The sequence below is a fragment of the Cheilinus undulatus genome, linkage group 2 (assembly GCF_018320785.1).
Source record: "Cheilinus undulatus linkage group 2, ASM1832078v1, whole genome shotgun sequence".
Taxonomy (NCBI): Eukaryota; Metazoa; Chordata; class Actinopteri; order Labriformes; family Labridae; genus Cheilinus; species Cheilinus undulatus.
In genome coordinates this window covers 39,128,848-39,258,977 of record NC_054866.1, presented here as the reverse complement: position 1 = coordinate 39,258,977, position 130,130 = coordinate 39,128,848, and the positions used below count along the sequence as shown (strand labels likewise).

Below are 130,130 nucleotides of genomic sequence, written 5' to 3'. Positions count from 1 at the left end.
CACTAAAACTGCCTCCGGGTTCATACTCTTAACCATCTCATATAGCGGGACTCCTTGGGTGCTGCTTAATTGGTGCATCATTCATACCGTTCCATCCCTGCTGGTGCCTGCAGAGACGGCACTTCACCATCCATCAGCCCTACAGTTTGAGAAATCACTCACTTCTCTGTATCATTTTAGGGTTGAATGCTTCACTAATTTTCTTTAAGGCTGTTTCTTCTTCAATTACTTGTTTGATGAAAACATCTTCTAAACCTGCAGGAAAAAAAACCTTGCAAACAGACTCAAATGTGGGTGAGAAAGAAAAGATGTTTTGCTGCTGCATTTCAGACCTTGTCTATGTCAAAGTGCCACCTTTCACTTCCTGTTAAAGTTGATCTATATAAGCACTGAGTCACAGACACCACAGGGGAAGGACAGTGAATGAAACAACCCTGGGAAAGAAAACGTCGTTCAGAAATCTATTCTGATTACTGTGGTTTCTAACGGCTTTCTGAATCAGCAGGTTTGAAACTGGCAGACATAGTGAGACTTCTTTAAGCTTGTGAAAGTGGGTTTTATGACAAAGACATAATAGTCAGACTGTTTCTTTTTCTTGACTCACTGCAGCATGAGAGTCTACACTACACAAACACCCCTTTAAAAAGCCTGAAATGCATTTCTCTCTTCACACTTCCTGTCAAATGCAGAAGTTAAAGCCCCTGTTGTATCTTTATGTGGAAGGTAAGAGACCAAAGCCCTTAAATATGCCTGAATCATTTATGTGAGAGCCAAGGAAGGAGCAGGGGCAACTCTCAGGGCCTACACATTTGGTCCATTTACAATGAAATTCAGATGATTAAAGCCCTTAAAGGTGTGTATTCTGCTCTTTCAACATGGCTTTTTTCAAAAGTCCTGTAAGGTATTCAGTACATTTGAACCAAAGTGTTTTAAAATTTTATTCCTTGGCTTCTTGTTAACTCATGCTGCTTTGAAAGACAAAAAGTTATGAGTTTATAAAGCAGGGCATTCCACATTTTTCCTTGGCACACAGAGGACTCCATACACATACAGAAAGATATATGACTGTCACTCTTGTAGGCCTTAACTTTATTGCATTAAAGTGAGGAAAACTAACGCCATGTAGTTGAAGACATGCTTAGAAGTAGAACTAGCTTTACCATTGTACCATCTTAGGGTTAAAAATGACCAATCCTACTCTTACTAATCTTCATTTTTTGTTTTGCATTGATTATCTTACTCTGTTCTTATCTAATGTTGTTCATACGATAATTGTGTGTGCGTGCGGTGGTTAAAATGGGAGAAAACAAGTGTTTGTAACTGAATTCCTTACTGAACAACATGCAATAACACTATGTCCCAGAAAAAAAACTATTATTTTCTTTAATAAAATGCTTTAAAGCTTATTTTTTTTAGCCCATTCAAGTTACTCTACCAAACAAAAACCATATTTAACCCTCTGAGCCCTAAGCTATTTTTTTAAACCAGTGTGTCTCGACTGGACTTATTTTCTTTAAAAGCTTTTAGAACATCAACCTTTTGCTACATAGTCAATCTCTAAACATCCTTTTTTCATTACGACCTTGGCTTTAAGAATATGTGTGTTGCAGTAATATCACTTGATTTTTAAAAAGTCATGGGACTATAAAGACAACAGAAAAAAGTAAATGGAAATTAAAACTCAAAGGTTTCTATGTGTGATACACAATTATGACTAACACTTTTTTTTTGCACAGACTTGTTCTCCCATCTCTTGGGGACCAAAAAGAGTAAAATAATCATTCTGTGACAAAAACTATAGACATATTTTTAAAAAAAGTCCCTGCGCTTTTTTGTATTGGCTGATTATGAGTATGCAGTGACACAGAGGGCCACACACAGGCTCCCTGTCTCTTCATTATGAGCTATTCAGGCCGTCTCCACCAGGATCTAAGTGTTAAGGCATGGGCCGTTTGACAAAGCATGAAGCAACGACGGAACGGTCTGTCATTGGTTGTTAAAGCATTGTGGGGTACAAAATATCATTTAGTATTAGTTGCTGGCAGCGAAAATGATCAAAAAAGGGTTAAAAAAGGATATAAAGATGCCAATATCGGAGTTACCGGTGTGGAAGTTCCTGGCTCACTATAAAAGCTTCTGTAAGGAATTTGAAGGCATGAATAGTGTCATTAAAACTTAACAATGGCCAGCTTGAATAGGAATAAAAAGTGAGAGTCTATGATTTATGGTTCAAAAGTTGTTCAACTTTTCAGAACCTGCGTCACTTCTTGTCGTATACAACAACAAGGGTTAAAGGGGCCCTATGTAAGATTTTTGCTTTAAAATTTTCCACTTTTGGTATATAATGGTGTGCACTTTATCCCGATGTGAAGAATAAGGCTCTTTATGTCTTCCTTGTTTGGCTGTATAAGCCTGTGAAGTCATTTCTCTGTGAAGAACTCAGGCTGAATTTTCCGCGAAAACCACAACGGAAGTGATGTCGGGTACTACGTAATGCGCGCACACCCTTGCTCTGTTTATACCTGACAATGGTGTGTTGAATGGAGAAGGCTGCTTCCGCAAGTAAACGACCGGCTAGCTCAGCCCAAACACCCACACAAACTACGTGAAAACATAAAAACTTAGATAGTTTTATCTGCTGAAGCCCATCAAGCTAAAAGAGAGTGTGACTGATGCAGCAGGAATCGAGGGTAAATATCAATGGAGCATTTGAGAAATGGAGGGAGCTTCACTAGCACTAGCTTGCTTACAAGGATGCTATCCAAACAACAAGAATGTCACGTTGCTCATTTAGTGATTTCCAGATAATATTGCATCTTTTTCTTGCTTCCTGGCACTGGACTCAACTTACTGAGTTTATGTTTTGATACTTAGTTTGTAAAATATCTTCAAAACATAATTTCAGCCAACTGATATCCTCGATCAAGGCACCTTTATCAGAGCTAAGCAATGTTAGCCTTGTTGCTTCTGCTCAACAACTCAACTTCACTTACCTCTACTGTATACATGATGCAGGTAAATCACCTTGGTCTGCGTGTGTATCAGCTGATAAACCGGAGGCTCATTGAGCAAGGAGCACGCCGTCGTGGACGAGCAACCCAATATTGTTGTTGTTTGCCTAATGGCCGGCAGTGTCGCTAACACTGACATTTTTCTAAATCTTGCATAGAGCACCTTTAAACAAATTTGGGTAATTTTTGACTCTTAGGATTAGTATACAGAATACTGAGACGACACATGAGTTAAAGAATAAAACAGCCTACATCACAGCTTTGCATCAGTGGCTGACAAAACAAATAGCCAATCATTGTTGACAACTAAAGGGGTGATAAAGAGGAAAGCTTTCTGGGGTCAAACCACATCAGGGGGCCCATAAAGGTTGGTAAAACCATCCTAAATAATAACCATTGATGTTCTAACAAAAATACTTAAAATTACTTCTTTCTGCTTTTTTATTCCTTTAAAAATTGTACTGTACTCCATTAAAACAGACTTTGTGCAGCCATGTTGGGACCTGAATAAAAGTTGCAATACAACAAATAAGGACAAGAACGGGAGGTGCATTAGACCCAAATAATGTCCTGTTAGAAAAACCTTTTAAGTCAACTTCAAAGTTGATCTGAACCTTCCCTGGGGGGAATTTCAACGCAGGAGGATGGCATTAATGTCACTAATCTGTGCACTGTAAAAATGACGATTTTTACAAATTCATTTTAGCAGATGCTGATATTGAAACCTAACTGACTTAAATTATGTTTAATCGTAAAATATCAGACCTAAAAAGACAAATTCAAACTATATAGCTGAACAAATTAAAAAATGTCAGTCCTTAAAAACATTTTTAAATTTAAGGAATAAGGATGAAAAAAGAATTAGACTTTAGCTAATGTAGGTCTGATGGTCCTTATTGCTGCGAACAGCTGATACATCATTTGTAAAAAACGGCAGAAGTTTTTATATCTGCTTATACCGATAGCATGCCGATCATATTGTGCATTCCTAATGAATTGATTTTTTAATTGAGTCTATTAGGGGCCCAGTCATTTCTGCGGGTGGGCCTCTTGGCCAGTCAGATTTTGAGAGGGCCAACAATTAGATCCACCCCAGGATGAGAACGACCCTCTGTCTAGAGGGGAGACACTATGCAGCTACTGCCTTGTTCTCCTCAAAAAACACTAAGTAGCTGTCTGTTTCAGACTGGGCACAATAGTTTCAGATTGAAGTTTTGCAAGAAGGATCTGCCCGATGACAGACAGTGAGTCTGGCCAATCCATCAGCATTGCAAGGTTAGAGAAAACAGGAAAACAGGAGTTTCCTGTGTTCACTGGATAGTTTCTGGTGTGCAGGAGATACCTGAACAAAATATTAAATTTTTTCTGCCCCTGTCCCCATGGGTGCTTAGGAGGAAGGTCATATAATTGACAAAAATCTGTTTATTTTAAATCTATAAAAAACTACAAATCACAGAAATCTCCTCCTGAACCACACAGACAGATTAGAGAGGTTTTGTTGATGTAATCTAAGCAGGATTAAAGCTTATATTACTTCCAGTCCTGCTGTCTGACTTAACTCTGAATGACTGATTACATCTCCGGAAGGTAAAACTCAGTTCAGTTTACTGTAAAATTATATGCAACAATGAATTTCAAGGGCAAACACTCGGACACAGAGGAGTTTATCTCATAAAACTCTGTGTAATTACATGAAAACAAAGCTGAATGTCATGTTTGGCTAATTATGTTACCTCAAGTTGTCCTGTGAAGGAAGGCGGAGGTGGACAGGACTTTGATGGAGGAGTCTGGAAATCTCCAGTCTTTTGCCTGCAAGATAATGTATTTCACTGACAATGAATTGTTAACATTTCACAGACAAGGTACTTATATATTTTACAGATGTATGACTGGCATCCTTTTCACCTTGCTGGCTTTCTCTTTATCACTTTTTCTATCCACGCACATGTGGAAATGCAGCTGGAAAAAAAGCTTGTTGGGGAACAGCCAGTAATAATGCGTGTGTGCAGTTAAACATCAGCGAAGCGGCCTGTGAAGGGCTGCGTGGAAACCTACTTAACTCTGAAGAGCCTTATCATCACTTTCTACAGAGGAGGAAAATCACCCATCATCTGCACCATCTCTTCCTGCTGTTATTCATTTACAGCTAAATTATCACTAAACCCTGCCGCTCCCCCACAAATGCACACAAACAGAGCGGTTTAGCAGATACCACACTGACACAAACTTGATTGATAAGGCACTACTGAACTGAGTCACACACCAGCATTTGTTTGTGACTCTGCTGGCATTCACAAAAAGACAAATCTGAGAGAATGCAGCTCTCCTGGGGATATATTTCTCTGACTTTAGTTAAATACTACTTACATTAAAAAGCCATGTGGGCTCGGCGTCATGGAGAAAGTAGGGACAAAGATTGTGATTAGAAATGCTTCATATCTCAGAGCTAATGTTCATTAGTCTGTTCTTAAACTCAATACAGAAATGAGCAAAAAAAAAAAAAATCGAGAGAGCTAAAGCTAAACAAATTTTAAAGTGTGACTTTTATGCTAACTTCTGGTGCTACACACAGACCTCTCAAAACCTCAGAAAAGGAAGTCTAAGATGTGCTCATTTTGCTCAGTCGCATCATTGATGTCGAGCCCAGAGCTCTCTGCACGTGGAATAGCGCTCAACAGTCCCCACCCACTTTTTTGACAGCTCTGGTTCCAGAAGTAAAACTCGCCATTCAATCCGCCATAGACATTTTATAATAATCCTAACCAGCTTACCTGAATACTCATAGGTGTTACATTTGATTCAGCTCAAAAACTACATTCAAAAACAGAGAAAAATACAAAGGTGAAAATTTACACTCAGGTAGCTTATGATAGGTCTAACTTTGATATTTCTGACAATGCGACATAATCAAATCCCCTCTGGAGAGAATGAATGGGAATTGTACCACCAGAACCACATTGTTGAGCTCTGCAGTCAAGAACGTAAAAAAAAAAAAAAAAAGAAAAAGAAAATGGCAAAGTGATAGACAGTTGATGCAGGAGATGGATATGAGACATGTGCAAAGATCTTTTTACAGTATCTCTGCCTTTATGCCGTAGCATCGAGGGACAACCACAACCACCTGAAAAAAAAAAAAAAAAAAAAGTTGGTGAGAAATAGCAGACATGCTAAAGAAAATTTGTGAACAACTGCTGTTAGCATTAGCAACACACTAGAGTATAATTTATCATAATCTCTGGAAGGACAAAAAGTTAATGTATAGTACAGTAAAAACTGTTTGTTTTAATCTTCTTTCCAGGTTTCATTGTAATCAAACCCCCTGCTTCCTCTCAACATCATTACATTGGCTGTGATTAAATGTCAGGTCGTCTTACGCACAGCAACTGCTGTTAGCATTAGCATCAATCTAGAGTCATGATAATATTTGAATAAACAAATACAGAGTAGTACAATAAATACAAGTTCTTTTATAATCCTATTTTTGGGATATTAACCGAGCTAAAGGAGAATAGTTTTGGAAAACATGCACATTTCTCTCTGAAAGTCAGTCAAAGATTGTTTGATAGGAAACTTCACCTAGCAGCATGTTGCCTTAGCTTATCTTAGCTAGCATAAAGACTGAGAACAGATAGCATATAGCTGGCCTTTTGTGTCGAAAGGTTAAAAACTGGCCTTAAAGATGCCAGAAAAACGCCACACATTCATGTGTTTGAAGTTGGCGTGAAAGGTTCTTTACAATATGGTTTGTATAGTTAGGAAACATTACATAGCTAGCTAGCAATGTAGCTGACTGTAGCTACATTGTAGTTTGGCAAACTGTCATTAGCTAATGCACATAGTGGACAACAACGCAGCAAGACCCACTAAAGTTTTTGTTAAACAAGCTATAAACAAGCCTTTTATGGAGAAATGTTAGCTAGGTTACTGTTTAGCAAACTGCTATAAGCTAATGAACACAGTGGAAAAGAGAGCAGCAGTAACTACAGACGTTTTTGTTGATAAAAAAATTAAACCAAGGATATTGTGAAGAAACACAATGTTAGCTTGGTTGTTATTAGCAAACATGCACAGAGAATGATAAAGCAGCGAGAGTAACCAAACTTTTTGTTAGTAATTGACACAACCAGCAAGGGAATATTTTGTTTTAAGTTCAGTATTACTTTCATTTCCATGTTTTATTTTGTAACTTACCCTTAACTCTCTTGCTCCTTCTTGCCTTGTGTCTCAGCCCTGACCCTGATAACCCACTAGTGTCACATTATCCCCTGATCGTCTGTGTTTTCAGTCTCACTGTGCTCTCCCTCATTGCCAGTTGCATGTTACATTAGCTTGGTTGTAGCTAGCATGCTGTGGTTAGCTAACGTTTGCAGAAGGTGAGAACAAGAAGTCGCATGAAACTTTTCCTTAAAAACAGCTTTAAATGGGACCTTTTGATAAAAACATTTATGCAGTCGCAGTAGAAGTACTGAGACTCAGTTAGCTAAGCACCAACACAACAAATTGATTTAGCATGTAAAAGTCCTGTATTCTCAAATATAGGCCTAGAGGTAGGTAGAATACTATCCTTGAAATGCACACCTACAATATGCCTATTGTGCAAGTCTTGAATTGCACAGCTGAGTTTTTCACATTGACATATTTATGTAGTATGTGTGAGGTCAGCCAAGAGCTAAATTTGGATATCAAATTACCAAGCACAAGATTTATGAGTCAGTTAAACCAGTTACCTGTCATGTTTTTTTTAAACACGGGCCTGAGATTGTAGTCAAATGTTATCTTAAAGCTGTAATGAAACTTCCCACCACTTGTAGCTGCTGTAGCTTCAGTTAATGCCCGATGCCTTCCCGTTAGCATGCGAAGCTTAGCATATAGCGTGCTGTAAAAGCAGCACAATGGCAGTGTTTTGAAATAGGAAAGAAAGTCGTATGTAGGCTGTTGAGGGTTGTACTCATGTATAACTACTCAACTGAAGTGATTAGTAACCACAATAAGCAAGATATTACTCTGCAAAGAGGAAGAAAGGCTGGCAGAGCTAGCTGCTAACTTTAGCCACAGTGTACTGGACACAGAACAGCAACATATACTCACAATGATTCATGATGAATTTGACTGTTTGCTTAGAAATTTCTCTACTTCTGACAAGTAAGACACAATTTAAATGCATGACTTTAATTAAAAAAAAATAAGTAAGAAAGTAAAACATGGGTGTACTTCAATAAAATAAAGGAAAATACAACTTAATTCTATTCACTACATTTTAGATGTATGTTTTTCATGTTTATTAATTTCAGTGTAATTAATCATCCACATCTATTTCAGACATTGTTTCTATATTAAAAAGGGGATTGATTACACCCTCAAAAAGCGTGCTGTGAGGAACCCAAAAAAGCACCCGTGCACCTAAAACAACAAAAAACAAAACAACTTTGACCTGCCGTTTGAAATGTGCCTTTATAAGTCTACAATATTTTAATATCTCATCTATAATGCATATGAGGATTCATCAGTCCATTCACAAACATCCTGACCTTGTTTTTAAGAGCACATAATGGTTACTGATGCGTTTTAACAGCTCCTATAAAACATTATACATCTATAATGAATCATGATGCTGCCATTACTGTTTATGGCTTGTTATTGATGATATTATACCAAGTTCACTGTTAATGCTCTTCAATTTCTTTAATAGTATGGCAAAACACCAAGAGAAAAATGGGAACTTAAAATGTCACTCACTTTAGTTCATTTCTTAATGACTCATAGTTTTCAATGGGCACTGTGTTGTAGAGTAAGGTGACTCATACTGAAGTTCTGCCTCTTAAAACTGTCAGAAAACGTCTGAAAGGTCATTTCCAAGCTTGCTCTTTTTGTGACGCAGTGCAGAATGGACTGAAAGTGTGTTGAGTGGGTAAAAACTGAATAAATGCCCCCTTTTTCCAGAATAGAAAGCTTTCAAATGGAAAAAAACTCCAACTAAGGCCTCTTTATACTTTTCCAGTATGACTCATAACTTCTCTGATCAATCTCTTCTTCTTCTTCTCTGATGCCCCAGTGTGTTTTAATGGTCAAGAAGGCTGGGACGTTGAGTGCTTAATGGTCATTTAGTCAGTGGAAATTACTGCAACAGTGATGTGGCAGTCTTGAAGATGATGCATCTGATGTTCAAGTCACAAGCCGTTTATGTACTTCAACAGTTTGAGGCCAGACTGCTGAGTGCTTAATGGTTATTTAGTTGATGGGAATTACTGAAACATACTCATAAAGAGGAAACTGGTCGTTACAGTAAGTGGAGGATAGGGCTTGGAAGAGGCTTTGTGATAAATGATACAACCTTGCAGAAAGGTTTTAGGGGAAGTATGACTCTTTGCTTTCTCAGACAGATATCAGAAGAGTAACCGCAGTGTCCTGCCAGCTCAACCTGAAGCTTCGGTAGCTTCTGCGAGGACGGCAGGATGAGTCTCGCTTCCAGGGGTGAGAGAAGGAGCTGCTGGCAGAGCATCAAGCGAGAGTGTAAGTGAAATGGACAGCAGATGGCTGGGGTTCGTGCACCGGTTGTTTGGGACGTGCTGAGCATGGCTGGGACTGAACACCCCTCCAGACCTGGCACTCATCCTGGTTCCCCTTACGCTGGACTCTCTAACCAGCAGGCTGTGAGTCTGTGCTAATGCATCCTGTACACCTCCCATCAGGGGGCGAGCGGAGCTATTGAAGGCCCAGCCAACAAACTGGTGCCATTTATACTGAAGAAAAGAGCCTTACAACTGGTAGTTGGTTCTTCCTTTCCTGTCATGACATTTAACCTACAAAAGGAGTGTCATTTAAATCATCAGTACATGCTATCTTGTTTTGATACACAAACCCCAAAGCTGTTATTGTTGCTGTAGAAGTGAAAAGACCACACCTTGTAAACCACATCTGGGAGTGGCCTGGTGAAGAGGTCAACAAGCACTTCCTTCACTGTTTCTCTGACCCAGAAATTAGTCAAACTAGTGTACTTGACCTACAAATGATTGTCAGTGAAATTCAGCCATGTAAAAATGTGTTTGCCATTACTGCATATAAGTATTTTTTAAGGGCTTTACAATCAATAGGTACACACGTGGACAAAATTGTTGGTACCCCTCTGTTAAGTTACAGAAATCGTTTGATTGCAGTGATTGCCTCAAAAGGTTGTGCATCAAGATATTAAGTTAAGGGTACCATCATTTTTGTCCAGGCCTGTTTCATGAGTTTGTTTTTTAAAATAATTCTGTTGAACCACGGTTCAAAAGCAATGTCTGATTTTCATTGGTTAATTTTCATTGAATTTTTATTTATTATCACTTTTGTCAGATTCAAGTTATTTCTTTGACCATTGTGGGTTTTTCTTTCATTAATAGAGCAGTACCAACAGTTTTGCCCATGTGTGTAAGCAAGAAACAGAGAAACTCTGTTGCATTCATTCAAAAATGTTTACTCCATTCTCTGTAACACCGTCTTTCTGAAAGGTGTGACTTGTGGGAGGTTCTAAGAATTGAAGCATGCAAGAGGAAAAGTAAAGCTCATAAAGGGCAGACAGGAAACAACATGCAGCAACAGTTAGTTTCTCAGACTGTAGCTGCTGTATTCATGGTCAGCACATTAATACCTAAACTATAAGGGGGCCTCAGATGGTGCTTTATTCAGTCTTGAAATGAAGTAACTGTAGTAAACTTTGTTAGCATAACTTTTCACTGAAGCAAATCGCCATCTTTGTTAAAATGTAAACAAGGTGGGGAAGACTAACAATTGGTAGTTTACAGTCATGCGATCCCAGTGATGCTCAAATGCTAGACAGGAGTCAGGAAGTAGAGAGCAGCTATTAGGAAAAAATGGGAACGGAGCAAAGTTAGTACTTTAAAGCTCTAAATGGACCTGTACACTGCCATTATCATCAGAATATTTCTACATACGTTGACTAGTTCCCTTCCACAGTTTAACCACTTTATCTGGGACCGTGAAGCCATGCTGTTGTGATGGATGCAAGGCCTTCCCATTAAGAGATCTTGTCTGGAGTAGCATGTGCTGCTGTAAAACCTCTTTATACTTTTCAGCATTGATAGTGCCTTTCCAGATGTGTAAGCAGCCATGACTTAGGCACTAATGCAACCCCATACCCTCAGAGATGCAGACTTTTGAACTGTGGGCTGTTAAAAAGCTGGAAGGTAGCTCTACCCTTTGGTCTGTAGGACACTGTATCTGTGGTTCCCAAACCAAATTTTGAACAAATTTGGACTCATCTGATCATAGAACAGTTTTACAGTTTGCCTCCTTTTGAAATGAGCTTTGAGCTTTGTTGGCAACAGTGTTTCCAGATCATGTTCACATATGGCTTCTTTGCATGATACAGCTTTAACTTGCATTTGTGGATGGCATGGCCAACTACGCTGACAGTTCTGGAAGTGTTAGTGATTTCCAGTACAGAGTTCTGCCTGTTTTTAATGCAGTACCACTCGAGGACCTGAAGATCCAATACAGACCTTTGGCCCTTTCCCGTGTGCAAAAAGATTTCTACAGTTTCTCTGAATGTTTGATCTAATAAATGAATAAGTAGAAACCTAATTAGCTGAAAAATGATCCTCCAGCTGTTTCTCAGTAGTAGTTTCCCAGCATTTTTTTGCCCGTCCCTACTTTTTTGAGATATGTTGCTGCCATCAAATTCAAAATGAGCTCATATTTTTCATGAAATGGTAAGATGTCTCAGTTTCAAAATCTGATATGTTGCTAATGCATCTGCAAATCATTGCATTCTATTGTTATTTACATTCTTCACAGTGTCCCAACTTTCTTGGAATTGGGGTTGTACTTGAAAAGCTGTTAAAAAGCAACTGGAGGAGGAACACAGCCCTAAAGCATAGTGGAAATACAAGACAAAAAAACGGCTTGGACCTGGAAGTAGTTCAGTGTGAAGGTGTGATATTGCTTTTTTAGAAGTGGATAGCAATACTGCAAAACATGAACACAGTGATTGAAACCGTCTAGTACATTTTCACAAGTTCAAGCCAATCAGCAAAATGTGTCACAGAGAAAGACTACCAGCAGTGAGAGGGCCATCGGTTTAATCTGTAACCTATTTGTTTTTAGAGCTCTATTATGTAGGAAGTGATATTTTTATGACTAGGTCCCCATATTATTTCTCAGAGCAGTTTCCTTTACACCGCTGTTGTAAATAAAACTGCACTTTGACAGTGATTTTGGCAACTCTGCAAACAGCCAAACTTCAAACAGAGCAAGAACACAAAGCAAGCCAATCTAACAGAATGATGGCTATCTGTGAAACTGTCATGGAGCAGTGCAAATGACTGACAAACGAGTTCATGCTAGTCCAGCTTTACTCGTCATTTTCCTGCTTCGTCCCTCACTTTCACTTCATAGCTTCCTTTGTCAACATTTCTTAGATGCAAGAAAAAAGGTTGGGAACCACTAGTGTATACAGTAGCTTATCAGCCATTTGAATAATAAAGCTACAGCTATAAAATTATCTAGAAAATATATTTTTGTTCAGCTCTTCTGGTCAAGACAGTCTGGCTGCAGACCACAGTTCTCAGACGCCCCCCCCCTGCAGACTTCGACAGTGAGACGCCGCATCTGTCAGAATGCAAATATGTGCCAAAACTTTAAAATAAATCTGATTAAATTTCTGGTTAGGGCTGGGGTAAGGGTTCAGGTAAGGGTTAGGCTACCAAAAGTTAAAATCAAAAACCTGACCTGCAAACCAAATTACAAAATGTTTATTTAAGCCAAGTACACAGTCTGATCACAGAAAAAAAACGTTGTACACCATGAAAACACTCTAACGCAGCTAACAAAGCTACGTTACCTATGTGGATTACATAGCTAAATTGAAAGCTACATTTGCTGTGTAAAATACGTAGGTAACGTTGCTATATAACTTACACTGTTAAAGCTACAGCAAATGTAGCTTCATTTGCTGTGTTAGATTATGCTGCTATGCTAAAGCTAGTCCTGTTTAAAAAGTAGTTGCACGAACGGTGTCTCGTTTTTAGCTTTGTTTAGCTATCAGAGCTACAATGGCTTATGTCATGTTGTAAATTTAACTATGTAGCTAGCAAAGCTATATTACGTATGTAAGGTTTGCAAAGTGGTTATTCAATGAATGTAACTGGTAGAACCTAAAAAAATGTAAATGTTCTCACAACCCATCAGTTCTGCAGATACAGCGTCTCACAGTAGTGGTCTGCAAGAGGGGCGTCTGAAATATGCAATCTGCAGCCACACCCCCCTACTTCTGGTTGGATCGGAACTCTGGATGGGGAGTGATGCAGGCCGCAGGCCTCTGTGATTAGCCACTATCCTCTGAACAGAAATGTCCTGAAGAAGTGTTGTGAAGTCCCACTTGTAAGAGCAAAAGCTCTTACAAGCTATTGCTCTGAAGATATGCTGAGCCTAAAGAATTGTAGGCTTTTTTATATAGCTTACAGTGTTTTTGACCAATTTTTACCTAAAACTCAGAATGACCAGCAGGTCCTCTTTAAGAGGCAACACTCACTGAAATCACTGGAAGATACCACTACTACTGCAAAGTACCTCATACAAACATCCCTTCAACTCATGAACTGTGCCAATAGGTGACTAAATGACAGCTGCATAAAGCCTGATTTATACTGCGCCACGTCGACAGCGTAGCTACCTGTAGCCCTCTGTGTCGATGCAGACCCCTACACCGTAGCCTGACGCGCACCTTAAAAAAATCCTAACTATGCGTCGCAGCGACGCGGTCCGCAAGGGCTGTGATTGGTCCACTCAGAAGGTCATTTCTTCATCCAGGTCCCTCAGTGGGCAAACCAGTGTGGTAAATTCACCCTTTTCTCTCTGCGCTTCAACATTTGCAACAAAAGAATTTGTTTGTCGATATCAATGAGCTCCAACTCCAAACACACCCGCTCCACCTCAGTTGCCATAACCGGAAGATAAACAGGGACTCGAATGTTACCTCTCTGAACCCACGCACACACAGCCACACCCCCCTAACAGCATGGTGGTGAATTGCAGAGCGACGTGTTCCTTTGACACAGCACTTCGAATGGTCAACGACGGCATCAACGCAACGCAGAAGCATAAATCAGGCTTAAGAATAAAGCCAAAACATCAGGAGCTCCTACTTCTTGCCGACCTGTTATAGGTCATTAGCTCCTCTTTCCAATGTTAACAACTGGGACTAAGTTGCAATGACTGACTGCTCTGTTGACATATGTGACTACTGCAGGTTTGTGTGCATCAGATTAGCAGAGTAACTTAACTTATAGAGCACTTTTCATACATAAAAGCTGCCAAAAGTGCTTCACAAAGGCTCTTCCACAGTCTGCATGCTGCTGTTGAGAATAACAGATTTTATGTTTGTAACTCATCCAAGCATAGTAACCATGGTGTGATTAATTTTTTAGAAAGCTACTGGTCATAAATGATGAGTTATTATTATGTTTTGGTCAGGGTTAGAAGACTTAAACATTTGTTTAAAATTAGTGAAAGTCTGAGGTTGTGTTAAATAAAAAGGCAGGCTTTAATTGCAGGTCTGTGATTGGACACAACCTCTGACCTCCTTGAAGAAAGCCAGAGGAGGTGCACGCCCTTGTACACCCTACGCTCCCCCTCGCTACGTGAAGTACACACACAAAGGACAGGGACAAACACACATGCATCTGATTGTCACAGTTGAGGACTTTATGCCGTCATGCGGTTTCTTGGTAAATAAAAACCTCATTTTCTGCCCTGATTTGTTTGCTGCAGATGTATTCGTGACAAAGTTGCACACACACTCTACCGTGGAAGATGAAATAGTGCTCATTGCAGTTTGGAGATGCTTACTGCAGGGGGTAAGAAATGAGTTAAAGATGCTGCTTTGGTTGACAGTGAGCTCCTAATTAAAGCAGTGTGGGATAATGAGAGATCACCTCCTCTGGAGCACGCTCTGCACTAAACTCAGCTGACACAACAGAAAATTCACATGCAACCTTAGACCTGGGGGACAAATTACTCTGGCACCGGCCAGGCAGGGACTGTGCAGGAAGGCGAGCAACAATCAATACGGCTTTATAGACCAGTATTGTGCCTAAATGTCCCTTCTTTGCTCTGCTGCTTTCATTCATCTTTCTGACTCATGCCTTAGGAAAGAGGCAGCACTCATTAACACATTTAGACTTTAGATTTAAAGTCTCTATTTAGATGGTTAGACGTGCTTTAGTGCTGGTATTAGTGTGTCTGTGCCACATTGTTTTGTGCAGACTTAGTCGGAAATTGATGCAAGTTTGTGCAACAGGACTCTGCTTTTGGATTCCATCAAAACAAAACTCATGGCTGCCCCCTACAGGCACAGCTGATCATTAGACAGTTTTTAGGTTACAACACATTCTCTGCAGTTTTTCCCCATGCTGCCTTTTATACATGCTTAATGGATTTCTCTGGCACTTTTCAGCTTCAGTTTGCTTCTCACTCACACATTAGAGTTGCAGAGCAGTGTGTTTCTCAAAGGCTTTTTGTCATGTGAACAGAAGAGGCACACGACTGAAGCTCACTGAGCACAAGTGGTAGAGAGTTATAACAATAATTCACTTCTTTTTTTAAACTTTCATACCCCTATAGCTATACGTCCTTATAATTGAGGGGCAAATATTATTAGGGCCTGAGCACTGATCTCGGAGTCAGGACCCTATTGAAATGGAAAGAATTATAATTACTCTATTATTTTGGCAAAAAAAAAAAAAAAGTTAAACAGAGCAATTTGGTTTGATCTGATGCAAATTAACTGTGCAATCCAAATAACATTTTGTTTTATTAAACTGAGAAGGGGTGGAGGTGGTGGTGGGGTTATTTATAAGACACTAAATCTCAGGCCTCCTGTTCAAAAATTCTGACATAATGTTTATGAAGTAAAGTCTTCATCTAACACACCTGCCCAGGTGTCTCACTTTGACAATTATTTGGAGGGGAAAATATGAAAACAGTTTTGGCTGGTGTGAAAATCTTTGCACATCTGTACTTGTAACTCTCTGCTTTGACTCCCCAGGGAACCTATTGCTGGAATCCCCCATATGGATCGATACATTTATGCAATACTATAAAATCAGATCAGAAGCAATCTATCCATAGTAGCATGAGTTACAATAAGAGGGTGCAACATGCTATATGCTATAAAGGAGGAGGCTGGGGTGGAGGAGGTTATGCTTTCCCAGCAGCAGCAGCGTTGTGCATCAGCATTAATTCAAGCAGCGATTAGTGAGAAGTACGTCATATTAAAATCTGCTGCTGTGTTGAGAGAAAGACCTGTGATTGGCTGTGGGAGCTGGGAGGTGATATTTTGGATAACGCTGGGTGTGCATGTGACTACAGTGTCCTGCGTGAACTAACACTGAGCTTCATTTGGATAAACACAGTAACAGAGCTTTGAGTGTCTGCTGGTTACAGGAGAATACAACCTGCTATACATTAAATTTTCAAATTCTTTTTAATGTGAATATTTAGTCCTCATGTCACTCAGACATCATTTTCTCCTCTTGTTCTGTTTCTGACTGTTTTTTTTTTCATTACATCCAGCTTGCTGAAATACTCTGTTTAAAATCACGTCAGCAGGCTTGAGTGTATTTGTTATGTCACCAAATCAACAGTCTGAACAAGGCGTTCTGTTTGCAAACCCTGGAATGAAGTGGCTGTGGATAACGTGATAACCAAAGATTTGTCAGAGTTTACAAAAAAATGTGTTTGTTTTCAGGAGTGTTTTTGTGCTGCTTGCTAGTGCTAGCATCATAGCTGTTGTTTAGCTCTGGTGTCTCAACAGGTGAGACCTACAAGCTACCATTGTACTGAATTACTTTTTACCAAATCGTACAGATGAGTGGATCATTCAAAACTTGTCCTTCCGTGATATTAGGGAGAGAAGAGAAACTATAAGACATTTCTGCGATACTCCCTTAATACACCTGCTTCCTAGCAAGCACCCACCACTAATATAACTGTCATTAAATGTAAAAGGTCAACAAGAAAAACACAAGATTGAAGATGCTGAGCCAGTGGAACAAGCTATGATAACAAGTAGCAGAGTCTCAGTGAACTGATCTCTAACGTTAAAACAGATTTGCATTATGCTTTACTGATCCAGAACTCCATGATCTGATGCATTCAGATCTATGATGAAGAGATCAGTTAACCAATAGAGACTGGTTTTTCTTTATATCACTAATATGTATCATGACTAGACAAAAAACGCCTATTGGGACCATCCTTTAAAATTGACAGGAAAAACAGTATAAACAGATTTTGGTCAATCTTTGGTCAAATTTTGTTGTTTTGGCCAATGGAAAGGTTGCACATTTTTTTCATTCTCTTCTGAGGGATTTTATTGGATTGGGTCCAGATTTTTTCTTTTTTTTTTTTTTTTTTTTTTGCTCATTTTACACAAGTTGGAGATCAAAAATGATCAACAGCTTGAGATTTCGCCACAAGGCCGTGACCATGTGTCAGGGTTGAAAACCCTTTATCTCTGCTTTTTTTACAGTCTCAGCACTGCCTGGTGATTTAGCACTCCGTCATCATCTCTGCTATCCTTTTCTTTTGACACTGTTTTGGAAGCTTTATTGACCAGATCAAATCCAATTAACTCTTAATCAACCAAGCATGCATTTTGCATATTAAACATCTCTTGGATTGATTTCTTATCATAATACAAACAGACATTGTGAACTTTGCTCAACAGACCTGAAAAATTCTGCAGAGCATGCTGAAAACAGACAGAGTTCTGTTTGTTACAGATTAATGTTATGGCCTAAGCTGAGCTCTTTTTTTCCTTGTGGTGTCTTCCTGAGAAAGCTATTTCAATCACAAGGTAAAAAAAAAAAAAATCCTCTTCCATTGTATGCAGCCTATAGCATGCATTTTCTCACTCACACACACACCACACACACACCCACACACCCCCACACACACACACACACAGAGGGCTCTCAGAAATCCCCATGGCGCCTCCTGTGTATGCAACGAGCGCCAGGCCAGTGCATTCCTGCTGCACACTGTACTGCACGTCAGTGACAACACAATGACAGCACAATCTGAAATAACACCATTCTCACACAGTCTCTCCCAGAAGAAATCTTCTATGTAGTTATCAATAATGTTTTAGATGTGACTTAGCAGCCAGGAGGCGTGTTCAGTGTCCCTGTGTGACCGCTCGCTCTGCCTCTGCCAGAAACACACCCTGACCTTCCTCTTACCTACACTGACTCAGCATTTGCTACTTAATGGTAAGTGATTATGCTGCTGGTGACGCCCACTGGGTGTGAGAGGCATTTGTCAAGGATCAGACCGATATCCTCTTAAGCACACTTTAAAAGCATGAAAAGCCTGAGGCCATAAATCTTAAATCTATCCAGAGTCAGTGAAGGTAATTGGCTCCTTTAATGAGCAAAGTTAATGATTGTTAGGGTGTTTTTCAAGTTATTTCTAATCTTGATCTAGGTTTAGTTTTGCAGTTTTGCTCTCGATTTCACCTTTAAATCAGAGGATGTTTGTGGCATCTTTTAACACAGTTTTGTAGATGAAGGTGTGCATTAATAATAAAAGTATTATTCAAGAAATCATGTGTAAACACATATCACTTGGCATAAGAAACCAGTAGAAGTTAAGTTACAGGCATGGTCCAACACATTTCACCTTCAGCTGACCTCACATCACCCTCTGTTCTTGCTTATTTTAACATTTGGTTCTTATCAGGATGAAGTTAAAAATACTGAAGCCTGAATATTGATACAGGAAATAAGGTTATATGTGAAGGTTAGGTTTCAGTGAAACAGGCCACAGTGAATGAAACGGATCTGTATTAAATTATCAATAGGTTTCACATTTTCTGCATGTGCTGAATGTGTTGAATATTTTTGAAACATTGTTCTGCACAGACTTAAATAGGAATTCAGGTTGAGTCAGAGATAAAATGCTGAAGCATTCATGTATTTTTCCTTTAGAATGAGGAAAAAAGCCATGATAGAGGCCTGACTTCAGCAACAATGGCTCCAACTGGTCCAAGACTTCAGACTGAAACTCCTTAAAGAGTGCAGGATTTATTATCATAACATTTTTGTAGTAATTAATTGTTAACCAGATGATAAATCCTGCCATATTCCACTGACCAGTTTTTCTTTTAATGAAATGGGGTTGACATTCATGTCCTTTGTGGGTAAGGAACCATATATGGTCACTTTAGTGGACTTCCCACATGGCCTCCCCTGATCTACAATGATTTTTCTCAGTCAGTTAATGTCAGATGAAGTGACATTACACCATCCGACCAATCAGCAGCAGCCCAGAGCTTCTCAAACCTCCTGTTTCCTCCAGAGCTCAAAATGCATTTTCACACCTCTTCAGTCCCACACATGATAACATTATAACAAACCATGGTAAGATATTGAAAATCCCTCAGTGTACAAGTGAATGGTAGTGCTGAATGTCATGATAGGTTTTGTTTTTCATAGGATTTCTAGCAGTTATTGCAATGTTAGTGTACAAAATGAAGGCACTATATGGATAAATTGAAACAAACCTAGGTGATGCAAAACCGTTTTAACAGGAGTGATTGATTAAAGCAAAGTTTGTCCAATCTTTGGTTATCATAAAAGGCATACAGCCTCAGCAGTACTTCATAATTAATAGCACTGAGAAATTGTTGGCATGCTAATATGATAAACAGCAGCATGCTGGCATCAAACTGGGAGCCTCTTGGGATGCTTCCTAGACTGTATATTAAGATGGGCAGAGCAACAGCCACCTGGGAGTGAAGCCAAAATAGCCAGAGCTCCCCCTGCTGACTGGTTGCAGTATAGGTCAAAAACTTTGCTTTCTCCATTTTTTGAGAATTACCTGTCAATTTTTTTATTTTTATGTTTTTTTTTTCCATGTCAAACCTGAAATCTGTCTTTATTTTTATTTGTTTATACGATGATTCGTGTCTAAGTCTTTATTTTTCTTGGTAGTCATGTTTGAATTTATTGTTTGAGACAAAAGGACCGTACGTATCATTGTGACCTACAGCTCTGTTGACAAATGTGTCTCATCTGGATCAGCAGAGAAGAGGAGGAACGGTGAGTGAAAAAGAATAGAGTTATTACTACACAGTTATCACATAACCATGAGTGTGTGCTTCAAACTGACCCAAGAATTTTCTCTCCAGTGAGGAATCTGACATTTTAGGGCCTGTTTCCATCGCTGCTGGCAGCATCTATAACCTCAATTCAGAGTATTTCTCATATTTTCCTTCATTCAAGGGTAAACTGCAAAAAAAAACAAAACAAAACAAAACAAAACAAAACAAAGGAATCCTTTCCTGGCATAAATAGCAGCTGCAGAACTGGAAAACAGAAGTCAAATCAGTTTTTCCTCCACCATCATGGCTGACAAAGCTGGTATCATAAGTCAGGCCTCTTCTTGATTTCTATTGGCCGGTGTTGGAAGAAGAGGCAATGATGAGCATGGCATTGTTATGATCATGTAACTTTTTTCAGCTGAGAGCACAAGAAAAAAGCAGCTGTGGACACAGGCTCTAATTGAGTTTGACTTTAGGTAGTGAAAGGGGTGCGATATTAGTCCTTGCATCAGCCAGCTCATCTTGACTCATATTTATGCCACCAGTGCAATATGTTGGTGGTAGGGGGGTGTTTTGGCTTCTCTTTTGTACAACAGAAAGGGAATGGGACCCACTAACCATATTTATACACCGTCAAAGCATTCTTTTCATATACTAACATGCTGCTCAGTCTCACAGATCTGGTAGCATGAATGAAGACTTTTATAAGCAAATGTTACTCATACATTAAAAGAGTGTTTTTAGACTTATTTTGGAAGGCCTTACTTCATATAGTTCTCTGGTGGCAGTGGCAGGATGGTGACTGTGGGTTCGGCTCAAAATAAACTCCAGAGTCTGTGTTAATCATAAGAAACACCCAAAGTAACAGTGTGGCTAACTGATGTGTCTTTAATAGACTTATGTCAACAGTGGGAATCTATGACACAGAGGAATAAATGTATATTTAGGGTTTTTGGTTTCAGTCTATTTGTGGGATTTGTTAAATTTAAGCAAATGTATGACTTTTTTTTTTTTTCTTTTTATTGGTCACATATGTCAGCATAAATATTACTGATAGACAATGAGTTCAGACAATACACGCCACCAAAAACTGCTGAAAGAAAAATTTAAAATGACTATAGATAGGCATGTGGATACAAATGTATATTCATAGTTCGAATAAATAAAACAGTAACAGCAATAATGATGCAAGTTTCCTACTCATTCTAAGGGAGATTTAATCAATTTAATCCAGATGGACTTAAAAGGAGTAATCTATAATCTAATAATCTATTTTACAAATTTTTATGAAAGAGAAATGAGCACTATATCTGGCAGGTAGACTCTATGGTGATGACTTCATGTACTTAGTGAGGCAAATTGCAGGTATGGGGCACCCACCTATGGAGTATAGACACTGGTGATATTGATGAGTCAGCTTGGAGGGGGAGACAGAGATATGCAGGATGAGATGAGCAGAAGACCTGTGAGGATCTGGACTAAAATGCCGATCAATTACAACGGAGGTGGCTGGGGTGGAGGAGGGTTATGACGTCCACAGTGAAACGACAGGCTGACTTAAAAGAGAGAATAACTGATTTAAAATATGACAGGTGCATGATGATTGGTCAGACAAGGTTGTGGCAGAAACTGAGTAGCTTAGTACTTAAGAGAGTGAACGCCCATTATCAGCTGGTTGGCTGAGCAGGAAGAGAGAAAGAATGAAAGAAGGGATAGATATGAATGAGTGATGACTAGTGAATGAGTAGAAACTGATTTTTTTTTTTCGGGGGGGGGGGGGTCCATTTGTTTTAGGTTTGGTTGCATAGTAATGCCCTCTTAGCACTCTTACTGCTTAGCCATTGTCTATATAAGGTGTGATGCAGTACAATATGTTTTCAAATCAGACATTGTGTAAATGATTTCTGTACCATGTGACCATTTTGTCTTTATGTGTTGAAATTCTTTTCTTAAAAAATTATAAATAAGTCATAAACAAAAGACTTAACACTAAAATGAAACTTACTTGACAAAGGAGTTGGTGGAGACCGAAAACAAAGCAAAAAAAGCAAGTGGATAATGTGTTTACATTTATCAGCTGGAGAGATAAATGGTTCTAAATGAACCTGAAAATTGCTCCAGAAATGCTTAATATGTAAATAATGATGCACCTGTTTTCCCTCAAGTTTAAAGAATACACTAAAAAAAGTGTATGCTGTGTTTATGGAGCGATTTTTGCTGCCTCCAAGTGGCCACAAATCAATGATTTTTACCCTCAAAACCTCAAGAAGCAATACTATTTTGTCTCTAAAAAACTGAAAGACAGTAGAGGTCAATGCAGTAGTAACTCTTTTTTTAAGTTGACCAAAACCAACAGTGAGATAATGTCTAAACCAGGAGACACTCTTTCTGCTCACAGCTGCAACTCCTTCTCCAATGTAAACACAGCGTGACCAGCCCGCTGTGACCTCTGTCCATACTGGTATCCTGGTTTGGTTGTGATGCACTCCTCTCCATTACAAGACGGCTGTTTTTCTGCTTTATCACTGCTGAGTCTCTCCTGGTAACCAGCCACTTAATGAAAACTCAAATTTAGAAACAAAAGGGAGAAAAGAGCTCTAAATTTCTATGCTTAGATTTACATTCCTCTTAATAACGTCGAGGGGGGTTTGGACATTTTTGTGAGTAAAGTTGGTCTGACTGGAGCCAGACTCAGGGCCCAGACAGTTTTATTGCATGGTGGGATTACTAGCTGGCTGAAATGAAAGTGTACCGTCATGGCTACCAGACCCGTGATCCTCCCGGCTGCTGCAGGGCCAAAGCATGACCTCTAAAGGTAACACAGCCTGGGGAGGTTTTTTTATACAAGCACAAACAAGAACTTCTGCCAAAATAAGAATGCCTCATGACATTTGATCAGATATCACCGCAGGAGACATCAGGATACTCAGCTAATTAGGGGAGAACTAAAGACCTGACTGTGCAGAATGATGTGAAGTTCAATTCAGGTGAGAATTCAGGCTCAGTAAAACTTTTGTTACAAAATAGTTCTAATTACAAATACACAAATGGCCAGAATAAAACTAAACCCTGGGATTTTAAGTTGTTATTAAGAAACATTTATGTAATCAAGATGTCTCTGGAGACATCTACTCTACTTTACAAGAGGGACATGCCAAAAACAGCAGCGGAGAGAAGAAAACACAATTAATTTACACCTCTCATATAAAGAAAAAGAAAATGAGACCTAAGAGGCATTAAACAGAGAGGCATGGAATTTAACAGTGAGGTGTTGTAGAACCATGACTTCATAAAAAAACAAAAACACACCATGTTGTTGTCAAAAGACAAGATCATAAGGCCTCATGTTTGTCATCTACTTTTAAGCACAATATCTCAAATATATTTGAACATTATGAAGATTGTAGTATAAATACACTTGCGTCTGGAAAGTCCTGGTTAATCAGTAATCCTGGCTACCATTACACCATGAGGACAAAAGAACACTCCAAGCAACTTGTAGAAATGTTGTTGATAAGTATAAATCAGGGGATGGATAAAAAAAAAAAAACAATTCAAAGGCACTCAACAACCCCTAGAGCTCAGTAAAATCCATCACCAAAAAATGGAGGGAAAATGGCACATGTGTAAACCTGCCTAGATCAGACCGTCCTCACAAACTTAGCAACCGTGCAAGAAGCAGACTAGTGAGAGAGGCCATCAAGACACATATGACTACTCCAACTAGTTCTATGGTCTGATCAGACCAAAATTGTCCTTTTTGGCCGAGACGCTATGTTTGGTGGACGACAAACACCGCACATCACTGCAAACACACCATCCCCACTGTGAAGCACGGAGGTGGCAGCATCATGCTGTGGGGACGCTTCTTGGCAGCAGGCCCTGGAAGGCTTGTTAGGGGGTTGAATGTTTATGCAGCCATTTATTTTACATTACATATTTTTATCCGGTTGACATTAGTTTGTAGAAATCTCTTTTCACCTTAATGTAAAATAGTTTTTTTTGTACATTTTTTGGTCCAAAAAGTGATATTATGTTGGCCATGACTGATTTATTAAATCAGTTATAGGGTACAACATCCAAGGGGGTGAACATTTTTTAGGCACTGTAGATATTTGGGGGGGGGGGGGGGTAAAAACAACATGATTTTAAGTTCCTTATAAGATCTGGAAATATAGACTTAAACAGCATATATGGAAAAATAATAATACATACTATTTAGAGCCTATGCCATTGAATGTAACTAAAAGTGCATGAGCGAATTATAAATGCAACATTTTCTAATGTGGGGGAGAAATTTCAAATACAGTTTGTATATCATGCTGAAGTTTACTATGGTATGACTCAACATTTTTACTTTACTTTACTTTTGGGCAGGGAAAGTTTGTAGAGACTTGGGTTGAAAACCAGAAGGTCGATAGTCCAAATCTGGCAACAAACTTAAATATGAAAATTGGCCCTTGTTGCTGAGCAGATGCCAGACAACTGTCTGTGCTCTGCCGAGCCACTTAAGACATTGAAACCCCAGCTGTTTGGGGGACTTGTTCCTGTGCAGCCTCCCCATTCTGATATCTTTCCATAATGCAGATCTACAGGATCCTGTTCCTGCATGTTTGTTTATTCCTGGTTTATATGCATGTCATCTTAAGAAAAAGAGTGAAAAAAAAGCCCCTCTGGGATGTTTCTTTCTTAATTTGAAAAAATGTAAATGTTCTTGTATCGTGAGAAGTGTTCATGTGTTCACCTACACACTTGGCCGCTGTTGTGCTGCAGACCCAGAGAGAGAGTGATCCCATTTTAGCAGATGAGTGGTGAATGTTGTAAGCAACACCTCAGTCGTGATGTTATTTTTCATGGGTGCCAGACTTTGCTGCAACATCTATTAGCACATTGTGTGCTCATTTTTGGCTAAGTGTGCACAAATGTTTTTCAAATGCTTCTGATTGAAAATGTCTGGACTCAGTGACATAGGTGGAAATCTAAAACACATTAAAATGTGCTTTTTTAAAAATCAAAATATAAAAGCATGTCTTAGAATGAAAATTAAACATTTAACTTCTGAGGTCTTTTTTTCAAGGAGATTTTTAAAGAAAAATGTAACTCTGCTTTTATAATTTTTCTTTAAAATATCAGTGTGTTCAGAGCCATAAATAGTTTTGTTGGGAAAGCAGTTTAATGAATAGAAAAGTGAGTCATCAGCATACAGATTAATGCTCCCTCAAACTTCCAGTAGTTAAAGAGCACCAGATGTATTCGTATTCATCAGATCTTTGCATTTTGTCTGAAAGACAGTACAATGTGACTGTTGTTCAAATGCATCTGTTTGAAAATGTCTGGACTCAATGAAAAAGATGAAAATATAGAACAAATTAAGTGTGCATTTTTTAATGTCATGAAAAAAATAGGAAAGAATGTTTTAAGGCCTTTACACATTAATGGCGACACAAATAAATGGCACGAAAATCAAAGTAATTTGGAGGTAAATTTTGTCACGCCTTTCTGTGCACATCAGGAGCAAAATGATTTTGCAAATAAATAACGCCCATTCTAAAACCATTTGTGCTGCGAAAGTCTATGGTGTGTTTTCCTCCGATAAATAATGATATATATTGGAGCGAAAGATAAAAGGGGTTTTCTCCCTCTCTTCCCCCTGGTTCATGCGTAACGGCTCCTTTACGCACAGCCAGGAGGTCACTGCCATTTAGTTTCACTGTTTCATTCACCACCCCAGCAGTGGCGTGCACAGACATTTTCAAGGGCAGGGGTGAAAAGAAAAAAAGGGCACATATGGCGCATTCTCACCACTGAAGAGGGCCCTAAGTTTCGCGTGTTTTTGAGGGCACTTTAGACATGTTTATATGTTATACAAATGGCACATTGTATAGCCTTAAAACAGACTAACTAGACAGACTATTCAAGTTAGTTTGTATTTAGGATCAGCATCCACAAGAACTGTGTAGATTCAATGTTGGACTGTAAAGAACACACAGAAATAAATAAATAAATCCCTAGGCGGTCTGGGGGTCATCCCCCAGAACATTTGCAATTCAGTAGATGCCATTTCCTGTATTCTAGTGCATTTTAACACCATGTTAGCACCAGATAATCCAAACTGGTTCTGTGAGATACAGTTCTGGCTCAGTAAAAATCAAAAAAGGGCCCAACACAAAAGTCATTGCAACAGTAATGTTTCGTAGTATTTCTGGGTCCTAATGGTCTTCTGGAGTTAGGTGTGTTTTCTTCACCCAAGAGAGCAGTTGTGTTTTGCCAACCGGGAGGGCACTTAAGCATGCAATTTTACCACCCAAGAGGGCAGTTTATCATGTTTTAACCAGCCAAGAGGGCAATTAAGTGGGGTTTTTTTCACCCAAGGGGGCAGTTTAGTGTGTTTTGCCAATGAGGAAGGTACTTAAACACGCCTTTTTGCCACCCAAGTGGGCAGTGTATAATGTTTTAACCGGCCAAGGGGGCAGTTTAATGTGTTTTTTCCACCCAAGAGGGCAGTTTTGTGGGTTTTGCCAACCAGGAGGGCATTTAAGTACACGTTTTGGCTCCCAAGAGGGCACTTTGGGCATGTGTTTTGGCTCCAAAGAGAGCACTTTAGCACGCATTTTGGCTCTCGAGGGCACTTTGGCACATGTTTTGGCTCCCAAGAGGGCACTTTAACATGCGTCTTTCAACAATCGGGCCATAAGAGGGGCGATTGCCCCCCCACACACACCACTGCACTCCAGTCAAATTTGCTAAGAGGAGGGACCAAATTTTCATTCATTCTATTTTCGATATTATTAATAATGATATTAAGGTCACAGCGCACTGATTGTGCCGTGTGTCTGAGGTCAGAGGAGAATGTGTTGTTAAATATTTCAATGTATTAAAGTCCCATTAGCTTGGAAACAACTCCAGCTGTGCAGATAGCGCTTTAACATTCACATGGGCATGTTGGGCTGCCTGTTTCTCTCTCTCACCAGGCGAAAACAACAAGCACTGGCTACAGACAAATATGAGAAGAGGACAAATATGTGGTGCTGGAGAGGACATTTTTGTTCCTCTGTCTGCCTTAAAACTTGTTAACAATGAATGTTGTGATTGTCCAGATGTGTGCTCATCTGGAGCAAAACTTTGAAAAAATGGACCAAGTTTTTAAAAAAAATATCTGCCATAATCTACAAGGCGAAATTATGTTGCTGTGGAAGCTTCATTGACTTGTTACACATTTGAAAAATACAAATTTTGTACAAATTATTTGCACGCAAATAATTTTTGTGTGCAAGGACCTTCTGTATGATGCTAAAACACTACACTTCTGGCATTTTTCAGGGAGATTGTCTCTGATTTAGTTTCATAGTGTTCAAAGAGAGATGTTACACTGGCTTTGTATTTTTGTTAAGATTACTGAATATGTAAAAAACATTAAAACTTCTGCTTGGAAACCAGTTCAAAGTATAGAAAACAGTCATCAGCATATAGATGAATCTTCTTTGAAACTTCCAGTGTTTTACAGAAAAAAGAAAGCAAAAGTGGTACTATGATGGAGCCTTGTGGTACACCAGATGTATTTGTAATTATAAGCACTTCACTTTCTGTCTGAAAGATGGTATAATGTTACTTTGTTTCCAAATGATTCTGATTGAAAATGTCTGGACTCACTGAAATAGATGCAAATCTAAAACAGATCAAATATGCATTTTTTATTTCATTAAAAAATAGGACAGACTGTCTTATGTTGCTGTGGAAGCTTGCATTGATTTGCTACGCCTTTGAGAAGTCAATATTTCATGCAAATTATTTTAATCAAAATGGCGTCTGTGTGCAAGGACCTTTTGTATGATGCTAAAACACTACACTTTTGTTCAGGGAGAAGATTTCTGTTTAGTTTCATAGTGTTCAAAGAGAGATGTTACCCATCTTTTCTCATTTGACACAACTACCGAATTTGTTAAAAGTCCCAAATAGTTTTGCTTGGAAACAGGTTCAAAGTATAGAAAAGTGAGTCATCTGCATATAGAATAATCCTCTTTGGAACTTCCAGTGTTTTGCAGAAGAATAGAAAGCAGAAGAGGTACTATGATGGAGTCTTGAGGTACAAGGTGTATTTGTATTTGTAATCATAAGCACTTTGCATTTAGCCTGTAAGATAGCACAAAGTTACTTTGTTTAATATTTTATAATGTGTTTCCACCTAAACTTTCCACCTAGCTCCATAACAGAAGCAGAAGAAGCAAAGGCGCATGTTAAGTTTGACTCCCCGTTAAATAAAGGTCAGAGGTCAGTGTATATATCCTTATTCTCGTTCACACCATCACACCCTCTCACTAATAGGACCAGAGCTTCACACCACCTCTGCTCCTTTTCCAAGTATTGGACCTCCCCCTCCTCATTTCATCTGAACAGCAAGCATCAACATGTGATTGGTCAGCAGGGAGCAACCCTGGATCATTACTGCCAATAAACCTGAGTGTGCATGAAGGCTCGTCAGACAGCAGGGATGAATCAAAGAGGAAAAAAGTTAAATTTGTTGGAAATTCATCTCATCACAGCACACCGAGCAGAGAACAGGATGAGGCCTAAACTGCTTTTATCTAACAGTGTGATTTTTTTATTTCCCTCCTGCTGTCAGAGACGGTTACAGCATTCTGTTTTGTCTTTAGTTTTTGGTCTTCTCTCCTTCCTCTGTAGCTGCGGGGGCAGCAGCCTCCAACTCCTGACCGTCGCAGCGTGAGCGCAGTGCTGGCCAGTGTTAAGTCTCAGTAATTAAGACTTCACGCTGGTCGACTTTAAAAGCTCCTAAATGGGCCCCCCGCAGCCCCCCAACTCTGCTAGTTGAAAGTAATTTATTCGATTTGACGTGAGTTGTGCTTCACCTCATCCTCGCCTCTCACACAACACACGCCTGTGTTAGGTCGGAACAATGGAGTTCCTCGCAGTCTTTTGTCTCCATCTGCTTTTGTCATCTCTGATTCTGTGTATGATCATGGCTGTGTTTAATGAAGTCTAAAGTGCCTCTGTTTTAGATGAGGGAATGATCATTAGGAAGTCAAGTGGTCAGTCAGGAAAGCATTGTGGAAGAGGAAAAAGTCCAAGACAAAGATGAGGAACGGGAGATCAACACCAGACTTTCTTCCTTCCTTTCTGAGCTTTCTGAATGATTCTGCGTCCTCAGACCATTTCACATTTACTCATTCCAGTTTGTTATGGTAGTTGGATTATTTAAATCACTAAAAGGAAACAAAATGACCCTCAAACAACAGATTAATTTGAATGTATTGTCAGGTCAACATGTTTAAAAATCCCTAAGCCTGTGTATCAATAGGCTTAGCTCTGGATTAACTCTCCATGGGGCCTCTGAGCAAAAATAAGCTGTGGGTCCCACCAATTTTCCCATTCTCTTTCCCCCCTTTAGACAGTAATACGTTTATGTTTATGTGATGAGGAATAAATAGGATATGCATGACAAGGATTATGGCTAAAGTAATGCTTCAAGGTTTTTAAAGCACTTTTACTATGAGACCAAATCATTTTGACATTTATTGTTTAAGTCATCAGAAAACAAATTTTAAAAAACATTTCAAAAAAGAGAAAAATGTTAATGTAAAAATCTAAGAGGGGAAAAAACGCTTCACGAATTAAAATGAAGAAAATATGGAATGAAATTAAGAGTTTTTGATTACCTTGGGCTAGACAGAAGCTTCTCTTATGTGCAAAACCCATGAAATCGATTGGGTTTTTCTTTTTTTTTTTTTCTTGCAAGCAGGTTTTCATGTGTTTTGCACTGAGGAGAGGCTTCCATCCAACCACTCTGCCATAAAGCCCAGAAAAGTAGAGGACTGCAGTGATTTTGGGGTACTGAGTGTAGATTAGTGAATGACTGTAGCATCAGGCTACAACATAACAAAACTGAAAAAGTGACATGGGTCTGAATACTTTCTGAATCCACTGTAGATAAGCTCTTCTCAGTCACAGCACCCAGGTCACTCACCAGGTTTACAAAAAGGTTTGCATCTCTTGGGTTTTGATATTACCTCAGGAAAGGATTTAAGTTGCAAATTTTCTTTTCATGTACCATAATGGATGTGTGAAGATAATCTTTGGAGTCTCTTATATACAGTAGGGGAGAGTGGGGTGAGTTGAGCCAGTTTTTACTCAGTGACTTAAGAGTGAGGCCATGACAGAAATGCCTCCAACTTAAGTATGTATATATATTTCAGGATGTGGTGCATCCCTGGGAACAATAACTTTGGATCTGAAATAAACTGTTTAAGAAATATAGCTTTTGGGAAAAAAGTGGTCCAATGGCACAACTTGCCCCCGGTGCAGGATAAGTTGTTCCTTTGGGGAGAATATGTTGGGGTAAATTGTGCCAGTAATTTAATGAAGTAAAACAGAACATTTTAATCTTAGAACTGAAATGCTATATAAAAAAAAGACCAATTCAATACAAAATTACTCATTTAAGGTTTATTTAGATATCGTCACCCTATTAAACTAATGGCAAAAGTCATATTTTCTAGTTTTTGGGAAAACACAAAAAACTTAAATACACAATATATGATATTTGTGAATCATTTCAGGCAACAAGGCTTGGGCAATAGATGCCTGTTGATATACATAGAACACTGTCATTTATGTAACATATATGAATAAAGTGATTAAGGCCAATTTCTGAACATCTCATTATGACTTAGGTCACTTAAAAACTGAATAAAACTGCCCTTTAATAACAGTGCAAAATTAAAAACTGAAATCAGTGTTAGCTAAATTAAACAAATGGCAGGTAAATCAAACACTGATGAGGCATGCCCATCTCCTCACTCCTCCAGCTGTTCTTGGGCCTTCTTTACTGGGTTCTAGGTGTGTAGGTCTCGGTGTGTGGTTGTGTGGATTTGTTAGGGTGGGTGTGTTGGTGTGTGTCTGGGTGTGTGGGTCTGGGTGAGAGGGTGTATGGGTTAGGGTCTAGGTCTGTTGGTCTGAGATTTGTGTCTCTGGGTATGTGGGTCTACACATGTGGGTCTAGATTTGTGGGTATTTAGGTCTGGTTGTGTGGGTTTCAGGGTTTGGGTGTGTCTGTGGGTCTGGGTTTGTGGGTGTGCCACTGGCACAACTTAACCCAGGCCCTTTGGCACAAACCACCCCAGCCCCACTATTTTGAAAAACTATCAATATCCAGCAGTTTAGAGCTAACATCATGCTAACTGTATAGACTCATTGTGTAGCCTACTAAAGCACTAAAACATGAGTGAAATGTTTTCAAACTTGTCTATAATTGTTCAAACACAAGAATCAAAAAAACCTTGATCATAGAAATTTTACTTTGAAAGGCAAAAAACATTTTTTTGAGCTAAAATGTGCTTACCTCTCATGGCATGTGTCTCCCTTTTATGCAGGATGAGTAAAATGGACAGCTCTTCAAAAATATGTGGTCACATGACCAATTTCTTCTATGGTTTTCTATAAACAAGGGGTAGCACTACTTCCTCATTGGCACAAATCACCCCACTCTCCCCTATATGGACAAAAGGGCGCACCTGTTAATTATTGGATTCAGGTGTTTCAATCAGACCTGTTGCCACAGGTGTATAAAAATTAAGAACCAAGCAATGCAGACTCCATTTGCAAACATTTATGATACAAAATGGGTAATTCTGTGACTTCAAGCATGGTTCTGTGATGAATGTCCCATTTGCAATATAACAGTTCACAAACTGTCATCCCTAGTGGATATTCCACCGTCAACTGTAACTGAAATCACAGAGCGGGTCAACGACTACTAAGGTGCATGGTGCGTAAAAGTCACCAACACTCTGCTGATTCCATAGCTGAGGAGTTCTGAACTTCCACTGTTCCATGGCCGAGCAGATGCAGTCAAGTCCAATACCAAGCATTGGATAAAGCAGAGTGGTGTAAAGCACACCGACACTGGACTGTGGAGCAGTGGAGACGTGTTCTGTGGAGGAACAAACAAAGATTCTCTGTTTGGCAGTCAGATGGGTGAGACTGAGTTTGATGGACGCCAAGAGAACATTACCTGTCTGACTTCATTGTTCCAACTGTGAATTTTGATGGAGGAGGGATAATGGTATGCAGCTGTTTTTCAGGGTTTGGGGTAGACTCTTTATCTTCAGTGAAGGCCAATCGTACTGCTTCAGCATACCAAGACATTCTGGACAATGCTATGCTTCTAACTTTGTGGCAACAGTTTGGGGAATGCTCTTTTCTATTCCAGCATGACTGCACAGTGCACAACGAAAGCACTGTAAAAACATAGTTTGATGAGTAAGGTGTGGATATTCTTGACTGGCCTGTACAGAGCCTTGACCTCGACCCCACTGAGCAACACTGGGCGAAGGTGGAACAGAGATTGCAAGCCAGGCCTTTTTGTCCAACACCAGTGTCTGACCTAAAATGATCCACAGAATAAATGGGCGCAAATTCCCACAGAAACACTCAAAAAAATCTTGTGCAAAGCCTTCCAAGAAGAGTGGAGGCTGTTATAGCTGCAAAGGGGGGGACCAAATCCATGTTACATAGATTTGAATACAATGTCATTACAGTCCCTGTTGGTGTAATGGTCAGACGGACGCATACTTTTGTTCGTATTAGAGTAACAACAAGTAAAAAAAGAATCCACAAAAGTGTAAGGAAGATGCAGTGTTTGAAAAGAAGACAAGGAAAAAATGGTTTCTAAAGAAGGGATTCATTAGAAATATTCATAAGTAAATTATTAATTCAATATATGACAGCATAAGTCATGTTATTAACAAGGTTGTAGTCCTGACAATGGTAGCTTCTCTCTGCTTTAGATCTGTGAATGCTCCGCCTGCCCCTGCAGTAAATCACAGCTATAAATCAGATATGTAAAGGCTGCTGATGTTGTTGTAACAAAAGCACATGTCCTGACTGTAAGCCCGAGTCCTGGTGATACATCATTTTGCCGAACAGCTGATAGTGACAGGCTCATCTGTCCCCGTCAAGAGAGGTGAGATAAAAGACTGAATAGGAAGGCTGCAGACTCATCAGAGTTAAACAGATGATATAACATAGTAAAACACTAACTACCTGACTGAAGGGGCTTAACGTGAGGTGAGGTTTTACAGCCCCTCATCTGCTCCAAGGACTTGGAACTAACAACAGCAGCCTCCCGTGGTGGTCTGCAGGCTGCTGAGCTCTGACACTGAAGCAGACAGGCAGCAGTCACATGACGAGCGCCGTCACGTGTGCACAGTCGGTGGTAGCAGAGCGGAGAGAGGACGGCCAGTCAGACTTCATCCACACGACCAGGTCCAGCTGTTCACAGGCAGCATGCAGAGGGAGCCGCTGTTCGTCTGCTGGGTCAGATTAGATCTGCTGCTTCCTCGGCCTTGTTGTAGCGGCAGACTGACAGGCGCAGGCAGGTGAAAGAAACAGAAGTTTAACACTAAAAATAACAGCAGCAGACACAGAGAACAGCAGACATACAGACGTCCCTGAAAATGAAAGATGTAAAATTCTTATGTCAGTTTTAAGCCTTCTTTTGGTACTGGAGATCGCAATGTCAGTCATTCCTCCACTTTAGTCCAGGCTGAAATATCAGCAGCTACTGGATTGATTACCTTAGAAGAGACATTAGTCCCCAGAGGATGAACCCCAATGAGTTATTTAATCTCCTGACTTTTCATTTGGTAGAAAATCATGAGTTTGACTACAGATGGATGTAGCAAAGAAACACAACCTTTGATGTAAAAAATACAGGCAATGCAGAAATACAAAGACCCTGCAGTACCTCCACTGTCCACTAGAGGCTGGCTCTAAAAGCTCCAGAAGTCCCATACACACCCATTCTACATGTCCACTTCTATCGCAGAAATATACGTGTACTGTTTACTGTTTCATTAAATGATTTTGAACTGAATGGATCATTTATTTTTGATACACATTGAACAGGGGTTAAACTTTTTTATATATAAGATCTATCAATCAATAATGAATTTGATGCATTAAGGCTGACAGCTTGTTATAATAGAGGCATGGCTGATCTGACTAACAGGCTGGCAAATTGCAGCTGTTATCAAGAATGCTTAAAGGGATATTTCTGTACTTTTGATGTTGAGTTATGTAAGGCACTTGGCAACAGTAGTGGCATCAGCCTCCAGTGATTTCTGAGTGTTGACCCTTCAAACAGGAAGTGTTGGAGAAGCTAGGCTATACAGCATAATAGATGGGTACAGTTTCTCTGCGTATTTTAGTGAGTTTAGGCAAAAATGGGCAGAAAAAGCAAAGTTGTGCACTATATTTATAATCTTGGAAGAGTTTTATTTTTCATTCAGAACACCTCTGTTTTTGGCACTATTGTCCAATGTCAGTTTTTGCTACTGGCCATGTGCTCTTCCACCTCAGCGTATCTGATCAACAGTTTGGTCTGTAAAATTGCTAAGCTGGCATTTACTGTGGATACAAGGGGATACTTGTATGAATCGGAGTACACAGAGGAACTTTAGGAGAGAAACTTTAGTGGATTAGCAGGAGAGATCCCATATTAAGGGTTGTAGATATTTAAACACGAGCTACTGTTGTCATTAGTGGAATTTCACAATACTTCTTCTGATCAAGGATAGTGGCTCACAGATTCTTGCAGCCTGCATCACTTCCCATCCAGAGTTCCCTGTCGTTCTGAACACCGGTGTTTTATGGACCAATTTTTAACTTTCTGAAGATAAATTGGAAAAACCGACTTGATCAGAAGTTCTAAAAGGAAAGTTGTCATCCAGTTGAGTTTATTGCTGTTGCTTTATTCTTCCAATGGCTGATAACAAGCTACAGCTGGCTTGTTATGTTCACTAGTGGTTCTTAAATGGTGTGCCTTGAGGCAAGTCTAGGTGTGCCTTGGGAATTTGTACAATCATGCATGGTTACAATGATTACCCAAGTGTCAAAAAATCGGACACCCTCTTAGAAAACTAGCATTTTTGTAGTATTTCTAATACTTTCTTACTGAACCTTTATTTCATATGCACTTTTTAAAAATAATTTGATGTAAAAAAATGGCTTGTAACAGATACAAAAAGTTTTTTATTTGCTACAGTAGATTGCTTTAATCAAGAACTGTAAATAAGGCTGATATGGCTGAAAAGTATGCTGCAAAAATACACATTTTGGCATGTATTTGTGTAATTCAGTTGTTTCCCAATGGTGTAGCACTGTGAATTTGAACAGCCATGCTTTCTTGTGAAAACTATGCATCACCTAAAGATACAGTAAGAAGACTAGAAAAGAACTCAGAGAGCGCAGACCTCTGCCATTAGCCCTATCTAGTGAAGAATCCTTTAAAAAATTCCTGGATCCGTCCCCATGTGCCCCCCACCACAGCATTCACGATTACTCCCTCCCCGGTGGGGTGGAAACACTGTGAGGCAAAGCATTGGCTTCACAACGGGTGCCAACAGATGCACCCATGGTCTCACCGGACGACTGGAAGTCATGGCAGAGGGTGAATATTTCTCTATTCCTCCCAGCATTGTGAGTATTCTTGCTACAATTCACTGTCTTTCTCTCTGTTACGCTCCAACTTGTCTCCTCAACCAGGTGTGCATTGTTCAAACTCTATAAACTCCAAAACTTCCAATAGAAACACAGCCAAAAACCAGTGCTGGGATTGAAGTTACTCATGTCTGCCTTCTCCCAGTGTTAAGTGGTAACAGCGCAGACCTCCACCATTAGCCCTATCTCCCAATAGTACAGAATCATTTAAAAAATTTCTGAATCCAGACGGTGATCCGGATCAGTCCCAAAATCTAATCAGTTCTTCCTTTTGCCATTTCTTACATTTCCTGAAAATTTCATCAAAATCTGTCCACAACTTTTTGAGTTATGTTGCTAACAAACTAACAAGCCCAGCCGATCACATAACCTCCATGGCGGAGGTAATTAAAGAGGTGATTTTGCATGGATATGGAGATGGTGTGCCTTGAGAATTTGGCTTGATGTCAGGTGTGCCTTGGGCAAAAAATGTTTGAAAATCACTGATGTTTACCACATGTAAAAAGTGTGGAAACCTGAACTGAAATAAGTAATACTAGCTTATTTAATTGATTCCTCGGACAAAGCACAGAGCCAAACAGCTGATCAGATAGGCTTAGGCAAAAGAGCACATAACTAGTAGCCAAAGCTCGCATTGCAAAATAGTCCCAAAGACAGAGGCTTTCTGGGTTTGGAAAATAAAATGCTTCAAGAAAGCTTCACAAAGTGTACAACTGCACCAGTATTGTTTTTTGGCCCATTTTTATTTAAACTGCTACTAAATTACACATACAACTACACCCATATGTGGCCTTATATAACCTAGCTTTCCCAAGCGTGTCATGTTGAAGGGGCAACGCTTACTAAAATCACTAGCAGCTAATGCCACAACTATTGACAAGTGCCTCAGACAGGTGCCAAATCATGACAAACTGTACTGAACCAAACCGGACTGCTTGACTGACTTCTCTCCTCCAGACTTTTATGGAGACATTAAATAGATGTCTTTGACTGTTTCTCTGTGAGCTTTCATGACTTAAAAGTAGCTCAAGATCTTTTTTTCTCAATTCTCATGATCAACACAGCTGTAAACAGAAAAAAATGTTTGCTTTTTTTAATAGCGCTTCTCCATGCAGAAATCCCCTCCTGCCCCCATCTGGAGATCTTTTTTGTGATGTAACATCGTCTGCAAAACACTTGTGTTTGCTTAGAGCTCCAATGGATCCAGTTTGATTATTGTGTTGAATGGAGATTTCTATCTGCAAAGTAAATGATACATCCTCAACAGTTTTCTGTGTTAATAGGTGCTAATAGGCATGTGTTAGTTTAGCAAGTTAGCAGGGTACACATGAAAGCTGATCAGCACTGACACTGTTAATTAAGGCCAAACTACGGATTTGTTTGTGTATTTCTGTTATAACAGAATGAATTATCATTGGTCACTTCCCTTTTTCAAGCATATGTGAAGTCAAAGGTCCAGCTCAGTCCAAGCTGAATTCAACTGTGTTGTTGTTGTTTCCTTTTACATACCCTGTGGACATTTCCCAGAGAGCATTGTATTGTTTTGCAGGGATTAAAATTCACTGAAGATTATATCTGCTCCAGCACTGCAGAACAATGCAGGGGGGATGTGGGGGTCTCCCTGTCGTGGCCCCCGTAAGACTTGTGCCCACCCATTCTGATCAGAGCCGGTGGCGTGCCATGAGCCCAATTAGACACTGATCCATTAGAGAAACTCATATGTTCCACTGTGTAGCTGACTGCTCCCTGCACTCCAGCATGTTTTTGTCTTTAAAGGTGACTGTTCCAGCCGTGGGCGTCAAAGATGGTCGCTCTGCCAAAAGAAAGGCCGATCCTATGAATATCTTCTTACTGTATGTTTGTAGCTTATTTATTAGGCCCCAGAGAAAACCACTCAATCATACAGTTTCATTTTATATTGTGCAATAAGATATGCTTCTCTCAGTACTTTTCTTTAAACCATCTATGGAAGAAAACGTTCTGACTCAGCAGAGAGAGATGCAGCAAGTTTTTCCACGGTGGCAGAAGAGAGCGTGCTGAGAGCAGAGCACACAGGATCTGATCTGTGAAAGGCCCTCAGTGAGAGATAGAGTAACAATGAGGCTCATCGATGAAAACCGTCATTGTCTTTGCTCTCGGTCTCAGAGGAATCACCTCACAAAAGGGGTTTTGTAGCGCTGCCCTACCTCTCATGTTGGTCAGATACACATCTAACTGCAAACAGGTCAAAATGTTCAGCTTAAAGTGATGCATGTGAAGGTTTGTCCATGTTCTGTGTTCTTTTTGTCTTTTATATTTCTTTACAACACACAGGAAGTGTGCAAGTGACCAGAAACAACAGAAGACAAACAGCTTGCATAAGACAGTCAAGACAGTGATTTACTGCAGCATTTAAATGCATCATTGTACTTCACAATGAAAACCTTCATTTGTGGCTTGTTAGTCAGGGAAACAGTAGCAGCCTGCAAACAGACAAAGTGTCCTCTGTGGGCTTTTTCCTGCCTCAGTCAATATTTTCAACCATCATTTAAAGAAGGAGGGTTAATTTGCCTATTTGTTTTTGTTTCCTGGATTTTGACTCTGCTCATTTGAAACAGATGACTTCTAGTTTTGAAATAGCGTTGTCATTCCCCTCTCTGCTGGCTTATTTGTTCAGGGTGATCCTTGTTTGTGTCGAGAGATTGATGAACAAAGAAGGACAAAAATGTTGAGTAAGATTTGCTCAGCGCCAGCACGTTTCTCAAATATTTAAATTTCTGTTCATCATCGTGAAATGAGCCTGATCTAATTTCCTTCTGGACGTTTGTAAGACCTAAAGCCTTAAACTGATGGGTTTTATTTTGCTTTAAGGCAGTAGAAACTTGCTGTAAAAACCTAACACTGAAATAGTTCTCATTTTTACCTTGATCAAGGAATCTTGTTGACTGTTGGCATCAATCAGCCTATTTTTGCTATTATCAGGTTCTGATGCTGCATTTATTTGTGCCACTTTTTAACCCCTTTAAGCACTTACTGCTGCAAATTTTTGCCACTTTTATCTTTTCATCAATTTTGCACACTTTTGCCCCTAAAATTGCATTTCACTACATTTTCTCCTGTTAACCCATTTTTGCCACTCTTTTACCACTACTTTTTCCACTCTAGACACATTTTTTCCTCTTTAACTCTTTTTTTAACCACTTTTTAATCATTTTCTGACCGTTTTTAAGCACTTTAACTATTCTTTTTTTTTTTTTTACCAATTTTAATCATATTTTACCACCTTCTCTCCACATTTTTTTGCAACTTTCAAAGCCATTTTGCCATTTTTAACCCCTAATCTTTGCCTCTGTTACATTTTTTTCCAGTATAAATGCATTTGTGCTTTTACTGCCAACTTTTAAAGCCTTTTAGCCACTTTTAAATCCCTTTCCACACAATTTTTCTGCCCGTTGTCACTTTCACCAAATTTAAATATTTGTTCTGCCCATTTTTGCCAGTATAAACTCCTTTTTTGTCCCTTATAATCCTTTTTCACCACCTTTTCTGCTTGTTTTGGTCATGTTCTCCTTATTTTTTGCTTCTTTTAACCCATTTTTTCTAAAATTTTTTATCACATTTTGCCACTTTTAACCACATGCAATTTCTGCCACTATAAACTAATTTTTCCTGCCACTTGTAATCCCTTTGACCACTTTTTCTCCCTGCTTTTGCCACTTCAACCCATTTTTGCAACTTTCAGCCTATTTCGTAACCTTGCAAAGCAGATGGATACGCCCATTACCTTGTTTTCCACTGGCGAATCCATCTTGTTAAGCTCCCATCTGAACCATTTGGGCCCAGTTAGAAAATGACAGGACCAATCAGCGACAAGGGGCGGTACTTTCAAGCACGGAAGAGTCGTGATGTAAACAAGCAGCAGCATAAGGCCGGTGCAATTATGGCGTAAGAGCTCAGCGTGGATGCTGCTAAAGCGTAAGTTTTATCAGAACTTGACAACAATTCTTCGTTACATGAAGAAAAAAGAACAGCAGTGAGTTGTTTTCTTTTCAAAAATGACAAAAGTCGAGTACTTACATGTCTGTAGTCGCCATGTTTCGCGTTATTCCTCAGTAGCTGGGCATGCGCAGCTCGATAGCTGCTACGTCACATGTTTTGTTGCTCTTATTGGCACGTAGAGATGTGACAGAACGTTCATCCAATCACACTCTGAGTTTTTTTCAAAGCCTCTGCTTTTTCTCAAACGTTTCCTATTGAAGCTTTCCCAGATGGATGTGTGAAACACATCCATCTGGCATGTCAGGTTAACCTGACTGAGTTTGAGAGGATTTGCAAAGAAGAACACAGAAAATCCCAGAGTAAAGCTTAGCATTATATTCTAAAAGAAGGCTGTCAACCTTGCTGCCAAAGGTTCTTCAACAAAGTACTGAGTAAGGAGTCTGAATACTTTCTAAATGCTCTGTATGTTGTCCGCTATGACACAAAAAGCTGAAGAACAGCTGCTAAGCAAACATGGTATAGAGATCATTATATCTATACTGACATGAAAACAAACTTTCAAACTCTTGACACACAATCAACCAAAAATCAGACTTCTACCTAATCTCTCATTCAAAGGGACCACCCCGGCTCTTTATGACTGATACACAAACCATTTCATTCCTGGTACTGACTCAGCAGCAGGTGGCTGCTGCCCTGAAGCCTCACACGCTTCACACCGAGACGAGGGCCAAGCAAGAGCGCGGGCCATGTGACAACATTTTTGTTGTAACTGCTCGGCACTCTCCCACCCTCTGCAGCGTTTCATTATTTCCAAACCCATGAGCTCAAACAATTTGTCTGTTCAGCTCAGTCAGCTGCGCTCTTTGATGTGTGCTCCTCCGGTGCTGCCGTCGTGTTCATTAGCTAACAATCAGTGTTTTTGGAGAGCAGGAGGAGGAGGAGGAGGAGGAGGTCATTTCTCTTTACTTCACTCTGAATTAATAAATCATGGGGTTACTAAAAGGAACAACACTTTTAGAAGGAGACAAGCATTTTTAGAAGAATCTCCCCTAAAGATTTCAGTCTGATACTCTTGACTTTACATTCTTTGGGTGGGGTCCTCAGGAATGTTTTAAAAAAAACGACCTGCTGCTGTTTTACGAGGTAACAAACTAAACACATTTGCTGACTGATTCATTAAGTGTGAAAAATGCCCCTCACAGCCATCTGCCAAAAACTAGAGAAAAGGAAAAAAGAGAGGTAACCCAAGCCCACCTACCCGGCGTTATTTACCCACACTGCCTGCACAAACATGCAGATGGTCGCAGTGATGGATTAGGCCGAGGTTATCCCAGTCAGGCAACTCCACGACAACAGAGTGAGTGCTTTTTGGGCCGAGGCGACGTGGACACTGAAGTGATGAAAGTGAAGGGAGATTTCTGCCCGACATGCCACAGAGGATTAGGTATCTGGTTTCTCCTTTTAATCTGGACCAGAGGGGGTGACTGTCACTTTGCTAACAACACACGTTGATAGTGTTTGTGCCACCTCCAAAGCCAGGTTAACGCCGCGGATTAAACACAGGCACTTAGAGAGGGAGGGTCTGGATTGGGGATGCTGTTGTAAATTCCTCTGTCAATGTTTTCAGGGCACGATTTGAGTGTTAGAAGTTCAACATCTCGCTCTCTGAGGGCTGACAGGATGGAGGCGTGGGTGGTCAGTAAACGTTTGGTCCATGCAGGTGAGACAAAAGTCGTCAGCTTGTCTCTGTGATGAAGAGGGTGCTGAGTTAGACAGGATGAAGAGTTGTGTGAAATGGGTCAGTTAGTCACTATTACAGGTGTGGAGAGTGGATGAGGCTGAAGGTGACAGAGACTGATGATCACACTGCTAAACCATTCAAACACCACCATTATACACAATATCATCACTACAAATCCACCTATGGGCTCCAGACCAGTTTTAGTATTGCACTGGAATGGAGATAGCGAGCCAGGCCTTCTTGTCCAACATCAGTGCCCAACCTCATAAATGCTCTACAGAATGAATGGGCACAAATTCCCACAAAAACACTCCAAGATGTTGTGGAAAGCCTTCCAAAAAGAGTGGAGGCTGTTATAGCTGCAATAAAGGGATGAAATGCAATTTAGCGAGTTTTGGTAAAAATGGGCCAAAAAACAATGTTGGCTCAAACACACATACTACTAAAAACTTTTGAAGCATTTTATTTTTTTACCCAGAAAACCTCTTTGTTTTTGTCACTTTTGCAATGCAAGAACGTGTTACCAGAGGCCAAAGCCTGCATTTCAAAACAGTGACAAAATAAAACTAAAACTGTACCCATCTGTTACACTGTTTAGCCTACAGCTTCCTTTCCTTCTTTAAGGAGAAATGCTCACCGAAATCGCTGGAGGCTAATTCCATTTCTACTGCCAGGTACCTTATACAGACAACTTCAGAAATACTGAAATATCCCTTTAATGCACACGTTTTTGACTACAGTGTCATTTCAGTCCCTGTTGGTGTAATGATCAGGCAGCTGAATACTTTTGTCTATATATTGCATTTTTGGTGGGACCTGTTAATGTTGATCTGATGGGAGCAGATCATATTGAGAGTATAGGACAGTGGTTCTCAACATTGGGGTCGGGACCCCTTTGCGGTCATCAGACACTGCGAGGTGGTCTGAAGAATGTTTTTCTAATTACACATTTGCCACTTTAAACCAATTCTGCCAAATTTGAACTTGCTTTCATCACTTTTCCCACCAATTTTGCCAATTTTAACACATTTTTACCACCTAGAACCAATTTTGTCCATTTTAAAACCTCTCCACCACTTTTTTCTGGCTGTTTTTACCATTTCTAAACCGATTCCTGTCACTTTCTTTCTCGTGTTGTCTCTGTCGACCCATTATTGCCTGTATTAACCATTTTAGACCACTTTTACAACAATTTTAGCCCATTTTTTATCATTATTTGTTATGCCCATCTTTGTCAGTTTAACTTATTCATGCCAATTTCTGTTTTTTTTCATGCCTCAGTTAATCCATTTTTGCCAGTTTAAACCACTTTTTCATTCCATTTCACCAAATTTTCCACCCATTTTTGCCACTTTTAAATCCCCTTTTACCACTTTTAATGCCTGTTTTTGCCTCTTTTATCCAGATTTGCAACTTTTTGCATATTTTTTTGCCACTTTCATTTAATTGTTGCCGCTTCTAAACCATTTCTATTACTTTCAAAATTGCATAAAACCACATTTCCCACCATTTTTTGCCATTTTAATCCATTTTATTTCTGTTTTTAAGAAAAGCTGTTTAAATTTTAAGAAAAATAAAAGGCTGGTCTGCACATGACTATTCTTAATTGTGCATCGCTGTTGTCAACCACCTCCAGGGTCAGTGGGGGTCCCTGGTCTCTGGCACCTTTTGTTTTTGGGGTTGCTGGCTGAAAAGGTTGAGAACCACTAGTGTAGGATATCTGACATCATCTGTAATACAGTGCTTTGCATTTAAAGGGCCCTTATATGATTTAGATGATTACTTTGTTTCCTAACAGACTGTCAGCAAACCCTGCACTGGAAGGCATGAAATTTAATTAAATCAAACATACTGAAAACTCAAGAGGGGGAGAAGACAAGGGGAGAAACTATGAAAAGTGAGAGAAATAAAAAGAAAAAAAACAAATAGAAGACTGATGAGGTACCATTTGGTGAAAATATTCTCACTTTGTCCATAAAGGGTTATAACAATTAGCTGGCTAAAGAAAATAATAAGACGGGACAAAATCGTTCTTTATTGATCCCCAGTGAGGAACTCTGGAACTGGTTTAAGTTGGATCCCTCTGTGGTTGGCACCAGAATTACCAGTCCATTAAATTAATTAGGGCCTGAGCACCAACTTCAGAGTGAGGATTCTTATGTATCTGAAGGTTCTCTTATTTTTATTTTTCTGTCGAAACAAAAGCTAATTGGAAGGCCTTAACATGCTCAAGCTTTGCAGACATATCAGCCGTGGCGAAAAATTATTTAATTGGATGGTTTCATGTGTATGTCTCAGAAATGGCCATGCAGTGCCTGGCCAGTGATTTTGATGAGTGGGCGTGGCCTAATGACTCAATGGCACCCTCAAGAATATTTCAATAATCAACCACGGCAGCAGGTTGAACCAAGGATTATGAACATACATCTTGACTAGACCCACAAAAAAGCCTGGAGTCAATCAAATGAAGCCCCTACAGGGGGGTGTTCATATATAACCTCTTCAAATCAGCCAAAATACATATTTTTAAAAAGTTAAATTCTAAAAGGTGGACTTCCTTTGAAATTGTTTGTATGATGTTTTTAATCATTTGTTTTGTATTTGTTTTCTATCTTCCTGTCCAGGGACCACAGATGTAAATTAGCTTTACATCTGTGGTCCCTGGTGCAGTTGGTTTGTGATGGCTCCTGTCAAATGAGCTCATAAACTAAATGAATAAAAACATGATGGGACAAAAGCTACAAAAAGAAACAAATTGAACAATTGTTCCATTCTATCTGAGCTGATTACCGTTTTCAGACTCCTCATCCATCAGGCTGCGTGAAAGTGTTGACTGAAAGTTGAATCCTGATCCTGGAAAAAGCAGACAATGAAAGGCTTCCCTATCAAGGTCTATTTAGTGGATATTTTCAATAGTTTCTGATCAGCTATGTGCTAAATCAATCAGTACTCACAGAGTGTTCTGTATAGCGTTATATCACTGTCTAAATGCAGAGTGGGACATGTTATGCTCTGTGTAGTGAAGAGAAAGCTAACCACAATGGACTGTGAAATGTGGTTTACGGCTGATGGTCACTAAAAGCTCTTCATACCGTCATGCATTTGGCTCAAAGCAAAATGACAGACAAGTGGGGAGAGAGGAGAGCATAAACTGCATCCAGAAGATTTAAGTTTGGCTTTTCAACAGAACCCTAAAAGCTGTTTTTATAGACTTTCATGGAGAAGTAGATTAAATGGAGTAGAGTTTGTTTTAAATGTTACACACAGTGTCAAATGTTAGCAGAGCTGCGCCTCTCAACACTAATGTATTGCATGTATTCTGCACATTATAATAAATGTCTAAGGGAATACATTTTTAGTTATAACCAGATAAGCTTAAAATAATAATAATAAGGAATTCCACATCCATAGTGACATAGAAAACACCACATTCAGAGACAGTTGTGGCTTTCACTGTGTCCAACATCGAGAGCAAACTTTCAGTGTTGAATGTACCATTAAATATTTAGGAAAATTACAATATTTGTAATATGTAATGTGGAAAATTATTGTAAAGTAGATCAAATACAGTGTACCATGAGGAATCTACAAAGAGTTAAGATTATGTATTTTTCTATCAACACATCAGGTTCAAACTCAGAACCTGTTTGCAATCACTAGTGAGGATTACATTCCCCTCCCCAGTTGACAATTTCTCTATACCTTAGGTGTAGCTACATGTTAGCGTTTAACAGCCATCAGTCATTAACAACCACTGCAGTAGCACCTGTATATCTGTTTCTTGTGGGTCCCAGTTCAGCAGTAAATAATAAGTTACACTGGGGCTTCATTCTGGCTCCACTATTGGTCCCGGATGAGCCTTCAGTTATTATGATGCCCGTTCAAACAACCCCAAATCCACCCCATTCATCATGTTTTACAAGCGTCCACATCACTGCTCAGGGCATGCTGAAATACATAACACAAACCGGACCGGCAGGGGTTGGTGCCACTTTTTAACTGCTTTTCTCACCCATTAGTTAATAGTACTGCATTAAAAGAATATGGGGCTTGTAGCATTAAATAAATAAACTATGTGGAGTGCTGGTTGGGCTGAAAATACTCCTCAGGACAACAAGTATGCAGAGGAGGGAACAGAGTTCCAAGTCTGTCTCAGTACAATCACAGCAGGCTGAGAGACTCATTAACATACTATAGCTAGTAGATACACAAATTCCATATGTGATAGACATGGTGCTTAAAGCTAGACCACCCTAAAGGAGGCATAAATGGGAGAGATTCCTGGGTTCCAGACAAATGGGCAGCTGATGGAGGTCAGCAAAATTATGGTCCATTGTAAAGTAAATCTGTGATAACGTTATTTTATATTAACCACACAATCATGGGGGCGGCAGCAGCTGGAAGGAATTGGGCTGGAAGGAACTGGGCTGGGAACCGGAAGATCGCTGGAATCCTGGTCGGACCATATCTGGACTTTGGCCTGGTAGCTGGAGAGGTGCCGGGTCACTTCCTGAGCGCTGTCAAAGTGCTTTGAGCAAGGCACTGAACCCCAACAGCTCATGGCAGCGAGAGCAGCAAGGCCATCACTCTGTCTATGTGTGTGTAGCATGTAAAACAATCGAGTGTAAACTGTAAATTTCCCTTCAGGGATTAATAAAGTATGACTTTACTCTTTATTTATGCTGTAGTACAACATAGCCTTTTCAAAATTTAAACAGTTTCTAAAAACAGAATTCCTTTTTTAAGGTAATTTTAACAACCTTGACTTAACCATTCAGAGAGTAATGTCAGCAAACAAAGCAGAGGACACTGAAATAACCTCAAGGGAAAAGTAATGAAATAACTGAAAAAAGACAAAAAGGTGTAAATCTGAAAAAATGGCTTAAAAATTACAAAAAGTGGTGAAAATGGTCAGAAAGTGGCAGACATTGCAGACAAGCTGCATAAATGGGTTTAGAAATGCAAGAAAGGGGAAAAATGGGCAGAAAAAGGTGCAACGCTGCATGAAAGAGGCAAAAATAGATCAAAAGATGCCAAATTGGTTACAAGTGAAAGAAATGTGACAAGAATGGGCAGAAACGATGATAAAAATGGGTTTACGAGTTGCATGAATAATTCTATCAGAGCCCAATAGCAGCTTAACATACTTTTCAACTTCAAAATAAAGTAACTGTTAGCCATGACGTAAGGCTACTGGTCCAAGAAAAATGCAGTGATATCATCAAGAAATCACAGCCGGGGCGGGCCCATTCTCTGGGTTTTCAGGGGCGCAGCCAATTCTGTGGGCAGGCCTGAATTTAAGAGTGACACAGTCAAAAATCCTACACTGTAGACTTTACTGAACATGGAAATGGTCACAGAGGAGGCAGTTTAAACCCTTGAACCCTTTAGGCAGACTCTGAAAAACAGACTGCAGCCTTATACACCAGGTTTTATGTTAATTGGTCAGCACAGCTTGAACTACAAAATGAAACCAGAACTCTTCCCATCTTGCTTATAAGTTTGTCCGGAAAACAGTATCTTAAATAATTAAATTAGAGTTTCATCTAAAACAGCTGATGGGAAATGAAGAACTCTAATAATGGAAAAATAATCTCTTCTCTCAGAACAGAATACTGGGGCACGTTTGAGTGCAATAATGACAGTTATTTATTGCAAACAAAAACAACAAAATACAATCTAACACACTTCCATGTCTGATTCCTGCGAGACATCAATCATTCAAAGAACAACATAGAAAATAATTGGTCAGAAACTCCCAAGAACAAATATAAAAATGCAGTGGGAACAGCATCATCCTTTTATGGTTTTATGAGACAAAAGCCGCTCGCAACAAAAAACTCATACTCTGTGAAAATTACAGACCTCATACAAAAAATAAGATTTTTTTTCAATAATAATAAAAAACAGCCAGCATATTTACAGGACAATAATATTTTCTATGAATCTGGCTTGCCTAAATTCCCAGTGAACTTAGTACGATTGTTCTCTGTAACTAACTTGTTACATGTGTCCTTTCAAAGTATATAAGGCATGACAATCAACCTTTTGTCAATTTTGATGTTTTGATACCAGCAAATCTTAAATAAGATGGAAGACTTAAAAACGGACCAGTAAGTCCTCCTCTGCAATGATATCAGTATTCTTTATATTAATGCTTTCAGTATTTGCTGTATTTTCAAAGTTTCTGTGCATTGCTCAGCCCATCTAAGGCACCAACTATTCAGTAGGGGAGACCAGAACATCTGTACACCAACATAGAAATCAAAAAGCTAATCCTATGATAACCTATCAGCATTATGTACATGTCTATAAACATTAGTGATGAGAGATAACAAACATACGTGGCGAATAACTTAATTTACATGCATAACAGTGGGTGAGTGACCAAAGCTGAACTTTACAAAACATTCATCACTTCAGCTCATTTGTCAAAGAGATTAAAGAGAAAAAAAAAGACTTCAGTTTGCATGGAGCAACTTAACCAAATTAGAAACAAGCTGACAGCCATGAATCAGCTGATTAGAAAAAAATGTGTGCATGCAAACACTGACGAGCCATATATCAGAGTGATTCTGTTGCCAAGCGCAATGAGAGAAAAAATGAGAAGTTAATTAAAAGCTGAAGGCTTGAGGTGAGGGCTGCTCCTTGAATGTGGGCTTCAGTGGCAGATGTGCAGCAGCCGGGTGAGAGCAGGATTAAAGTAGTTTATTCTCAGACATCTAAACCTTCCAATCAAAGCTCTGGCTTGGGAAAAGAAGGGCGGGGAAGGGTTAAAAAAAGGAGGGGAAAATGAATGTTCACCCACAATTTATAAAAACCCCAATAAGAAAGACGTAGACCTCAAAAATATACCCAACCCCTTCTCTGACTGTAACACACATATATGGCTCCTTCTTCTAGCAACAAACAGCCTGATTGACTAAGCAGGGATCTTTCCAAAAAGGGTCTGTTTTCCCTTTCATGTGCGGCTTTGCAGAGGCCACTTTGATCCATGTATCATTCCTGAGGAATAAAAAAAGGGAGCACTAAGTGGAAAGTGTAAGGTCAAATCAAGCTCTGAGAGATGAGATCACTCATGATGTCACCTCTTTGTTTCAATTAAAGCTGCTGGGTTTGTTGTTTGTAGGGAAAAGAAGAAAAATATACATATCCCCCGGGGAGCTATTACACAGACAGCTTTAACGTAGCTGGTTCTTTTCACTCGTGGATTGAATTTCTAGTTTTCCATGATCGCTGAGTATCCTCAGAGACGCTGCAGAGGAGCCAAACCCCAACATTACAGCCGGCTCTGTGATCAGAAGTGATGTCAGCTGCTCACACTGCTTCCAGCCCTGCAGTGAGGTATCCACACAATCATACTTCAAACGCGCACAAACTGAAGCAAAGGATCAGTTTATTATTGCTCCTTTCCCTGAACCTCTGTTCTACATGTTTTCTGCTTATTTATCGTCGTGAATCGGGACTGTGGGGTGTCAAGCAGCAGCAGTGAAACGGTTGGTGGTTTATGGAGCCACATAACTCCACATGATGACAGCTGTGATAATCACATATCATTTCTTTGATTCTACGTTTAAAATAAAAACTATAATGACCAATTGGTGTTGGTAGTGCAGACAGAAATCAGAGGATTCAGAGGAAGGGAAATGGAAAAGACAGCTGTGCAGCCTGTTATCAAGGCTAAGTGCAGAGAGATGAGGCCTGGTTGGCTTCTTTTGATGTTTACAGACAACTTTAATAACAGAGTTGTGCTTTTTAACTGAAAGAAAGTGACACATTTTATTAATAATAATATATCTGATGACATTATTGTTGAACCTCATGAAATTTGAGGCCTCTTTCAGTACTTTTTATGGTCGACATTTACTGCAGTAGCCTCTCAGTAAATTTTATTGGTTGTTTTGGAGTCAGCTGTTGATCCAGATTTCCATTCAAAGGATTGAGGAGTAGAGAGTCAACAAGTTCATACATATTATCTTGTACAATTTCATCTTGTTGCTATCAGTCTCTCTGTTTATGGTGTGCGGTCTTTAACACTGCATTCAAGCTGAGCTGGTTTATCCTTAATGCTCACTACAAGGCTTGCACTTGACTGGTGAAATGTGGGTAGCATTGAGAGAAAAGCTCCACTAGAAACAAAATATTCTCAGCCATCAGTGCTGCGCTAATTCATTAAAAATATGCCTATGAAAAAACATCTTTCTCTGCAGTTTTTTCAGTGGCTGATTTTATGTTATGAGTGAGTCTCGGAAGACAAAGCAGCAGCTATAGTGAGCTGCTTCATGAAGCTCTGATGAGCTGCAGCACAAAATGTGATTGTAGTTTTAACTATTATTGACTGCTGTCTTCATTAAAACAAGGCAAGTTTGTTTGGCTGCATTGTAAACAGATACACCAGCTGTTCATCCTCATTGATAATGAAGCAGCTGCTTAAAGAGTGTTTTCTGGAGTATTAAATCACACCTGCTGTTACTCTATAAGTATGGGTCTTGCCAAATAAACCAGGACTGAAGACTTGAGAAAGAAACTTCAGGGATAGAGATATCTTTGAGCTAAAGAGAAGCTGAAATTAAGAGCTTTTTCATTGGGAGTGACCTCTAACGCTCTGTGCCATCTTCTCTGTTAGATTATAGGCCTGCCATTCCATGAATTATTTACAGTAAACGCTTAAAAGTTTGAAAAAGCGACTGAAAAACTGAACCCAAGAAATGTCATCCTGTAACTAGCATTACTCTTTTTTTCCTCAGTCAAATGCCTGTGTAATACTCCCTTTAAACCATGAACCAAACTTTCCCTTTAACTTGATGATACGTTTCGTTGTTTTAAAAAAATCATGCATTATAACTTGCCTTTAATACTGACTGCAGTCATGATGAACATTTCACCTGCGTGGTAAAAACACTGTAAGCATTCGAGAAACTTGTTTTCAAAATGCCACAGAAGTTGTGAGGTTTTATGGGAGTAGAGCTCAGTCAGCCAGGGGTATAAATACTTCACTAACAAGGGTCTGAACACCTGACCTGTGACCTGTGTTAAAGACAGGTGCAAAAAAAAAGCAGAATACAAAACCTCATTCACATCAGTTGAAAGTTCACTGTCTGTCATAGCTCCTTCAGCCCATACAGGGAGTGTTCCAGCTCATTTGTGGCTCCATTGATAGGCTACAGAAGTGTGATACGATCCACATCCGCGTCCTTAAGGTTAAGTGGTTACAATCAAGGCAGAGCAGTTTTGTTCAAAGAGCTCACTGTGAAACTGAGCGGGGAAAATGTTTTCATCCTCTGACTGAAATGGCATGGCCTGTAATGATACTTATATCTGTCACTTGTTAAATTATTCTCAGTCAGTCACTGCCAGTTTCTTCTCAAACATACCACTCCCTGCGTGAGATCACAGACCCATCCATGTGGGACACATAGTCGCTGTCTGTACCATTGTCATAGCAGTCCTCCGGGAGGTAGGGCGAGCCGTTGTTTACTATGGTGCTGTGCACAGGAGGCCCACATGGGTGCATGTTTTGGTTGTTGTAGTGATCAGGGTAGTAGTTTCCCTCCTTGAGGCCCCTGTGGTTGTCCCCCCTGTCAGCCCAGTCATCCCTATCCTTGCGCTCTGGGGTGTAGTCTGGGTAAATGATGTCTCCACCCAGTTTGGGTTTCAGCTCCTGGCTGCCTTTACTCGTCTTGTCCCCGTAGACCTCCTGCAGCTCGTGTGGCTGCAGCACATCCAGCTGAGACTCCTTCTGCATGTCAGAGGGTCCCAAGTACTGTTTGGTGTAGTAGTCTCCTCTAAAGGTCCTGCGCTGTCGCATGAAGCAGGCTCCACCCAGGATCAGCAGGAGAATCAGAAATAAAACTCCACCTACGGCCCCGCCGACTATGGTGCCCAGGCTGCTGTCAGGTAGGGAGGCCAGGGTCGGGGAGGTGAACAAGGCTCTCTGCTGGTCGACAGCGGTGCCGGCTCCAGAGGTGTCGTGGAGGACGGATGCAGTGGTGCTGGGGGAGGCCGTGGTAGGGGGAGGATCTGTGGAGCAAATGTGATGAAAAGATTTAAACAGAGAGGAAGGATGGCAGATGGAGTGAGAGTGGAGTAATAAAAATAAAGAGGAGAGGGCCCACACTTTATGTTCTGTAACGATTGGCAAAGGAAGACTGAATGGTTTTTCGATTAATTTATAACAAAACTGTGCAGCATTGGAGCGGAGACAAGGCTCTCCTGAGACTAAAGAATCTGTTGAAAGCTGTGCTGTCGAGCAAAAAAGGAGGAAGTGAGAGGACCAGAGGGAGGTTAAGTGCTAAATGTCGTTGTGTGCAAAGAGGAGAGATGGACAGAGAGGAGTAGGAGGACAGAGGACATGCACTCATGAGCATCTGAGTGAGCGTGATTGGCTTTCCTCCCGTTCTTTCTGAACCCTACAGAGGGGAAGTCATGTGAGAAGATGAAACACTCTGTGATCGATGAGGTTCCTGCATCTGATTTGTCCTCCAGTGGCTGGCGTTTGAGATAGCAGCCAGAGACTGAGAGAAAAAAAAACAGGCTATGAGGACTCCAAGGTCAGGATAAGTGTCTCCATCTTGACCTCCAGCCTCTGGGGCTAAGAGCAGCCTGATGCCACTGGTCGATCTCAGCACAGGCACATCAAAGGCCTGACTTCAAGTTATATGACTCACACTAATAGAGGTCTTCATCTCCAGGAGGGTTTAAGGCGGTAGTTATCAAAACTAGATTCCCTGTAGAGCTGTAATGATTTCCACAATTTGTGTAACTGAGTAAGAATCCAATTGCCCACATTTGTAGACCATGAGCCTGAAGGATCAGGGCTAAAGTAAAAGCATGAGGGAGGATAATGAAGATGGATCAAGGTCGGGTAACTGATACACTCACAATCGTCTCTGTTGTCATTGATCAATCTCAGCCTGCAGCACAACATGTTAACCTTTAGTAGGTTATGAACATTTACAAACATAAAGATGGTCCTCCAATAGACAAGCACCCAAAACTCACAACTGGGAATGTGAAACAGCTACACCAAGCAGCCATGAAGTGGGGGAGGGAATATGGCTGAGCTCAACCTGGCTATCTCCACGGGGGAGGGAAGTGAGAGGCCGCATGCCCGAGTCGTAATATCTGACAAGAGAGGCAACATAATTGCCCAGTGTAGGTCTGTCTTGGACAGGATGTCAGCTGTGCTTTCGTTCAGAGCAGGACTCCAATCCAGGGCCGACACACAGATGGAGCCTGACAGCCTTTTTTTGGGGCTTCTCCAGCTTTCTTCCTACTGACAGTGAGAAACGAAAAGAACCGTGTGTGTACGGGTCCAAAAGCAGCAGTTGCTTTGTTTGGAAAGGGATTAAAAGGAGCGAGGAGGAATGAAAATAAAAAGAGATGCAGAGTTCTCAGGATCCACGCCCCAACTTCATGATAATGAACTCTAAGAACAAACTGTGGACAGACAGAGGAAGCAGACAGGAATTGTTTTTTCTCTTGTTAGTTTTCCTGACAAGGGTTTATGTCAATGACTCAACAACACTGAACAATTCCAAATGAGGGAATCCCCCTTTGATAAGCCAAGGAAGTCTCTGGTCTGGTTTAGTGTCTATGAGGGCGTTAAGTTGAACTAAACTAAATAAGCTGGTCATATTTCAAGCAGCCGCATGAGCACAATTTACTGTTCAATAGCATATTTGATGGATTACACACATACTTCTGTGTACTGCAAATCTGTGAACATAATTCACTCTGCTCCTCTGTGAAACTTGACCTTAAACAAAACAAAGAAAAAGGCTACAAGGGTGCACACTTTGCTGAACCAGCAGGGGTAAACACCCGCTTCCTTATCTGAGAAATCAAATGTTGCCAAAACCACAACAGTGGAAACATTTGGCACTGATACTCTTTATCTGCTTCTCCGTGCTCCTCTGTTGCCAGGAATGTGTGAAAGTGGATCCGGGCAGGGACATTTATGTGGAGGCTAAGCTCTGCTAGGAGTGTTGAACTGAGGGCTGATCGTACTGAGAGGCTAATCTTACATCAGAAAGGCTCCATGACTGTCAAGAGGTGCAGATTTCACTTTTGACCCCAGGGGTTAAAAGGTATTTTTTGAGTAAACAGGCGGTTAAAAAAGATCTAATGGCACTCAAAAAAGTCAAAACATACCTTGTACCCAGAGGTTTACATCTTTACTGCTGAGACCGATGTCGTTGAGCACCTCACAGCGGTACACTCCAGAGTCGTTGCGCTCCAATGGGCGAGTGAAAGCAAAAGTGTTGTTTGAGATTTCAACACCCTCAGGCATCAATCCATCCAACCTGGATGGAAAAAGAAAATATAAACAAATCTCTAAATGCACAGTTCTTCTTGAACAGTTACAAAAGTGATACCAACTCTTCACGCCGGTGTGTTGCTGGTTGTTGTATGATTACACGACTGTGATAATATGAGCCGAGTGCACTTCCATCAGTCACAGAGAAAAATCTCTCTAATAGAATAGAAGGTTTCAACACCAGGGAAATATGAAAATAAAGAGGCTTAGCTGTCTTAACCTTACTGGTACTGTCAGCTCACTGAGACCATATTTCTAGTTTTTAAAGCAGGATGATGACAAAGAGCTGCCAATAGGCCGGTGTTGTTCTGATGAATGAGCCATTTGGAGCTTTTTTATTTATAGCAGGGAGTCTTTCCAATGGGTGCAGCAGTGCATTCGACAGCTCCAGTGTCCTGGCTCCCAAGTTATGCTGGAGATAATTTATAGACTGAAGCTTCTTCACCTCAGTGCTTAATTTAAGTTTGTTTTAAGCTCATTTTAGATCCATGAAGCTGAACCGGCGGTAGCTAAACAGCTAAACAGAATAGATATTAATCAAACATGTTTCCCCTGCATTATTTTTGACAAATAATACACGTAAACAAATATGAAAAGCGACTCATTTTTAAAAATGTGTTGTTACTAAGTGTTAAAATTTTGCTTTGATACATGATGAATTATTCATTTGTACAGGTTTACAGGTACAAACTCTTTTTTTTTTCCACCATTTACTTTTTATAATGATTTTTCAATGGTTATAACTGTGTTGTATAATTCAACATCAGCATAACTGATGATAGCTGGGTGGCAGAAGTTCTCTCAAAGTTTATGAGTTAAGATAGACTGTCTGAAAACACCTTTGAATAGTTGAATGCATTCCAAAACTCATGGGGCTGTGAAGGATTTAATAGTGGTATCATATCATCTTGGAACAGAGAATATAGACATACATATTTGTAAGAGACGTTGACAGAATATTTCCGCCTGTTTTGACGCTCTCTGTCTTGAAATGTGGACTAACTTTCAGGGGAATACGGCAATATTAAACAGAAGCCAAGAGCCTGTGAAGAATGTAGCTTCTGAATAAGGATGCATTGCTTTCTCCTGATGCCCCAAATGTATGTTTCTGCTTCTACTTTTCTAAATCTTTTTTAACCATTACTAGCAAAGCATACAGACAACGAACAAGACTGAAGCAAAGAACCACATTAAGTGGCCATCTTGCTAGAGCAGAAGAATTAAACCTATGTATAGTTAGGTGTGTAAACCCCAAACACATCTATTTTCCATTTTGTTTGTCTAAATAAAATCTAATAATACTGATACCTGTTTCAATACCATGGCAACAACTAGAACTACTGCATGGCTATTACATGCCTTTGTTTCTTCTTGTGGAAGAAAGTCTCCCAAAGCGTTCTTGAGATATTGCATTCTTAAGAAAGTGATGCACATTAGCCCCATGACCCTGACTTTGAAAATGCAATCAGTTCATCCTTGATTAAGATTGAACATCTGAGCAAAATACCTTAAAGCATTCTACAGATATTGTGTTCACAAGAATGGCACAAAAACTTTACAAACTGATTCATGGCTGTACAGATACAGACAATCTGAAAACACAATGCTTCTGGCTATACCAGGCATGGAGGAATAACAGTACAACTCCTGGTAGGTAAGTGTGGGATTTCTGTCTGTAGAAATTCTAAGCGGACATGATCAACATATTTGTGAAATTTGACTGATATGAATGCCAATGTGAAGTTAATCTTTAAAGCTTCAGTGACTCCTGTTTCTTTTGATAATGTATTTATGAAAGCACTGTTTCACGTTAAAACACATATGATATTGAAAAATACTGTTGTAATAAAGATTTTAACAACCCTACTTGTTATAGAAAGCTGATGTTTCCTTCCTCCCCTAACATTACAATCAATATTTACAGCCACCACATCCTGTGATTGTTTGGTGAGTCAAACTGACTTTATCTCATTTCAAAATGTTTTCCCTTTAAGTGTACACAAGCAGGTTTTACACTTTTAATGCCTTTTGGAGAGAACCTGTGAAGATCTTCTCCAATATTTGATGTGATACTCATCCCTGGTCAAGGGGGGAATCAAAGTCGTCTGATCATGCTGTCAGCATAACTAGATTTAGCTATTTTTTCATCTAAAGATTTTAAAACAACTTCTAAAGTAGCAGGCCCACTGCATAATTTGACTATGAAACACCACCTAGCCCTGCTAATCACCCATCATGAATGAAGAAGTTTTTACAACAAACTCCATGTGTTTTATTTACCAAGCATTACACTGATGTTTTCTTTGAGTTTATATTTTTGAGGTAATGAGGGAGAAAAGTGGAACTGCCAGCCTGGTCCATCTCAAAGGCAAACAGTGATAAAGTGCAGTGGGGGATGAGCAACAGAGAGAAAGACAGAGGAAGCGGGCAATTGTGCACAGGTAGAGGGATCACAAACAAAAACTTCCACTGATCACCTGTTGTACTGTCAGTTTACCAGTGGAGGATGTTAACAACAGTACAGACTGTAGTCCCTTTTAACACACTGGTGATATTCAAAAATGCTCAATGTGTTTAGCATGCACTGATTTACGCACATCTGATCTTTATTCTCACTGTTGATCAAAAACTATAAAGCTTTCATAGAGACCATATCTGTGTGTACTTTGAGTGTGTGTTTTTTCCCATTGAATTGTAAACTGTTCTAAAACAGCATGAGTTACTGCTGATAATTAATGTTCTTACAATTCTTTCTTTCTTTTCTGAGAGATTAATTTTGGGGTATTTTACTTTTATTTGGCTAGGGTTGCTAAAGATAAGACAGGAAATATGGGGAGAGATAATGGGTGAAGACCTGCTCCAAACAGTGACGCGACAGGTTATTGATCAGTGAGGACTACAGTCTCTGTATATGAGCATCTGCTCTACCCATGAGCTAAACCTGCACTAAGTATTTACATGTCTGAATATTCAGACTAGTTATTGCGCAGTCATAAAATACGTGCTTTTATGCTGGGCCCAGTAAAATGTTATGTGAACATTCCTGTCTATAAAACTGATTAAAATTCTCAATAGCCATCTTCTTAAAAGATGCTGGTTGAGGCCCCGTCCACATGGAGACGAATGCAGGAGTATACCCAAAAGTTTTTTGTCGTATCAGCGTTTCATCCAAACGGAGACAGCGTTTTGAGTGACTGCAAACGATACTTTCTGAAAGCGGGTCCAAGAGTGCACTAATCCACAAACGACTACCGTTTTGTCTCCATGTGGACGGCCAACCGTATCTTTCTTGAAACGATTACGTCACACATAGTGTAGCTCTCTTAAGACGACTGCACGGGTCCGGCCACAGCAACAATGGCGGATTAGAGGGTTGTGTTTGTGCTGCATAAGCTACTGAGCTTGTTATGGCTTTAACAGCAAAATCTGACACTCTTTTACCATCACCGCGAAACGCACACACCAGATGTTCTTAAATCCAACAAGGAGAACAACCAGAAGGGCAACTAGAAGAAAGTTTGTGTCAGTTTTCTGTGACCTTCTTCTCTATTTTGGTGCATTTCCTGTCTTTACAGAAAAACGGCAATATATCGTTTTCATCTCCATGTGGATGGGGTCTTAAATTGAGCCCAGGCTCACAAACACAGTTAAAGGGACAAGCCAGGCTAGGCTAAGGCCGTGTTCAAACCTGATAGTCCGGAGTCTCGGTCCGTTTTGGAACAGAAATGGCAACATTGTTGCACTTTCCTTTGGTTTGGTTCGCATTCACATTGCTCTCTTGGTCAAGCGGACCAAACCGTCTGAACACCTACAACCTCTGCCCGCTAGGGGCGCTGTCGCCACAAACAAATGGCGACCAAGAAGAAAAGAAGGCGTAGAGGAAGACGAAACTCTTTCCGCCTGTCTTTTCTTCCACATAAACAATTTTAAAAAAACAAAGAATTTACGTTGTCTTGTGGTTTCTGCTCTTGCATTTCGGCATTATGAGCAGCCGGCAAGGTGGTGAGCTGTCCGGCATGTCATCCTTTACACGAGACGAATAAATCAGCACGGATGACAACGTGTTGATATGGGTACCCAGACGCCAAGGGAGGTACCGACATGTATTTGAGCATATGAAATCAAATACAAATCCGTATATCATTACGGTTTATGCCTCATCCTGCCTTTGGTTCACAAGTTGGTCTGCTTTGCGTTCACACCTCCAACGAACCGCACCAGGGTTCATTAGGGAGCGGACCAAGACCACCTGTTTCAGGCGGACCAGGGTTTGGTCCGCACCAGAGTTCGTGTGAGCGTTCACACCACTCGAAACTAGACAGACTATCCGAGGGAAACGGACCAGAGTTCGGTTAAAGCGGACCAAACAGCTCTGGTGTGAACGCACCCTAAGAGAGCATGCACAAGCTCAGGTAGGGTCAGACTGAAACTTTTGAGCCTGACCGAAGCTCTCGCTCTTGTAGTTCTACTGCAGAAAAGCAGCTTTAAAGGGATACTGACCTGTTCCATGTGAAGCGACGGGTCGGTGGGTTGGCTTTGGCCCCACAGGTGAACTTCACATTATCTTGACCCACAAACCAATTTTTGTCAATTCCTGAGACTGTAACCATCGGTGCAACTGGAAAACAAAATGAAACACAAGTTTATGGTCAATGTATGTTTCTAATGTTGGCAGTGCTCACTATGATGTGGTTTTATTTTCAATTCAAAGGGTATAAGACAAGGACTCAATAATCAGTCACTGTGATTCCAGCAGCATGATGAAAGATGAGCTTTTCCAGAAAGTACAAAGCATGCATTATAAGCACAGTAGCGAGGGATGACAAAAACAAAGGCTGTGCAGGACTGTAGCAGGGTACAGCATCTGCCGGTGAACCAGAGCCAAGAGAACAAACAAATGACCCTGGGTTGGTGGAAAGTTAGAAAATGACAGAGTCAGACAGTAGACGCAGTGCAGCTAATAATAAACTCTACTGCTTCACCATGACAAAGAAAAACACAAAGGAAGGCAGGAGGACGCATAAATGAAGCCCAGCACATGCCAGAGTAATAAAACACAGCAAACACTGACTTAGATATCCAATTCTTCATTTTGATTTCTCAGGAGGACAAATGAGGAACTCATTACAGCTCACAGGAAAATGCCACGGCTTGTCGTGTCCACTGACCCTTTTCACACGGCTCAATGTTGAGAATGTGCTTCTTTTGCACTTAAAATCCCTTGACTCTGCATTTGACATGATTTATTGAACTGGAAAGCCTCTTTTTTCCTGTATTAACCTTGGTCTTTCTACGCCTACGTCACCCCAACCCCCACTTCCACCCCAACAACCTCCTGCTACTTGTGTTGCTACTGAGGTCTAATCAATATTTCATAAAATACCTTCATTAGCCTGCACTCCCACAGTCCAAACACAGACCAACCCTTAGTACTGCCCGCCAAGGAAGTATGCATCAATGATCATAACAATAAAATGGATCTTTAAAAGGCTCTTTATGTCAGGGGAGAGAGGTAGGGATCAGGCTATGAACATGGGCTACTTCTGCTATACAGTGAACCTGCTAATATTATACAATTAAATTTTCATGGATCACAGATATTAACATATAATGACCATTATAATCTATCAATGTAATTTTAGCAAGGAAATCAGTTTGTCGGAGTGTTTTAACTTGTTTAACCCTTACTTAATCCAATCTAAAGTGGCATGCTGTAGCTCAAAAGACATTTGGTGTGCCAGTAATTCAAAACACTTGGGCTTCATTATTATATTTCAAAGGTTAGTTAAAGGTAAAACCCAAGGCTGCTGATGCTATTGAGTTGCATAGCTCTATCAACATATTAGCTTCATTTTTGGCTGGCAATGGTCCAGGAGGTATGGACTTTAGGTTGGGAAACAGAAGGTTGATGCTTCAAGTCCCACTTCATTTCAAAGTATGGAAATTGGCCTCAACACCACTGAGGTTCCCTTGAGCAAGGCACTGAACCTGCAGCTAGTCTGGCACTCCTTCATATACAGCCCCTCTGCATGCATTGTGTATTTGGCCTTTGTATAAGTAGCATGTCCAATAACAGAGTGAAAAACTGAATTTTCCCTCAGGGGTTAATAAAGTATGTCTTCTTACATGCAATAAGTTATATAAGCATCTTTTGTGTCCAAGTCATGAGTAAAAAAACAGACTTTTTCCTCCCAGTGACTTGCACCATTGATATGTTCTCCCTAAATGTATTTTGTTAATTTCAAATACAAGTTTTTGAAAGTAACTTCTTTGTATTCACAGCCAGTTTAGGATTGAAATGAATTTGTTTTCAAGAATAACTGTCCATGTTGAAAGTTGGTATTATTTGAAAATGTGCAGGAATCAATATCAGGCTTCAAATACAGAGGCCTGCTTGGATTAAAGCATTGCTATTTTGCTATTTTTCTTGAGAAATATATGGAACATCACCAGAAATATCCAGTCAGTTGTCAGAAAAAGACAGCACAGATATTAAGGAGTTATATTTCTTCACCACTTACACTGAACATTTAGCACATAGGGTATGCGAAACTCTGTAATCAGGGCCGGGTGGCGAACTACACAGGTGAGCGTCTTCCCCTGGGCATAGCTCTGAGGTTGCCACATGTAGCGAACATGTGTGGTACTGGTGCCATTGGCCTCGTCTTGACTTTGCTTCTCACTTCGTCCATATAGCTCCGTCTCCCAGAATACCTCAGCAGCAGGACGGCCACGTTCTGCTATGCAGGTGGCCACCAGCGACTCATTCCCACCGTCCAGCAGAGCTGTGGGGCCAGCAGACACGTAGACTTTTGGCTCCACTGTGTAGAAGAGATGGATAGAGAAAGGGAGGAGAGGAAATGACAAATTGAGAAATGATTACAAAATGAATATTGATCTTTTAGTGTGTGTTTATACATTAATAATGTCCATCATATAGTATATAGACAAGAGGAAGTGGCCTTTGTATGCTTAACTGCCAGAGAGAGCAGATTGATTCCTTCCATTTCCCATATATGCATTAATAATTAATCAGTCATGCTATTCAATCATCTGAAGGCATTAAAGTGGAGAATTAGCTGTCTCTATTGTTGTGTGTCAAACATACAGAATGTAAATTTATTAGACCTCCTTTGTGCTTGTAGAAATGCAGCTTTTGTATGCCTTTGACTTTGAAGGAAAACACTAAATATTGCACATTCAGACGATCCTGACAGTCAACACTGTGGTGTGTTTGTATTTGACTGTGTTGCACTGGAAAATGAGGAGCCAAGTTACTGTACACTTGTCCGCGCTTTAGAGCTGAGGTAATGCTATACTGGCCTTCTGGGAATAACTGGAGGTCTAAATGTGACAAGGATTTTCTCAGCAAAGAGCAGCAACACATTCATGCAAAAGGGACAAGAACTGAGTAAAAAGCAGTAAAATACAGTGAATCAAAAATAGACATTAAAATTAAACCTCTGAAAACAAAAGAGGGAAAAGTACCGTCATTAGGCAGGGGAAGGACACAGTGGAGGCCTAGTGAAATAAACTGGCTACAAAAGTTACACTTTTATGTGCTGTTTCCTGAGTGACCCTTCATAATCATGCTGTCTTCTTTGTAAAAGAATGTACCTCCTCTTCTGATTCTCTGTCTCTCTTAAAAGAACACTAAACCGCTGTTTCACTTACTGTAATGGTGACAGTTTTAAAGGCAGCACGTGGTGCACACACCAGCTTAATGCACAAGAAAGGCCATCCTCTTAAAGACCCACAAACCCCACTCCTCTATAGGAGTCCAGGAGGGGGGTGCAACAACAAATTCAAATAACTCCTGGCACCCCATTTTTCCAAAAATAATCTGGCGTCTCCTGTACCCGGTGCTGGGGCAGGGAAGTTGTTGCCCACCTCACATTCTTCACTCACTCATCTATGCCCCCCACCCGCAGGCCTCTGACTATAAACAGTAGCTGCTCTATGTTAGGAGGAGAGCTGGCTGGAGCTTCAGAATAACTAAATCAGAGAGACGTGTTAATTTGGAGCCGCTGTCAGGAAGGGAGGAGAACACTTTGCGTGAGTGGAAATGCTTCAGGAGGAAGGGTAACGATTTCCCTTCAGCAAACCGGCTGCATTGGCCCACTCCCGCCCACAGACACACTCATGCATATATGCACATCGAGCACTGACGTAAGAGTGGGAACCCCGAAAGAGACAAGATTCAGATGACTCAATGGTCAATGGTCATAGAACATGTTTGGACAGTTTCACAGCAAGATTTAGCATTACAAACCTAAAACCTTGGAAGATTTAGCACTGAATTGAGTTGTCTCTCACCAGCATTATGATCTATGGCAGATATGATGTAAAAGCTACTTTTGTTTTACTCCTGCAATGCAAAACTGGAAGCTTCTTTATCTTAAGATTTGATTTAAAAAAAAAACATCTCCATTGTATGGATGAAGCTACATATGATCAGGAAATAATGAGAGGAGGGTGAATAAAAGGTTAATAAAAGATAAGATACAGTTTTAACCTTCCTACAAAGCATCAGGAAGATATCAGTATTATCTGAACAGAAATAAAGCAGAAATGAAACATTTTTCACTGAGTGAAAACTCTGACATTCCCTACTCTTTGGCTTCAGTGAGTAAGCAACTTTCACCATCTCTCTGTGGGGGCTGATTTTTCAATTTCATGAGTCAGCAAAAAAGATCTGCATTATCCAGCACAAACAGACAACTTTTAAGTAAACAGAAAGCAGCTCATGTTTGGGTATAGAGCACACACACACAATAATCTGCACATTCATCTGCTTATCAGTAACATCTGCATTGCCACTAAAATAAGTATGCATGTTTTGTTCTGAGAGAGTCAATAGTTGTTCAGTAGATTTCCTGTCTACCCATCAGCACTTTCAAACAAAGGATCATTCTAATTCATCCACTTTATGTGTCAGATTTTCCTGTTCTGGTTCCTTCTTTTGATTACAGCTGGGGACTTTGGCTCAGGTTCTGTATTTGGGTTCCTGCTGAACTGTTCCTTAAAAGCCTTCTCTATGACAAGTTGCAAACACAGGGATGAAAAGGAAAAGGAAAAAGCTCCGGGCCAAAACAAATATTGTGTGTGGAGTGTCTCATGATACTGATTAAACTCCAAACAAGGTTTGTTTCAGGAATATCACTTTGGAAATTAGGTGAATGTCCGCTGCACCTGTTTATCATTAGGATGTGTGTCGTGACTTAGGTCTATTATTCAAAGATTTGATCCTTTTCATCTCTGTACTTTAGTTCACTGGAAAGGAATGAAATGAAGTCAAGTGCTCTTTCATAAGTACACACATGAATCAAACTGTGAACAATGACTTTAGTTATACAGGTTTTCACTGAAACAAACCATATTCTGTACATTAGAAAGACATGTTAATAAACCCAGGTTTAACATTACTACCATTTACATATGACACAGTTGTTATGCTTCAGCCACAATGTTCTCTCTCAAGTCTTCTGAAACAGTACAAGTCGACCAAAACCATACAAAGATAAAGAGCCATTCTACACTCCTTCTTTGCAAATTTAAATTTACCGATTTTAAGTTGAGTAATTGTGATGTGCTGTGTCTTAGACAAATACCCTATAGGAAAATTTAATTCTAATGACATGTATCAAGTTGCGAAGAACACATACTTCCTCCATAATTACACCCTAATTACATCTAAATTGTAAAGTGGGCCAAAGCCTGCTTTGTGAATGGGTGTGCATCGCCTGAGAAGCTGCCCTGAGAAGGAAGCAAAGTGTATCTGAACTCTGTGAGGTCCCAGACACTGTGGCTGTCACAGCAGCATTTAATGTAGCACTCATTAGTCATCAGTCTTCTTCACTCTCCTGAGTGCCTACAGTGCATTCTCTGTCTCTCTCAGCTCCGCCTGAATGCAACCTATCCAGCCATTTAGAATTTAAAACATACGCTGACCTCAGGGAAAGTTCAACATCCATGCTTCTTAAGCTGTTTTTGCTCATGCACTCCTGAAAACTACAAGAAAATTCCAGGCAGGCTGTTCCTGAAATTTTACAGAGTAAAGCCCAGTTCCAGGATACGGGACATAATAAGTCCATTTAAGAACAAATCACAAACAGCTTGTTTTTATACATTGCAAGCAGTGTGAAATAGGAAATAGAAATTGATCAACTTTCCAGTCTACTCTATTAGCTGTGCACAAAAGCAGGACAAGTGGCACTATACATACTAATATATGAGAAATTTAAGGCTGTAGGAGCTAAATTTGTGGAGAATATTATTCTCAGCAGTTAAAAGAAGGGTAAGCTAAAGCATGTTTGTGTTTAAATGTGCTTTGGAATCATACAGCCTGATGTTATGTATAATCACGATGATAAAGATATAGGTAAAAAGCAGTTAATGTGGGGCGCAAATAGCCTCGTGCTTAGGTCACACCCACTGTATGCCAATGGGTGTCATTCCCCACACTCTCATCCCTGTTTCAACTTGATACACAGTCCCATCTCTACAATAAAGGCAGAAAAGCCTCAGAATAACTATTTGGGAAAAGGCAGTTACTGTTCTTCCTGTACAGACAGATTTTTAGAGCAGTAATTTAGGACAATAAATCATTTAAACTGAGTGACTGTAAGAGTCATTTACATCGAAACGATGCATTGTCTCCTATAATCGCAGCAGTGTGAACTCACAGGCTTTAGAATGTTGCAGTCACTTGCTGTTTTGAGTTTCAAGTAGTCTCATTGCAAATATGTGGTCTGAACTAGACTTAATTTGTTCACATATGCCCTTCACAGAAGAAACTAGAAAAGCACTAAGAGAGCGCAGACCTCCACCATAAGCCATATCTCCCAATAGTGAAGAATCCTTCAAAAACATTCCTGGATCCAGACGGTGATTCAGATCACTCCCAAAATCTAATTCGCCGATTACTCCCTCCCCGGTGGGGTGGAGACACAGTGAGGCAAAGCATTGGTCCTGCTACATGTGGAAGTCATGGCAGAGGGCGAATATTCCTCTATTCCTCCCAGCATTGTGAGTATTCTCGCTAGAATTCGCTGTCTTTCTCTCTATTACGCTCCGACTCATCTCCTCGACCAGGCGTGCGTCTTTCAAACTCTACAAACTCCAAAACGTTGAATAAGTTACTCATGTCCGCCATCTCCTGGTGTAAAGTGGTAATAGCGCAGACCTCTGCCATTAGCCCCATCTCCCAGTAGTAGAGAATCCTTTAAAAAATTCCTGGATCCAGACGGTGATCCAGATCAGTCCCAAATCTAATCAGTTCTTCCTTGTGCTATTTCTGACATTTCCTGAAAATTTCATGAAAATCTGTCCATAACTTTTCGAGTTATGTTGCTAACAAATGAACAAACGAACGAACAAACCCACCCGATCACAAAACCTCCTTGGCGGAGTTAACTATCCCAGTGGGACAGGAGGGCAGAGTGACAACTTTTGCCTTCATATCAATGCTATGTATAGTTTGACATGTTCACCATGCCGAAGATACAGTGGAAAAGAGCATAATGGCGGCTAAAGACCATGATGATGCAGTTTCATTACATGCACAGAGGCTGCACCAGTCACATGCTGGTAGTAGGGTATAAACTTTATTATTTTTCCTGACTATGTCCTGCTGTGTTTCCCTACATTATCAAGAAAATTACAAAGAGGAAGAGCTGTAATTCCACACAGTTTTTGTACATTTGAGCGTTCTGCATGTATGCAGTTCCAAGGAAAGCCTCATTGCAGGGCTGCACATGAGATTAGGGTTATCAATCGTGATTATTCATCAGTTTTGAGGACTTTTTTTGTATTGTTTACAGTATATTTAAAAGACTTGTATATCCTGCTACTTATCTGTTGCCAGGGCTTGACTAGGACAAAAATCTGGCCTGGCATTTCATATCTGCCCCCAACAACTGGTAGCATCTTGCTAAATACACCTGCAGTTCCATCATTCCACGATACCCATAGTTGAGCAAAAAAAAGCATATAAAGCGTGTGATGTAAGAAGTTATCCAAAAAAGGGGGTCAGTGGTCAGTAATCATCCTCATCTAAAATGTATTTCATTAAGTGCTCCTAATATGATTGAGATCAAAATTCAATTACTTGTGCAGCCCCAACTCATAGAAGCTCAAAGTATGCTGGTAAAGTTCTGCTGATGATGTTGGAGTTGTCGTTATATTAAAATGGAGACACATTTTAAAAATGCAAGTATGTGGAAGAAAATGATGTGAACCTAGTCACACACTCAGACAGAGATACTTTTACACAAATACCCAGAAATAAAGCATCTTAAATTCTGAAATACATTTCATTCACTGCAGATTGCTAAATTTGTAATCTACTTTTCCTGTGTGAGATTTTCACAAACACTAATTACTTAGCAGGGGGGTATAATTTCATAATTAGTAACAAAGGCTAAAAAGGGAAAACTAAAAGCAAGCCTCATTGCCTTGAGGAAAATAGCTGCATGTTGCAGTTTTGAGACCAGCACTATATTTGAGACTATTTCATGTCAACGGTTACATGCAACTGAATGTAATGGGAGTCACTCTGCATCACACCCAGAAATTATCTAGTAGCAATTTTGGGGATTGTTTTTGCACTGTGTTTACATGGTTTCTGCGAGAGAAGAGAGCCTGCATATTTCAGAAAAATGCTAAATATGTGTTCTGGTTAGAGTATCCATGAAGCCTCATGGAAGACCCTTCTGAGAATGAAACAAATTTTAAGTTGACATAGCAGTTTCTCTCAGTGAGTAGCACAAGGTAATAGGACCACACCACAGCTGCAGATTCCTAATAGGATTTGAGTTTACATGGCCTCTGTCCAGAAGGTAATTTAAAAAGCTATGTAGCCTCAGGGAGCAGTTTATTCCTCCAGGGCAACACTTAGCGGTCACCTAAGCTTTCCTTAATCACAACCAACAATGTCCTGCTTTAAAAAGTGAGGATTTAAGGACGCCATTAGAAGCACTTAAAACAAGAAGAAGGGAAGTGACAGAGCTCTACTTTACCTAATACATTAACAAAGGTTGATGCTTGTGTATTGCCCAGAGGAAATGTTGCCACTTTGCAGATGTAGGACCCGATGTCTGAAAAGCCAGCTCCTTCAATGGTGATTGTGGCATCTCGTACAGACGGGGAAACAAACGAGACACGTTTGGCATACTCTGGAGCAATGGAGATTCCAAACTCAGGGTTGAACACTGCCAGGGTAATGGTGCCTGAAGGAAGACGACGTTCCCAGGAGCTCTGTGTGAGGCTGAGGTTGGAGCCCACCTCTATTCTGCAGCTCAGTGTGATGTTCTTCCCCAGCACAGCATTCACGTTCTCAGGAACAACCACCTGGTTACTGGATACACCTGCTGACAGAAAGAGACAGTGATCGGAATTAAATCAAGAAAAGTTGCACATTATGGCTGCAGGTTTAATTAAATTGTAAAAATTACACTGCTTATGATATAATTACTGTACTGTATTCAGAGATAACATTTCTTTAGAAGGAAAAGTTCCTGAAAATAGCCACACAGTGAAATTCTCTTCATTGACTTTGACAGCTTAACATCACAGAAGAAGATATGCTATTGCCAGATATGCATTTAAAGTATAGTACTCTAGCTATGCTACTCCAAATAGCTTATGAAGAGGAAATATCTGTTAGCATTCACATTCATATACATGGCTGCTGTAGCTGCCTAGCTTTGAATGTAAACACAAGCAGATGAAGTCTCATGGAAATTATTAGTTGCAACTGTTTGGATATGTGGTGGAAATGTTAAATGTTTTGTGCACACTTACATGCATTGGAATAAACACATTCCATGTTAACTAAACTACTACAACTATAAACTACTACAGTTTTCCCTCATTTTCAACTCAAACCTTTTGAGCAGTTAAGTTAGGCTAAACCTTAACGTTCCAGACCTTCTAAAAGCTGTGGTTTACTGTATGATGCATTCATTCCGCTCTCACATCGTCAACTTTACTAGCCTTCCCATGGTCTCGTTTACAGCTCTTCCTGGGGTTAAAAAAAAAAAAAAAAAAAGCCAGCCATCATGTGAGATATTCTGAGTGCTTTGCTTTGCCTGCTAATAAGCAACACACTTTCACCACAGGACACTCAGACTGTCCCTCATGCTAATCATCAGAGCAGCTTTAAAGCAGGAAATAAAAAAAAAAATTTGGAAGGAGATGAAACAAAATGAGCAATTTGATGGTTTTATTCCCTTTTTTATGAGGCTCTTAATTTGACCTAAAGCTCATGTGAGATACTTCACACGGCTGCAGCATGTATTCTGGTTGGAACACTAATGCACGGCAGCTGAAGGTTGTCAAAATTTTCATTCTCTACATATTGAAACCACCATTTCCTTAATTCTCATGTTTTATCAAAAGTACCAAAGCCTAAAGTCCCTGGTAACCCAAAGCCACAAAACTTTCCTTGTTTCCCTATCTTTCCTTGAATTTTCCATGAGTCACAGCAGAAAACGGGAGGTCATCTGAGGGGTGTAGTAATTTAAATCCCAATTAATGTTCACAACACAAAGCCACTAATCAACTCTATTGCTCTTGATGAGCAGCTACTGCATCAGTCTGTCGTTAGGTTCCACCAGAAAAATATGGAATACGTCACAACAAAATCTAAACTTTTTTAAGCACTGAATGTGTTGGCATATACAAGAAGGAGAGAAGGGTGAGACATGCCAGTGTGTATTAAGAGGAGAGACCAAGGATGTATGTCTGTTTATGAGAGGTTGATTGACAAAATGTTTCAAGTAACTCTTAAAGATACTGGTTGCATATCTGTTGAAACATCCAAAGAGTCCTAGAATTGGTCCATAAACTAAAAAAATAACCTTTTTTGAACAAGATTTTCTCATAATAATGAATGTCTATTTTCTCTCAGAATTGTGAGGATGCTTAATGACACATTAGATTATGTTATTACATTTCAACACCCTCTCACACTATGTGAGAGAAAGGTTGATATAGACCCAGCCACTGCAATTTTTGGGGTTGCAAATACTGGGTTAACCAGACACCAATCAGATTTGAAAGCATCCTCAACATTATTAGCCCGCAGGCTCATTCTACTTCACTGGAAATCATAGATCCCTCCATCTCACTCACGTTGGATATGTGAGGTCATGTCATTCCTCAAAAAACAGATGCACAGTTCAGGGCCAAGTGCAGAAATTTAAGAAATCTTGGCTCCCTTTTCTTGAATACTACTCAAATAAATTTGATGCCAAGACCCTAAATCAGTAACCCTCCACATCCCTACCCTACCCCCTCTTTCTCACTCTTCTTTTTGTCCTTGGTGTTGCTTGAAAGGACTTAATCTTGTCATATTTATTCATATTATGACAAATAAGACAAATAGTCCATATGAGAATATGCAATATATTCTCATGGAAGTGTTATACTCAAGTGCAGCACACAGTAGAGCTTTTCTTTCTTTCTGTTTGTTTTCTGTACTTTATTTTCTATTTATTTTTTCCCTTTGTATAAATTCTTCTTTTACATTGTCACATTATTCTACAAAAAACTCAATAAAAACATTAAATAGCAGATTTTGTTATTACATTTGATTTTATTTAAAGTCTCAAGCCAAGTTCCCAAAGCTGCTGAGAGAAAAAGATGACGAACTGTCTAAATTGTAGGGATAGGTATGACTACTTGCATTGGCCATCATTACTAAGTAATGTTTCATTACTCGCACACTGTGCACACGCTATTTTAAGCGGCAATATTTTAAGTGGAATTACATGTGTGCTAGAACTCTGTGGGTCTGTCGGCAAACAGAGGTAAACCCTTCCCAACCACAGCTCTGGCATTATGGGCACAGCAAGCCGGATTACAACTGTTTTCATCGGCTATGGTAACTCTCAAGCGACAAACGAGTCAAAAGACAATAGCAAAACATTACCCATTAGCACATGCTATCTGTAATTACACTAGAGCAGAGAAGATTGGCCCACTAATAACAAAAGTGGTGACTAGAGATATGCTCACATTAAATTAAGTAGATGGAGAAGACTTCAGTAAGCCGATGGCGTTTGTGGAAACGGAGAGAAAGCCACCATCACGGCTAATAAAAGCTAAAAGAGTGGAACAGATGTATGAGGAAAGAGCTGCATGTTGTTAAAGTGACAGGTACATTAGATCTTTCACTGGAGTCGGATCCTATTGTTAGCCATTTTCTCTCAGTGAACAATGTTTTGGTCTGTGAAAGAGTTGACAGCAATGACTGACTGTGTTTTTTTTTATATATATATTAATACAGCTAATAGCCTTCTGTAACATTATTATCTCTTGTAACTTTATTCAGAGCTGGGATCTGAAGTGCTGATGAGCAGAAGAGGATAAAAGAGCCACCTGCAGCCCCATGTGTGATGTGTTTGTAATGTTAATTATGACTTGGAAGTACTTGAGTACTCTTCCTTTGGCCAGACGAGTACTGAAAATACAGTAAAATCCCATCCCTACTAAATTGCACAAAGACATTGGCAACATTGGTATCAAAATGTTCTGCTGCAATTTAGATGGTGTGCTGGAGTTTGCTTGCAGTTTTGATGACTGAACACAAACAATCCTACTATTCAGGTACCTAGGACTTTTGTTGCTGTTGCATTGAACAGTATTGGTACCACTTGAAGTTTACCATTATGATATAAAAGTTTAAAAATCTGGCATTGAAATAACCCTACAGCAGTCAAAGGCAAACACAAGTGCTAAGTGGGGTGCAAAGTTAAAACAGTGCAAATTCAAAAGAAGAAGAAAAAAATAAACATTGGAAATGCAGTTATTTGACTGCTTTAACAGAAATTAAATGAGTAAATGCTGCATATTCAGTTGTCATAAAACTAGTGCTGGAGGACTGAAGAAAGCAGGATTTCATACAAATATATTATTTGGAAATATATTCTACAAAGATTCTGGCAGCAAGGAGGACAAGGTTTGCAGAGCATCTGTCCATGTTGGCATGTATAAAGTGATTAGCCTAAGTGATTTAATAAACTTCTGTGGAATTGAGTACATGTGCAGGCATATTTTTCTTTATTCTGCTGCTGTCTTTGAATTGCATGACACCTCTACATGGTACATATAACGTCCATCCTTAACATATGCAAAAATTGGCATTTGAACGCTGCTTTGTTATGGTATAAAAGCACGACATGATGAAAAAGTGTCAAACCAAAAACTAAATCCCAAACCTTAAGAGCTTCTTAACTAATTCTATTGTTGCTGAAGACTTAGTTAAGGTGTTTGTTATGTGCAGGCTGCATAGAAAGAGTTCTCCCCTTCACAGTTGATAGTCACACAACTGGAGAAGAAAAACAAAAACAACCAACTCAATGAATGAATGCAGAATCTTGAAAATCTAACCTGAAATAATTCCTAAATTACAGGTTATGGCTACTGCTCTGAGTGGAAAGTAATACATCCTAGGCTTTGTTTTCTTGTGAGCAAAATCACACAAATGACTCATTGATGGAGGCATGTTTTCTTTCACATTATTAAACAACTGTATAATTTAAAAAGTGAATTATGGAATAGTCTCCATATGACACTGTGTTAAAATGTTGGTTTTAGAGATAAATGTAAAAAGTTGATATCATTCAAAACATTGAAACAGTTTGAGTCTTTTTTTGCCGTCAAAGTAGGTTAAATTTGGGAGCCATAAATTTCCACTTTGTACGTAGTCTCGGATGTGTATGGAGTAAAGCTTATAAAAGTGGTCCACTGGCTGGTATTTTGAGTCTCTGGCATGAATGTGAGTGGTAAACCACAGCAATGCTATCTTGGTTTGTGAGGAATAAAGCCAAAGGAGGCTGAGGCTCCCTGTGCTCCATTACGTCCCCTGTAATTTCAGTGATTATACACACACAGAGTTTCTCTCTTCCAAAATAAGGAGTAAGAGTCTGACCATGTGCGTAAGAGTCAGGCATTTTGTTTGAATGGCTGCTGAGTCCTAAATGTACACTGCATCGTGTTGTGAAAAATCATGCAGCTCTCTAATGCCTGGGCTTTCTTGTTTGTTTTTTTCTTTGCAGACACACATTTTCAAAATATTATCCCTGTGTTTCCTGCTTTACTGTGAAACTAATCCAGTAAAGTTCTTCAGTACATTTAGGTATTTAACCTTACAACCTACAGTATTTAACCGAGCCTGCCTTTCTGCCATTTATATGAAAAAGCCACTTGGGAAAGTCATTTTGGATGATTATTCTGTTTCTCCATGATCATTACGGGATCCATTTACATCTCTTGCCCACCTCTGAATCATGGCTGGTCTTAAAAAAAAGAAGCCACAGTCCTGCCTTAATGTGCTTTGCAGTGCATGTGTTGTTTGCATTGCGCTTGCCACAGTCCTCTGGGTGCACTGGTGTGGGGGAGAATCAGGGTCAGAGACATGTGAGGTCTGCATTCTCCACTACATGGTCATCTGAGCTGACACAACAGCTGTTTGATGCCACCTTAAATGTAAAAATGTGTTGTTTTGCATGACAGCTGATGTGACTGTAAGATAATGTTTGCAGAAATAACTGGAACATTACAGAGGATCAAAATCCTCCTGCTCAACCTGTTGTCTTAGTAGTACACCAACATGCTTGGCATGCGTGACATTGCGCTGATGGATGCAAACACGTGTCTAAGAGCACCCTTCTCCCCGACATGCTCTACATACTACAGCTACCTGACACGACACCCCAACTGCTACCGTACATAGTTTGTCCATCTCAATGTGTCAGCTTTCAGGCCTGTCAAAGCATACAGAGAAACAAGACTCCATCCATGCTATGTTCTGTTTGTTTTACAGTGAGCATTTGGGAGTAAGTAGGAAAGGAGGAAGAGAAAGGGGGGAAGTGCCTGAAGAGGACTCCACCCTTACCATTAGGGGAGGAGAGACAGATGGCCTCTGCATGGGATACCTACAGCCAGGAGGAGAGTGGGAAAACTTGGCACTACTAGCTGGGGCCGTTAAGAACAGGGCCAGGGCTTGCAAACTAGAGCACAACGAAATATTATCTAAAATACTGCAGGCAAATAAAATGTAAGCAGTGCGTTAAACAAAGCTGTCATGGATTTTCATCAAACAAATGGTGCTGCAGAGCTGAGGCACTGCTTAGGTCTGTCACACGTTTCATCACCAGCTATCCATCTCACTCAGTAAACAAACAAGGTGCAGGATTTCAAAGCTTTGACTTAATAAGCATTTTTTTGTGGACCATCTTTCTGCTGTGACACTGTATTGGTACTTTTTGACCCTGCTCAGTGTGACACATTGTACCAAAGAACAGGAAGAACCTTGGCCTGCAAAACCTAAATTGACCGAAGAGAAGTCAGCTGCACTTTTGCCCCCTTTTCCATGAGAAACCCGTGGAAAGAATGAACTCATGGGAAGGATATGCTTGCCCTTTGAAGAAATGCTTCATATTTGTTTCTTTCCCTCCTGACATCACTAATTGCGACAAGCTGCTTGAGACGCAATGCTAAATCAAAACCTTCCTCTTTGCCTGGCAACCGGCTCAAACACTCCACGTCGGCCACTTGACGAGCCAAAATCTCCACCTACTCAGACCTGACCTAGCTTCAGCCCCGACCTCTGCAGAAGAAGCTGTCTCCTGGCTGAGATCCTCGCAGTGAAGCCTGCAGTTCATGTCAAGAGCGTGTGAGACAGGAGGTATCCAAGGCCAGAAACATTCATGAACAGCAGCAAAATAGACAATATGTCATGTTCATGTAGACAAACTCCATGCATAGATTATCATGTCAAATAGCACTCATGAGGGACTGATCTGAAGACCTCACAGGAGAAGAATGCAGACATGAGATCTGTGCAGAAAGGGAGTGTGGTTTGGGACAAAAGCAAGAGGAAACTCTGAGTGCTCAGCATTCGGAAATGAATACAGTACGGAAAGAGAATAAGGACACAAAGACAGATACAGGGCAGTAGTTGAGAGGGAGTAGAGGAATGAGATGGACAGAAGAAAAGAGTTGAACTACTGTGGGAACTTTGAAAGGACTTAAATAAGAAAACAGGCTGGCTCTATCACTTTTACAAACTCTTAAGTACATGACAGGCAATGAAAGACTGGCTGGATGTGACCAAAGTTTTCAGCCTTACCAAGTAAGAAACTACAATTACAAACACATGTACCGAATAGACAAGATACAGGAAGTTATGTCTGCAGTGATAACATGAGATCCCTGCTAGCTGTCTGTTCACTCCAGCTGCAGTAAAAGGGTCAAGGGGTCATTCATGACCTAATGTTACATTTAATCAGAACAACATATTTGGAAGGTTCTTTCTTGCACATTTGTCTATTATTAGTAATAGCAACACTTCACTTTTTGTTTTACTCTTTTATCTACTAACATTTCAACATTTTTGTTCACCTGGACTGAAAAATGGAGCCCAATTCTCAAGCAGGTTTTAACTACCACAAATATGACATTTTCTTCAATTTTATTTGAACACTTAAAAAGTCAGTTAGCTTCAAATATTAGTCATAATCCTTCCCTTCACTGGCATTAACAATAAGAAAACTGGACAACAAACTAACAGGAAGATTATTGTCATAGGACTGCAAATCTGTTTAACTAGCTGCTAGCAATGCTATAACATTATGATGCAAAAAAACAATCATAAACCACTTGGGATGTGTGCTGGTGGTCTATATGACTTGAACAAGCACCTTTGGTAGTCGGCACCAGAATTACTAATCAGTTAAACAAATTGTTTTGATCTTTTTGAATTAAATTAGGACCACTGAAGCGTAAACTGCAACACAGCTGTCAGCTACTAGTAACCACTGGTTAATAGCTACTGCCATGCTGCCATAATGCTCCACTACTCGCATGTAGACATAACTTTGCAAAGCAGATGGATTGCCCTTTTCCGTGTTTCTCACTGGCAAATCCATCTTGCAAAGTTCCCGTCTGAACCGTTTGGGCCTGATTAGAAAGTGACAGGACCGATCAGCGATGAGGGGCAGTACTTTCGGGTGCGGCGAAGTCATGACGTATGCAATCAGTGACAAGAGGCCGGTGCCGTTATGGCAGAAGACATTAGCATGGATGCTGCTAAAGCTCCAGTTTTATCAAGATTTGATGACATTTCTTCGTTAAAAGAATAAAGAACTGCATTGAGTTGTTTTCTTTTCAAATTAGACAAAAGTTGTGTACTGACATGTCTACAGTTGCCATGTTTACTTGTCAATAGGGGTGCACCTCGGGTTGGGGCTACGATATCATGTTTTGTTGGTCTGATTGGCCCGTAAAGATTTGACAGACAGAACATTCATCCAATCACCCTCAGAGTTTTTTTCAAAGGCTCTGCCCTTTCTCAAACGCCGTCTATGGAAGGTTTACCAGATGGGTGTATGAAACAAATCCATCTGGCGTGTCAGGTTAATGTAGACAGGCATGGTGAATAGACATTATTGATAGGAGCACTGTGGTTGGCAGTATTTTGTCTGGAAAATGGAGATGTAGTTGTATGAACACTGTGTCAGGTTATGCATGTTACAACCACTTAACTGAAGCAATGTGTAACCACATTAAGCCCTGGCATGTGGGTGTGAACTTGCACAAACAACTGAAGGTCGGTTGTGTTAGTACTGCTGACAAATTCCCCTTTGATAGAACAGATTTTTACATTGTTTTCAGCTGATGCTGTGATCTGTTGAACAAACATTGATAATTTTTTACTGTTCCAGAGTGCTTTTAAACTCTAGATTAACATGTAATTTATCAGCTTAACAGTTAAAATCGAATCCCTCAGTAGTTGGCTGAAATCACTATTCTGTAAAAGTATTTAAGGCCCATGATCCCAGTCAACTGCTCTAAAGTGTAATGCAGCCAACTGCCACTAGTTGCCCCAGTAGCTATGCCTAATTGCTACCTCCTTGCAGCTACAATCATCTTCAGTCTGATGTAAACAACAGTGAACTAATATAAGTGATAGCATCTTGTAGGGACAGTCCAGTCTAACACTATTTTGATGCAAAATTAGCACAAAAAGTAAGGAAATGTGTGTCTGGCAGACTATTTCTCCGTTGCAACAATGCTTCTTGGCAACTTTTCCCTTTAAAATGGTGTCATGTTTGAATGATTGAAACAAGACACATTGGAAATTCCACAATTTATTCATTTAACAAACAAGAGCCTCAAGTAGCGTGTCGAAGAACTATACACAGCCACAGCAGACTGGCACCTCCTACTTATGCAGGTCACCAGGCTGGTCAAATAATTCAACTGCAGCAGGACTCATCCCTGGACATAACAGGTGCCAATCAGGTGACTAATAGGCAGCAGTTGGGAGTACCAGAAGCTCAAAACAATAGCAACAGCGAAATAACCTGTAACCTGGTAGAGAAGATTTGGCAATTTTTTCACAGGCGCAATCCACGTACTGAGCTCTGTTGCTCTTCCCATAAATGCATAATCCTTACAAATGTAGCATCATTTAAAGCTTTCCAGTGGTATAACATTCATTGCAAAGAGGCATTGTTACAACAAAGAAATAATCTACCAAACACAAATTTCCTTCCTTTTTGTGCTACGTTTAGAATATGGGGACAGAGCTGTTTATAGGCTCTGCCCGTTTATACTTACATGTAATTAAAGTGTTGATATTTAGCATAAGAATGAGGGTGTTAACCTGAAAAGTGGATCAAAGCTGGCGGTGCTGGCACAGTTAATAATGGCCACATTCTGTAAAATATTTCCAACTATCCTGGTGATCCCATCTTAACTGGTTTGCAATTTTTACCTTTTTCCCAGATCTATTCTTGGCATTAGTTGACATGTAATTCTAGTTTGTGTTTGATTGGATGTGAAATTATCCTCCTTGGAAAATCATTACTTTAGACTTGTCAAGTACACACAATCAATATTTGTGTTTAACAGGATTTGAAATTAGTTGCCCTGGGGTATCTCTATGGCAGACCTGCAAAAATAAGATCAAATTGGTACTGAACCAGAATAAATGACTGTTGTCCACTTTAAAGTAATGTAGTTTATGTATCATTTTTGTAACTGTACATTTAAAGTATAAATGTAAGCTATCATTTAACAACTCAATTTGCCATTATAACAAAACCAAGGATGCTTTCTCATGTTGTGAAGCTGTAATATCATGTCTAGTATCTGAAGAAAGTTTCATACAAAACTTTTATGGTCCTTAAAACTGATTTGTTTTTCAAATGATAAAGGGAGAGTTTGGCCCCCCTTATTCTCCGTAAGCTGTTCGTAAGCAACCTGCACTGCACCAGGTTTAGACTGGTCTTAACCCTCTTCCCTGCTTCAGTAGTTTTCAAGTGTGTGTAGGAGGTGGTGGACACGGGCTGAAGGGCAGTGTTTCATTACTGTTTAATGAGCGTTGTAATTCAGACTCCTTCCAAGCACTAAAGCCTCTTAGTCTAGTATTGGCCAATAGCAACATTAGCTGACTATCAAACTTCAATATTCCTCTCAAGGTCAGATTTTGAAAATGTTCTTAAACATGCATTTGAAAACTGCTTTGGCATCTTACCAGTCTCACAAAACCCATTAACCAATTAAATATAAGACCATGGATTAGTGTATGACAATCAAATTTTGCCAAAAAAACAAACTTAAATTGTGGCTCAATGGACAAAGGAATCCTTATCCCTTGTGTGGAAAAGCAATGATAGAGATTTGTGCCAAATGAACAAAAATTGTAACCAGCAGAAAGGAATTGTTCAAAAAATCTTCAAGTGGGGTGTGCATTGTCTGAAAGTCCATGCCTCTAACCACTGCACGCTCAAAGAAGTCAATAGGCAGTGTGAAGCCATTTGTTTGGCATTGTTCTTCTCTAAAGAGGTGACCACGGGAAAAAAGGGGGAGACAATGCCTGTACGCCTGACACAAACACCCAAACCCTTGCTTTATTTTAGTGAAGGCTATAACTCAGTCTCAATCAGTCTGAAACAGGATAGGCCAAGAGGTGCATTGCTTGTTTTATAGCTTGCCTTAATCGTAAGAAATATTTGTGCAGTGAGAAGAAAACATTAGTCTCTACACCAGCTAATCTACCCCCCTTCCATCCTAGCATTGTATCCTGTGAGGGCGTGAGGCTTTTTCAGTGGGCTAATTCATGGTGGAGACAAACACAGGCTGACAGGCCTTAAAAAACGGAACATTTGGGCCTCTTTCACATGTCACTGTCCTCTTGAAAACCTTTCTCTCACTGTTCCCACTTAGCAATGTGGACTTTCACGCCCTTCTCATCCAGGACAAATTTGATTAAAGATCCATGCTTTAAAGAAAAAGATCAATAGTGTTGACATACAAAGTGTCGGGATAGGTTACAACCTCTCATCCGAGTCAACTACAGCCATACTGTGGAACTTGTGAAGGACAATGTCTGCCAGTGTGTATCAAGGCAACACAAACACTCCTACAGCATCCTGGATCACTGTGTGGGATTTGTTAGTTTGTTGTGGGGGTTTGTGGTATTTCAGAGTTTGAACACAATAGTGTGGATCCAGACGTGGGCAGCACTGTGTTTTTTTCCATGCAGGTAGTTAATCTATATCAAAATTCACATTTTTCAAAGATAATTGAAGAGGAAAGAGGAAAGGCAGGGTATATTTCAATCTCCGGTGCAAATAAGAAACTTAATTATGGAGGTTTCATTTTAATTAGAAAGGTTACAGAGGGAGTCTTTTTCAATTAGAGCTTAAGTGAACAACATCCCTGACATGTTGATGCTAATAGAGACTGCACTACACTCAACATCACTCCACAGTAGTGCTGAAAATTGCACCGAGGCAGAAATGTTGTTCATGTCAGCATCTGCAAGCTCATCAAGTGAATCCGTTCTGCTCCTATGCTGTTACAAGACAACTGATTGTTCTAAAAACCTTTATCTTCTCCATGAATTTGACAGCTATGATGATGTTTTCCATAGAATAATGAGCCAAGAATCATATGAAGACAACTGAAGTGTGTATACTTTCAGAATAAGTGGTGTTTTATGGTTTGGCTGGCTTCTGTTCAATGGATTTCAGTAAAATATGTAGAGCATCCACTGAAACCTAAAATCAAGCCAGACAGAGACATGATTAACACTCCACTGTGAGAGAATTAGAGGTCCAACCCTCAGCATTAGCCTCTGTGAAGAGAAATATTTTTGTATGATTATTAAAAATTGGCATCTGTTCAATTTCCACTTTTAACTGCGTGCTCCAACACCACTTCTTACAACAAAGACACTACCAGTATGTCTCATGTTTCACTGCTCCGAAAAAACATGGAGACAAGAAAAAAAAAAACTGCTTAGATCTGTTAAACCATCCTTATATGCATGCACTGGCACATTAAAGAGGCAACCTTTCAAGAAATTTAGATATCGTTTGACAAGTTTCACTACGTTCATAAGTCAGTGTACCTTAAAAATCACTGCAATTTCCTGATTACAAATATTGTGAAATCTGCTAATTTTCCATTCATGAGGACAGAGAAAGACCCTTGTTTTTGGTGTTGGGTGGAGCTTTGCAGAGGAGAGAGAATGCGTAGTACTAATCACAGACTCCACTGCCCTCGACTGCCTGTAAATGGGCTACTGTACTTTCATTAGACCCATCTAACATAATGGAAACATAGTTTCCCACATGCCAGAGACCCCAGAGGAGTCAGACTGTTTTCTTTAAAATGATTCCCATCATTGTACAGTTTTAGACCTTTTGTATGAGGCCTGGTCCTGCCAATACCCAACAACAACATAGAGACTTTTCCTACAAGAGATCTATCTACATAAGATCGGTGACTGTCACATGCAGACAACACACACTGGACTGTTATTATGTGGGAATGTGCAGAGGTCTGTCATCTGTTTTGGTCTAACAGAGATAGAGTTCAGGATTCTAATTTAATACACCATGGTAATGCATTAGTGACTGACTAAAGCAAATTACTTGAAGTAAAAATTTGCTATTTGAGCAAAACCACATATCAGTGTTGTTAGTTTAAATGGTCAGGCTTTGTTTTCAGTGCTGGATCTGCCCTATAAGCATCTCGGCTTATTTATGCCCTCTGATGGGGCCTGGTAGTTAACAGGGATTATTTGGGAGATTTGCAGGTACATTGCTTTATTTGGCTGTCTTGAACAGGAAAAAAAAGAAAAGGTTGAACATACTCTTTTTTTACATTTACTTACTAGGGATGCAGTTACTGATTTTAATGACAACCTCTATAACAATTTTCCCATGGTTACAGATTTAAGCAATAACCACATTTTAATATCACAGTAGCTTATGTCCAGGCAGCATTCTATGAGGGACTTTGATATGTCTCTGTCCTGTCAAGTGTAAAAAAAAGCAGATATTGTGTTGTTTAAAGTATGTGGTATCAAAGTAACATTAAAGTATTTTGACAACCTTATTCTAAAGTATCTTTGCTAGTGCACATTTGATAAAGTTGTCCTGATTACTTTTAACAGGTTAATATTGTAATGTTTACACAAACAACTAGTGAATATAGCCACGTGTTCTTAATTTGAATTGTACTGAGGGTTACTCATATAAAACTTGATGAATTTTTTTCATATTTCACTGGTTTTAACATTTCAACAAACTATAAAAATACCATGATACTACTGATAAAAGTAATATTAATGTTCACGATAATAATTATATGAAATTTTAATGTTGGTACATTTTTACTTAGAAATATTTTTCTAAAATCTCTCTGATTTTTTGGATGTTAAATTCACTATTCTATTAACACATGAGGCATCCTTGGATATTCTCAAGCAAACCCAGTCTCTGCAAATGTCAGCAATCACCACCAAACAAAAAGAGGTAAAACAATCCAATGAAATGCTGCCTCTGTTCAGCTTCTATCCAGTGGTCAATAAAACAGTAAGTAGTTTGGTCACTGTGGCCTTTCAGCAGCATTATCCTGGTCAAATGGAGTTCATTTTCCCGGCACAACAACCACATTTCCCAGCGCATTATACTCTCCCAATGTTTCTGCAACAGATTAAAGTGCTGACATACTCTTGATTTACTCCACCACCCACTTTGAATGGTGAGAACAAGGAGATTTAGGTGCCTAGGTCATTTGGGACACCGTGTGAAAAAAAAAAATCACAGCTGACTAAATCACATCTATATCAGAAGCATGCAAAAGAAAACAGCATTCTACTCTCTTTAGTATGACATAATACTGACCTACATCATGTACAGCTAAGTCTAGACTAAATTTGAAATTGAATATTGACAACACCCCACCTTGCAGTGTACAACACCCTCCCCCTTCTACTAGTCCGTAGAGATCCAGTTAGCTTAAAAAAACCTGTAAGACAACATCCAAGAATATTTTTTCAGGGGCTCAGGTTACATGACGGGTTTGACATACTGTTCCCACAATATGAAGCCTACTTGAATGTAAAAGGCAAATATTTTCAGTGCATAAGGCAGAGGCACCCCATTTATTTTCCATGTAAAGCTCTAGGGTTGAAGAGTAAACAAATATTTAGAGTGCGATACCCTCCCCTTTAAATGTAATGCTAACCATGTGATAGCTGATATGTAACATTGTTTTTTAAGCCTGAAATAGAAGTGGCCACTTGTTTTGTTATGATCCTTTTCGCAATCTGAGCAGAGGCTAAAATAGCAACTACATCTAACTATCATGTTTGTCAGGAGTAAGCAGTAATCTATGATTTGTCCCCAGTGTGATCGAGCAGCTTAGCAACTGAAAAATGGTAATCACAACTTGTAAACAAAAAAAAAAAAAACCTCCAGTCTGGTTCTCTTCTGTTTGGTCCTGCATTTAGTAGGTGGGATGTATTCAGCTTTTGTTGAAGTCCTGAAAAGGAAGCAGCAACTAAAACAAAATCAAGAAGCTTATGTACTAAAGGGAAATGTGGGCATGCCAGGGGAATACAAAACAATTTGGCTGAACACCAGCAGGGATATATTTGTACAAAATCCGCTGCAACCTATTACTGCAACATATCTGCATCAAGGACCTGAGCTGCTCAGTGAGCCAAATAAAGAACCTCCAAGGTGGGGGACAACTCTTTCTTTCTCTCAGTTTGCATGGCTAATATTTTCTCACATACAATGAGGGCAGAGGGTAGGTGTTACAACTTACAGCTGATAGATGATATCCAAAGTAGTTTAAAAATCTTCTCCAAATACAGAACACTACCTATTTCAAATATGTGATTTCAGACCTATGCTTATATTTAAGTGAGAGTAAAGTTAACTTTAGTTCAAATTTTCTCAGGTAGAGGTGCTAGTCTAAAAATCTATTTGAGTGAAATTACAAAAGTAATTCATTTCAAGTTTACTCAAAGTGCTAAGTAGCTACTTCTGATGCCTGAGGGGGTTGTACAGTAAAATATGATCTTTCCTTCATATGCAGTGACAAGAGAATATCAATCTTCAACCAGGTTGTTCAGGTAGAGTCACAACTTTAGAATAAAGTGAAATGCAACATCTGTTTCTGGATGTGATGGTGAATCATCTGCTCACTATCTGACCATCCTGCACAGTCAAAGCCAAACTACTGGCCTGTTTCATTTTGCTGACAGAAAGCTTGGACCGTCTGTTTCACAACGGCTTATACAGGCCACTCTAAAAGATTTTAAAAACCCAAATATCTGGTAATTTTGAGAAAAAAAACAAAATTTTCAGATTTAAAAAGTCATAAATAGGTCGTGCCTGAGGCTCATTTCCCCACATGTCACTGCCCTACTTTCCCATTCTTGTTCCTGACTATCCACCTTCCCTCTCTCTGAATAAAGGCATAAAGAGGCCAGTGATATATCTTTAAAAAGAGTCATGAATCTATTTCGAGAAAAAATATACCAAAACTTCAGGGTTGAAAAAGTTGTACATTTTGAGAAAAAAAAAAAAATTCAGGTTTCAAAAGAAAACCAAAATGGTCAACTTTTTTAGATTATAAAATAGAAAATGGCCAATTGCTTTTTAAAATCATACCAGATGAAGTTGTTTTCCTAGCACAAGCACTGCAGTTAAGAGTCTGATTATACTTGGACTGAGCAACAAGAAAATACTTTTGATTTGAGCGCAGACTCATCACAAGATCATGATCATCTGGACTTTGGGGAGACACTTCAGTAAACTCGGACTACCCAATCACTGTTTGACGGTTTAGTTTCTTGTGACTCATGACTTCATTCATGACTTCAAACACTTGGCATTGATGACGTCATTAAGGCACGTTTGTGACTTTTTAAACTCTAAAATGTCAAGTAATTTCTATAAATGCAAGACTTTTTACATTGAAAAATTCCAAAATTTGGTTTCTCATACATTTACAACTTAATAATAGAAAAAATGACAAGCATTTTCCCCCAGATGTCCCCTTTTTCCTCATATTAGATTATCTTTATGTATTTTTAGAGTGGCCAAATATGCCTTCTTACATTTTGACTTCTAGTTTAATTTTTTCTCATTAATGGATGCTTTTGAAAATGTAGTGAAGTACAACACTTCCCCCAAGTTAACTTGTCAAAAACTGCTCAGAAAGTACAACTACACAAAAAGCTACTCAACCACAGTAGCATGAGTAAATGTAATTAGTTCATTTCCATCTCCGTGTCTACTTTATGTTGAATTCAGCTTGATGTTACAGGTTAACAATGATTTTGATAAGAAACGAAGGATAAAGATAGTGAGGACAGACATCTTCAGTGAAAGCCTGAATTATAGTGGACTGACTGCTCCTATATTGTCTATTTTGAATCATTTCTCTGTTCCTTTTCAATGTCTACTGAAGGCTGAACACAAGAGAAACACAAGCTTTACTTCAGTGTATCAGAGGGATCCAGTCTGCAGGTGTGGTGAAAACATTGGCAGAAACCAAAGACATTCCTTCCTTTTAGTTACAGTATACTGTGTTTAACATTTCCTTGTGTACAAGCAAACAGGGAAACACCACCGACAGCTTCCTTGCTACAGCCAGCACTACCCAGTATTTGACTGGTGTGTGTTAATAATCTCCCACTTGGGTGGCAGGGGGTGTGTCAGTGTATACAACTGACTGTGTGCTCATCCCAAACATCATAGCCACCTGACAGCTGAATGAATCAAGAGTTAGTGGTGAACAGCAGCCACACCTGTTTCCCATAACCCCGGCACTCCTTTCCTGGGGGATTCAGCTGCTGACTGTGCACATCCTGCATGTATACCTCTTTAGAGTGAGCTGTGAAGCACAGTGTATCCAAATGACCCCAGCCTCCATCACAAACTGTGATGTGTTGTTTCAGGGGAAAACCCTGACTCCTGAAAACAGCAGGCAAAAAAAGGTTTTAAAGGTCTCCCTCTGTTCATTCACAGTAGGTAATTAAGCATGGAAATATCTGGAAGCCATTTTTACAGTCAGTTTCCTTTGACTCAGTGATTAAACGGTCAATTCCTGTCTATCCAAGATTTAATCAGTTGACAAGACATGCAAGCTTATAAGCATTAAAAGTTATCCAAATATTATTATTTTCAATGCATTTTTTGCATGTTCCCTCTTCTACTTACAGTTTAAAATGGCTTATTTCCAGTGAACTGTGGTCTCTAATGACTGGTAACTCCCAGTATAGGCCTTGGTAGGAAGTACAAAATTATGAATGTGACCAAAGCACTGACTGGCCTTGACAACCAGACAGTCTGGTTAAAGTCTGATGCTGGCGGGACTCTATTTTTGTATCTTTATCGTTAAATCAAATGGAAACTCCAATTTTGTCAACGAGTTAGTCTGCCTTTTTAATACTAACCTCCTTATCCTGTAATTGGAACTAATCCACAAGCCATTTACTTCAACAAAAGATGCAAATCTTTAAAAGTTATACTAAGCTACACTGAAAATGGTGAGACATTTCCTCACAGTTGGTTATTGTAGTTTTCTTGACAAACATTACTCATAGATAAGTAAACGTGCAGTGCTTCTGTTGGTGAGCTACATGTTATTTATGATTTCATTATTGTCTGAGTTGTATGACTTAAAATAACCTGGTGGCAACAGTAATGATGATGTTGGTGCATGTCCCCACAACCAATGAAAGATAACGGTTACTTATCACAACTGTACAGTAGAGACAATAAAGGATATTATCCCTTATGAAGGTAAAATACTCTCAAGAAAATTAGTCATGATGGTCATAGTCATTTTAATCCTGTTTTTAAGGATCAAAAATTGGAAGAGTTACCACAATATTGACAATGTATTTGTGCAATTTGGATATTTTGAAAATGCTTATTTGTATTTTTGAAACGGTGGATTGCTCAGGTGGGAGAGTGTCTTTGGCCCAAGTGAAGGAGTTTAAGTATCTCTGGGTCTTATTCACGAGTGCGGGTAGAATGGACAATTTTCCGGCTGATCTTTATCCCAATCCTCACCTATGGTCATGAACTCCGGGTAATGACCAAAAGAATAAGATCACGGGTTCAAGCAGTTAAAATAAGACTCCTCAGGAGGGTGGATGGGCTCAGCCTTAAGGTAAGTGTGAGGAGCTCAGACATCCGGAGGAATCTCAAAGTAGAGTGGTGCTTTTTCGCCTTGAAAGGAACCAGTTGAGGTGGTTCAGGCATCTGCTCAGGATGCCTCCTGGTTGCCTCCCTGTGGAGGTCTTTAACGCACATCCAACTGGAAAGAGACCCAAAGGTAGACCCAGAACAAGATGGAGGGCTTAAATATCTAATCTGGCCTGGGAACGCCTCAGAATCCTCCAGTAAGAGCTGATAATTAAAATGAGTAGGGATGCATGATATTAAAGGCATGACATCAGCATTGGCTGATATTAGCTTAAGCTAATTATTGGTATCAGCAGATATGATAATGTTTGCCAATATTTACATCTGTCAGTTGTAAAAACTGGCATTATGTATAAATAAGTTGGTGGGGTATTAGGCCAGACCAGCAGACCTACATCAGCTGAAGTCTTATTCTTTGTTCTCTAAGTGCTGGCATTTCCGATACTGGCAAAATCCAAAATTGTGCACTCCTAAAAAATGGAGATGTTTGTGGGAGAATCATTTCAAATTCAGTTGAATACATATTACAACTGTTAAGAGAACAAGTCTAAAGTTAAGAACATACCCAGGAAACAGTCCAAATTTAGCACTACTTATTTAAGATGGGGTCATTACAGCGGCAGGTAAACCATGTAAATTTGGCTGGTGGAATATGGCTAATGTTAGCTGTGCTAGCACTGCTGGCCTTCCATCCTCCTTGCAGGTTAATGTCCACATTCCTGTATGGAATGTCACCACTCAGTGCTTTGCTTATTTATTAGTATAACCTGACAAAATTTACACAAAACTTTATCACAATTTTCCCAATGCAAGATACTATCGATGCTATCAGTTGAACATTGTTTACTTGAGTTAATACAGCATGGCAGTAGCCATTAACAGGAGCCAAAGTGACTACTAGTGGCAGTTGGCTTCCTTACGGTGTGGACAGAGTGTTTGACCAGGATTGTGGGCCAGAACTGTTTAAAAATGTTAAGAATTAGATTAACTGACCAGTACTTTTGGTGCCAACTACCAAGGGATGGCACATTTCATTGTTTAGCCAGCTAACTGTCCACATCCCTGATTAAAGTAACAGATATTGGGTCATTTGAAAACATTTGGTATCAAAATGCATCAAATTATAAAAATAAAAAAATAATATATGCTTGTATTTTTTAGTGTGATATGGGCATTGTTTTAGTAAGGGTAGTTGTGGGTTGAACAGGTTATTGCTATCAGTCCTACATGTGTTTGTGAAAGCAGTGGGCTGAGGGTAATCAAGTCCAAGATGAGCTAAAACTGGGGGTTGCAGCTCTGAATTTACTAATGGACCACAAGGGAACAGCTTGCCACACAATGCATCTGACAGTCAGTCACATCTGTCGGGGGAGAGGAAGCAAAGGGTGGAGTCAACAGAAGCTGGTGACCACAGGCTGCTCCCTGAACCCCACACACACAGCCTCCGTGTCCCACAATAAAGCAGCCAACTCATCTGCTGATGGCCTTCCTTCAAAAAGAAAACACTGCATGCATTTAATGTGATTAGGAGTTTTCCGCCTGCTGCTTCACAACTGAGATTTCAGATTAAATGAGAGGATCAGATGAATGCTACAGCTGAGACCCACAGATGTGCATCCAAAAGCTACTTTAAAAACCCTCTCTTGTGTATAATTCTAATAACATATAACTAATGTAGATAATTACACCAGACACTGGCAAGTGTTTACTTCTAGGGGCATATTTAGTCAAGGACTTCACCTAGTCATACTTCAAATTAATAAAATCAGCATTTTGGAAAAGGCTTACTAATTAAGTACCAAGTGCACCAATATAAATTCTTTTCAGACTATCATAGCATAAGATGTCCAGTACATTAAAGGGTTAAAAACTATTTTGACCTTATCTGCCCTATTCCACTGGTGACTGAGCAGCTTTTGACTAAAGATTACCATGGCAAATGTACTTTCTTAACTACATCTTACTGTCAATTAATAACAACTGAAGTGCATTAACCTCAATAAAATCCAAATTTGCTCCGTCAGTGCACTCCTTCCAATCTATTTCTGTTTTGGGTCTGTAATTTAGGTGGCTCCATTACATTATTTATTTAGATTATGAATCATGCAGCCCCAAGAGAAGAAACCGCAAAACTATGGTCTTCAATTACAGACCTTAGTGCCTGTAGCCACGCCCTGAATGAATCCCCTCCTCACAGTCCTGTCTACGCTACAGGGAATCTGAAAATGACACAGTAAAGGAAGCTGGCACCAGCCCTGTTTTTGACACAAAGTCCTCCCCCCTGCACACTTGTGATCTGCTAAAACACACAACAGTAGGTTTGGCCACATGGGCTCTAACCATATGTTATGGAGAGTCCGAGACCTGCATGCTTCTCTCTTCAAAACCTGACACCAAACCTAACCTTTCACGGGCTAGTTTGTCCTCTGGGTTAATCGTCTGCTAATTTGGCTGTCAAGGCAACCAGTTCGACTGAAATACCTGCATACACAGGGCACCAAACAGCACATGTTTCTGGTCTAATCAGCTTAGTTTGTAACAGTGCTTTGTTTATCAGATCCCTATTGATTTATGAACCTGTGTTTAGTGGGTAGACACAGAAAAGGAATGGTATGAAGAGGACTCTGTAAAAATATGTGTTGCAAGTGTTTGGGGATGCTGCAGAGTGAATTTTGACAGATGAATCTGCCTGACTGATATATCTGCCACTGTTATCATCTAGCAAATACTACTTTGAGACAATGTGTGCAAATGTGTTGAAATGTTTATGCTTTAAAAAAAAAAAAAATACACTAATTCAATCCAAAGTTTCTCCATTAATGCATGTATTTCCAATTTTTATCTTTGCTTTGTCTTTGACAACTTAAAAAAAAAAAAAAACTGTTTTAGTAATGCTTGTCAAAGAAAGTTGGTTACGTTACATGTTTGAAAAACATGAGTATTAGCACACATATTATCAAGTCTGTTTGTATGTTTAGATCGGAAATAACCTAAAGAAGGCAGTGAAAATTCAACTACTAGCTTAAATTGTGTTAGTATTAGTTGCTTAATAAAAGCTTTTCTGAGTTTTTCTCGGTTCCATCTTAGACTTGTTTCTCTATTTGACCATCAAAAGCTGTAAAGACCATAATTAAAAAAGACTTACGATTTCAGTGCAACAGTTTTAATGCCTAGAACAGCTGCCACATGGCAGGTGGCAGACAAAGTGAGTTAAAATTAGCCTCAATTTACATTTTTTCTTGGAAAAGAGTGATAATTTGGGCTGTTGAATTACATTGTGAGTTTTTTAACACTGCTTACCTGTGTATAAGACAAAATCAGTAAAGACAGAAAAGCCAGTATTTACCACAGATATATCAGCTGCAGATATCAACCTAGATCCCCTGTAAATATTGGACTTATGCAGGAATCATTTCATGAAGTTTAAGACAGGACCAACAGGCATACACCAGCTTGCATCCTTAGTTCTTCAAGTTTAAATAATGCTTAAAGGACTTAAATTTATGTCTTTATTCATCCTTAAAGATTTTTTGGTCAATCAGATGCATTTCATTAAAAATAGTAGAGCTTGGGCCTAAGACAGTACCAAAGATGTAACGAAACAAGGAAAGGACAAAACATGCATGTTTTTAAAGAGTCTCATAAAAGATTTGGCACAACTTTTTTTCACATCCATAACCCACTGAAAAGGGCTTTGCGACCCATTTTTGGATCCCGACCGGCCAGTTGAGAAATACTGCTTTAGAGGACTTAAGTTTTTGGTATGAACAACATCTTTGTATCAGTATCCATAGTGGTATTGGCTAAAATCAATTAGTAAACACAGGCATATCTGATATTGGCAACAACAACTGATGTGAAATCTAAAATGTGAATATTTGCAGACTGCCCTACAGTTCTACTGTTAGTCTGACAAAACAGGATACAAAATGGTTAATTAATTGCAGACCCATACTGAAGGTCTTGGCTAGTGTCTGGTTTTAAGATGCAGTTTTGCAACGTCCATACTAAGGAGCATGTCACTTACTACAGGTATTCATGCAGACAAAGGTTTATGGTGCTCTTTGAGAAACTGCTACCACTGCATATCTGAGCTAAGCTTTTGTTGCCCTTGGAAAAAGAAACAAATGGTGCGCTCCTGTGAAGTATTAACTTTAGTGTCCATCAGTATTTGTCTCTTATTTTGTCTTAGCAGGCCTGTCATATGTAGTAATCCCAGCAGAGACCTCCAGCTGCACTTCTGGGGACAGTACAGTGACTGGAAGGTGCTCTCCCTCCCTCTCTCTCTCTCTCTCTCTCTCTCTGGCTGTTCTGGCATGCAGCCCAACTGCAGGTCAATACTTCCAGAGACTGTGCGACTGCAGTGCCTCTCTTGAAATATGTCTTCATTTCCCCTGCCACCTCTCACGCCCAAAGCGGGAGCAGTCTGTGCTGCCTCTCCTCTCCTGTATCACATAACGTTTATCTCCCCATCTGCATCCAACAGCTCGGCAAACTTTTCACAAAGGAGCTCCTCTTCGCTCAGCACAAGTGACACCCAGAATACTCAATTTCGTTTCTATTTTTGTACACCGAGGATCGCTGCTGCTCCACAATGAGTTTCCAGCCATCTGAGAGTGGAAGAAACCAGTCGGCAATTCCCCTCCACTCCCTGAGTAATGAAAGCTAAGTCATGATGTGACAAATTGAAAGAAAGGTTAGCTAGAAAATGTGCCACCAAATCAGTGCTGCGTGAAAAGTTACCTCTTGTCACGAGTTGAGTCTTGGCGGCTGAAAAATTCTAATTTTGTTAGCTTGTTGGAAACAGAAACAGCTCTCAGAGGTTTAAGTTGACAAAAACTGTTAGTGACGTTATAGAAGTTGTATTCAATGGGGTTTAGCTAACGGTTAACTGACGCAAGCAGCTACTTTCCAGCCGACGTAATGTGAGATTAACGGTCCCACAAGAACCGTTAGCTTAAATAAAGCTAGCAATCTTAAACTAAACACAATCCACTTCAACAAAACGAGGACTAGCCGGGTTTTCCGTTTTAAATCAGTGACTTAACGGCAGAGACCGCGAGCTGCTCCACCGCAACTTATTTCAGTAGCCCCCAAAAGTAGCACGAGCCCCATATGACAAAGGAACCGTTAACTCACAGGTAAGTCCGTACAAGGTGAGAAGTGTCGTTAAAAGTCGCAGTCCGTTTGGTGGCAAAGTCGTCCTGAGCGGGGCTCTTTTCTCCATGATTCCTGACTGTTTTGTGCGCTGTGGCACTCTAGAATCCGTCCTCCTCCTCGCTCGTCCCTGCTCTCTCTGTGGCTGGCTGGCTCGCGCTCCTGGAGAGCTGTTCTCCATAGCGACCGATCCGCGTGGGCTGTACCACTTCTGCAGGACAACAAAGTGCAACTCATGCAGCCTCGGCACGCACACACACGGTCCTAATCACCCCCCCATCTGATATGATCAGTCCATACTTTATTACGGGACACTTCTGAGATGTAATAGGTTACAGTGATAGAGTTGTATATCTTTTGTCCCCTAGTAGTGACTATGCAGTGTCTACTAAAAGTATTCTCATTCTCAGTTAAAAGGCGATATTAAATTCTCTCTAAATCAACATATTAAAATGAACAAAAACAAATTTGAATGGTGTAAGAAAAAATATATGTATCTTAACTCAGTGGTTCTCAACTGGTGGGTCAGGACCCAAAAGTGGGTCGCTGAGTTGTTTTCAGTGGGTCATGAAAATCTGTCTGGACAAAGGAATTGTGGCATAAGTCTATGATGTATAGAAGCCCTAGGCCAGGGGTGTCCAAGCTGTGGCCCTTGGGCCAAATGTGTCCCTTGGTACATTTTTTGGCCCCCAGCAGATTCTAGAAAATAGAATGAAACATGGCCCACATAAGCACATGAAGCTTGGACTCGACTTTTTAGTACTTCTTGACACTAGATGTTAATGCTTTGTTCATTCTGTAAACAGACATTTTGACAAGTAGAATTTGTTGGCCCGTTTTTTTCTTTTTACATGACCAAATTGAGACGAAAAGATAAATGGTGATTTTTTTTTTCACTAACAACTGAAACAATATTTCGATTCACAATGCCCAGACTAATAAAAACAAAAAGTTTACAGCTGTGAATAGCAACATGAAAACCACGCATTTGCTCTGCTTTCTGGTTGTTTCGAGTTCCGTATTTATAAAGCATACTTTCTCAATCATCTTTAAGCATCAACATCCCTAGAAAGGAAACAAGTTATTAGCGAACCCCCTCTCTGCTGCAGAGCATCGCTCTCATCCTGACCAAAGTGGATCCAGCACTAGTCAAGGCTAACTAGGCCTCCCTGGAATCTGACTGGCCTCCCAAATTCATACTATTTGCCTTGTCAGCTATTAACAAGCAACTTAAGCTTGCTCCTCTGAGCATATCTTAACCTTCACTGGACAGGTCTACTAACTTAGAAGTCAAAAGAGGTCCTGATATTTTTCTGTTACGGCCTTCAGTAAAAACAGTTTGGACACCCCTGCCCTAGGCAGAAACAAATAATACATTTCATGTCACTGCTGCTACTTCTCTTTCCAGGAGAAATTGAGGATAAATTGATACAGTTCTTGAGATTTTGATTTGTATTTCTCTTTGGATAACAAAGCTGGTTTTCCCAACATTATTTGTTTATAGATAAAGATCTCGAGAAAACAACCAACATTAACTTATGGCTAAACAGAGAGAAGCACAACACGTGGCTTAGGGCTTCACGTAGCTAACAACTTAGACTTTTTTGTCAAATTCATTTTTCCAAGACAGTATGGCTGCAGGCTGTTCATCTCTGAGACACTGTATATCTCAGAACAGAAATATACACTAACACATAAACAAAATCAGATTAAACTTCCATTTATGGTTAGGGTAAAGGTTTCAGTGACAATTAGGATGCCAAAAGTTAAAGTTAAAAACCCGCCTGGCAAACTGTTTACTAAAGCCGAGTACAGTCTGCTTACAAGAAAAAAGCTCGTCCTTCATAGAAACCGTTCTAGAAAACATAGCTAACGTAGCTCCGTTAGCTGCATAAGCTATGTAGATAACAGAGCAATGTAACTAAAACTGAGTAAATGTACATAGATTTAGTCGCAGCAGTAGCTTGTAAAAGTAGCATAAATACAGCAGAAGTTTCAGAGGGGCAGTTTTTAAAAACATTAGGGATGACAGAGAAAAGCAGCTGCCCTTAGGCCCCAAACCTCAAGGGGCCTCGGAGCCTCTTAGTTCACCATGTGGCAATTAGTGTCAGTAATCTGATTTAGCAAGCATTAGGTTGCTTTATACTGTTTGCAAAGCTAATACTCAACATTGACTGACATAATAAGGGACCTGAATTGACACTGGCTTTGTTGCTTTAATTTTGAGCCTCCTCATTGGTGCAGGGCCTTAAATAAAAATGTGGTATAAAGCATTTAAAAATTGAGTATGGGGCACTCACATTATGCACATTCTCTCATAAAAAGGGAAAAATCAAATTAAGACAACATAATCCTTTATTTCTCAAGCTCACATAATTATCATACAGAGGAAGACACATTTGTCAAGGTCACTTTTGGCTGCTTAAAGATTAAAATGACCACACATGGAACAGAAAACATGGATAACATATATAAATACATATCTTCATGTATGTTATCCCACTTTTGTTTAAAAAGACTGATAGACGTGAAATTTGGCATGGATCCATGGGTAATCCTGTTCCATCGGTACACTTGTGAAAATGGGCGTTTTTCCTGCACATTATATGGCAGTCAAACCATTTATTGTAAAATAACTGTTTACTTGTTAAACATGATTATATTCTTCACAGCAGTGGCTGAAGGGATAAAAGGTTCATTGTGTTGCCCAAGGAGACAGTGAACATTTATCTTTTTTTGGCAGGTCCCATGGGTGTTTCAACAGTAATACATGCAACTGGTTAAACAGAAGCCTTTGTGAGGAGCATGCTGAAACTATTTACTAATGAAGGGTCTGAATCAGAAAGTTATAATACATTAATTATATACATGCATTTATACATATACATTATATACATTTATAAGGGCCCTAAGACTCAAATTTAATCTGAATGTGAAAATCAAAATGGGTTTACAAAGCATGTTTGGGTACTAAATTCAGTCAGTGTACTCTGGGGAGAGCTCTCTGGGGCTCACCCAATCTGGGGACCAATGGAGGTGCGCAAATTCATGGTCGATTGTAAAGGTACTGGGTGATAACCATATTTTATTTTTCACCTCATTAAAAAAAAAAACACCTTTATCAAAGCAACAAATACTCTTTTAATTAATTTATGCCATAGTTTATGGGCCTCTTCATAATGTAAACCCCTTTTCTATAAACAGGTTTAAAATGGGTTAAAATGTGAAGGAAATGTGGTGAAATTGGATTAAAAAGTGGCAAAAATGGGCCAAAAGAGGAAAATATTGGTTAACAGAGGCAAAAAATAGGCGGAAAGTGGCACACCTTGGCCTCAAGTGGCAAAAATAGGGAGATAAAGTGGTGGAAATTGGTTACAAGTGGCAATATGGGTTTAAAGTCTCAAAGAGGGCATACAGAATAGGTAATTGCAGTTAAAATAGGGTAAAATGGGCATACAAAGTAGTTTAAAGGGTTAGTAGCAGCAGAAAGTGGGTTAAAAGAGATAACAACAGACAGATGGGGGCAAAAATTGGTTAAAATGATCAAAAACCGGCAGAAAAAAAGGGGTGAAAATGGGTTACACGTGGCAAAATGGGCAGAAAAGGTGGGGAAATTAGAATAAAATGCCATAGTATTCAGTATTCCTCTTATCAAAACAGAAATAAAATGGGTTTATATGGGCAGAGAAAGTGGTGAAATTGGATTAAAAAGTGGCAAAAGTGGATCAAGAGAGGCAAAAATAGGTTTACAGAACCAAAAACGGGTCAAAAAAAGTGGTGGAATAGGATCAAAAAGTGGGTCAGAGGAGACAAAAATAGGCAGAAAGTGGTACAAAATGGAACCGATGGGCATAAACGAGGAGATAAAGTGGTGGAATGTGGTTAAGTGGCAAAAATGCATCTAAAGTTGCATAAATGTGTGCAAAAGGTGGTGGAATAGGATTAAAAAGTGGTTTAAGTCATAAAATGGGTTCAAAGAGGGAAACATCGACAGAAAGTGGCAAAAACAGTAAGAAAAGTGAATAAAATTGCTGAAAAGTGGCAAGACAAGCACCAATGCTGCTGATCCAGCACACAGACATTGATGCTATCAATAAATCACAACTGGATGTGTCAGAGGCCCAGTGAAATCTGTGGGCAGGCCTGGTTGTTGGAAAAAATCATAAGAAATAAACAGCCACAAGGGGGTATCAGATTTTTTTTAACAATTAGTGGCCAAATTTCTACAGTGCTACACTGTAACAATGGAAACCCTACAAACATCATGATGATAACCACATATTTTGTTGATAATGTGTAGCCAACGTTTTAAACTTCTTCCATAACTGTGGGGGAAAATGAGGAAGAGAATGCCAAAGTTAATATAAACCTGAGGAGATCAGGTCTGAAGGACAGAGCAGTCACATGCAGCAGCAAGCTTCGCTGGTTCCTCAGCTGGAAAAAGTAGAAATGTGAGTTTAAACGCAGACACACCGAAACTCCTTTTGTCCTAAAACGTAGTGGAAATGAAACTCACTCTTGCATTGTTCTTTTTCTTTGAGATAATTACAGCTTTTACACATTCAGGAATCCAGCGTTGTGTGCAGCACAGTGTTATTATCATGCACTGAGCTGATGAACATGCTCCCTCAGCACTTTCAGGGGAACATCATATTTTTTCACTGATGATAAGCAAAAATCCTCCTTTCAATGTGATTCCCTCATATTGAGCTGCACATTTCACTCGGCAGTGACGTCTTCATAGCCTGTATTAGTGTCCTCATCCGAGGGACATGAACTCTCCAGGGAGCCTCCATCTCCTGCAGAATTTAACCCCCTTTACTCTTCCAGCGCTAAGGCCCAGCTTCAGCGTGATTAAAGCATGACCCATGATGTGTCACCACACTGTACCCCCTGCCTCTATACCCTCCGGTGGTTTATTTATACCCTCAAAGAGCCATAAATCCCCAGGTGAAAGTGCTGCCCTTTTCACCAATCAATCTCTCCTCCTGGGCTACTTTGCATTGGAACCGTAAAGTCAGTGCAGTGAGCAGGCTTGTGTGTTTATAAGATGATAAATCACGTCTCATTTTCTCTCGCAAAACAGTTAATGTGTTAATGATATCACCAATTTGGCTGGTATAGCTGCACTGAGGGTTATTCACACCAGTGGCATAACTTGTTCTGCATAAATGCTGCATAAATGCTGAAACCCCCCGTGGGCAGCACTAAATAGTTTATGAGCATTTACGGCCCATGACCTTTCTAATTGTGGTTACCTCACGAAGGTTTTATGCAGCAAAAATACTCCGTAAGCAGCATTACATTTTCCTCCAGGCAGGCGAGGCTGCACTGTGGCACCACCTCCCCTGTGACCAGTGGGTGCACGTCCACACAGACTGTCTGGGACATTTGGTTTTACAGTCTGTGAAAACAGCCTTTGTTAAACACAACATTCCTCACTAGTCACATTGGTGAGCCAGTCTTTGCACACCTCAAAACCCCCCTACCCCCCACCCTATTCTGTAGCCACTCTCATGGTCCCATCCCCTGCCAAGGCTTGACCATCTAGCAGAGAGAGGTCACCTCACTGCTGACGCTACACGCTTGTGTTTACAACTTTAGTGGGTCTTCTCCATAATGAGCTCTCTATGAAATGACACTCTGCAGAGCATGCTGACCTTTAGGAAGGCAGATGTGAACATCATTAAGATGGCGTACCTGTTAAAAGGAATCTTACATCACTGAATCGGGAAAAAAGAATATTTGCAAGTAAGAAGTATGTATCTTTACAGATTTATTTCATTTTTCTCAGATGCTCTAATGCTCTAAAAAGGCATGCAAAAAACAGGCTGACAGAAAAGTGTGTCATGTCATACTGCAGTGCAGGTTTAGAGCTACAATGCTTCGCACAAATCTAAGTATATAGACCATTGTATGCAGCATAAAGGCTTCTAAATCTGGCGCACAAAGTTAAGCACTACTTTGAACACCAAGGAAAATAGTGAAGGTCATTGCTTTTTCAATTAAAAAGAGTTATTACAGGGGAGATAATGGCTCAAATAAAATTATTTCAGTGGACTAGTGCTGAAACTGCAAAGGAAGAGGATCCAACTAAAGCAATAAAAAGGGAACTCTGGTGTGAAGATCGCCACCTGCTGGAATTGAAAGAGAAGTTTTTGCAAGCTGCAAGAATAACTTCATTGTTCCACAAAGTGAGAAATTTGTCTTGGACACTTTCCCCATGCTGCAGCAGTAAAAAGAGATAATATTAAACATCATTCACATTAACATATGACAATGTAGAAATTATTAATTCCAAAAAAGAACTAACATTAGGTTCTTAAAGTATAGTGCAATATTGCCTGCATTATTTGCCACTATATATGAGCTTTACAGATGCAAGAATGAACCTGTTCAGCCTACAACAGGGAACCCCAAACCTCTAACCGGAGGGCATCAGCTCATCCTGAGCTGTATGTATAACATTTACAGTGTCACTGGCCTAAGAATAGCCTGTGTGTGATGTTTACCTTCTACTGTTTCCATGCAGTCTAAATCCCATCAGTTTGGATTTGACTGCACAGACAGATCACCACACCATGCTGCAATACCATTCATGATTAAGCTCTCTAAGACTGCTTGATGAAAATTAAACTAAGTATAAGTTTAAGCAGGAAGACTGTCTCATTTCATCCTTTCATTCATGAATAATCACTCACGTGTCTCCCTTTTCTCTCTCTGTTTCCTGCACTGGTCATCAGCTGGTATGGGTGTCAACATCCCTTTTAGCCATGACCTCCCTCAATCAAGTCATCCGGCTGCGTAATATTTTAAAATATGTTCTCCTCTCCTCCGTAGACAGTCTGTTGTTTCAGTGCAAACAAAGCAACCCTCCTCCACCCCAGCAACCTCCATTGCATCTCATCAGTGTCCAGGTCCAGCTCCTTTGTGCATCCTTTCATCGCCACCTCCAAGTCATCTCTTCGGTGTCTGGGTCAAGCTTCTCAGAGGTCCACTCCTCATCTTATCCTTTCATCACCACCACCAGTGTCTAGACTCCATAGGGGTGTCCTATCCTGCCGTCGACCTCACTGCCTCTTCAACTTCATAAAGACATCTTCGTTGAAGACATTTTTCATTGTAAAATAAATCAACCTTAAACTCGTATCAAGCCTTTCCTTAATGAAATAAACTAACTTATGGTTGAATCTCAACTTGTGTGTCCCAGAGAGGCAAATTATCAATAAAAACACCACAACATTTAAATGAGGAGGATGAAATCCAATGTGATGGTTTGGTTGTGGATGACCACAGGCCTGTGGTCTCAGACTCTCCTAGGGTCAAACATCATCGCCTTTGTCTTACTGACATTCGGAACAAGATGGGTGACCTCACACTAGTTCAAAAAGCTTTTAGTCTCTGAAAAAGTAGTCAAATGCGTCACATATCTTTTTCTGCAGTGATAAAATTGCAGAGTCCTGGGGCACCAGTGGCCTAGTGGTTTGGGGCACACCCCATGTACGCGGTCAGCTCAGGTACGACCTGTGGCGCTTTCCCACATTTCTTCTCAGCTCTCGTCCCCGTTTCCGATTCTATCCACTGTCCTCCGCTGTCAATAAAGGCATAAAAAGTCCAAAAATAAATCTTTAAAAAAAATGGCAGTGTCCTCTGAGAATTGGATTATGTAGTCATTGGGATGAAAACTCCTGCACTCATTAGTATAAAGTAGTGGTGAGCTGTCTCAGCTTTGGGGACCTCAGTGCTTAGGCTTCCATGTTCTAATAAATGGCTGTTAACACTGACATGCTCTTTGAAGCTGGTTTAAAAAAATCTTTAAATAAAGGCTCTCAATTACTTTTGATCCATAAGTTGAGCATTATTTTTTAGTTGTGATCAATCATTGCTTTATAATCCCTTTCAGCACACTAAGGCTAAGCCACCACAGTGTTTCCATGCAGCCACAGTGACATTAGATAAGGACACCACTGCACCTCATTTTACTTTAAAAAAACCTCACAGACAGCCTAGTGGACAAGTCAAAAGTCATCTGCTGCTTCTGGTATCAAACATTGACCTTTTACCTTTTCTATGCCCTTATTTCCTTCTTTATCAAAAACAAGTTCCTCTTCTGTGGTTAACCTCATGTCATGTTCAATATATCTGAAGTCCACTTTTCTTTCAAAATAAAAGCAGGTCTGTATCCAAACAGGAAGTCAATTACCTTAGTTTAGGTCACTAAAAAATCCAAAATGAAACAAAAAGTTTTTTGTTTTTTTTTTGACAATAAAATAATTCTGTCTTCAGTCTTTTAATTAAACGATGTGCTGTATTTAAAAGCTGAGCTAAAACCACCAAATAAAGAGGCAAGTCTTGGTTTGCTGTAAGAACTGGACAACCATATGTTGTTACTAAAACTATACATACAACTTAAGTTACTATAGCAGGTTTAAATGAGGCTGTTTTGAATGGATATGGTGTGCCTTGAGATTTTGACTTGGTCTTTGGTGTGCCTTGGGCCAAAGAAGATTGAAAACTACTGCTCTGTCTGTTTAGGAAAAACAAGTTAAGAGATCTTTAATTAATGCACATCCAGTGTCAGTGATAAGGTAAGGAAATACATTTCACTGTTTACCTAGAACTAGTTTGACAGTTTAGAAAAAGCAAGTTACCCTGAATTGTGTATTTGGGCTTGTAAATAGTAGACATACTATTGTTGTGCTTTAGTGTAGTTATAGGTACTGCAATTAAGAAAATCTATACTTTAATATGAATTGATAGCTTTATTTCAAACATTCAATAAAGAAATAAAAGGTACAAAAAGGATTCATATTTACTCCCAGCAGAATAATGCAGTTTGTTGAATTTCTACACCACATGTATCATCCTTGCTGCCCTGAACACACCTTGGCCTAGCCCAAATCTCAGTTGGAAATCTGTTTTTTTTGTTTGTTTGTTTTTTACAGCATCACAATTTGAGTCATTAATGCTGATAGAGATCTCCCAGTTTATTTCCTCTTGTGTGACAGTGTTAACAGAGGTGACACTGAAGATGAAGTGATGACACAGAGGAGGTTGATTAACGGCCTAAAAGCCCCATAGGGGAGAGTCTGGACATGGGTAATTTGCAGTGAAAGTAAAACTGTTGAGTGAGAAAAAGAGACACAAATAACATGTAAAATGACACCAAATTGAAGATGTTCTCAGAAAGAATTTGTCAGAGGGAATTAATACTGAAGATGAAGATTTGTGCAGATAGTTTTAGCTCGTAAATGAAAGAATTAACAAAAATGTCACCTGCCGAGTGGTTTAATTTCACAAATAAACATTGTTACCAATTATCTGACCTCTGTGAATTTTTACAATATCTCATTAGTGTTCTGGGCTCCAGTCACTTCAGTGAACATAAAATCTCCCAAATACAAACACAATGGGTGCTATGATCACATCATTGGCACCAACATTTACCATGTGAAAACAAGGCAAATGCTGGTTTCAATAAATCCTAATTGTTATGCAACAGAAGGAGTGGAAACTGACTTATACAATGTTTTGCAGTAATGTGGATGAACAGATTTTTGGTCACTCCAGTAAACAAAATGTCTAATTTTAAGGACAAACAAAAACAGGATTTCAAGTTCAGACAAAAAAGTAACCAGATGTACATTTTTTATGAGTTTATCTTTATTACAAGATTTCTGACAAAAAAATGTGCTACACAAGTAACAAAATAAAAAAGACTGAAGTGAAAGCATAATACGCTACCCACCAGAAGCCATTTCAAATACTCAGAGAAATAGTCACAAATGACTAAACACTTAAAAATCACAAGATCCTTAACAGAGACACTGTCCCAAAGTTGGTGATTCATTTTTTTAGCATTGCAGTTTAAGTGCACATATAAGAGACAAATAAGACAGCAAATCACAGAATTGAACATGTTACTGACTCAAAAAATGAGACTTTTTGTATGCCACATATTTGTGTCAGTCTTCCCTCAGATAAGCCTCAGGTATCTCTTCCTCTTCGTTGGTATTCTCTAAGGATGCAGCGTACTGTGCCATCCTTTCAACCTCCATTACTTTAGTCTCAGCCAGCTTCTTATCTGCATCTGCTGACAGTTTACGAGCCTCTTCCACCTGCGTCTCAGCCACCTGAATGTTAGTCCTCATAGTGATGGATGCGTGCTCGGCTCCTGCAGACACACATGTAAACACAGACAGTCCAATTGCTGAGAGAAGTTCAAAGGTTGACATAATATACCACCTCGAGATCAGACATTAGGCATGGTCATTAAGAAGGCCCTCCTGTCCATCATCTCCATTTTGTTTTACACAAAGCAATGCTGAGTGATACCAAATGATCCCCACACCATCTTAAGGTTTACACTGACAGCAGCTGAATAGGAACCAGCATAAACGGCAACACACAAAGCTTTGAGAGGATGATTCAAAGCAAAAATTTGTATTTTTCAAGACATGATCTGTAAGAAACCCCACATCCTGACTGTTTAATCACACAGCAGTGACACTTCCACACACCTGAGGTGTACGCCGCCTCCGCTGCAGTTTCACACAGCCTGACTGCTGTGATCCAGGTTAACTCGAAACGCTTGCATTCATCTTGTCTTTCACTAATCTGTCAGGAAGAGAGAGATATAAACTCTAGTAAGACCCAGTGAGGCTTACACCTTTATTACGTTGGGCCTGCTGTCATATTTATGTTGCTGCAATGAATAAAAAGAAACCTGAATACTTTGTTCAGCTTTGTTATTAGGGAGTTTTTCAAGGAAGGGCATGAAAAACGTACCTGTGCACGCTGGCCAATGATCACCTGCCAGATTGTGTCCTCCTCTGCAGGTGTCAGTTTCCCTAAAGAGTCCAAATACCGCCTTTGAAGAGCTATGAGTGTGTGCACAGCCTGTCAGCAAACACAGTGAACATACATAATTTGCATTTTGAAATCAAACATCAACTGTGGCTGCAAAGCAACACAGAAGATGATTTTCAAGACTTTTTACTGTATTGGATGAAAGTTTCAGACAGAAGTAGGTCTGTAGAATATTTCATATCTAAGCCAGAGGCCTGGTTCTTGAGACAAATTAATAATTGATACTTAAGATTTAATGTTTAATAAGATTTAAGATTTAATGCTTTAATATCTTTTACCTTATACTGGAGTTACAGCTGAAGGTGTACTCAAGATCAAACAAAAACTATACAATACTGCAGAGTTTAGACAAAGCTAAAAGGAAACTTGTCATTGTCTTGTTTTGTCTTACTAACCCAAACTTCTTTTATCCAAGCTCTTTATTTTTAATTTCTTTGTCCCTCTTAAGGAAAAAAACACTAGTTAATTTACCTCTGCATTACCTCAACTAACTTTGCAGTTATAAGTGCTAGTCATTAAACATTAGATTCATATTATACATAGCTTAACATTCCTTACATTTTCCATTATTTCCGCATGGTATAGCTAAATCTTCACATTGCATTAATATGTGTGAACTTCAGCAGAATGTGTGGAGTACTTACAGAATTATTGCCCACACTATAGTAGAATTTGCAAGTTTTTTTATTTGAACATTTCTTCTTATTCTATTTTGAATTTCATGACATGGGAACAAAGAACTCGTACACCCAAAATGTTGTACCCTGTCCTGGCAGCACAGTAGAAGATATTTGCTGAAATTTATTGTGTCCTTATTTTTCACATTATAGTTACAAAAGGCGATGCAGACAAAATACAATGGCTTTTATTGTGAAAAATAAGATAACTATATTAACTAGGTTTACATTCTAAGCATGCAATAAGTGAGCCACATGAGGTCATTCGCAATAGCTAATAAGGAATAATATATTTTTTTAAGTCATTAAATACTTGATTACAAATCATTGGAGTCTAAGAAGTAAAACCGACAGAAGTTTTAAATCATGCCACTTTTATTATTTATGTTGTCTGATGTGTTCCATCTGTGTCACAGTTTAACTGATGTTGGAATAACTGGTGACATTCTGTTTAACATTTTACTATGCTGCTTGCTTGCCAATTTAAAGAATTCATTAGTGCCTTTGGAGACATAAATGATACATCGGAGGAGTCTGATGGGCCTCAAAGTAAATTTACAGAGATGAATATTATAAAATAAATTTTAAGTGACTTTGCAGATACCTGATAAAAACAAACAAAATACATTTCATTGGATCATATTGAAATTCTCAATTTATGAAATAAAAATATGATAAATAAAAGACAAATATTTTGGTCTCATTTTATGATTGCACAAGGGTTTAATTGGGTCCTAGAGGATTTTCAGGTCTTGGACCACAGCATACTGAAGTTTGGGAACTGCTGCTCTATTGTAAATTTTTTGTGTATATGCTGTTGTGCTGAGCTATTAATTGACTTTTGATTTAAATTGTCTTTCAGGATCCTGAAAAGAAGATCACAAAGATTAAATGCACCACACACTCTGTTGCTCTCATTTAGCTGTAGGCTATGTTATGTGTGATAAATGTTTCAGCATTTGTTGTTGTATTTGAGTCAAAAGGATAATCACCGCTACCTCTAAAACATTGCTGATTTATTTTCATTTATCCTTCATAGTTATTATTATTGTTGTTACACATTTTAATAAATATTTATAGATCTTTCTCTTATTGTCATTAATTGTTACTTTTTAAAATATTCAGAAAGTCAATCTAAAGTTGAACTAGAAAATGCCTGTCATACTGATGCTGTAAAATCAATACATAATGTTGTTTAACAATCTTTAACTCAATATCAATCAAATAATCATAACTATGATTTTTTCCCCCCTTGAATTCCTTACAACCTGTGTCAGGGTGTAGTGAATGGCCTGATGAACAGCAAATGATTAATATTGCAAAAGCAGAGTTGAAAGAGTATCTTATTAGCATAAAAGACTCATGAATCATAATATCTAGAGTTGATCTTTTGATATATAACCTTTTTCATGACTGGTATGCTTCCTGATTTATTTATAAACCTTACTGCAACTATCTTGATGGGGCTGGTTTGTTTCAACCATTTGTATTTTAATGTCTGCTTGTGATGAACCTTCCAACTTCATATATGAAGGGTGCATAATTAAAATTGTTGTTATTAGCATAGTATTAAGTCTGAACAGCTAGATATGTGAACAACGTTACTTCCACTTACTTTTGAGTATTCTGTGAAGGTATCTATAAGAGCCAGAGTGGCCTGAGAGAGAAAAGTGCTTGAGCTGTCTGTAACCAGCGATGCTGCTCGTTTGACCAGAGAATCATGAGAGAGATTGTCAACCTGCATGAGAGACACAGAAGAACTATTTCAGGTAAATATAACATGTGAACTATATACTGTGACACTGCACATGCTATAATTTAGCTTTGGTGACTTACCTGTTTGAAAGGTATGGCACATAGACCACCGCCTACGGTCAAAGACGCTATACTGCTGTAAAGAATATTTGTCCATTTCCCCGGTTTTCTGTTGTTATTGACCAGGAAACGAGCAGAACTCCTGGGAGAAAGAGAGCAGTAGTTTAAACTCGAGATGAGCTAATACTATCCTGTTAAATACAGGAAGTGTGCATTAAGTTGTCAGGCACCGTGAGTAACAGCAAGGGTTACTTATATTTTCGATACCCAACTCTCATTAAGTGTCTACTTACTATTAACCCCAGAAACGTAAATAAGAATGCAGACGTTAACTGTTTCATGATGTTAAACTGTAGTCAGAATGTTTCTGCTAGAGTGTGAAAAACAAGTTTAACATAAGCACTGACAGCTTCCAGTTGTCGTTGAACGCAGTATTATGACAAAAGAAATCACTCTTAATTGACCACAAATAAGCCAAAAGCTATATATTATTTTTGGTGACTGACAATTCCGCACAACGATTGTATGTTGAATGATCAACATATTCTTTAAGATATTTTTTCTGTATGAAATTTCCTACCTGAGGAGACGGAGGTAGCTTGTTACCGTCCGTAGCGCGGCCATCTTGGTCCGCCACCATAAAGCGTTCGTCGTCAATGACCAAAGGTTCCACCACAGAGATTTCATGGACTAAACGCTGTCGCCATCTGGCGGGAAAAATAGTATCTAAATTTCGGTATAATGCGAACCAACCAATTGACCCCCAAAACATTTTTTTTTTTTTTTTGTAGCCATGGTTGTTATAGTTTGGGAATTTTTTTTACTTTTATTTTAATTTCGTTTTTACTTACTGTTTTATTTTTTAATAAAAACAAAATATGTCTTCATTTCTGAAGTTATTTGACTGTATCCATGCATAGTAAATATTAAAGCTCTGCTCAATGATGCTGCCTGTGAGCACTGTGCAAACATTGACAACATTTTCTTGTGATTCTCACTATTATGTTCTCAGGTTGTCTGACTGTACAGTAACTGGGTGTGGTTTAGAAGTAAAAGGAAGCTGGTACAGTCTGATACTGAGTGCCACTCAAAGAGCAAGTGGTGGTATGGGGTACCAGAAAAAGAAGAGAGCAGCTGCCTCGGTTGTAACCGAAAGTGACAGTAATATAGTGATATTTTTATAATAATAAAAAAAAGTAAATGTTTAAAAAAGAAAACAGCAAACAGGAATCACTTAATGTAAGAAGATTCATATGAGAAAGTTAAAAAAGTATGAGAATTTTGTCTTTTTTTTTCTCTGGTTGAGATGGTGATAAAACCTACAAGACATTAACAAAACATCATGGTCAGGCTCCTGAATACTTAACAGAACTCGTTCACTTTTATTTGCCAACCTGTTCACAGGGATCCAACCCACTTAAACACATGATGGCTGGGCTTTTAAGGCCTCAGAATCAAACCTCTGGGACAAGCTGCCCATGTTGCTGCATTGTTCTGACTCAGTCAAGTTTTTAAAAAAACAGTCAAAAAAACAAACATTTTCAGACAGGCTTATGGACAACCATATTCACCTTGTCAACTTACTGTAAATGACTTACGCTTTATTTTTCCATTAATTGAACATGGTCATTGCTTGTTTAAAAACGTCTATGTGACCCCCTTTATCTCTCCTTAACCCTGTGAGTGATTACTAAGGAAGGTTTTATACTTTGTTTCTGCTTTTTGTGTTGTACTTTGCTGATGTAAAGCACGTTGTGACCTTTGTCTGTGAAAACTGCTATATAAATAAAGTTTACTCAACTTGATCTAATAACATTAAATCAAACCAAAAAGAAATCCAGCAGGTTTTTTGTTTAATGATTCTGATTATGTGTTGGTCTTGTGTTTGGTTTTGTGTACTTAACCAACTAAAATCCCAATGAAACCCTTTTAAATTTCATATATGTAATGACAACTCCCACACAACTTCTAGCTTGCACAAAGTCATTTATTTTCTGCGTTTTGATACAACACCTTCATCAGGCAAACAGTGGTATGGAGGTATGTAATACAGAAACAGCACTGAGCCCATAAAAGATGCTTTTGTAAAATCTCCCTGTAAGTTATTTGGTTAAGTATTATTTATTATGACATGTGCTGCTGACCTCCTGGCCAGGTCAGCCTTGTAAAAGAGATCTCGATCTCAATGGGTCTTTATCTGGTTAAATAAAGGTTAAATAATAAAAGTTTAAAGGCTGAAGCACAAACATCTGAATTCTAAGAGAACAGAATAAATCCAGGGAAAATATAAAAAATGCAGCAAGGTGGGGAGTATAGTGTGTTTACAGGCTCAGCCATGACTTTGACATGAGTGAATTAACAGCTGCAGGAAAGCTCAATACACAGCAAGCAAAAATAGAGAGAGACAAAACAGCAATACATGAACAGAGAACAAATTCTGGTAGTCACTGATAGATTGAACATTATTGTGCACATGGGATTGCTGTGTGAATGTGTTCAACTGTGACAGAATAAAAAAGAAAACTACCAAAATAACATGAATATTCTAATGAAATATATCAGAGAAAATCATCAAAGTTTATGAGGACAAAAAGTAGCTTCAGTTTTAAAACCGATGAAGAGCTAATGCTGTTTTATAGGGACACAGAAAACAAAGGATCATCACTTCCAATGACACTGAATGGATAAACAGCCACAGATGGAAACAGATATCATTAAGACAATTATAACATGTGCATAAAAATATATCAGGGAACTGCATCAGTCAATAACTGCATGATTCTACCAGTTACTATGCATTCTCTAGATTCATCAACAAGAGCATATGATTTAAAGTTCAACATTGCATTCAGAAGAACAGTCTGAACACGGTAAGCTAGGAGTTAGTATTCGTTAAAGCAGTTACTCTTTCAGTCATGAATGTGCAGATAATCATATATGAGACAAACATTTATAAAATTAACTAGTGTTGTGCAAGCCACAGAGCTGGTATTTCAATGCACTGAAAAACAACTCATCCCTGAGACCATAAATAAGAGGGCTCAGGCATCTTGAAGCAAGATAGAAAAGAATGTAGTTAGAAAACCTAAGATGAATGAACAACATGAAATCAATCTGAAGGACAGCAGCCTCTATGAATGGACACCACAGCTGGATGAGACAGAGCAGCAGCTGGAAAGCATGAAGGACTACAGTTTTTAATCCTTTCCATGTTGACTTTTTATTCTCTCCTGATGCAGCTTTGGCTGCTTTCATGATTTTAGCATAAGTGAATACAATGACAATGCACATAAGCAAAAAATAGAACTGCTTTATAGCAGATCGAATATACTCCTGCCATTTGTACAAAATAAAAACCCTTGCCCTGCAGTCCACTGCTTTTTTATAAAAGCTGAGAGGCACTGATAAACAGAAGATGGCGAGATCAACAATAACGGGAATAGAGCTGAGGCCGTGAATGATGAGGATGCAGTGCAGTGAGCAGCGTGTGGAGCACAGCTCTCCATGACGCAGGGGCATGCAGATGGCTACATAACGCTCTATGGTCATTGCTGTCAGCGTAAACGGCGTGATTAAAGTGTATACAGTGGCCAAAATAAATATGATAAGACACAGCCATACAGGCACGGTGAAATGAAATCTGGTCCAGATGGCAAGTATACCCGTCAGAAGCAAAACTGCACAATCAGACAGCAATGTAACAGCAAATAAGATGTAGCGCAAAGATGTGTAGAAGACCTCCTTCATAAAAAAGGTTGAGAGCAGCATAAAGTTGATGCCAAGGAAAACTATCACCAAAACCTGAACTAAAATAATTTTGAAACTAAGCCCTTCCATGAGGGATACGCTACCAACATGAGAATTATTGTAAGCCATGTTCAGTTCAGGTTTAAAATATTGTTGATAATTTTTACCCACTTTTCAAAAACAATAAGGTCAAAGAGGTTCAAATTCAAGAAAATCACCAATGCAAATTGGACAATTTGCATTTACCTACATTAAAACAGCCCCCAGCATTCACACCAGACATATACAGTACATGAACAAGTTAAATGGCATTAGATTCTCATGTTACAAACCAACGCTGCAGGAACATGACATACTGCCTCTGTGATTCAAAGATGAATGAAAGTAAGGAGTGTGTATGAAGACTTAATAAGACACAGCCTCAGCTCCAGGGGAATAGCACATGGAAGTCGTCATCGACAGTAACTGCTAGCACACTAGGCTGCACTAACAACCACAAATTAGGTCCTGTTCATAATGCAAATGAGTTTCTCAAAGAAAAACAAACATAAGTACACTCTAAATGTAAAGGCAAGGCTGCAGTAAATTAAGTAAATGACGCCCCCAGACTACAACCCTCCAAAGAATCTATTGGTGTCTGAATGTGATTGCATTATTATTGAGCGGCTGAATCTTTTCCTCCACTTTCCACTTTTTGTGGAGGTCAGTCCTTGATGAGTCAAAAGTTATTTTTTCTTTGTATTTGTAGTACAAACAATCCCACAAATTGTCATAATTTGACATATCACTACATCTGATAAAGGTGAGGCACAAACTACAAGATGAAGAGGATGATTTTAGGCCGATACCCCCCTTCTGACTAAAGTCAGCAAAGGCTGGATTATCTGATATATCTTTATTATCTTGCTAGAATTTCCTTTGGAATTTGTACAACCATACGTTATTACTAAAACTATACAATAACAAAAAACAGAGCATAACAGGCAAAAATGACAACAGAATGACACTGATAAAGTCAGAGGTAGAATAAAGGAGGAGCTGGGGTGGAGGAGAGAAAAAAGTAGCTTGCAGAGGGAGTAGCAAAGGCTACTACAGGCTTTGGATATGGCAGCATGAGTATGATTTGCCAATAGCATGCCTAGACTGCATCAGCGGACAAGAACTTTCATTGGATCAGCTGATCTCAATTATATGGCAGTGCTTGATTCCATGGCTTGCCTGAACAAACACTATATGCTCGATTTACTGTAACATGTAAGAGGCTATTTTGTAAAGATATGGTTGTGGTGTGCCTTGAAATTTTGGCTTGATCTTAGGTGTGCCTTGGGCAACGAAAGATTGAAAACCACTGGTGTAGGGTGTGTTAGGAGGGACTTACCCTCCCCAGTCTGCCCAGAGGCTGCCCAGATTTGAAACTGGAAATATTAAACATGTTCAGTATTTATGATCAGAAATCCTGCTGTGAGAGGCAACACCAAGGACAGCCAAGTGCATACTCTTTGTATCGCCATGTGGAATGGACAACAGCTGGTCAGGAAACAAGCTGACTGATGGAGGAAGCAGAACAAACACAGCCATAGTAGTAGCCATGATGGTGCCAGAAATGGACCAATTTGTTAATTTATGACAACATGAGTGTATACTTGTGTCCTTTAGAACATATCATAACCAAACTGACAGGAGTTGAGATGGACTAATGATTTTGCTATTGCATCGATTGTACAACACAGCTAACAGCTAGCCGAATTTAGCTTGTTAACTTTACAGTAGCAATTGACTATGCACGATTTTGACTGTATAGTCAAAACTCTGGTTGTCATTGAATGAATCTGTAATTATGTAATGAGTGGTGCTGTTCATCTTGCTGCACACACGTTGAGGAAGTTGAAGACTGAGACCAGAAAAGTGAGTATTCATTTTGTGTGGAGTTACTGTGAAATGTCGTTTTGGGCCTGGAATCAGGGGCAGACTTTGACTTAGTCATCTTGTGGTTGAATCTGATAGAGTCGGTGGTTTGATCTCAAGCTTCTACAGACTTTGTATTGAGGGGTCCTTGGCTTTGATGTACTTCAATGAGATTACTTAGTACTGATGGGCACGCAGCCCTCGCCATCAGTGAATGAATGAGCGACTTCAACATGAAGAGGAAAAGGGCTTTGAGTGGTCAGAAGATTAAAGTGCCAAAAAAGCCCACTTATCATTTAGCTAGTAGCTGAACAGGGTTCTGTGTTTATAAGATTAAAGAAGATATATAATGAATTAATACATGAAAAGAGACTTTAAACATGTTTCAGAAATGGTTAAATTACCTTTTCAGACTTTTTTTTATTTAATTTGACTGATTGCCATTGTTGTCATCTTGGAGGATAGAGTTCTTGCTGACAGGGTGAGAAAAAAGTATTCTTGGGGTGCTGTCTTCTTGGGAAGCCCACTTCATGGCCTGTCTCTGACATTCAGCGTTATATGGAACTTGGCCTTCAGTTTGGAGATGGTGCTAGGTTTCACTCCAAACAATGCCAGACAACTCCAAACAACTTGGTTTTGCAGAACACCAGCTTGAAGTTGCCCAACCGACGGGCTCTATCAAGATCAGTCAAACGTGGCATACCAATTCTTGAAGCAGACATCTACTGACCACTGTAGCAGGGCTCATGCTCACAGGTGCTGCCAATCAGTCACCTGATTGGCAGCACCTGGGGGTACCAGAAGCTCAAAACAAGAGTCAATAGCAACAGCAAAATAAGCTGTTTGGCATTTGCAGAGAAGATTTGGCACATTTTTCATGGGCGCAACCTACATACTCAGCTCTGCTGCTCATCCTACAAATGCATGATCCTTACAAATGTGGCATCATTTAAAAGGGTAATAAACAGGCTTTCCAGCATTGTAAGATTTATTACCAATAAGCATTGTTACAACAAAGAAATAATGTACCAAACACAAATTGCCTTACTTTTTGTTTTTATTTCCAACAACTTCTTCAAAATAAGGTCTGTGGTTTTTATGTTGTTTGAGTGCTTTTATTGTGAACATCAACATCAGGAAACATGGTGTCATCAGTGGGCAGCTTGATACATCTCTGCAGGAGAGAACAAAACTTAAAAATAACAAAATTTGAACACAGAGACTTATTTAAACATATTTTTGTGATCTTATGCTCAGACGTATGCCATTGAAGGCTTTTTATAGGGAAAAGGGGCTAGCAGAACCTAAATAAGCATTTATTTAGGTTCTTCCTTTGGATTTATAAAACCATGATATAATAGCATTACAGTCTAGGGCAAAAATACCATGCTATAGATTTTAGACCATACTGTCCAGCCTAGTATTACTGAATGACATCTGGGGGGCCTGTCTACTGGACCTTCCATGGGCTCCTCTATTTCTCTGTGGGCAGGCCATGTTTTGTTGTGGTCAGGCCTCATATGCAGCTGGCAGGGATGTCCTCTTAAAGCACAATATTCTTTTAGGGTGTTTTCTGGATGTTTGAGTCACCATTTTATGATATTTATTCAAATATTGCTAACCCTGTACTTCTTTTAGTGCCACCTTTCACTGAAATAATACTGGGTCTTAAGAATATCCTTACTGTGTAAATAAAAGTTGCAGTCTTCTGACTATTATTTCTTTCTGAAAGTTTGTTTAGAATTCAAAGTTATGTTGTTTCATGGCCCACTCTGAGCTCTCACATAGAAACAGCAGCTAACAGAGGGGAATCATGAGGGAATATGAACATGTTGGTGTCCTGCAGTCATGGCTGGTTTCCTCCACGTGGATTTAGAATCAAAACAGAGCAGCGATACTAATGAGCTGATCATCACGACTCTCCTATGGCATAAACTCCTGTGAAACTCATTAAAGGTGACGGCTAATGGCTTCATCAATTATTTAAACTCTTACTGCTAATCTTGTCTCTCACCAGAGATGGATGACCCAACAGTAAGAAAAAAGTAAGTTGGAAAAAGATTGAGTTGTCTTGAACTTGATGTAAACATTCAATGTTTTTTGTTTATTCATGTATACCATAAAATCTAGCTGAATTTAAATGCTACATTTCATGGATGATTGCAACCAACACGTGAACAGCACACTAAAAAGTTTCATCATTCACCCTCACAATCTCTGAATTTGTATTTTGCAAACACTTTAAATCAGATTTTAAAAAATCATGTTAAAGCCAAGCAGGCTTTGTTGTGTTTTGCACTGAGGAGGGGCTTCCATCAGGCCGATCCCCCATACAGCCCAGATACGTGGAGGGCTGCGGTGATGGCTGTCATTCTGGAACTTTGTCCCATCTCCACTGTCAGGTTCCTGGTCAGCTCTCTTAATAAAAAGCCCCTCACCCCCGATTGCTCAGTTTAGCTGGGCTCTTGGAAGAGTCCTGTTTGTGCCAAACTTCTTCCAGTTCAGAATTATGGAGGCCACTGTGCTCTTGGGAACTTTCAGAGCAACTGATTTTTTTTGTAGTAGATCTGTGCCATGCAAAAATCCTATCTCTGAGCAGTTCCTTAGACCTCATGGCTTGGTTTTTGTTCTGATATTCATTGTCAGCTGTGAGGCCTTCTATAGAGATGTGGGCCTTTCCAAATCATGTCCAATCAATTTAATTTACCACAGGTGACTCCAGTCAAGGTTTAGAAACACCTCTCTATGAAAATAGTGAAAAAAAACATTGATTCACACTGTAGATTTCATTTTGAAACTTTTTATTCAACAAAAATCCATACAATAAAGAACACTGTGATACAATGTTGGATAAGCCCACAGCCCATAATCATTTATTCAGAAGCTCAGAAAGCAGCTGTCATTTACTTTTAAAATAAATAGTCTTAAATAATAAATTAGGCTTTTTTCATAATTATAATATCTCTTTTTTAAAATACTGTTGCTACAAACACAACTTAAGGGCTCAAAAAGAAATGAGAACAAAAAGTTAAATAAATGGTTGACAGGTCACAGCTTTCAAAGTTGAAACATGCGCTCGTGTTTGCATGATTTCCTGGTTACTCCGTCTATCTCAGTCCTCTCTCAGATAGGCCTCATGCACCTCGTGCTCTTCATTATCCCATCTAAAAGCTGCGTATTCTGCCATCCTCTGGATCTCCTCGACCTTTGTCTCAGCCAGCTTCTTGTCAGCATCAACAGACAGTTTACGAGCCTCCTCCACCTGCGACTGGGCCACCTGAATGTTTGTCCTCACTGTCATAGATGCGTGTTCAGCTCCTGGAAACATATGGAAACATACATTTTGTTCAAACCGCTGATAAAGCTGAAAAACTATCAAGAGCTCAGTCCACTGAATCAGTTTTCTTTTAAGTAACAGGATAAAATATGATCTGATCACCTTCTAGCAGATAATACAACTTTAATCTCTCTGTGAGCACATTATTATTACGAGAGGCATTACTCACCTGAATTGTGTGCTGCCTCAGCTGCCATTTTGCACAAGTTGACAGCATTGATCCAGGTTGACTCAAGGCGTTTGCAGTCCTCCAGCCTGTCACTAGCCTGTCAAAACAAAACATGGATCAGTCTCATATAAACAACTTCTTTTCAGATTAAAAAAAAAAGCATAAATCAACACAGTGCTATTGTACTTTTTTTGTCTTTAACCGACAGCAATAACATACCTCTGCACGCTGGACATTGATCACCTCCAGGAGTGAATCCTCCTCTGCTGGGGTCAGTTTTCCCAGCGTGGCCAAGTAGCGTCTTTGGAAAGCAATGCGAGTGAGTACAGCCTGCAAACAAAGACAGGGCAGACAGTCAGGGACAGTGCCAGTTATTTCTGAAAAAATAAACTCACAGAAGCTTTAATTCAGCAGACTCAATGCCCATAACATAACATCCAGCCTACCTTTGAATAGGCAGTGAGGGCATCGATGAGAGCCAAGGAGGACTGTGAGAGGAAAGTATTTGAACCATCTGTTGCCACTGAGGCCGCTCTTCTGATCAGGGAGTCGTGAGAGAGGTTCTCCACATGCTGCATACAAGGGGAGAAATTCAACAATTTAACATCTTTATTTGAAAAACTAAAAGAGTTGTTCTTTTTGTAGATATAGCTGTAGGAATATGACCAACCTGTGAGAAGGGGAGAGAGTTGAGCCCACTGGCAACGCTTGAAGATGTATAGCCCTTGGTTGCAGTATTTGTCTGTTCGCCCATCTTTTGCACTTCAGGTGTTGTGCTGCTGAATTGTCCACTCTCAGAAATGCTGCAGAAAATAAGATGCAGGAAATGGATTAGTCTGTCAGCTCAATAACAGCTCTCTTAAAGTTAAAGCCTAGGATTTGAAGTTACCAAACATCCTAAAAAATTAAGAACATTTTTAGAAGAATAACCTACCTTATGAAGCGGACACAGGTGGCTCCCCTCCTGAGCATGCTCTTGTTTGTCCGCAGAAATGAAAAGTCTGCCTGGTTTCTCAGAAGTCCTCCAGCAGCGCTGCTGGCACACATTGAACATTGTCGAATGGCTTGCATTTTGCAGATTTTGCTGCACTCAGACTGAGTCTATGCGCTATGTGAGAAAAAGTTGCTGACAGTCGTTTTCTTCTTTTTGCAGTTTGAACTACAATCAGGTCCTTTCACAGTTTAACAGCCTTTGTAAAAGTAGCAGAATACTGTTTTTGCTGCTTGTGATCTTGCGGTCTGCTCAATGATGGTCAACTGAAATCCCTGTTGGTATTTATAAGGCCCAGAAACCGTGTCATTACGTAAAGGCATTGATCTGTTGACTCGGCCTGCAAATGTGCGTATTTGGCTTTATCAGAGAGAGGCCAGAAGGACAGACCTTACGTCTAGATCCCTCTCTCCCTCGCTTGCTCAGATGGGTATGTGCGTATGTGAGTGTATTTGCATGGAAAACGGGGTTAGTATTAGTTAAGGACGTTATAGATCTTTAAGAAAAATTTGAAATTTCCTTTACATATCACTATAAAAATTAACTATTTAGATTTTAAAAAATGTTAGAAACATCTAAAATTAATCCCCAAAAAGTTATCTTGAAGTTATCTTTTGCTTTTTTTATATAGCACAAAACTGGCTGTAGGAATATTTTCATCAACACGAAAAGCAAAACAGCTGCATACTGCATACTGTTAACATACAAGTTAACATTAGATGAGATACAAACCACATGTTCTAAAAGATGAAGATCAGCCAGAAATTATAGACAAAATCCTTAACACTAACAGAGTGAGCACACATAATCAATATTTCCTCTATAAATCCTTACAATAATGACCAGCATCATGAAAGCCTCCAACACAGCATTAAGTTACATCTTAGACAGTAATGAACCATTCTATGCACTTATCAATTTATTATTTTTTTCTTTCCACTTCACTTGTTTTTTCTGGAAATATTGGCATTATGGATGTACCATGAGATATGTACTCCATGTACGATGGCTGAGATCGGCTAGGCTGATCTGATCAACCTGCCAATCGCCAATCAAATAAAAAATGTTAATTTCAGCCTCAATACACGCGATCAGGATCAGCTCACTCCTGATTGGCATATCAGATATCGTCAAAAATCCAATACTGTGCAACCCTGCCATTATTGTGTATAAGCAGCTGGCCACTGCTGTACCTCCTGCCAATGGCTAGCTACTTCCACACTGAAATAATCCTTTACTGCGAGTATGCCAGCTATGAGGATGAATAGCATCACATTGCATGAAGGGGTTTGGCTTTTTTTAAGAATTAGCAGAGCCATGCCTTGATACTACTTTTTAAATCGTTTTATTATTGGGATTTCTATGCCTTTATTATAGAGGACAGCAGTGGATAAAGTCAGAAACATAGATGAGAAAGTGGGGAATGACATGGGAAAGGAGCCATAGGTTGGACAAAAACCCTGGCTGCCTGCTTGGTGGACTGTTGCCTCAATAATACAGGGTGTGTCCCCTAAGTGCTCGGCCATTGGCACCCCTTTGGCAGTATTTTGATCTAGAAATATGGAGAAGTTGTATATGGGCTGTTTCAGATTAAACTGGCTCTAATAAAACCAGAGCAGTATTTAAGAAGCATATGTGGACGTTTACCTCCAAGGAGAACCGAAGGCTGTTGGTTATAGCACTTTTCACACTTAGCAAACCAATTTGACATTTTTTACCAGCAGAGACTGCAACCTTGCATTTAACAATGTGAAATAAACTGTGCTTGATATGAAATTTTTTGAGTGTTTTCTTAACCTAAGAGCAGTTGGCTAGTCTGGATTTAAATTTGCTTTTAATCAGCAGTGAAACTAGTTGATAGGAACAAACCTAGTGTAAGGGATCTTCCACTGTTCAACATGCTCCATGTTTTAAATAAGAACTCAGTTTTCCAGAATGATAACCTCCTTTCAGAGCTTCCAATTTAAAAATGTATAAAAAAAAAAAACTGAAAGGGGGCACGCAGATGGCCCAGTGGTTTGGGATTCTACCCATGTACGCTGGCGGCCCGGGTTTGGATCAGGCCTGTGGCCCTTTGCTGCATGTCTCTCCCTGTTTCCAAGTCTATCCACTATCCTCCTCTAGCTACTAAAGGCACAAAAAGACCCAAAAATAAATCTTAAAAAAATACATAAATAAATAAAAACTGAATAAAGCATTTTCCCTGATATATCAACATCTATCAGGCACTAACTGACTGTCAAACATCATACTAGAAAGTTTTCTAGGCATTTGTCTATTTGCCAACCTGTGCAAGACATAGAACAATAATACTCTATATCATATCATGATCCTGAATGGTACACAGGTATGACCTTTTTAAAGAATGGTATTATACAAACATGGCACTGCCACATTTCTTGGTATTAAATATGTGTCCTCTTCAAAACATATTCGTCTGACCTTTTTTCATTGTTTAACTTCAAACATCTTTTCTCTTTTAGTCAATCTTTTTCCTATTATTAGTTCTCTATTACAGCCGCTAAAAAGTGTTTTGCAATGGCATTCATTCAGCTTTATAGCCTCTATAAAACTAGTTTGCTAAGGTGACATTTGGTAGGTTAAGTCACAGAAAGTTTGTTCTAGCCACTGTGTTTGTTCTGATCCACCACAGTCCTGATTACTGACGTAGAAGTTACGTAAAGGGGAGGCGAGCCCCTCCGTAGCTGCTCTCAGCAGAGTCAACTTGCTTGCCAAACACATGAAACTTTCAGGACTCTGGAGCTTCATGTTAATGATCAGCCAGCATCAGCTTGTTAATGACCAAGCAGGGGATATGAGACGTGAGCTCTGGAGATTTTAAACAGTACCTCAGTGTACTGCTTGACATGCAAGTCATTTCAACTACAGAAATAACCCTGTTGGTTTCATCATAGTCTGCAAAACAATGCTGACGCAAAGTTTAGTTGCAGATTTCAGTAGTATGAGTGAAAAGGTTTAACACTGTAACACTATCTAAACAGTCAAGATATGTTTCTAATAAATCCTTTTTGGCTGACAACAAATGAAACAATCTTACCACATATTACACTCGTAAAGAATTAATGGAAATGCATGCTGTGTTCAAACTCTAAGATATAAAACTGTATAACTATGATTCAGGCCCAGTATGAGATCAGTTTTTGTGATTTGGCCTGAGATAAAGGAACATGATTAAGTGCTTGATTGTTGTATAATCTAGTCCAAACTGGAAAAGTAGAACAGGAACAATTCCAGTACAAAAAATGCAACATGAGTTCAAACAGCCCCAAATGAACAACACTGATCTTTGCATTGACTGTCAACATTCCCCCTCCCTCTGAATCCATGAAATATGTCCATGACCAAATGCAGTGTCCTTAACCCAGACTCAAACATGAACCTGTCATGAGTCTGACAACAACCAACGATGTTTATGCATGTGAAGCAGGCCTTCTTGGTTTTGAAAAAAACATGAAATGAGCACTAATACATATTCATTGGGTATGATTATCACCCACATTTTTAGATTTCAGGCAGCACATTTATTGTTCAGCATGTTCCCTACTCCTGTGCTTGTAGCATGCTGTCTCAAGTTATTTCAAAATGAAGCATTTGTCCTGCTTAATGTGCTGGACAACTTAATTTTCAACACGTATCTATCTGCCATAACCATCATGACAGAAAACCAAACACTGACACCAATTAAACCAAGTGTGGCCATTGGGTGGCAAGTTTTTAAACAATCCTCAACATGGTGTAACTCTATCAATCAGTCTTTGTTTGTATAGCACCAATTCACAACCAAAGTTACCTCAAGACACTTTACAAAGAGGGCAGGTCTAGACTGTAATAATAACAAATAATAATAATATTTACTGTGAAAAATACAAAGACGATGGGACACACTATGCAAGAGTTGCTATTGGTATCTTACAGTAGATGCCGCTGCTGCAAAACCATGAAATTAAATGTATAAAGGGGCAGACCTTGATAGCACATGTGAAATTTGATGCAAATCAAATGTTTCAGATCAGATTTAGGCCAACTTCCTGTGAAATTAACAACCATTGGCAGTAAGGCATCCTTTAATAAGACATGTCAGTGTTGTGGACAAATATTGAGGCCTTCCTTTTTCCTGTAAAGCGTCCTTGGGTTTCTTGAAAGGCGCTATATAAATTCAAGATATTATTATTATTATTATTATTATAAAATCTGAGCTTGCTAGGTTCAACTCAGTAATAGCAGAAACAAAGAACTGTCCCAACTGTGTCACTTCCTGTTGCCAGTAGGGAGTGCTACAGCAAAAATGATAAAATAATCCTTTGAATGTTTAGAGGGGCAGACCTTGATCATACATTGATGAAACATGTTAGTGTTGTGGACAATTATTGAGGACTTCCGTTGAAAAATCTGAGCTTGATAGGTTCAGCACAGTAAGAGGAATAAAGAAATTAACCATTTTTGTCACTTCCTGTCGGGAGTAGAGGGTGCTATGATGGGATGTTTGCATGTGGTCGTGTGCAGTGTGATATTGTTGTCTTGCCAGAAAGAGTAGAAGATCACAGAATACTGTATACAGAAGTTATAAGAGGTTAAAGTCATTTGGCACCATCAAAATGCCTCATTTTGAAATTGAGATGGACTTCCTGTTGGGAAGAATCCAATGCATCAAGAATGTGAATGAAACGGGTTTCCTTTATTTATCAAACTTTAGATCAATGCTTCCCAAAGTGTGGGCCAAAGCTCCTTAGAGGGCCTTAGAGGTACTGCAAGTGGACTGTAGAAGTCTTTTACACTACATACAACCTACAATATAATTTTCAAAATAACAAGTATGTTTTAAATGATCATAAGATACCTGATCATAGGTTAATACTTTTAGGCAAAATTAGTCCCAGAACTGAAAAAACAGCCAAACATTTGAACTGACATGATACCTTTCTATCACTTGTCTGATTTACAGAACTGGTGTCAGCGAATTCATGTTGAAATAACTGCTGAAAGCCTAATCATTACTAGAACAGAGTTTGCAGAATCAAAAAGTATGTTTAAAGAGATCAATATAAGAAAAGAAAACTTGGAAGTTTGCAGATGCCAGATCAAAACAATATAAATGGTACCTGCTAATTAACTGCACTTTGTAATTGCACACTTAAAGTGTCATGTTGTGGTTGTATGCGGGTTTTTGCAGGCCCACTTAAAATTTTCAGCTATCATATTGGGCCATGGTGTACTGAAGCTTTGAAAAGGCTGAAATAAACTCTCCTTTACTACTTGCATAACTTTCATGATTATAAATTGTGACTAAAAATTCAGCTCAAGGCTGAACAATGCATTAACCTTTACAATCAACAAAGATAAGGCAATAAAGAGCTTAGCACTCAGCACATATAAAAAGCTGAAGGCAGAGAAGACATAAAGCAGAGATCAGAGACTGTGGCCTCTCATTGCAAACTGCTCACTGATTTTGCTCTTGACAGACAAACTCTCCCCAATGTAAAGTGGGATATCTTTTTTTGAATGCCTTTTCCTGTGATTCAAATCTCTCTTGTTACTCCTGCAGTGAAGGACTCAACACCTGCACTTTAAAAACTCAGTCAACCACAGTCGTACCAAAGTTACAAGCATTTGGGGACACTGCCAAAACACTTTGCACAACTGTTCCCAAACTGCACAGTACAAGACAAAGCTGGAATATCTAACGCAGGTGACTTTAAAATGCCCACTCAGCAGGATTAATGCAGGGCCAAAAATCAATATGAGGGCTCCCAATCCAGCTGGAAAATAGTTCAGTTAAGTGACTTGGAAACTGGTGTGCATCAGCAAAAATGGGAAAGCTATTAGGGGACATTTTGCAGCCACCAGTGAGGTTGCCTCATCTGTGCCTCAGCCGTATCGTGTTTCCAAAACCATAACCAGTTCAGAGTTTTTATGAATGTTCAGCCCAGCATCTGCTGCACTTTTTCACATGAACTCATAGTCTATAGTATATATACATATATTTTTAATAAATATTTAAAATGTTTAAAACATTTTCCATCAACATTAGGAGAACTGTGTTATGTTTAAGTTAAAATTTTATTACTGGCAACAATTAGTAGGCTTAATGCCCAAAAGTTGTAAGCATCCATATGCTATTAATTGAAGGGTATTTTTCATGCATATCTTTGAATTCCTGTGATACATGTACTAACAACTTACAGCAGGAGAGAAAAGTAACAAGTTAAATTTATTCACTGTAATTGAGTAGCTTTTTTTGTGTACTAGCTCTTATTTGATTGCTTTTCAAAATCTCAGCTTTCACAGTATATTTTGGGGGAAGTGTTGTACATCTTCATTACATTTGAAAAATCATCAAGTACTGAGTAAATAAAATGTACACTAAAAACAGAAACCATCAGGTTCAAGCTTCCTACCAGCAACAGGAAACTGCCAGTTGCAGCACATTTTACTTTGAGTTAAGTCACACAATAAAATAAACAACCTGGCTGGAGACACACATCCTTTAGTATTTACTGCACAAATATGATCTCAGGAATTTCATTGTGAAATCCCCCTTGGTGTCAAAAGTAGCTACTCAGTACTTTAAGTAAACTTTAAATGACTAATTTTTAACTTTTACTTGGGCAGAAGTTCTTTTACTTCTACCAACGTAAATTTTACCCAAAGTAGGCTAACTGTAATTTTACTTCAGTATAATAGTCTGGTGCTTTTTTCCACCTTTGCAAGGTGTGACAGGAAAAAAAAAACCCAACCACCATTTCTATGAGGGGATTATTAAGTTACAGCCTTTTTTAAACTCATGTTGCATCAGGTGTGTTGAATATGGTGGAGTAGTTTGTACTTTTCATTCTAACACCCATTTATCGAGAGTCTTTGTCTCGACTAGGACACTCTTGTAAAAGATATTTCTAATCTCATCAAGATTTTTTAAAACAAAATTTATGTATGCTGTTAGAAACTTTAAGATCATAGATTAAGTCAGCAGACTAAAACTATGATCTATACATAACACCCTTAAATCGTTTCAAAAGGGTTTACTGACATCCCAAAAATTCAGTTAAATTGAAAATGCACATCTAAAATGTTTGTTTCCAACTATTTCTGCTGTTTAAAAGCATTTCACCATCAAGTGTCACTGCTGCAAAGTTTGTCCCCTAAATGTCCAACATCAGCAAGCCCTCTTGTGATAGCATTGCCCTATTAGCACCAAACACCAGCTATCGGACAGAAACCCACCTAAGCTAGCGAGTGGATAGATTAATCTTATTTTAATAAGCACACCCAACAACAGTGATCACTGAGCTTACCTTAGTCAGTAGGACAGAAACGTAACTTCAGAGAGACGATAACTTTTCTTCACGTCGACAGAAAGTTTAAGTAACTGACAACAAACATATTAACGGTCACCCTCAGGTTAGCATAACTTTATTCGCTAGCAAGCTAACTGCTAACACTACTTAATGAGCTGTTTAGGTAACTTGTTTCCTAATGCCCCAGTGTGATTCATATTATCGTAATTTTTAGTTTTATCTAAAAGGCTACCACAAATTAATCAAAAGTTTTTGTTAAAAAAATTACTCTTTTCCTGAATGTCAGGATTATGCTGGCTTGCAGTCTTGAATGGCTAACTGTATTAATCACTAATTGAAGTGGATATGCTGAATGATAAAAAATATATATATAGTGCCTGCTTTTAAAATTGTACTTTACATATTGTATCTTAATGGAAAATTATATCATTACTGCTGATTAGATACCAAAGTTATTTGTTCATTTTTATTTAGTGAGTCTAAACGTTTTAAATTAAAGTTAATAGCTAGTAGGCCTATTTAGTAACTTAGCAGTTCTTTAATGGTAAACCTGATTGTCAGTGTAAATAAACTTTATATAGAACTTTTAAAAACGGTTTCACATGAAAGTAATGAAAAATGTAGTTCATAATATTTTCATAAGTCCAGTAGAAGATACAGACAGCTGAAATAGTCATATAAATAATTTGGTAATACTCAATCATATGTCATCCTCAAGGCTAAGATGTATAACAGATGCATTTTGAGTTGTTTCAGCTGCAACAATCATGGACATTATTTGGAGAAAAGAAGGGATTCATAATATTGGATTTTTTATATAAGATATGCTGATATTTACAAATTATTTTTAGCCAATACAAATAGACAAATGTTGTTCAGAACTAAAACCTGGGTTTCTCAAAGTGTAGGGAGCAATAGTGACTAAAGAAAAAGACTTCAGCCATTTGTTTGTTCAACAAATACTAACAGCTGATGTAGGCATTTTTTTATATCCAAAACATCTGATGTAAATGTCAGCAGAAATTTTCATGTCTGCTGATATCATACCAATAATATCATGCATTCCCGGAGAAAGAGAAAAAGAGCTGTGGAAGAAGGTTTTTGTTGTTAAAAGAAAAAGGATTAGGTTTGGGTTCAGGTAATAGTTTTCCAGGTTCATTGTTTTACTCTTAGATGCTCTACATTGTTGATTTGGCCTCTTTCTGTAGCAGCTATGTTGATCAAAACAGGTTGTGCATATTGCATACATTGTGAAACAACAGCTATCCAGCACACTAAAGTTGAACTTCAATTAGATTTCATAGTGTCAGCTGTCCCCACTGAAATCTGATGTTTGTCAAACTTACTGCTTGATGAGGATAGCGTGAAAATAACATCTGTCTGGAGAAATCAAGACCTGAGTCACAACATCTGAGTTTGGCCAAACCCCTAGGATGAGGGCAGAACATCCCTGAGAGTGTTTGTCATGAGAGAAACAGAAGTATAAAGTTTGGCCTACTCCTCTGACTGATGGAGACTTTCTTAGGTGAGAGAGGTGTCCTTTATAATATAATGTTACCATGAGGGTACATTTAACGTGCATATTGTCTTTGATGAGTATTTGTGAAAAAAGTGTCTTGCAAAGTTTGGGGTTTTCTCACAATGTTCCTCTATTGATATGCTGTTCTGTTTTCCCGGGAAAAAAATGTAAGTTACACTCTGCATCTCTGCTCAAAATGTTGTAACATGTTTCATTCACTGTGTCTTTAACAGATAGCACACATGCAAAATGCAGAATCTGACAGATTTTCCAGGTAATTCATCTTCTTATAGTAGTCTGTCCGTGATTATCAAGGTGTGTGTGGTTATCCCCTTCTTCTGTGTCTTCCTATGCTGCATCAGTGTCATGCTGCATATTTTTGCATCTCACCGGCGGTTCCTGGACATCTCTCGTTATATTCTGTTTGCATATATGCTCATCAATGACACCCTGCAGCTCTTATCATCTGTACTGCTCTTCCTCTTTGTCATGGGCCGGGTGAAATTTGCTATTGTCTGCTGTGTTCCTCTGCTGTTTTTATCCACTGCCACTTTCCATAACACACCTTTAATCCTGGCCACCATGTCACTGGAGCGTTATGTTGCCATTATCTACCCCCTGCAGCGCCCGGCAGCCTGGCGCTCAGACCGAATCTGGATCACTGTTCTGGCTCTGTGGCTCATCAGCTGCACCCCCCCTCTCATTGAAAACGCTATCATGCAACAGGATCCCGCTGTAGACGTCTTCTCCACCCCTGTAATTTGCAAAGCTACCATTGTCAACTCATCTCCTATCCAGTCATTGTTCAGAGCTGCTGTGAGTGTTCTCTTCTTTGCAGTGGTGGCAGTTATTATCCTCTTTACTTATGTGAGAATCCTTCTAGAAACCAGGAAGCTAAGACAAGACAGAGTGTCTGTGAGCAAAGCCATGCACACGGTGCTGCTGCACGGCTTTCAGCTGCTGCTGTGCATGTTGGCCTTCACCAGCCCCATCACTGAAACTCTTATTGTGCTGCATGTTAACTGGCTGCCAGAGGATGTTTCCTTTTTTAATTACTTCTGTTTTATGCTGATTCCACGCTTTCTCAGCCCACTCATCTACGGCTTCAGGGATCAGAGTCTCAGAGGCTACATCGGAAAAACATTTTTCTTGTGCTCAAACAAAATCAAACCCAGTATCAGAGGCAAGCTGCAGGATAACTAGTCTGCTTCTTAAAACAACTGTTATGTCAGAAAGATGTACTTGTGATGTTAAAGGTATCTGAAGAGCAATAAATGAGTTCAATCCATACTAAGTCCTGAGGGGTGTTCAAGAGTCTTTAACATAAACAGACACACAGAGACTATTTTATAAGCTGAAAAGGAATTTTTACATTTTTAAAACTACAAATTCTTGTTATATAATGCTGAAAAGCAGCTGAAATGTGACCTCCTTTAATTTATTTCTTGGTCATGATGTTCATATGGCTTTTCAGTCAGTAGGATCGTAAAACATGCATGACATTAAATTCAATATGGTGTTAAAGGGATTTAAAAGCCTTAAATTTATCCGATCATTTCCTGCATTAAATTCTGCCCCTGAACAAATTTAGAAAGCAGTAATGTTGCATAGCTTTAATTTGAACAGTTAAAGATAGTTAAAACTCTTATCAAATAAGTTGAAAGCCAAACTGATCTGTGGAAATTATTTCATCATGAATCGATTTTTAGTCTTGACCCTTTTTTTGGTTACACTGGCATCATTTAAGTTTCATTGATCAACTGTGTCAAACATAAACCAGACCATGGCCTTATTTCTGTGCCAGCAGTACCAATAAAGATTACTTAATTGTGTGAGTGAATTTAAGGCTATCCTAAATAAAGTGTGCTCAACAAACATTCAGTGCTGAGCATGAAGGATTTATGATTAACTGGGGGGGGGGCGGATTGAAGGCAAGATTTCCCTTTTTGGCCTCTGTGACCAACTATCAATAGACTATTACTGAAATGAAAATGTCTAAGATCACAAAAATAGATCATTAAAATTAGTGCTGTTCATTTCAGCAAAAACAACTATATATTGTCATTACCATGATATGCTGATCAAAATTGTCTATCAAGGTTTTATTCTTTTTTCCAAAAATAATGGTTAAAATATGAATACTGAAATCAGAAATCCAGCACACAACTCTGCAACCACTGCCTCAAACAGATCACAACATTCATCCCCTTTATACATATAAATATGCCACTAAGATTTAAAAGGTTTAATTTTATATCTGCACTTGCACAACCTATGGAAAAGAAAGCTTTGGGTAAACAATGTAGGACACTTTTTGTGTGATTATTTCCTGTGTTTAAAGAATTATATAAAGAGATAAGCATCTTTATGGGGCACGGTGATTCCTGTTAATTCCTTGTACGTTTCTTTTTGACACTCTTCAACACATCACAGTGCCAGTTGTGTTTAAATGGTACATATTTATTAAAACAATAAGTATAATGTTTAGTTTTTACCTTTTTATTTGTTTTTTTTAATATACCACAATAAAGAAAGCCACCCATGAATAACAAATTACTGGTGTACACTGTCTACTTTCTACTAATATTAGTTGACTTTTTAAAAATTTTTTCATCCCCTTTTATTTATTTTTTTCTGACTTGTTTGTGTTTTCATTTTTTTTTTCCTTTTAATAAGCTAAAGTAAAAGGGATTTTCTATATACATATACAGTGCTTAACAAATTTATTAGACCACCTGTCATATTTGTCTCAGAGACCATCCAGCATCATGAAGTGCTTTAATGCGGACTCTTTCATTCTCAGTGAACTCTCCACGTTTTACCATTTTGAACAGGAATGAGGGATTTCAAACTGAATATACCCAAATTTGAGCCGGCTCACTGGGCTTCTCTGAGAAGTCAGAAATTAATCAAGCATAACATTCAACCACTAAAACTCATTTTTCTACTTAGGAATGTGAGTAAATAACTATAATTTGACATATTAATCAAGATAAAAATTATATGCTTTACTATTTTTTCAGTTTTTTTTTTTCTAAATCAGTAAATTTGAAAATGTATGGATAACAATAATAATAATAAGAGCTTCTACATATTGGTGTATTAACCATTGCAGAAACATTAAAAAAATGATTTTGGTAATTACCAATGCTGTTAATTTAGGGCAGCTGTGGCATAAACCTTACTTTGGTTAGGGTTAGGGTGGTCTAATAAATTTGTTAAGCACTGTATATGCATGATTATTTTTTTTTAAATTTCCCTCCACATTTTTGACTTTTTCATCTAATTTATCATATTCAATCTTCCCCCTTTTTTAAGCTGCCATAAAAAGGATTTTCCTCATATTTTAGACTTTTTGTAATACTTTACATCTCTTATAATTTTCTTATATTTTGTAATTTATTTTTCTTTTTTCTATTTTTCTTTCCCTTTTTTCAACTTTTCCCTGCTGTTTTTTTCCTCATTTTAAAAGCTGCTGTAAAAAGGGATTTTCTACATATGTATATACTTTTTGTAGTATTTCTTTTCTTCCCCTGTATTTTTTCTAACTTGCTTGTGAAATTCTTTTACCCCTTTTTCTAAGTAGCTGTCATATGGATTTTCCACTACTTAATAAAGCTTGTGATGTTTTATCAGTCATTTTGAAGGGAACCCTCCATATTAAAACATATTGACGTTATAACATAACCACTGCCTTTTAGCCAAATTATGCTTATAAATCTAGCACATGTAGGAGTTTTACTTATAGACACTTATTTAAAACAATTGTAACCTATCTTTACAGGCAGGCACTTAATGTGTCTAAATATCCCCCCATGCATCCTTTCATTTACAGCATGATGCATGTAATTTCTGATGAAAGCATCTGCACCTATGACAGCATCCAATAAATATTGTGTCATATATTTGTTATTTACTACTAGTGTGAAAACAATGATTTAATCTTCCTCTCTTGGTGCCATTCGGAGTAGCACTACATTCACTGTAGAAATATCAAAATATTTCAAAGTTTTGCAGTTGTTTTCATAGTTAAATCTAATTTGGACATTTCTGACAATTTGCTTGATTCTTCTCTTCTCGCCCCTGTATGCCTTCTGTCTTTTGCTTACTGCCTTACAGTCTCCTGCCCTTATATGGGCATAAAAAGGGTGTTTTTCTATTCTAATTAGGAACTTTTGAGCACACGTCACTCATTAACTAATGAGCACAAGTGCGAACTATTAGCAGTTTAAGAATGTGTCATGAATTTTACGTATTTTTCTTTTACAATTTTTCTGAAGAACAAATTTGAGAAAAGTGTTAGGAAGATATTGGTGAATAAGGCCCATTACGTCTAGACATGCCGATGTCCTTTGAAACAGCAGTATGGTTGTAGTATAACGTTTTAACCAGCAGGTGTCGCAGTTAGATAAAGCTGAACACCGACGTGTTCGGAGTTTGTTGTGTGGGAGGAAACCCCAGTCATCTATTATAAACATGCAAAAGTAACTGAAACTAAAGCCAAATGGCAACATTTTCATGACTTTATAATATATTTAACGTAGTTATTTGACATGATAAAAAGGTGAATAGGTAGCCTGTTTAATCAAAAACAGTCTCCCTAAACTCGCTCCAGATCCTTACCCCTATAAAACTACATGTGTTAATGTTATTACAGAGCACGTGGAGCTAATGTCGCATGCATGCATGTGCTTGCATTAATGGGAAACTAATTGTCCTGTATGGCTTCGGACTGCAGCTGGCAGGAGGTGAAAGCTGATCTCAGATGAGGGAGATCCCCGCGTCCGCTAAAGAGGGATGAGTCTCCAAACCCTGCAGCTCTTCACTCAGTTCAGGACGCACGGATGGGAGAAACCTCTACATCTGCTTTAACAGAGACAAGATGATTTCTACTGCACGTGTTTACCTGTGTTGCTGTGTCCTGTCTGTGGTTCATGTGTCTGTAGGTGAGATGTACACCTCGCTGCTCAACATCAAACAGGCGATCAGCGTTGAACGGAAGCTTATCGATTACTTGAAAACTTACATTGACTACGAGTTGGAGAGACTGGAGGACGTCAAGCGGTGAGTGACATGCACGATGATACAGTGAAGATGCATGACATTATCCACAAGAAACATTCAATTTTAACAATTTTGGGTGTTTAAGGCTGCAAAAACCTGATTAATACTGTGTGTCCAACAATTTCAAATCCTTTTTATAGTTAAATAGGAGATGCAATTCTGTAGCAATGATATCATCCGATGACAAATCCTGAGTCTCCTCCACAGAGTGAATAATCATGGAAAAAGTTTGTAGAGGTTTAAACCAAAGTGTAATCACATTAAGACCCACAGCTCTAAAAAACGACCGACTTTGACGTCAGTCTGCAAAATTACATTAGCCACGAGTTAGTCTGTGCTCTTTTTCCTTGCTCCAAGTATTTTACTTCAATTTTGGCAATGACACATGACAATTTTGGCAATGACACACTGTAGAGGTATTTTAAACACTCACCATTAGTCATATTAGTGAATCATACAAGGCAAATAACTTGTAGGTTTTCATATAGAAGTCTTCCTTATGTTGGAAACTGAATGATTGTCTGGCAGTGAGACTTCTCGGTCACCTCTCCCCACTCATGATTCAACAGCTGCTCTGTGGAAATGACTGCTACTTTTTATGGTTGGACCATAAAATTTAACACAGTGGCCTTATTGTGGTGGCTTTTTTGTGGTGGGGGGTGGGGAAAAAAAGTAATGTCATGCATAACTGTTCCTACAATGTTTTAAATGATGATAATTGGGCTAACCAGAGGTAACTTTAGTCCTTTTTTCAAGCAGTTTTTTTAAAAAGGTTTTCTAAGTTGCACTAGATGAGAGAGTCTGCATGGTTTCTAACTTGTATGGTATGGATAACATTTATAAACCAATTTATCTGTCTAGTCTACTCTATCTAAATTTGTTAAAATGACTTTTTATCTTAACTGTAAATGTTTAGAGCTCAGTAGAATAAGTGAAAAATACTTTTGTTTCCAGGTGAAGCATAATTAAATGGGTCCTTAAGGAGAAATTGCACCAAGTCCAGACAGGCTAAATTCTGTCACACTGACATCAAAACACAGTAGATGGCACAGTAAAGGGTTTCCCATGTATTCCATGATGAATTAGGGTTGAATGATAAGGAAGAGTGCAGTATGTTGAGGCATCCTTCTATAAATGTTTTTTTCTTGCACCATGAAATGTGTCACTAGAAATCAGTTTGTAAGAGGGCTGTCACAATACCAGAATCTTAACATTGAGTGATACTGGTAAAATCAAACAATAGTGACACTTGTTTGAATACTATAGCAACAAAAATAGAAGTTCAGTGCAGCCAAATGGACCTTTTTGCAAGCAAACTCCTACACAATGTCCAAATCAATGGATCTCAACTGACAGATCCTGACAGATCAAAACAGTCCAAACTTACACATTTTCCAAGTAAATGCATTAAAATGAAATGCACTGTGCCTATAAAAATTATAAAAAGTATTCACCCCCTTGGACGTTTCACCCTTTAACTAGTTTTAGAATCTATCGTTCTGTCTATCGATACGTAGATATATGCATGCATGTCTAGGGCATCTGTAATGACACACTTGTCTTTTCTGTTTCAGTCAAGTTGTTGAACAATTTCAGAAATTTGGGTTGTAATTATTGAGAACCACAGTTCTAAATTGCATAAATGTTGCCAGTTTAGATGTGTAGAAATCCTGCAGACTTGAACATTTTGACAACCTTAGTTCTCAGTTTATTAGCTATGTCTAAAACTACCTGAGCAGTGGACCTTTCTTTTATTAATTGCTGCCAATGTGTTTTTTTTCTCCCCAGTTTTTATTCTAGAGTGTCCAACCTGCACACTGAGCTTTATAAAGGCCCATCAGCTGCAATGGCGAACCCTTTAGCGGCCTTCACTCTGATCAAGAGGCTTCATTCAGAGTGGCTGAATGTCGTCTACAGCAACGAAGCCTTGGAGAACATACAAGGTTTGTTTCTTTACAGACACATCTGGTGATGATAACTGAACACCCTACCTCTCTTTTCTCAGCTGTCACCACCCACACATCCCCTCCTCTTTAGTTCATCTTGTGGCTCTCTGCTGTCTAGCCCTCAGGTCTAGTTATGAGGAAGAAGAGGCAGATCTGCCCCAACTAGAGGACCTGCAGGGTGCTGCTAAGGGTCTGATGAGGCTGCAGGATGTGTACGCACTACAGGTAGCGAGTCTTGTCAGAGGTCGTTTCCAGAGAATCACTGATGGAGTGCCTGTTGATATCTACCGGCCTGCAGTGCCTGTGCTGCTGTCTGGAGATGACTGCTATCTGGTCGGAAAGGTAAACTACTTACTATTTTCTTTAATTCCTTTTTATGTATTCCCTTTTGTGGATAGTTTGCAGATTTACACACCA

General features: G+C 39.2%; 6 protein-coding genes across 8 annotated transcripts in view; 2 read left to right on the top strand and 4 right to left on the bottom strand.

Moving 5' to 3' along the window:
* Positions 1 to 46,133: 46,133 nt before the first annotated feature.
* Positions 46,134 to 90,551, bottom strand: nectin3a (nectin cell adhesion molecule 3a). Of its 2 annotated transcripts, none has more exons than XM_041806216.1 (6): positions 90,344 to 90,551; positions 66,686 to 67,036; positions 60,188 to 60,487; positions 58,167 to 58,284; positions 53,501 to 53,652; positions 46,134 to 51,367 (listed from the first exon to the last, which is right to left on the bottom strand). In XM_041806216.1, exons 1-6 carry the CDS (start codon positions 90,540 to 90,542, stop codon positions 50,712 to 50,714), a joined length of 1,776 nt encoding a protein of 591 aa, XP_041662150.1. In that variant the 5' UTR covers positions 90,543 to 90,551; the 3' UTR covers positions 46,134 to 50,711. The 2 variants fall into 2 exon arrangements, with proteins under 2 accessions (XP_041662150.1, XP_041662152.1); XM_041806218.1 differs by having other exon boundaries at positions 66,686 to 67,033.
* Positions 90,552 to 100,002: 9,451 nt separating this feature from the next.
* Positions 100,003 to 104,382, bottom strand: LOC121516205 (diablo homolog, mitochondrial-like). Its single transcript, XM_041797343.1, has 6 exons — positions 104,303 to 104,382; positions 103,744 to 103,864; positions 103,523 to 103,645; positions 101,150 to 101,260; positions 100,882 to 100,978; positions 100,003 to 100,535 (listed from the first exon to the last, which is right to left on the bottom strand). Exons 1-6 carry the CDS (start codon positions 104,344 to 104,346, stop codon positions 100,327 to 100,329), a joined length of 705 nt encoding a protein of 234 aa, XP_041653277.1. The 5' UTR covers positions 104,347 to 104,382; the 3' UTR covers positions 100,003 to 100,326.
* Positions 104,383 to 106,680: 2,298 nt separating this feature from the next.
* On the bottom strand, positions 106,681 to 107,598 carry LOC121516918 (odorant receptor 131-2-like). Its single transcript, XM_041798347.1, has one exon. It carries the CDS (start codon positions 107,596 to 107,598, stop codon positions 106,681 to 106,683), a length of 918 nt encoding a protein of 305 aa, XP_041654281.1.
* Positions 107,599 to 112,158: 4,560 nt separating this feature from the next.
* On the bottom strand, positions 112,159 to 114,116 carry LOC121524510 (diablo homolog, mitochondrial-like). Its single transcript, XM_041809936.1, has 6 exons — positions 113,815 to 114,116; positions 113,551 to 113,683; positions 113,327 to 113,452; positions 113,100 to 113,210; positions 112,881 to 112,977; positions 112,159 to 112,692 (listed from the first exon to the last, which is right to left on the bottom strand). The coding sequence occupies exons 1-6, from the start codon at positions 113,949 to 113,951 to the stop codon at positions 112,487 to 112,489; spliced, it is 810 nt and encodes a 269-aa protein (XP_041665870.1). The 5' UTR covers positions 113,952 to 114,116; the 3' UTR covers positions 112,159 to 112,486.
* An 8,836-nt stretch (positions 114,117 to 122,952) lies between these two features.
* On the top strand, positions 122,953 to 123,906 carry or95a1 (odorant receptor, family 95, subfamily A, member 1). The gene has a single exon (XM_041798334.1). The coding sequence runs from the start codon at positions 122,953 to 122,955 to the stop codon at positions 123,904 to 123,906; it is 954 nt and encodes a 317-aa protein (XP_041654268.1).
* A 3,663-nt stretch (positions 123,907 to 127,569) lies between these two features.
* p4ha3 (prolyl 4-hydroxylase, alpha polypeptide III) overlaps positions 127,570 to 130,130 on the top strand; it is a 22,823-nt gene continuing 20,262 nt past the window's right edge. For both annotated transcript variants that reach the window (XM_041809860.1, XM_041809851.1), the window contains exons 1-3: positions 127,570 to 127,767; positions 129,556 to 129,710; positions 129,832 to 130,055. In XM_041809860.1, the coding sequence (XP_041665794.1) occupies positions 127,586 to 127,767; positions 129,556 to 129,710; positions 129,832 to 130,055 (561 nt within the window). In that variant the 5' untranslated portion in view covers positions 127,570 to 127,585. The remainder of the gene's footprint in view (positions 127,768 to 129,555; positions 129,711 to 129,831; positions 130,056 to 130,130) is intronic.

Excerpts from the sequence above, each read along its gene's own strand:
- nectin3a (XM_041806216.1), bottom strand. The coding sequence starts at position 90,542 with ATGGAGAACAGCTCTCCAGGAGCGCGAGCCAGCCAGCCACAGAGAGAG. Across the intron at positions 60,488-66,685 it reads AACCTTTGTTAATGTATTAG|TGGAGCCAAAAGTCTACGTG; the intron begins GTAAAGTAGAGC and ends TCTTCTACACAG. Across the intron at positions 53,653-58,166 it reads CGTCGCTTCACATGGAACAG|GTTGGATGGATTGATGCCTG; the intron begins GTCAGTATCCCT and ends TTTTCCATCCAG.
- LOC121516205 (XM_041797343.1), bottom strand. The coding sequence starts at position 104,346 with ATGGCCGCGCTACGGACGGTAACAAGCTACCTCCGTCTCCTCAG. Across the intron at positions 103,865-104,302 it reads AGCTACCTCCGTCTCCTCAG|GAGTTCTGCTCGTTTCCTGG; the intron begins GTAGGAAATTTC and ends TCTTTCTCCCAG. Across the intron at positions 103,646-103,743 it reads GTGCCATACCTTTCAAACAG|GTTGACAATCTCTCTCATGA; the intron begins GTAAGTCACCAA and ends TCTCTCATGCAG.
- LOC121516918 (XM_041798347.1), bottom strand. The coding sequence starts at position 107,598 with ATGGCTTACAATAATTCTCATGTTGGTAGCGTATCCCTCATGGAAGGG.
- LOC121524510 (XM_041809936.1), bottom strand. The coding sequence starts at position 113,951 with ATGCAAGCCATTCGACAATGTTCAATGTGTGCCAGCAGCGCTGCTGGA. Across the intron at positions 113,453-113,550 it reads ACTCTCTCCCCTTCTCACAG|CATGTGGAGAACCTCTCTCA; the intron begins GTTGGTCATATT and ends CCTTGTATGCAG. Across the intron at positions 112,978-113,099 it reads TCAATGTCCAGCGTGCAGAG|GCTAGTGACAGGCTGGAGGA; the intron begins GTATGTTATTGC and ends TTGTTTTGACAG.
- or95a1 (XM_041798334.1), top strand. The coding sequence starts at position 122,953 with ATGCAGAATCTGACAGATTTTCCAGGTAATTCATCTTCTTATAGTAGT.